General features: G+C 39.0%; 5 protein-coding genes across 22 annotated transcripts in view; 1 reads left to right on the top strand and 4 right to left on the bottom strand.

Moving 5' to 3' along the window:
• LOC125772232 (potassium voltage-gated channel subfamily H member 8) overlaps window positions 1-25,263 on the bottom strand; it is a 45,006-nt gene extending 19,743 nt beyond the window's left edge. For 2 of the 6 annotated variants that reach the window (XM_049443708.1, XM_049443702.1), the window contains exons 1-5: window positions 22,425-25,263; window positions 8,982-9,129; window positions 6,251-6,361; window positions 5,998-6,117; window positions 4,255-4,392 (exon numbers count right to left, since the gene is read on the bottom strand). In XM_049443708.1, coding sequence (XP_049299665.1) covers window positions 4,255-4,392; window positions 5,998-6,117; window positions 6,251-6,361; window positions 8,982-9,057 — 445 coding nt within the window. In that variant the 5' untranslated portion in view covers window positions 9,058-9,129; window positions 22,425-25,263. The remainder of the gene's footprint in view (window positions 1-4,254; window positions 4,393-5,997; window positions 6,118-6,250; window positions 6,362-8,981; window positions 9,130-22,424) is intronic. The other 4 variants (XM_049443707.1, XM_049443706.1, XM_049443704.1 and 1 more) reach the window with 4 other exon arrangements.
• A 5,707-nt stretch (window positions 25,264-30,970) lies between these two features.
• On the bottom strand, window positions 30,971-34,170 carry LOC125772234 (protein kintoun). Its single transcript, XM_049443710.1, has 3 exons — window positions 31,706-34,170; window positions 31,527-31,647; window positions 30,971-31,430 (listed from the first exon to the last, which is right to left on the bottom strand). Exons 1-3 carry the CDS (start codon window positions 34,009-34,011, stop codon window positions 31,143-31,145), a joined length of 2,715 nt encoding a protein of 904 aa, XP_049299667.1. The 5' UTR covers window positions 34,012-34,170; the 3' UTR covers window positions 30,971-31,142.
• Window positions 34,171-35,804: 1,634 nt separating this feature from the next.
• LOC125772235 (probable RNA-binding protein 19) lies at window positions 35,805-41,398 on the top strand. The gene is made up of 5 exons (XM_049443711.1): window positions 35,805-35,939; window positions 36,007-37,005; window positions 37,070-37,619; window positions 37,692-38,298; window positions 38,383-41,398. The coding sequence occupies exons 1-5, from the start codon at window positions 35,904-35,906 to the stop codon at window positions 38,738-38,740; spliced, it is 2,550 nt and encodes an 849-aa protein (XP_049299668.1). The 5' UTR covers window positions 35,805-35,903; the 3' UTR covers window positions 38,741-41,398.
• On the bottom strand, window positions 38,980-81,041 carry LOC125772245 (GTP-binding protein Di-Ras1). 12 transcript variants are annotated; one of them, XM_049443738.1, is made up of 8 exons: window positions 80,609-81,041; window positions 79,836-79,997; window positions 79,405-79,637; window positions 60,145-60,737; window positions 59,758-60,035; window positions 43,887-44,047; window positions 43,494-43,647; window positions 38,980-43,423 (listed from the first exon to the last, which is right to left on the bottom strand). In XM_049443738.1, exons 4-8 carry the CDS (start codon window positions 60,313-60,315, stop codon window positions 43,342-43,344), a joined length of 846 nt encoding a protein of 281 aa, XP_049299695.1. In that variant the 5' UTR covers window positions 60,316-60,737; window positions 79,405-79,637; window positions 79,836-79,997; window positions 80,609-81,041; the 3' UTR covers window positions 38,980-43,341. The 12 variants fall into 12 exon arrangements, with proteins under 12 accessions (XP_049299695.1, XP_049299694.1, XP_049299688.1 ...); XM_049443737.1 differs by having other exon boundaries at window positions 80,573-81,041; XM_049443731.1 differs by having other exon boundaries at window positions 79,836-80,000; window positions 80,573-81,041.
• Window positions 81,042-90,852: 9,811 nt separating this feature from the next.
• Window positions 90,853-95,642, bottom strand: LOC125772249 (uncharacterized). Of its 2 annotated transcripts, none has more exons than XM_049443749.1 (4): window positions 95,366-95,642; window positions 91,730-91,998; window positions 91,491-91,644; window positions 90,853-91,424 (listed from the first exon to the last, which is right to left on the bottom strand). In XM_049443749.1, the coding sequence occupies exons 2-4, from the start codon at window positions 91,970-91,972 to the stop codon at window positions 91,324-91,326; spliced, it is 498 nt and encodes a 165-aa protein (XP_049299706.1). In that variant the 5' UTR covers window positions 91,973-91,998; window positions 95,366-95,642; the 3' UTR covers window positions 90,853-91,323. The 2 variants fall into 2 exon arrangements, with proteins under 2 accessions (XP_049299706.1, XP_049299705.1); XM_049443748.1 differs by having other exon boundaries at window positions 91,730-92,008; window positions 95,366-95,641.
• Window positions 95,643-106,260: the final 10,618 nt, after the last annotated feature.

The following is a 106,260-nucleotide window of genomic DNA, read 5'->3' on the forward strand; positions in this document are numbered from 1 at the left end:
AAGAGCAAAAGAGAATAAAACATCGACGTGAAATGGTTCAATTTGGTAAACTGACCGAATGGGGGTGCTTTTGTTTGTTTTGTTCGAATTGTCGTTTCGCGTCAAGTGGACAAAATTAAAAGATCAATCTTTAAACACTGCCAACGTACACACGAACACGCCCTTTAACTACGCCGATTGTGTTTTTTGTTTGTTTTTTTTTTATTGAAGGGGAAACGTACCGGATTGTTTGAATGATATGTATGTAGCCTTATTCTATACTTTAATGAAGAAAAATATCACTACATACAATGTACGATGATAGCAAACGATGATTGAAACACGACTTTTAAATTACCTAACTACAGAAAAAGTTTTTTTGTGTGTGTGTATGTAATGAACTGTTACATATAAAACCAGAACAATTTATTAAGGTAACATTCATGCAGCCAGTAGGAGTACGAAATTGCAATTGAAAACTACCTCATACAGTAGCAACGTGGGGTTATTTTTTAATTGATGCTATTTGTTTTTTATTTTGTTTCCTTTTTTGCCCAAAATCTTGTCCCAAAATTTACCCTCTGAAACCTGTTTTGTAGATATTTTTTCACATAACAGAAGTATACCTTCTCAAAACGTTAATCTACAAGCCCAACATCCCGTTTTTTTTGTTTTTTGCTCGACCCAATACGGTGAAACAATTGAAAATTCGATTCCTCGAAGGATTTGTAAGTAAGACTTACAGGAAATTATACACGGCTGACCGGACCTGTTAGTGTGTTAATCCTGGATAACGTTTTTTATTTGGTTTTCGAATAATTATTTTACGGCAGGTAATTAAACGGTACATACTTGAGCTATTTTTTTTTTTTTTTGGTGAGCAAAAATTCGATAATTGAGTTCTTGACAGGCAGGAAATAAATAATCAATAAAATGGATGGCTTTTTGGATGGATATCTGATACAGTAATCAGAATTATTTCTTTTGATAGAAAAAACTCAAATTAAAGCTGCAAAGATAGAAAAATTTCTGGATTTTTTAAAAGTTGAATTGGAATGCGTTTAAGTAGATCTCAACGATCATTTTTAGCTTTCAAACGTTCCAGAAAGAAGGAAGGATTTCAGTTCTACCTGCAACTTGACTACGTGAACTTTGAAACTCTTTACATGTACTTTTCCATTATCCCTTTATATATATATTTTTTAAATAAAACTCATGAAAAAAGCGGTTTGCCATCATAACCGTAATAAAGTTTTATTTCATTTGGCTCCTGCAATAATTGAATTTAACCAATTTTTTCTCCATGTTTTCCGACCACCAAACAATCAGCTAGGTAACATTTGTTTGACCTCCCCACGCTAAACGGCACAACCGTAACTTTACAACACAACCGTAATCCAATCACTGTGTCACCATTGAAAAGTTACTGCACACATTTGAATCTTGCAGGTCATATTAGTTATGACTACTGCATTTGCTATCAGACATCATACGCGCCGCCATGTAAATGCAAATTTTCCATTCCATTTCCACGTGCACACACGGGTGTGACAGTTTCGCATTGCATCCGGGGTTCACCAGCGCTTCGAGAGTTAACTGGAAATGGGTTTGCGCTTGTGAAGCAGTCGGTCGAAACGAAGAATAAATGAGCATCGTTTAAGCCCCGAACGAGATCGTCCATCGCTTTTCCACCACTACCACCACCATCATCCCTGTTTTCTGGATCAAATTGGGAAACCGGAAACCGTGCTGGTGAGTAATTACTGAGGGAAAATTAAACAGACTGCGTGTGTGTATGTGCTACAAATCTCGTTACCTATCAGTCCTTTGGAGATTTTTCCTCTCACCCTGCTTGCCAAAGGGGAAATAAAACAACAACAACCGGAGCTGATGCACTTCAAAGTAAGTTAGTAGAATTATTCAAACATAATCTATCTCACAGTGCTTTGAATAATATGAATGAAATATCCTAATTGTGATACAATTAAATCAAATGAGTTGTTGTTAAAACCGTTGGTTATATTTAATGATACTATGCTTGAAATTGGATTTCCTAACGTTTCGTTGATTAAATGAAATGTTGCTTGTGTTTATGGATCAATTATTCATCATTCGTAAAAGGGAACAAAACAAAACTCGCTCAATGTATGGCCAATTTCCTGCTATATTCACAGCTTCTCTACAACATGTGTCTCGTATCAGGTATTAATCGATATAGTTCAGCCGTCTGATTGCCCTTTTTCCTAATGTGGAAATATTTTCAAAACAATTTTGGCACAGTGGTGTTAGTACACAATAAATAATCCCTAATTGCAGATGATTAACATGAAGTGGGGAAACTGTACTAAACACACGAATATAGGAAACAAATATAACGAATCGTTGATTTGAACCCGAAAAATCTTTATTTTTAAAACTTCTTCTTCTTGGCTTAACGACCTTACAGGTCACGCCGGCCATTTCTGGCTTACTAGACTTATTTTTACCACGTAGCCGGATAGTCAGTCCTTGCTACGGGGGGACGGTCCGGATGGGATTTGAACTCGGTCCGGCCGTGTGGACTGGCGCCGTTTATCACATGCACCACCGAGCCGCCCCATTTTTAAAACTGTTAAACTTGATTCTAATATCATGCTAATATTTGCTGAAAGGCCAATTTGCAAATGTTAGAGAACGGAAATTTGTTCCACTGTGCGTCATTTACAAAGTATCAGGCGTCTCCATCGATTCGGTTTTTTGGTTTTAATTTTCATTATTAAACTTTGAATTTATTTGTTATGTGTTTTTATCTGTTGTGTTCGAAATTTGATCCATTTATTTTTCAATTTTTACTCAAACAGGCTCAAATAGTCAAACTTTCTCCACTCTTAATATTTTTCGAGACGAACGAAGCTATGACTACACTAGGCAATTCTAGACTAAGTACAGTACATACGAGCTTTAAAACATATCCATTTACGTGGGAAACACATGTAGAATAATAATAAACAAATCGCCATTATCACAAGCTTAATGCGATGTAAGATAAATCTCATATTGAACAGCGCTTTTAACTCGCCTTATAGTCATATTAATGTCTTCGTAAGCCATCTACCCCGACCAGTACAGGCGAAGAAAGCTCAAATTCACGTGGAATGATTATGTTAATGTTTCCAGCAGAATGTTTTGAGGGAATGAAATCCATTGTTATAAAAATCTTATCAAACTAATATTTGAAAAAACCAACGGAACAATCCTTCTAATTTTTTCTGTTTTAAGATTTTTGATTGGAAAAATTAATTACCTATTTGTTCATGTGTTACCGTAATTTTATCCAAGCGTTTAATATAATGAAAGATGTGCATTACAGAAATTTATGTTTCTACTAGTTTTAGTACTGAAACATAATCTAGTACTGAACTTAATCAGATCAACCTTTCTGTACCAATGGCGTAGGTTCCTTCCAGTAATATCGTAATTTTAACATTTATGTTAAATATTGCACAAGTTTAATTTTATAACTTTTTTGTAGATTAAAAAATGCATAATTTACTCATGTAGCAAAAATCCCTATCGCCAGTAACCAGAGCAAGTAAATGTTTGTAGTATAGTTTATTAGATATTTTTGTTTTATACAAATTACTAATACTAAAATCATACTTTAACTTCAGTTGTTTTAAACTGACAAATAATTTATATGTAAAATATTATTCAGGCGATAAGAAAGGTCAAGTGTTACTATTCAAAATTATTTTCAATCATTTCAAAACTAAATCCTCTTCTTCTCGAAAATAAAATACGAACTTTTAAACAACAAATGATAAAACTTCTAAAAATTGCATTCAAATTACATGTTAGTTGAGCTTTTTGAAAATTTAAGACCATCCACTATGCATGTTTGTTACTTAAACTTTGATCTATATGTTTATGTAAAGAGTTTATAAAACAGTCAGAACAGTTGTGTATGCGACTATAAAGTATTCTTAATTAGGTAAATGAGCACAGAAAACATTCTTATACCTTCTTAGTCAAATAACAATTGTTCACGATGTTCCGATACGAGAACAAGGAGCATGAAAGACTTTTGCTTTTTTTTTTTGTTTGTTTTATCGTTCAATATTAGCACAAGAAATCGAAAACCGGACAGATATATAAAAAGACAGTCACGAAACGAACAAGAATCGAACGCTTACAAATTGCATTTAAAAAACAGTGTGGAAAACACATACTGAAGCGGCTCGCGAGGTCGAAGGTACGATAGGCGAGCGAAGCGACATCCAACATTGCTTTACTTACCGCTATCACATTCGTCCGACATCGACATCTCCGACATTTTCGCCGTCGTGACATCCTTGTGTGATGCCAGGAACAGCACCACCTCTCGCTTCTCATTTTTGATTGGCACAATATCGAGCAAGCACCAAAACGGCGTACCTATCGATTGTTTTGTTTTTTTTTATTGAGAAAAAAGTAGAAAAGAACGAGACAAATAAAAACAGGCGGATGAAAAGTTGATGGAAGGACATGAAATGTTAAACAATAACAAGGTATAATAACTCATTAAAACGATTACGAGTAAACTTTCACTGAGCGGAAAGTTTCGCCACAGAACGTTTGAAAAGGTACACTGGGATGGGTAGTTGATAAAAAAGCACCAAAAAAAAAACATCATTTCTCCCCTATCTTCACTGCCACTGATTTTCGCACATTCGGGCAACCGATTTCATTCACTAGAAACCGGTCCACCTTTTTCCACCCAATCAAATGTCTAATGCCGTGTGGGTTTTACGGAGGAGTTTTCCATCGGTGTGCTTCGGCAAATCGGTTTGGGTTCCCCATTATGTTGGGTTGAACATTTTTAAGCGAAAACACTTTGTGGGTGCAGACAGTGAAGATTTTGGACAGGATTTCATTAGCGTAAGTTTTGATGTTCCGGTGTCTGTCCCATAAATCATGGTGCTACAACACAGCTGCGAGTAGCTTTTGTCGCGTATTCACTCGGTAACGTGATGCTTCACCGGCTCGTACCAGATGGGAAGAAGCATCTTTTACTGTTTTGTAGCCTTGTGATGTAAACTTTTGCCTTGCAAGAAAGCAGAGACTGGAGGATCGACAAAACAAAACGAAGCAAAAAAAGCGATTCTGCTAAACCCAAAAGTAAAAAATTACAGGTTATTTGTTGGATAACGACCTAGCTCTAGATTTTCCCGTATCCAGGCTCAACGAACATCTTTCGCGGTTAGCGCCAAAGTTTGTGGTCCCCATTTTAGCGTGGTACGGTCGGTTGATTGTGTTGGTCGGTGCCTTTCCGAGAGCAATGTCTTTCACAGTTATTAATTTGACATTGCTGAGTAGCGCGAATCAGGTGCAGATGGTTGTTAATAAATATATATTTGCATGAACAGACAACGCACACGCGTGTCGGTTATGCTTAAGTGACAGTGAAAGAAGCTCAAACATTAAGTTGTCAAACCGCAACGGCAGCGAGCGAGTCCTTTTTTGCTGGATGATCTATCTCGGTGCTTGGCATAAAACGATGGTGATAATCACATTTAAATTGGCATACCTTTGAATATCTATGATGCCTTTAATTTAATTCTGCGAAAAAGAGGGAATGATTCTACACCATTTAGCATCATGTACTTTAGTTTAATTTAGTCTAGTGAATGATATAATTCTAATGAGAAATGTAGCTTTTTAGGGCAATAATTATTCGCAGAAAGGGGCAAGGCTTTGCTCTTTAAAGGGAAATAAAAATTATTTTCCATTCTGTTTCCGTAATCAACATCCAAGCTCCTGTCTTTGTCCGTTGTAAATTTAGAACCTTTTGGTTCAATTTTTGATGATTTTGTACTAAATCTGCTTCGATTGCACACGAACAATCAAACCCCGATTCACGATTCGAAACGCATACGCTTTTCGGGAACGGTTATTCTGCTTGAAAAAACATTGCGCGATAACCAACGTCAATATTTCCCGTCCTGCATGCCTGCGGTTTATAAATGTGCCACGTTTTACGACCATGTGGCCGTTACTTACCATTTTTCTTGTAGAAGATGACCTCCAGCTTTAGCTCCGATTTACCGTCCAGGCTCGTTTCGATCATGCCTTTATGTTCGTCCTTCGTCTCGGGACCGTACAGAAAACGGCAGGCACAGCCTGGTTGAGGCACAGAAAAAGACGAACCAAAAACGAGAAAAAAAACCCGGGAGTTTGCATGTACACAGACAGAAGGACGCGTGACTCAATAGCATTCCGCAGGGCGAAGTGAGATAATGCACAACTTTATTACCTTTTTGCATAATTTGCGCGCGCGAAAACCCCGACAGCTCCACGAAGCCATCGGAACAGTACACTATGGGATACCCGTTCACTTGTGCGTTGCCTAATACGAAGTTGGAATCTGGAAGTGTGAAAAAGATGGGCAGAGAAAACACGCGCACATATACGCATATATAGAAACATTAAATGAAGTGCTTTCATTCTATAATATATTCTGTTTTATTGCGTATGAGATGTCAAGGTGATGTTATTATTTGTTTAAGTGCCATTGTCATGGGTGAGACGTATCTATTTGTGTACTATGTATGTTTGTAATAAAATAATATTTAAGTATTATTAAAATTATTGAATTAGGACATTTTTCTATCTAATGCTTTTAAAGATGATTTATAATCATCATGATTTATGACGTACGAAACTGGTTAAAAATTTAAGAATTATTGATAAGTATTGATAATGTGGATGATTGGAATTGAATTTAGCTTTTATGACAATAATAGTACATAATAGTAATAACAGTACAAATGAAACGGTAGTAATATGGTGACATTTGTCAAAATTTTGTGTTAACCTATTGTTTTCGATTAAAATCAAATCGAATGAAGATAATGCTAATAAAGAAATCGATTCGGTTGTTCCAAATATATGAGACCTCACCGAATGCGTCAATTTTCAGTAAACCAACAATGAAAAAAATCAAGAATTCTTTCCCTCAATAACAATGAAAGTTCAAACGACTCCCCGGTAGATTGAAATGTTTCAACTTCACTGGCAAACAATAATACCACAAAACTTAACAGTATCACCCACACAACTTGGTTTGGAATGTGAAACAATGATTTCTATAGGTGAACGGCAATACAAATACTCAAAAAAGTACTTTTCGTACATCACTTCTCAATGGCGTTCGTCACTAAACGTTGAACTTATTCTTCATGTCTCCATCGAGAAATGATTTTTTTAGCTGAATTGCGAAAAGTTTTTTCAATATTCACGATATCGTTTGTTATTGGAACTATATTTATTTATATTGTGTATTTCTATTCTGAAGTTGTACATCTGTTCAACACGCTGATTTTATGTCACTTTTTACATTTTTCCTGCCATTGAGTCAATTTTGTGTATAATACATATGTCTAGTGACATCAGTTTTTGGTTCCTTAATTCATTTATTACTCAAATATTTTGGTATTCTCTCTTTCTCTTATCCATTTTTTATATAATTATTTATAATCAATTTGTTCTTTTTGTTTCTTCCTGCTTTTCTTCGTTTTTATACTTTGAAGATAAATTTGCTAATACTATTTGAATGTTTTATATTTTTATATTGCATTATTCTTTTTTTCTTCTTTTAAACCTAAGCATATAATATCATGAAATAGGAATACTATTTCATTATAATTCTTCTTTTTTTCTTTTCGAAAAGAGAAAGGGAAAATAGTTATAAAAATCTGAACAAATTGTTAGACTTATACTAACACTAGCACGAAGACGCAGAATGTGTTTCACCAACGGTAGACTAGAACTGCAGGTCCAACAAAAGATAAAGAATAGCGCACTATCTTCCTTCTCGAAGAGCAATTGATACCAATAAATAAAAGAAACCATAAATCTGACATTAAGCTGACGTGACACTACACAAAACTGGATGAAGCGTCTGTGTTATAAATATCAACATCCTCTTCTTTATCGTAGAACTTGCTTCGGGGCACAAGGTCACTATTCTTTATGGTCTTATTTCTTCCTCCTTCAAAAAAAAGGAACAGAAAAATCATTTATCGAGAGATAATGAGCTCCACATTACAGCACGATACCTCAAAAAGAGATTAAATACCAAATTATATATGTGGTGTTTCGGTGTATGCTTTTAAATTATTCGCATAACTATAATGAATTCCAATTTTTTTAGATTTATGAAACTAAATTAAATTCTTCCTCCACCCAAAAGCTCATTTTACGACTTAATTTAAGAGTTCAAGGTTAAACAGTTGCTTTACGATTTCAATCCGTTTTGTTGACGTGGCCTCGAAAACCTTATCCTTATTTAACCTATGTGTACTTGTATTTTCTCCCAATTAAATCCGAACCATACCTTCAACACAAAAACCCAAAGTTTTCATCGCCCAGCTGAAGTTTTCTTCCCCCCAAACGTGTGTCATACACACGCGTTTCCTTCCCTTTAGCGAGAGAATCGTCTAACTAAACGAGCTCAAGAAAAGTCACACATTTATGTGAACTCAATTAATTTTCCCCCAGGTATTCCCTGCCCAAGAGTTCCGTTTCCCACGCTCCGTGAAGTCATGCGTTTACCTTTACCTTTTGAAAATGAAAAGCCATTCGTAGAACCAATTGTGAAAATATGAACATGACATGAAACTCCAGCCGGGGCCTCAAACACCAGCAACCACAAAACCGGTCACGGGGTGAGAAAAATGAAAGAAGTTTTTAGCTTCACTTGTGTCTCCTCTGTTTGCTACTTTCTCCCGTACGTACCCTCTTTGTTTTCCGGACGATTTTAGTAAAAACGACTAACATCCTGAAGGAAAATCACCCATACGCACACACTCTTCCTCATGGTGATATAACACTTTGTCTCTCTCTCTCTCCCTCTGGATCCTTGACAAGGCGCGTGATGAAATTAGTCGAGTACACACACACACACTTTCTGTCATCGCACCTTTTGCACTTTTAAGTCACTTCGGGAAAATTTTAATGCCACCTTAATTAAACTGTCTACTTACGTGTCCCATCGAAGCGGGTCGCGATGGTATCGAGGAACGTGTTCTGGGGCGCCAGGAGCCCCTTCCGTGCCGGCATTTGGGTGGTGTTTTGTTTGGCGTTCTTCCTTTACGACCGGATGGTAGGGCTAGGGGCACACACACACTGAACCTGCAAAACAAAAAGTGGCGTAAGGCGGGAAAAGAATTAGAAAGCGAGAAGAAGAAAAAAAACACCCAGAAACACAATCGAGTCCCATTTCCACACCGGGAAACTGTTTTGCTATGAGCATCGGGTGGATTGCATGCAGCAAAAAATGAACTAATGGTTGGCAGGTGAAGGTGAATATTGTAAACGATACGCGCGTGGTGCATGCTGATTTTCAGTAAATATTTACCCGGGGACCAAAACACTCCGCCACTTACAAAATTCACTCCCGCACGAACTGAACTCAAATTTACACGAAATCGTGTGCTACACTTGTAAAAGACCGGCGTAAATCGATCAATTCGATTTGATATTTACTAAAGACGCAAGGAAGGAGATTTTTTTTCTCTGTGCAGTGCAACTGTACGAAAACTAGAAAAAAGGAGGGTTAGCTTTGGCAAATCAACGCACCCCAGCGTGTACACTATCGCTCGGCCCTATCAAAGCGCAAACATCGACATCCAGGAAACATCGATATTTATGGTACATCGGATGGCGTCAAGCAGCGACAAACGTGCGCAGCACCATACGAAACACCTATCGGATCGGATTGGGCAAGTGAAAGTGGCCAAACATCGGGGCACGAGTTCCCGGGGGTGGGGAGGTTAAGCGATCGGATGAACCATAACATCTGCGCCTCCCCTTGAGTGTGACTAATCACTATCACAGGCGCGGACAGACACCAAAGACGATTAGATAACGTACACCAAACAAACGGTTCGGCTATCGTTGTTGATGTGAATATCAAACAGAACTGATACAGGAATTTACGTACACATTTTTTTCTCTTCCTGTATCTAATGCATTAACACCAATGGAAAAGTGTTTGGAAGAGAAAATTTTGTAAATCATTTTACAGGCATGTGAATATCAAAAAAGAAATAATAATAAATAGTTTTGAAAACCATTTTAAAATATTCAGACCAGACAGACAACATGAGTACTTTTTTAGTACAATAATTAAAATTTTACTTTTAGGTTTATGATAATAAAAAAATACATCATTTAGGTTGAATTGACATTCAATATTGAAGCCTGCATATTTTGCCATCATGGGTTTGCCAGTTAAAATTTTAAATCGCTTTTGTGGATGTCCATTTTTAATAATCCAAGAACAGAATAAACAGTGGACAATAATGTTTAATTTTTCACAATAATATTTAATTCTATTGATTAAATCTTATAAGGGGCGGCCCGATGGTGCATGTGATAAACGGCGCCAGTCCACACGGCCGGACCGGGTTCAAATCCCATTCGGACCGTCCCCCCGTAGCAAGGACTGACTATCCGGCTTCGCGGTAAAAATAAGTCTAGTAAGCCAGAAATAGCCGGCGTGACCTGTAAGGTCGTTAAAGCCAAGAAGAGAGAGAGAGAGACTAAATCTTATACCTTATGTTGATTGATTGATTTTTAGAAGTTTTAGAATTGTCTAGACCAAAGATGAGCATCCTTTTAGAGCATCAAGCCACAATCACAATCAAAAGCTGGTTGGCGGGCCACATAACATTTGATATAATGAAGCTATTGGCTTAAAACTTTGAAACCAGATTAGAGAGCCACATAAACCTCCTGGTCTAGATAATATAACATTGTTTTAGCTATTTTTTATTCGCCTAATGTATTAATACAATTAGAAGTAATACTTCCGATTTGGATGCATTAATTCAACATCTAAAGAGAAATCTATATTAGCAAAGAAAATAATATAACAAATAACGGCGAGTCCTTCAAGAGATAAAATTACACCTTGCCTGTGCCATTTACGAACGATTCCATGGTTACCCTGATTTGGTAGTCGTTACAATACCCGGAAGGACGGGAATTAAATCTTATATTCATTTTCGAATGGGAAAAGTAAGACTTAGTTAGTAGATCGTTAAGGCCAATGAGAAAGATAGAGAGAAACACCGATAGAAAAACAAAGGAAAAAATAAACGAAGAGAAAGTGAGGAAGAGCAATAGGAAAAATATGAAGAGAGAAACATTCAGTGAAAAAAAAGTGTAAGAAAGAGAAAAAGAAAAGAAAGAGGGGTAAATTTCCTTTAGTTCTTTCTTTTACTTTTGGTAACAATTTTTTTACAGTAAATAAATTAATTTTATCCTTTTTAAATACGTAAATTACTCCTTCAAAATCATATTCACCTTACTGTCATCAATACTGTAAGTCAGTTAAACCACAATTGTTTTATTGATTTTGTATGAATCAATTACGTACGAATGTTTGTAAAGTGATAAAAATAACAAAAAAAATAAGCTTCTTCTCAAAATAAAGGCTTAGAATGGTGTCTTTTCAATCCATGCCAGTCATGTATTCGTCACCGTCGTCATTCCATTAGATCCATAGGTTAAGAGTATGCATAGATAACGCAGGACGCAGGGCAAAGTGGTGGAGTGAAAATGATTCGATCTTCTACCTGCCCTTTCACCTGGTTGACTTTGTTTATGCCGTGCCATTGCCAGCATATTGATTGTGTAAACAATGTTCAAGCACCTACACATCGGCCATCCCTTCTCTCTTCTCTTCCCCCTGCCAGAAATTCCCTCCTCTCTAGCAAGCCATTACACTAACTTGTACAACATTTAGTGATGATCGGATTTGGTCGCATCGCTTCAAAAACCCGTAGGTGAGTGCGTGCTGCATGGGAAAGGCGTGAATTGGAAATAATCAAACTGTTCTATGTTGGTTCACGCTGTGCGAACGACTTACGAAACAAACATTTTCCCACCGTGTGGGCCCATTTGTGCCTCAGTTCAGTGCGTATTTCCCGGAACGGTGATGCGATTCTCATGTCAGCCTCACATGCCATGCCAATTTTTCTTCTTTATTGGTCCAACGTTTGCAATCGACATACCCTAACGATCAATGTTACCACCGACACACAGCTTCCGGCGTCCATTCTCCTCCCCCTATTAAAGTAGGTGTCCATTTTAACTTGTCCACAAAGTGCACTTGAACTGCGCTTGTTCAGGTGCGGATGCACCCATCATAATATTGCCCGTGTCCATCGAGAATTCTGTCTCGGTCCCTTTGGCTGGATGAATTGTTATCCACCATTATCAGCACTAATGCACACGAAGTGTTATTCTTCTCTTTTTACTTCCCATTTGCATGCACCATAAAAGCCATCACTTTTTTCTGTACCGAGTATACAAATATTTTGAATTTTCTCTTCATGGAAGAAAGTGTTCCGTGAGCGTTCCAACGCAATAATTACTCAACCGATCAGCGTGCGGCAGTTTACACTGACCACAGCCACGGTGCTGCCCAAAAAGGGAAACTGTGGATGAAACCAACCCCTTATCACAACAGACGAGACGTTAAAACGATCATTAAATAAAGAATGAAGAGCTGGTAAAGTGTGTGTGTGTGTGTCCATCGTTTTTTCCGCTTTTTTCCCAGCTGTCAGCATATACCATTCAGCATCGAGCCCCATCCCACGTGCTTTCGACCTTGTCTTGATGGGTTAAAAGAGGAAATCACTCGTATCGGAACCCTTTTTAACAGGGTCGTTTTTTTACCCCTTACGGCAGCAAAGCGGAACGGGTTTGGCGGACAATATTAAACATAGATGCAACAGGTGGGCACAAGCCCGGTAACCGGTACGAGATGAATGTGGCGCTGTTGGCTTGAGGTTAGATTATGATTATTTTTACAACGGTGGAGGTTTTTTTCCTGCCATTTTTAGAATCCATGTTTGTGTGGAACAACACTTCACTATCGTCTAAGTTTATGTGCTTTCGCTTCGATTGTCGTGTATAATTTGCTTCGGATAACTGTATCGAATACCGTCGAGAAAGAATGCACTTGCCGTGTGTTATTAAAATTGTTAGAAAAACTAATAAACATCAATAAGTATGCCCGAAAAGCAATTTAAAATATCGTTTGTATACGAAAGAAGTTGCATTTTAGTTAACTTTCGTCGTTTGGTCATAAATTTTCTAAAAATATATCTCACGAAGAAGCTATATTAAAGTATCTTAATTTATCATTTTTTTACATAAAACATGAATATTTGAAAAATTCAAGAAGTGTGAGTAAACACGTTAATATATGTGTTTTCTAAATAATTATGTACAATATATAATTTTTTAGATCTTCCTTTGAGTTGTTATTTCAACATTAAGCATCGAAATAATATTTTACCTAAATTTAAATAATTTGGTATCATTATTACGTTCATCACAACAAAAGAAACGCATTATAAATTAATTTGAATATACATAGCCCACATTACGCTCTACTGTACGCAAAACAGTCTCAATGAGTTACTCTGCCATCGAATATTCACGCACAAATTTTCATTACATTCAATCACCAACGTGTCAAAACGGTGATTGACACATATCGAACGTATCGTTCGCCTGTCTGTTCCCATGTTCCCGAACTGAGATGCCACCCGGAGCAATTGCGAAGCTACAGCTACGTCAAGCACTCTCCATCGATATGCCGACATTAGGATAGGAGTTGATGTGTCTAGAACTAGATGTGTTGTCTTAAGTTGTGCTTCATCCCGTACAGGGGTTATATTGGGCTTGAGAGAGCTTTTGAGTAACGGTTCCCACAACAAACAGTGTTCAATTTTTGCGCAAACTTTAAAAGCAACCCCTGAAGCGATCGTTTGCTTCCTCTCGTCAAGCAATGTAGTCACACGAAATCGAAATACGTAAAATGTAAATTGGATTACGCTCGTTTCGCTTCTCTCCATCCCAGCGCAAGTTCGTTATCAGCGTTTTCTCGTTTCTGGCGGGAATTGTAGAAAAAAAAGTGTTGCATACGTCTTCACATGTGGGTGGGCATCTCCCATATATAGTATCTGTTTCTATTTCGGATTTTTTTTCAACAGGTATCATGATGCTGCTGCCATTGAAAAAGTTACATATCGAAACCCGCCCGTTCTATTGCCAACACAAATGATGGTGGCGCTGGGCATTAGCAAAAAAAGGGAAGAGGATTTTCTTTTCTTGGCATCGTTTAGAGGTTTACGCTTAACAAAATGACTTTCTTTTTTCCTTTTCCTTTTTTTTGTTGGCCAATACTGAACAATTTCAATCGAGCTGAATTAGAATTGAAGCTACACAGAATTCTCTTTTCCTCGCCGGTTCCCATACATGGAATTACATTAAATTTTCTTTGACGTGAAAAAGAAAACACCAATGTCTAATTTATTTCTTTATGCATTGAAAAGGATAAAGCCCCATTTGGCAGCCGTTGATGTCGTGGTACAATAATGTTGACGAAATGAAATTAGCACTGACATGTTTGCTATTTTGCGGCCACACAATATTACAATCGATCGTTGCTGGTAGAATTTTCTTAGAAGTCGTTTTGTTCAGTATTGTTTGGAAACGGCTTTTTCTTTTGTTCGAATTTATGCAATGTGTCAAACGAGAACTTCATTTTTATTTTTGTAAAGTAAACGAATTTTGGTTATGAAAAAACATTTGTGTTTCGTTGTGTTGTTCGAGTTTGTAATATACTTTTGGACTTTGACTGTGGCTTTACATCTATTTAGCTCCACAGAGGACTACAAAATGTATACGCAAATAAAAGTTATCTGTTCTTGTTAAACTACAGTTCAACTTCTTCGGAAGTGTTTAGAAAACGCTTCGTTTTATGAGCAATTTTCTTTTATCGGTCGAACATTGCTACGTTTTTTTTCTCTCTTTTAGTAATATGCCTCTTTAAACATTTATTTTATTTGCTAGATCATTTAGTGTTTGCCCCAAAATTATTGAATTATTGCAAATATATCGTAAGAAACGTTTTAGGGGCGACCCGGTGGTGCATGTGATAAACGGCGCCGGCCCACACGACAGGACTGGGGTTCAAATCCTATCCGGACCGTCTCCCCGTAGCATGGACTGACTATTCTGTTACGTGGTAAAATAAGCCTTGATACGGCCAGACCATTCTAACCGAGCAAGAAGATGAAAAAGAAGAAGTAAGAAACGCTTTTCTCAATTACATGTTGAACATTTTCAGTGAAACACCAGGCGCCTCCTTCGGCAGTAGATATTTAGCTAAATAATATCCGAGTCCTAGAAAACATTGAATTAAGTTAAGTAATTAAATAATATTGAAATACGAATACAAAGTCGTATTATTCTATTATTTTTTTAGTTTAAATTCTATTCAACATCGAATTATAACTTTCTCATTTTTATGTATATAAACTTTTTAATGATTTTCTCCGTTTTCTTTACAATGAGAGGATCGAATTTCTTCATACCTAGTTGGAAGAAATTCAATCAATTTGGGAATTCAAATTGCTGGTTCAGGACATTAGCGGCAATGATTTGGACCTCTTCAAATTGCTGAACCGAACGATGAACTGGAGACTTTCAAAATTAATTTAACAGCGGTTAGATATTGGATCTGATAGAAGAAGTTGTGGTTTTCCTTTTCCTGTAATTAAATCATCTATTTACAAATTCAGAAATTTATCTCAAAAGTATGTTAAGCTATAGAGAAAAAAAATTGAAATATTTGTTTTGGAAACTCGCTAGAGAAAACTTCAAAGATATGCCTCTGAATGGTTGAAACAGCTTATGGTTCAAACTTTCGTTTTAGTTTGCAAGAGCAAAAAGCTAAACCTTGTCAAGTTTCTACCATTCGCATACAAGATGAGTCCTACATCAATCGTGCATAGATGCAACAGCGTAGCTTTCTGCTCAGTTCGTAGCTCAATTAAGCTGGCTTAACCTCAATACTGCTTTGCATAGCAAAAGACATCTTCAACATCGCAAATGGAACGGACTCACTCGCGTACACTTGCAATGTTTGTCGCTGTAGCCAAAAAAACACCGCTCGGAAGAATTCTACTACTCGAAATGTATGTTCAGCACTAGGTCACGTTGCGCTACGTGTTCAATATTTTCCCCGCACAATATGAAGTATCTTTTTTTTCACTCGAAAATCCTATGAATAAATTTCTCCTCTCCGGGGTGTACAATCCATTTCCCGGGCAGTGTGATTGTGAAGATGCAACATCCAACAACACAAGTAGACCCCTTGGACCCCAAAGCGTGATGGCGGAATGCGGAACTGTACAGTGTTATAGCAGGAAAAACAGTTTCCATCCAAATGACACGGTAGCGATCCGACGAGTACGAGTTGTGCGGTCTGCGGTCTTTACCAGCGCTGCAAAAGCCGACCAGGAGACGGTGAAGTTTGCACTGCACAGAGCTTTAACGCTCGGCGAACGTACCTTCCACCAACAGGAATGGCGGAAGGCACTCATTTCCTCCTTGCCGTGCAAATTAAATTAACTACTCAAAGATACAACTCCCAGCACTTGGGAGGTTTTCTCTGAACAGATGCCTCAGACCGGCGGTTGAACCACGGCCCTTACAGTGAGTGCGCCGCTGACTGGGGTAGCTTTCATCGCATTAGTCAATTTATCACTCATTTCCGATTCTAGTTGACCGTTCTTACTCGCAGGTGCATCTAACCGTAAGCCCCTACCCCTGGGTCGAAACAGTAGCTGTTTGGCCATGAGCTGTTGGTCGGGAAGTAGTTGAGAGATTTATCGCCAGTGTTGGGTACTATTTTTATCGAGTTGTTATTTTTGCCTACCATACTTAAGAGGCTTCTGAGCAGTTTGATGATGAAAGTGTTTTTTATTTATTTACGGGTTTTTAGGGTAGAACGGAACAGTAGCTTTAGGGACGAAACAATAGATATTGCATTGTTCTATCGACCTTTAAAACTAACATTGAGATGCTTGTCTTATCTGAAAACAACAGGCAAAATTAATGGCAAAAGAACTTGAGAGGAAACTTCAACAGTTCCTTGACTGATTCTCGTAACAATTGAAGATAATAAACGATCTTCGAATAAAGATCCAATAATTTCGAGTTTCCATTCAATTTAAATATGATTAATGAAAGCCCTAGTGAAATGCGATAGAATTAGTTAATTGAAGGAAGTGAATTCACTCTCGTAGGTTTAACAGTATTTGACATTCAAAATTAATTAACATTTTCAGAATTAAAAACAACAAAAATTCTCCTAGCCTTTTTCAAAGTATTCACAGATTTGAGGCAGCAAGATGTGGTAGCGATTCCCATCGAACACGAATCTGCATAAGAACAGTTTAAGTTTTTTGAAGAAAAATACGTAAATAATTCCTGAGATGTTTCTGAATCTATTTCCTAATCTTTGAGGATTAATTAATATTTTCGACTGATGATTTGAGAGACTCTTTGCTAAAGATTCATATGAATGAATCAATTAAGCACAACACTATTCCATACACTAAAGTTATCTAAAATATTATTAATAAATGTTTTAGTTTAACAGCTTAAAATTGCTTACTTATCTTTCTTAGAGTCATCAAATATTGGACATCGAAAATAAATTAATATTGTCAGCAAACAAGGCTTTGCAAAATGGGACGCAGTGTCTGTACGTTGCCTAATTCGAAGATGAATACATGAGCACAGTTCGTATATTTTGATTGATGGCGTTTCGATTCACCCGCCCGTTAAAATCACAATTAATTTATTAACTCCTATCTCCGCTGCGATACTTAAATTTGCTTCTTATTATAACAGTACGATACGCCTGTTTATTGAAGCGTTTCCGTATTCAGGAGTGGAATAAACATGGGAAGATGATTTATATCTTTAAAAGTAATGAAGAATGTTACCCAGTCACTAAACGCTTAGCAATTGTCGCGTTTGCGAACGCGATTCAGAAAATTTTTGCAAAACTCCATGTAAAAAAAATGCGAAAAATCGCTATACGTGTATTTTCAGCGAAAAATCGCTATTCGAAGCGCGACTTGACGCCATGACAGTTTTCTGTAATGAACACTTATTGCCTTTTTATTTTTAAAGTACGTACGTGTAGTATAAAATTATTGTGAATGTGAATACTATTTATAAAACAGAAGAATGGCTGTTAATTCGAAAAAAAATTCATCTCGTAGACATTTCCCAAAAAAAAATTTATTAATTTGCCAATCTCCTAAGGCTGTATTGCCTTAACTTTGTTTTTGGGGAAACTTAGCAAATTGTATAAATTGATATGTTTTAATGCGAATTTGTTGAAATAAGTTTCTTCTCACTCAAATAATGCTTTAAATTAAAAAAGAAAAAAAAGAAAAAAAAATTATATAAATTTGAAAATATCCTAAGGTTATATCAGGCTATAAGGCATCGCAAACGCGACAATTGCTAAGCATGTAGTGACGAGGTAATGCAAACGATGCTTCGCGAATGAACCCGAATGAATTAGTAGCCATCTTGGTCAGTTAATTTAATTAAATGTAAACGTTGCCGGTGAGTTTGTCTCGAAGAGTTTTTCAGGTAACATTAAATATGTATTCGTATATCAAAATAATTCTTTTAACAACGATGAAGTAACATCGAGGCCTTTTCAATAGCCACAGTTCCCGCAGATAAAGATCACCTTCTCTATTGGGCACCTTAAACAACACCTAAACTTAATTGATTCACCATGTATTTATCGAAAAACGAACCCAATAGCCGAAGGAATTATCTTCCATTTTAAGCTACCGTAACAAATCATTCCGTACCCATTTTACTCGAGCGTCATATGTTTGCGGGAATGTTCCGAATTGTATTTCACTTACAAAAGAAGGGATAATAAATGCTCCATACCCTTTTGGTGTGTACAATCGTGGAAGATTTCTTTTTTTCTTTCTCTCTCTGACGCTTATCTTCTGCTCCTGTAGATTGGATTGCATGGTATATAAAAACTAACATCCATTTCCTTCGACTGTCTGTGTATCGAGTGTATCGTTCCACCACTGTTGGAATCGCGCTTGTCAATATATCGAAACTTCTCCGTTTGCGCAAGGTAAAAGTTTTATTCAACTTTCAACGGATGTACACGCAAACCACAGAAACGGTCGGTGAGGACCGGTGAGAAGCATCAGCAAATAAGTTTTACTCTCCTGCACCGGAGTGTAGCACAGTAAAGCTTGCCCACATTTTCGAGATTGCTTCCATATTATCGAATATTTCATTCAATCTAGATTGAACACACTTGCCACACGGAGAGCAAGCGTAAAAAAAATTAAATAACAAAAAGTCCGAAGCACGTAACCTGTGACCGGAACACGCTAATCAACGTACCGTATGGAATCGGTGTCTTTTCGTTCAACATTCTTCAGTTGTTGCTTAACCCTTGTGCATCCGACGCATGCTGTATGCACTTTACCGTGTCTTTCGAAGCAAAACCTTCTCGAGGGTGTAGACGAATACCGCTTGGAAATGTAGAGCAAAAAGATCGTAAATTTTGATCGCAACGAGAAACTTTTGCAATCAACTAACAAGCATGCTCAAGAATCAATCTTCATTTTACTGTGATGAAGAAAGAAAAAGAAACAAAAAAAAACAGACAAAAACTGAAAGTCTAATCCAACACTATGGCAAATGAGGAAGATGAGAGAGAACAAAAAAAGGTAGGACAACGACAAAAAATACAAAACCACATTTAATCGTGATTGAAAAATCTTTTTTCTACCAAAAACAATTTGTTCGAAACACACACACATTTAATCGTGTCGAGTCAACGGTAAAATTTTATATACTTCAAAAATCATCTATTCCCATTATCACAGTATGAAAAGCATCCATAAGGATCGTTTCGTAAAAGGGCCAGCCAAGACAATAAAACGTCTAAATTGTGCTCGTTAAGTCGATTCAATGATATTATCAAACTTCCCTTTTGCAAAAAAAAAGTGACACACCACGAAAAAATCACCCCAAAACACACACACACGCGCACAAAATCAAAAGGAAAGAAACGCCTTCACGAACGGAACATAACTTTAAACTTTCCGGTTTTTCGGCAATATTGAACCACCTGTTGGATGGAAACTTTGCCACGAATCAAATTTATAGCCGAGCTGGAATTCCCTGTAATGGAACAACTTTTTTCTTTCTCTCCGCTGCGGTCGAGTCCCGTGTGCGGCTGTTGCTGCCAGCTTACAGAACCCAGACGGACGAGCTCACTCGATTTCCCAAACCATTACGCCGTGGTTCCGGCTGCGTCGTGGTTCGTGAAAATTATCCCGCATCGAAGTTAAGCAACCAAACAGCTCGGGCAAACCCTCTTTGGTACGGGTGGGTACGTGCCTTTTGCGCTTATGGTGGCCAGCGAAGAAGAAGAAAAAACAACAACAACAAAACGTTTCATCTGTCCGCACCAAACGAGTAGCGGTGTGCCCGGGGGAGGGGGAGGTTTTTCTTTTAAGGTTAAAAGCTTTTTCCTTTTCCGTAATTCTTCTTCTTTGCCTAATCTAAATCATCTTCTTCTTGAGCTGTCGAAAAAGGGACGACCGGTGGCGGTTGATATCACGTCTGACAGCTTCTATCCCAGCTAGTTGGGTGCACCAAGAGGAAAGAAATATCATACTCATCCCCCAACTCTCCCTCTTCCCCTCACCCACCCACTCATCCCGGTTGATCATCTGGGATTCTTTATAACAGAAATGGTACGCCTAGGTCAAACCGCACTTTCCACCGGCCACTCCTCCCCACAAAAAAAAAAACAGATCAACAAATCGTACTACGGCCTGATGACTGGGTTTTACGACGCCCGAAGGGTGATGAAAAATCGAATGCTTTCCCCCAAAAGCCCAACGGAACCGGGTCGCTTCTCCGTTTTGTTGGGCTGGCATCGGGTGGCGGGTGACGTTTGGACGAAAAACTCATTTCGATTCGTTCCGTAAGCTTCACTTCAATTGGGGTGGGACCTGCTTCCGCTATTTGAATCTAGCAATTGGAACACATTCCTAATCACACGCCAACTTGGCCGACCGCTCTGCCCTGCTGAAAACCGTTCTAACTTTACGTACCCGTTTATTGATTTTTTCTGTACCTTACATTAGTTTTTATTTTCTGTTTTTCAAGATAGTAAACATAAGTTTAAATGAGTTTTAATCAAAAATGCAGAAATAAAAAAAAATAGATAAAAATGTATCTGCACATAACTGTCACAAATTAAAAATTAAAAATAAAATTTAATGTCATGCAACACGGTTAATAAAAACGTAATATTAAATGATGGTACAGTTCACATCATTCCTGTCCATAAATAAAACAAAATAATCCTTTCCTTATTTATCCTAAATAAAACGAAATAATTGAAGGTTTTCCAGATCAATACTCTGTTCAGCCATATTCACCAGGCACCAGGCGTCTCCATGAAAATTGTATTAATCGATCTCTCTACACAACTTAATCAAAATTGTTGAGAATTTTAATTAAAAATTGTTTAAAAGTTCGGTTCAAGTATATTTAAAACATCGATATTGATGAACCGGAAATGTGAGTAAAATATTACTTTGAGGAAAATAATGAAACACCAGGCGCCTCCATCAAAAATATTTTTTGAAAAACATTAGGCGGAATAATAATAGTAAGTTGGTTGTGCTTTTGTATTAACTTTTTTTTGTATTAACATCAACAACAACTTTAACATTAACAACATTTTCATGCAAAAGTGCCTCATTTAATTAAAAGGTTTGTCAGCATTATTTTAAGAATAAGAACTGCTTTCACTCTGCAAAGTCAATTGACGAGTGCGAACTCGCTGAAACATCCTAAAATGCCTTTTTTCCTACGCACTACCAGGTGTTGTAGTTCAGAGCAAAACATAAAACCAATGCTATTATCCCAATTAATGCTAAACAATAAAAACTTATTTCAAACCATAATTTTATCCCAACATTTGTTCGCCCTCTGTCCACTGTGCATTCGTCGTACGAAATATTTCGTGTTTTTTTCCATTCAATTTGTTTATAATTTTTTTCGATTTGTATTTTAGGGTTTTGTACTGTAACAAAAAAAAATCCAGTACACCCATCCCGGATTCCGATAGCATGTGATTGCAAAAGCTCTGTATCAGGTCTCCTCGTTTGGACCATAAAAGTTGCCTGCTCCATTAAAACTGGATTACAACGGATTTCAACCGGGGTCGAGTAAAATATTACCAAACGGACCCAAGTCCCCAGTAAACCGGGGGCGGTTTTTTTAGTTTAGTTTTCTTTCCTCTCAACATGTTTTGTCCTTTCCTTGACTCGGGCAAGCAGCGAAGCGCAGCCCGGAACCGGTGGAAAATCAACTGATCTAACAAGCATTAGCAAAAGGCACACGGCATATCGCAAAAAACGAAGGGCAAACAGAAGACGGAAAGGAACGAACGAAGGTGCGGTTGGCTTTTCACTGCCCGCCTTGGAAGGGAAAGTAAACGGCGAAGTCAATCAGAAAATTGCCACACTCACCTGCTGCGTTTGCCCCCTCACTGGGGATGGATGGGGCGGGTAAAGGTGAACGTGTGAAAGGCGGGAAAGCTGCAGGAAATCACACGGATCTTTGCATCCTTGCCGGCAGTAGCGTACACCAGACCAGGGCGAAAAGGGCTGATACGGCTGAATGATGCTGTTGACCGATTTAACAAACAAACAAAAAATCCTCCGTTCGCGTGATGATAATGTTTCAGGTAACGCGAACACTTTCGGATCGGACAATCACGATCACGACACGAACAACTGTTGGGGCGGGGTGGAGGAAAGGGAGAGAATAACGTTACGCACGCACTGGGTCAGCTCTAATGAATGGAAAGGACGAAAGGGCAACAAGAAAACAAGCAAGTGAGTAAGAGCCGTAAGACGATGGCATCAAAAGAAAGAACAACAACGAGAGCAAGGTCAGTTTTCTAGCGGTGAAAACCCACTCAGAACGGTTTGTGATCTTTGTGAACGAGTGGGAAGGTTGAAATACTTTAAGGAGGTGTGTGGTGCATTCGACCCGACGACAAGGATTAAGTCTTTCGAAACGGGGTGCCGCGTAAAAGTGCACTCTTGCCTGGGAATTGCAAGACCCAATAAAAAGGCATTCGAAGGAAGGGTAATATGAGTGTGGGAAATGAAGTGAAAAATTGCTTTCACTGAAAACGATCCCTCCGAACGTCCGAGGAGAAAGCGATTACAGGTGAATAGATAGCGTCTCTATCAACTACACACACATACACCACGCACAAACACACGGATAAAAGCTGTCATTTCCTTCGTCTGAACCTTACGCCACCGCTCTAAACTTCCCTAGAGTCACACACTGTACGCCACTGGGGCTTGCACATCCGCTGGCGGCACTTTCTTTTTTGCACTATTTATACTTGAGCTGATTTTCTTTCCCCATGTAACACACACACACACACATTTTCCACCCATTACCACCACTCACTGCACTCGCAGCATCTCCACACACACAAAACCAGCTGGCCTTGGTCGAAAGGGAGAAGAGTTTCCAGGGTTTCCAAAGAAAAAGGGGTTTTGCGAAAGTGGGATAATAAGGGTGGAAAGGAAGGGAAGCAGCCAACGGCAAACAGTTCACCTTATGTATATTTTAAAACACTCGCAACACACTCACAGTTTCCCCCCTTTCTCACACACACACACGCGCGCAACCCACATCGCCCTGTCCTCTCGTCACGCGTTTCACTGCACTATATCACATGGCGCTTTCGGGTTCACTGTTCACCGTGTTGCTCACCCTCTGTGTGTGTGTGTGTGTGTGTGTGTGTGTGTGTGTGCGTGGATCAGCGGGAGATTGTGGGATAGCCGTCTTTTATTTCGCTTAGCAACCAGGTCTTTGAAAATATGTATTTTCCAGCTTTTTTTTTGCATTTCCCTTCCCTTTATCCAATTTTTCTTTCTAAGATTTTTTTTCGCGGGAGCTTTTTCCTTCAGTTTCGCTTTTATGCCGAAACGTTAGTTGGTTGGTCTCATGAAAAAAAAGGGGTTTCGAACGTGCATCATCTTCATTCTTACGTCTTCCTTTCAAACCGTTACCGTCAATCAACAAGCCGAACGAAGATGCAGCTGGTTTGACTGGGTTCGACCCCCCGATGCAGAGGATGCACCAGTTTTGTATTATGGAAAAAGGAGGAGAATTTTTTTGCTGCCAAAGTAAAGATCTTTAAAAGATTTCCATTTCCGGTACAGTAATTGGGCCAAAAAGAAGGAAAAAACCCAATTACTTAATTCAAGAATTTTCCATTTCTTCAATATCGCGAAGATCAACACTAAGAAATGCATCGAAACTGCACTTTTTATCACACGCCATAGAAATTAATCCTCTAGAAAGCCCAACCAACGCAAACAATCCCTATTTGTGTTGCTCCAAAGAAGTTGGTAGGAAGTCAGCCAGAACTCTTCAAACTAATCTGAACATCACTACAACATCCCCCCGAAAAACGGTTCTTTTCAGTGCAGACGAGAATGGTGAGCGTGTTGGTAGTTTGCTTTGTTACGCTGAAAGCATTAATCAACGAACAAACGGTAACCATCATCGCACGTGTCCTGCTGGAAAATGCGCTTAACAATCTTCCGGAAAAGATGGTTTCCGAGGAACTTTTTTTTCGATTTCTTGTTTGGCTTCCGCTATAAACTGGAAACTGAAAGACACATTTCTTCCTTTATCCTCAACACACACACACACACACACACGCATTAATTCACAAAAATCGCTAAACAAACTTCATTAGAAAAGCCACATGGCTTCTCTCGTGGTGCTGCTGCTGCTGCTGCTGCCACTTCTGCTTGGTTGGAGATTTAATTCCCCTTCGGCTAAAACACCACCAATGTCTCAGTTCACTGTGGACATTTTCACTAACTTCCTGCCGCCTTTTTGGCCGTTCCCAATCGGTGTGCTTCAAAGATCCAGAGTTGCGTTTGGAAAAGCGAAAACCCCAAAAAGGCCTACCCGTACACAGGGATCGTCGAGACTGGTCGAGATAGGTCGTGCACGCGCCAAGTAGCTGGGGGTTTCCCTCTGGGGACGTAATTGACGGAGGGATAATACACGCTGGGTTCGTAAACAGGTTCGACGCGTTACAGCCTTCCCAGGGCCGACCCGACACACTGGCTACATGTGACCGGAATCTGTGTGCTGAGGTGCTGAGCGAAGGAATTCGCCACCGTGTGCCCCAGCGCTTTTGCAGAACTGCAAACGATCGGTGGAAATCCGCACGGTACAAGAACGCAAACAACCCCCTCGGAAAGCGAACCGGACCAACGATTGGATCAGCGCGGAATGAACCGATTCAACAAACTGTTGCCCTGGGCAAGAGTATGGCTTCCAACAGCAAAAATCAGGTTCGGGGTTCCGTCTGCTTCGCTGCTCACTAGCGGACATGCGCAACAGGAAGCGATGATGCGAGCGTACGAACACGACCGTTCAGTACGTACCATTCCCGAAACCGAAACCAGTTCGCCGGAACCGTCGATGAGTTCGGTCGAAAGTCGTTCGTCACTTTCGCAAACCCGTTTTACGATGGCGATGATCTACTTCGCCCCCTGATGGGAACGTCTTTCACCATAGCATCCCGGTACGGGACGCGGGACGTTTTTGCATTGCAAGGATTCCTCGAAAAGATTTCGGACTTACTCTTGGGTAGGCAGTTGCAGGCAAATGTGCTGTGCGGAAGTTGACGAATTTCACACTACCGAGCGGCACAATTCAGTGACATGGCTGGGGCAGCATGTGGCTGATTTCTCGCACCGGTTTGGAGAAAATTCGTGGTACGACTGCGGAATGTGGGAAAGAGCTATCCAGGAAAATCCGGAACTCCACACTTTACGTTGCGCGCCACAAAATCATCTACTTGATAAAGGCTTCCCCCTGGCGGGCGCGCGCTTTTTTTTCTCGCTTTTGCCAAATGTTTCTGGCACACATGCAGAGGCAAAAATAGGCAACTAAATGCAACCCCCTGCTGATAACGTGGTGCTTTACGCTGAGGGGGGGGTAAAACAAACGAACTACGACCAACTGTGTATTTGTGACCTTGCGTTCCCGACGTTCCTGCGAGCTAACAAATGGTTTCGTCCTGCTAGAGATGAAGGTGAAGCGTGTAGAAAAAGCTCCTAAAAAAGAGAAGAAAAAAAATAGTAGGAGATTTGAAGCATCGATTAAAACATTTTACCCACACACACGACGGAGGAAAGGGGGTGGCGGGTGGAAGGGGAGGGGATGATCATCATTTGGAATGCTAAACAAAAGCACCTAACCAAAGCAAACAAACAAAGCTTTCATTGGGGTGCGATGTTTTGAGGAATGAAGGGGGAAGGAAGGGAGAGAGGGGTGTTGAAAATAAAAAAGGTGGTCGCGGAGAGATGCCGATAAGCAAATGGAAACACACATTGCTTTTCCACACACGAGCGATGAGTTTATCAGTCCCCAGGACCGGAATCAACAGGAAATTTTAATCCTTTTTTGAATAATTTTTATTTTAATTTTTTTTAAATCATTTAAATTTAAGTATTAGAAATGTTTGTACTGAATTTTATTCACACGTTAGATGCTTTTATGCAAATGCAATGCAAATATATATTTTAAAAAGCTAAAATTAATTTCTTATAAAACGAAATATTTTGTGAATATTTAACACGTCAGCAGTAGAAATATTCTCATCGAAACAGAAACCAGACTGAAGGGAAAAACAGCGAAAATATTTGATCAGATTATGAAACTCGACGAAGGCTGTGTGACTTCGATCCTAAGCAAACAGACCTAGTGTGCGTGTGGCATTGTGTGGAACGTGGGATCATTTGTAGCTGCAACAACATTCATGATAACTTCCATTTTCGCACGAAAAGCGCTTGAGTTGTATGACAGAAAAAAGGGTGCAAAAACGGATATTCTACGATTCGCACGGCGTAACTATTTGTCTGCCGCTTTCTGGAATATTTCACTTCATTATTTGTTCTTTTATTGGCTTTTGCGTTGGTTTACACGGTGGATGTTGCTTTAGGATTCGTTATTGCACTTATTGTAAGTTGTTTTTGGTTGTGTGTGTAAGTAACACTAAAGTGTGAATTAATTTAAATAACATACAAAATTTCTTACGGAAACAAACAGGCTATTGACAGATCTTTTGTTACTCCAATTTAAGTAAAATTAAATTTAAAATGTAAAGTTTCAATATTTTTTTGAAAGTAATAAAATAAAGAAAATTATAAAAAATAGGATAAAATAAAGAAAAATATCCCTTATAAGTTACTGTCATTGCAAAAAGGTTAAAAAATAACTTCAATGTTAATAAAAAAGCAAGCAAATTAACTAAGAACTTTATCCGAATATTATCTAAATTAACAAAAAAATATTTTAAACCAATTCAAGAAATGTATCCCACCTGGAACGATTTCTACTTGTTTTAATAAATCCAATAATTAAATATGTTATTGGTTGTATTCGATCGATCCGTGATTCACATTATATCGCAATAAAGCGAATCAATAGCCAACCACATCTCAAGGGCACGTACTTCTGCGATATTTTTACGAGATACGACAATCGATAACCGTTATCGTAGATTTCCAACCAAATGCTATTCAATTTAAGTGATAGGAATCAAGGCAATACTGGTGAAGGTACCACGCAAACAGCAAAGTGAACAGTAGTTGTTAAGTCTTTATTTCATCGATTGTACTAAAGTATTGTTAAGTCACTTTAGATTTAACGGAGGATTAGCGTGTTGAAGAAATCCTGATATATTATTAACATCTTAAGGAATTAATTTTGAATTTTGAAGGAATTTAATTTTGAATTATGAATAAACATTCGACTACAAAACACAATCAAATCGTTATTAATTTAAGCTCTTTAAAACGAACTTTGGAAGCTAATTTTAAGTAAATCAAACTTCCCAATTAAATTATTACAGTCAACCCAGCATTCGCTTTATAAAAGCGCGGTTTGCATAAGTGACTTTTTTCAGTATTTTATCGTGCTATCGAATCGCTCCGTACACAAAACGGCCATTTTTCGTCCTTCATTCAACGCCAACTACTTCAACTACAACGTACAAAACGTTGCTCGAATGTTACGCTCGGGCAAACCCAAGAGTTAAGAGCGATTTCACATTCGAAGCGATCCTCGATTCCATCCTCCATTCCCACCCAACAATGGAAATGCGTGACTAGACCGGCGCGTGCGAAACAATGTTTGGTGAAATAAAACATACATTACGCTTCCATTTTACCCTTTCTTCTGCTGCGTGGCTCTCCGACCGGTGCGGCGTGATTTCCCCTTATCCCCACGGTCCCAATGCTCACCTGTTGATAAGTGAGAAAACAGCTCCAAAAATATGCCCACCTTTCAACTGCTGTCCCTGCTGCTGCTGCTGCTCTACGTAACTACGGCGGTAACCTCGGAGTTGGCGGTTTGACTCGATTGGTATGCAGCTTTCGATTGCCGCTTTGCAACTCCCGGTCTGGTGCTGTCGGTAGCGTTTGTTCAATCGATCAGTGCTTACCCTCTCGTCCATTTATCTCCCTTTTGTAGACCCGCCTGGTCCGCGAAATCGGCACCATGAGTGGGACGAACGCGAAAGGGAGAGGCCACCCGGTTTTATATATGATTGCTCATCAATTTGCCTTCCGTTTTGCCAACACAAATCCTACACCATGAGGCTAATGAGTCATGAATTAGATCGGCTTTTAGATGTCGGGTCGGTCCATTTCCATGGGCAACCGGAACTCGGCTGCCACCACCGGGGAGTCGGGCGAAGGAAGGAAAATTACGGTGAGAAAAATCGACACCATATTTATCGTCGCTGTTTGTTGCGATTATTATTGCACTGTGGCCAGCATTTTCTCTTTCAACGTTTACTTTCCACTGCTGCGGCCGCTGTTGGTTGGCTTGGCTTTTCGTTCCCATTCATTAAAAAAAGAAAAGAAATGATCCAACACAACCAGGAAGGAACCATTTTGATATTCGTCAGGCGCCCGGTGTGATGTGATGAGGATTTGATTTTCCTCGAATTTCTTTCAGGAAATGCCGCCTCAAACATTCGGACCATTCGGCTGGTGGACGCTACACAAGAGGAATAATTTAACCAACTTCTTCCACGCTGGCCACGCTAATTAGCCACCAAATGCGTGACGGTTGATGTGTTTTTTTAGCTGTTTACTTTTGTTGTGCTTTTTGTTTTGTCTGATTGTTTCGCAAATAGATTGTATGACAGAGTATTAGCGGTACATTATGGATTGTGTAAAATTAAATATGTTTTTTTTTTTCATCTGTTGCAGTGGGAAGATTATATTTTATCCATAAAGATGATAAACCCGCATAATCCTCATAAAAGAGTCTAATTATGCATATCTTTCTGCTAAAACATCCATTTTAAAATCCCCAAAATGGATCACAAAGTATCAATTACGACTGTATTAGTCCAGGATAAGTTTTGCTGAATTCAACAAATAAAAAATAAAGCAAAATGGCGTAGAGTGTCCATGATAGAACAAATGGACATCAAAGTTGATTTACTTTCGGCATAATCTTAGGAATCTGATCTTCAATTTGGCTAGACAAACATTCATGTCGTACGTGATAATTTGCTGAAGTTTGAAACGATTTGTCCTTAAGTTCTACGTTCCAAGAGTTTCTTTTTCCGTTCATAAAAAAATGAATTAAAAGCCGACGTTGAGATGACTCTTTAAGTAAGTAACTTATTCGGCTTACAACCACTTAGCGGTCGGAAACCACTCAAAGACGCGCTCTGACGCTTGTCATTGCAGAAGATGGTTCTCAAAGTTTCTACTTCCGAGTTGCGGATGACGACGTTGAAGTGGAGATAGGTGAGCTCTTTTCCCTGGTGTAATAATGCTCAACGAAGGACCTTGAGTGTTATTCATCTACTTTACACTGACTATACTGTTGTATGAAGCTGTGAAATCTATCAAATGATACTCGGATTGCAAACGATAGTGTACATATTTTGATAAGGACCAGTTAGAAAAGACTGTTTGAATATTTTCACAATTTTCTGTAGCCCTTACGACCGAGCTGTATCCTGCCCTTTGAAGATTATTTCCCTTGTGGTCATTAAATCTTAATAATTATAAATTCGCTAGGCGTATCATGACGCACTCCCTCCAGAGTATGTATTGATTATATTTTCCTCTAGTCAGAACTGCTATTCATCCGAAGACATCATTTTGTTTTACCAGATAACCTAACTCGAATTTAAATTTTCATTTGTATGACATTAATAATCTTCTCTCTCTCACTTTTTGGCTTTACAATATCTAAGGTCACGCCGGCCATTTTTAACTCACTAGACTTATATTTACCAGGTAGCCGGAGAGTCAGTTCTTGCCACGAGTGGACGGTCCAGATGGGATTTAATATCCGGTCCTGTCGTTTTTAACCGACGCTGTTTACCACATATATCACCGAAACACTCCCTAATAATCTTACTTTCAGCTATTGTTTAAGCTGTTTTTCGGGAATTACACGAGGAAAACGGACACTGCCAAACTGTTATGCAATGTTCAATGAAGAAAATGTACTCCCACGGCTATAAGAAACCCGACCTTTGCCCTGTCGCAAGATAGTAGGCAGCTTTCTTAAACATAAATACCAAAACAAAAGAACATACGCAGCCAACAGCCTAGATAAACATTTGTGCATGTGTATATAGAGCCAATATTTTCCGTCAGTTTGACCCACTAGGTGCTAAAAACTCATCGATGAATGTGCTCTTGAAAGTTACCAAAAATAAAGCACGAATTTGCGATATTTATCTGAATTAAAACTCAACCCAACCTAGACGAATTGCTATCATAATACACATTACTGATTAAAATGGATTGGTTATATAGCAGTACGGGATACTAGCAAACTTTCTGGAATTGAAACGCTGAAGAGCGAACATAAATATGCTTCACAGACAACAGCCAATGCAGAACAATAGTCAGAATAATAGGAAACCGTTAACGAACCCATGTGATATACACATAACGTATGTAGGAAGGTGTATCCGCTGTAACTGTGCAATATATTGGCTTGTTTATTCAAAATCATTCTAATCTAAGTATGTATTACCAGTCTACTTCAACGTTGAGACGTGCCAATTTAAAGAATAACACAATAAGTAAAGTGGGATAATGTGTACTAGAGGGTGCCGATCGGCCCTTCTTGCGCTATCCACTAGAGCTTTAAATTTCGATATCGAAAATCATATCACTTTTGAATTCAATGTTCTTAGCATCCATACCTTGCTTCTTACCACCGTTTGACTTCGAACCAGCTGACTTAGTGCCCTTGTTGTTGTTTTTCCGTTTCGAGGCGGCTTTTCCACGACCACCGTGCATGCTAGCCTCCTTGCCGGCTACAGCTTCCTTGTCTCCCGATTCCGAATCGAACGAAACGCCACTATCGTCCTCCATCGCATCCTTCTCGTCGTGCTGATCGCTGCTCGAACAATGCTCATCATCGTGATGTTGCTACAGAGAGTAAATGCATCAAAGTTGTTTCATCCATTAAGCAATGTAAAAATCTTATCGTGTATCGCTAGATTAGAGCGTGACCTGCATACATACCGCTTCTTTTTCATCGTTATCAGTGCTTTCCCCTTCGCTCATACGCCGAGCATCTGCACGACGTTTCACTTCCCTACGTTTTTGAGCTTTCTTCTTCATGGTAAGAATGCAAGAGTTCGATCTGTAAAGAATTCGCAATGTAAAACACATCTGCTAAACCTTATCAGCATCGATCTTACCTAAACAGTTGCTTCCGAATGGAGCTATTGAATCGTACCGTCTTACGACACTCCGACTCTCCAATCGATCGTGCCATCTCGACCGATGTACCCAAATCGTCCACGGACGAACACTCGCTGATGCTACGATCGTACGAGCTGCGCTTCAGGATGCTCTTGTACTTTCGCGTGAGCACTGGTATCGTGGGTACTTCATCTTCTGCACCGTCCGATTCCTTCAACGGACAACACTCGGACACGCTGCGAGCTTTTCTCGCCTTCGTTTCGGGCGTATCAATTGCTGTACCCGATGGCGTTGGGTTTCCTGTTTTCGATCCAACCATCGGCTGCTCGAAACTTCCCGTGCTGGCTTCATTCTCCACTATTACCTTCAAATTATCGCAGAACGAATCCGACAGCGATCGTTGCTTCTTCTTCTTGCGCGAGTTTCTTTTCGCTTTTAGCATTGTTCTGGCCTTCTCCGCCTCAGAACCATCCTTCTCATCGCACTCCTCAGCAGACGTGGCCGAGAAGGCTTCAGGCATGGAAGATTTATCTTCCTCCTTTTCCGTTTCGACTTCATTCATCCCCTCGTGGAACGTTTGGTCAGTGTCCTCCCGCTTGGTAATCTCGATACTCATCAGTCCATCCGATTTTACCTTCGCAGAGGCCTTTGCTTGACGCACCACTGCTATACACAAGCTGTCGTCTTCGATTTCCTTCCCGAATTTATTGATTTTATCTGTTATGTCTTCCATAATCGAGTACTCCACGGTTTCGTGTTCTCCCGGACCAGCATGATAGGATGACACGTTCGACGTGTTGAGAGTGATCTGAATGATCAGATTGTTATCCCATTCTTCGTGCTGAACTTCAGTTACCTGTGCGTTGGGGAAGCGCACAAAGAACACATAAAAGCAGGGGAAGTATCCATTACCTAGGTTCGAGAATCGACAGTACACCGAATCGGTCCGGTTGTCCAACTGAATCGTGCTCGGGTCCACATTGCGTACGTTGAGCGTGAACGCGAGCAAGTTCTCCATCTTGTTGACAGAAAATTTGGGAAATACCGTTTTCTTTGACGATTCCATCACGGATGGTACTGCTGTAATCTTGCCTATTCGGGAATCAACACTAGCCGCTGGAATGGTATTGATTTCTTCGATCAGCTTTCCCGACTCTTTCGTGTGCGTTGCCGCAGCGTTAACACTGTTAATGTCCTGCAGCGTTATGTTTCGTTTCCGCAGTACGGGTAGCGTCACTATGAGCGATCGCTCGTCGATGTTGAATGCGGCCTTTCCTTCGTTCTCCTTTACCTCGTAAGGCAGCTTTAGCTCTAGTTTGTATTTGGCTGGCTTTTCACTCACCAGAAACAACATTGTCTTAGTTACATCCAGCGCACACTCGGATGCCGACTTTAGCAATGGCAGCGTGATGATCACCTTGAGCTCGCGTGGAATTGTTACATCGATTTTAGCATCGAGCTCGTTTGTCATCTCTTCATACTCGACATCACGACACTGGATGATTTTGTACGTTGGTGTAGCGTAAAACGGGTTGCCCGTACCAATTACCGGCGTTCGATCGATGTTTTCCTTGTTTTTGGTCTTCTCTGTACGCTCGTTGTGCGATTTAGGGATTATGTTTTCAGAAAGATTGGAATCTCCCTTCGAGTTTGGTGCATTTGGGAGTGGCGGAAGCAATTTGTCGAACAGTTCGTCCTTCGGCAAACTATCGCAATGGGGCATTTTTTCACGAACTACCGAGGAACTTGGGGTACCTTTGTACTGTAGCTTAGGGAAACGAAGATTGGCCCGATCCAACCTCACTTTGAACGCATTCTCCACGGCGTCGAGTGATGTATCGTTGAGCAGCTTGCGGAAGCCCCCATTCTTAGAAGCCAAATGTAACGAATCCGGATGGAACACAACATCGTACACGGCACACTCAACCTGCTTGTTGTCGTAATCTCTTCTCGGCTGTGTTTGAGCGTACGGGATGCTCCATTTGAGACCCTTCGTGCCGTCCTCGTTTACGCCGGAAGTGCTGGTAGGTTTCTGCACCAGATCGGACTGACACACGTTAATGAATCCTTTCTGCTTGCCGTCAACAATTGTTTTGATTACGTAACCCGGCGACGGCTTCAGAAACTTTACATCGTATCCTCGTTGCGCTTCCAGCATGGACAGTTCATCTTCATACTGTTGCTTATTATCTCGCAGCTCGTTGCAGTACTCCATGAACAGGCCACGGAACTCCTTGTTGTCCAAACAACGGGTTATGTTTCGGAACTCGTCTCGCGAGATGTTAAAATCTTTCGTCGACATCTTTAGGTGCGTTGTGTAGCGAACAATACAGACTGATTATGGCCGGTAACGATAATGAACAAAAATAACTATTACGCAGTATACTTTGTTTATAACAAGATAAATTTGCAGGTGTTTCGTTGCCAAGACCCCGGCAAGTTTTTTTTTATTTTATGACAACTTTTTTGTGCAGGCAATTGCACTACGCGCAATCGTTGGACGTTTATGTTGACATTCATAACATTTTTTTTTATTTTGTTTGTCAATTGCAAAGTGGATAAAGAGACTAGGTGGGCTTATCCCTAACGATTTGACACCTGCGCTGTAGAAAAATGAATTAAAATTTGACGTTTGTGGGTTCGATTTTTTGTCAATGTATGTGTGCGAATCATTCGGAGTGTGCTGTGTGTGTGAGTGAAAATGTACGTATCACAATCGAACCCATAAACGTCAAATTTGTTTTCAATTTTGAGGGGGGGGGGGGGTTTATCAGGTCAATATGGCATCTGAAAGGCATAGTTCGCCGGCCAGAACATGTATTTCGTTTCCTAGCAAGTATTTCATTTGCCTCAACATGAAAATCCTGTTGCCCAATATGATTTTAGAGATTATTGCTTTAGCTTTTTCACCGGGATTGTTGCCTGCTCCTGCTCGTTATTTGTATCATATTTTCTAATTTATTTTTAATGCTTTTTTATAGCTTTTTTTAATCAAATCATATCATTTAATAAAGGGTAAGGGCACAGCTTTACGCTGTTGTGCCATTTGAAGCAGAATTTGTTAGATTCATTAAATTATGAGAAGTTTTATTACGAACATTTCGAAAACATATGTAAGTGCCAGGTTTAACAATCCCGTAATAGCGTAGAATGCAATAAAACGGTTTGATATTGTGTACGGAGTGTAAAAGAACTAATAAACTATTTTTTGCAATGCAATTATACTTCTTCCGTTCATCTATTCGAAATATATAATTGCTGGAATAAAAAGTACCATGCTAAATTTTTGTTTGTTTACATTTTGCTCGGAATAGGTTTGACACATGCTACACATACACATGCATGTTTTCGAAATGTTCGTGATAAAACTTCTCATAATTTAATGAATCTAACAAATTCTGCTTCAAATGGCACAACAGCGTAAAGCCCCGTTTATTAAATGATATGATTTTATTTAAAAAACTATAAAAAAGCATTAAAAATAAATTAGAAAATATGATACAAATAACGAGCAGGAGCAGGCAACAATCCCGGTGAAAAAGCTAAAGCAATAATCTCTAAAATCATATTGGGCAACAGGATTTTCATGTTGAGGCAAATGAAATACTTGCTAGGAAACGAAATACATGTTCTGGCCGGCGAACTATGCCTTTCAGATGCCATATTGACCTGATAAACCCTGTATGTCTACCGCGTCAAAGCTATAAGCCCACCTAGTCTCTTTACCCACTTTGGTCAATTGTTTGACTATGAAGAATTTATCCGCTGATGTGCATATGTGTGAGTAATATGAGATAAAAGTACACATTTACTGCAAAATACCGAATCCAAACATTCTTCAATATCCAAACGAGTTATAAAAGATATTTTTTTTCTCACAGAAAAAACATCATTTCTATGGAACAGTGAAATGTGTTTGGCTTCAAGAATTTTTTTAGATAAATATTTACCACTTACACACGCACACATTCACGCCGATGTGTATTGTAAGCAAATGCACACAAAATTGTAATAAAACTCACAACTACAACGGCATCCTGTGCTGGATCCGTTCTGTCAACAGTTTGTTTACGTTTTGCTACAGCTGATTTGTCACCTTCGCACAGATGACATTACCTCCACATCAACAACGTTCTCAGCATAATGTTTTGAATTGTTCGTAGCACGTTTTTGCGCAGTTTTTTCTACAATAAAATGTCTCGTATTATTATCAAAAATATTCCTAACGGGGTAAGTAGGCAAAAAGCTTTACAAATTGATCGATACCAAAAATTATCGCTCTTTGGCTATGTTTCAGTTCGATGAAGCAAAGCTTCGCAATCACTTCAGCACGTGCGGCATCATCACGGATGTACAGTTGAAGTACACACCGGAGGGGAAATTTCGAAACTTTGGCTTTATTGGCTTTGAAAGCGAGGAAAATGCGACAAAAGCAATCGCTCACTTTAACAACAGTTTCATCCGAACGTCCAAAATAACGGTGGCACCGTCTGTGGCGCTCAGTGAATCGAAATCCCTAAAAGTATGGAGCAAACATGCCCAAAAGCCGGCCGAACCAGTCAAACCGATCGTTGAGGAGAGTAAAAAGGCGGGGAAAGAAAAGGCAAAACCACAAACGGCAAAGGATGTTCTCAGCCAGTATAAAGATGATCCAAAGTTTCAAGAGTTTCTAGACGCACACAAACGAGCCGGCAAATCGATTTGGGACAATCAATTTCAACAGGAAGATGCAGAAACAAACGATAAAGGTTCCGATGAAAAAACGGCAAGCACAGATTCCAAACCTCCGGCTGCAGAGAAATCCAACGATGCGAGCGATAAGAAGGCGCTAACGAAACCCATGATCCCTATGTTTGTGGCCAAGGTGGTCAACATTCCGCGAACAACAAAGCGGCAAGATGTGATACGATTCTTCAAAACTGTCAAACCATCCTCGGTGCGTATTCCACCGAAAATTAAGGGTTTTGCTTACGTGGGCTTCAAAACCGAGGCTGAGCTTAACAAAGCGCTGCTGATGAATAAAAGCTTTCTCGGAGGAAAGCAGGTACAAATATTTGATTTAACTGGACGCGCTAAACAACTTGACGTAAAAGGTCAACCGAACACGAGCAAACAAGAAAAATGGAATAAGCAGATGGCAAACGCACCCAGTGAAATGATATGCGAGTCCGGTAAACTGTTTTATCGCAACTTGGCGTACTCGGTACAGGAAGAAGATATTCGAACGCTGTTTGAAAAGTACGGACCGGTGGCGGAAGTTGATGTACCGATCGATCCCAACACACGCAAGATAAAGGTGAGTTAAATGATGATCGTAACTGTGGTTGGTTTATTAATCGATCTTCTCCTTGCTTTGGTAGGGCTTTGGAACAGTTACATTCATGATACCAGAACACGCCGTTACGGCATATAATGAGCTCAATGGTACGGATCTTCATGGGCGCATGTTTCACATCCTACCAGCAAAAGGGCCATCAGATGAGACGGCCGAAAAGGAAGGAGAAGACGCAACGGATGACTACAAAAAGAAAAAGGAAAAAGAAATGAAAAAAACGGCCCAATCAAACCACAACTGGAATACTCTCTTCATGGGAGAGAATGCGGTTGCCGAAGCGGTAGCAAAAAAGTATGGAACGACGAAGGAAAGAATATTTATTTCGTCCGAGGGCGAAACGAGTGCGGCCGTCCGGCTAGCGCTCGCTGAAACGGAACTTGTGCTAGAAATGCAAACCTTCCTAAAGGAACATGGCATTTCGCTGGACGCATTTAGCTCGAATGAGACGAAACGTTCGAACACGGTAATATTGGCAAAGAATCTTTCACCTGGTTGTACGACGGATGCCCTGCGTAAACTATTCGCACCGCATGGTCTGTTGGGACGTGTGGTGTTACCACCGAGTTCCGTTACAGGTAGGTTGTGCTGTGCTTCTTGATAATAAAAAAGGCCATAGAAAGCTAATTCCATTCACCATTCCATTGCAGCCATTATCGAATATCTCGATCCCAGCGAAGCACGGAAAGCATTTAAAAACTTAGCCTACAGCATGTTTCAGTCGTTGCCCCTATTCTTGGAATGGGCCCCTATAGGCACATTTACATCTGCTTCCTCGGCACCTTCCGAGTCTGCTGACGATACACCAAATAAAGCAAGCTCCGAACAGGTTGTCAGTGAAAAGGAAAACATCGACGATATGGAACCGGAAGATGGCACGACAATATTCCTTCGTAATCTTGCCTTCACCACCAATGAGGACGCAATCCGGGAACGATTCCGGAACGTGGGTGTTATCCACTCGGTAGAGGTGGTACGAAGCAAAGATCTGTCCGGCAGTGGACAAAACGAAAGCCGTGGTTATGGTTTTATCCAATTTAAGCGTCGTCAGGCAGCGGACTATGCGCTAAAGAACCTGCAAACGGTTAATCTCGATGGTCGAATGGTCGAACTGGTACGCAGCGATCGTACACTACGCACCGCGCAGGATGGAACCGACCGCAAAAAGTCGAAAGCACAAAAACAAACGGGCAACAAAATGCTGGTCCGCAACATTCCCTTCCAGGCTAGTGCAAAGGAAGTGCGCGATCTGTTCAAGTAAGTAGTTCGCATTGTAATGGCGCTTAAATTGTGCTTTTTAAGTTACGTTTTTGTTAATCTATTATTCATTTTCCCTTGCAGACCCTTCGGTGATATTAAATCACTACGTTTGCCGAAGAAAATGGCTGCCGGTGCGGATGAAAGTCATCGTGGTTTTGGTTTCGTTGAGTTTGTGGAAGATTCTGATGCAAAGCGTGCGTTCGATACGTTGGGCCGCAGTACGCATTTGTACGGCCGTCGTCTCGTGCTGGAATGGGCAGCACCGGACAACGATGTGGAAGAGTTGAGGAAACGTACGGCGGAACAGTTTGGCAATAGTGGGGCGGCTGGTGGTAAGCGAACGGCAACCGGGAAGGCTGTTTTGTCTACGGAAGAGTTTATCAGCGCGGGCCAGCGCAAGTCGGCAAACGATGACGACGATAATGATGGATATGATTAAAGATACTAAAATGGCGGTATGCTGCTACATGTAAGTTCAGATTATAATATTAAAATTCTACACCGATTATAAAGGAGAATGATTGTACGGATGCATTCGGTATACATCTAATAAAGTTCTCGTTAGACGAATCGTAGTTTATAAAAAAAACAGTTAGTTCTACAGTGCGTGACTTGTTTCTATTTAAGGAAGAAGAAAACAGCATCTGAAACGTTTACTTACACACGAAAACAATAAGCTTGTTTGTATAAGGAAAGGATAATCGAAACAGTTTATTAGTAAGAAATATTTCACCTTCTTATCTAATTACAAATGCATTGTGGTTGGCTGCACACACTTTCCTTCCCCATAGCTTTGCAATCCCTTTGTAAACATTGTCCTTCTTGGTTTTTTGTTAGTTTTCGCCTTATTTTGATATCTCATAAGTAACAGTTTGGTTTTCTTATTATAAGTAAGCTATTCTCAAATTGGTACACCTCAACGCCGGTTTCATATCGGTTCCTTGCAGTACGAACGTTTTGTGTATTTCTAAGTAATTCTAGACGAAACGTTCCCACTATATCTCACTGTTTTTTTTTGGAACGAATCGTTAGCCAAATGGAACAATCGAATGTACGATCAATCACGATCGAACGTAGCAGACAATCGTCATCACGGATGCCGAGGGGTTGTAATAATTGCTTCAAACCGATGCTAACAGCAAACGGACAATCCGTGAAATGTTTCAGCAGTTGCGAAATGTTTTTTTGTGGTCATCTCTCCGTTTCTCTTTCTTTAATTAATCTATAAAATGCTTTCCTATGTATGCTGATACGCCAATACGCCCTTACCTATCCTATCCGTACTAGTGGTTAGGACAACAGTAAGATACTCCCAAGACGAGAAGAAGATGTAGCAAAATCAGAAAAGAAAACAGTTACACCATATTTTTGACACAACATTCAGACATTTACCGGTACCGGAGACATGAAACTCTCGATATTGTAGATTTCATAAGCCTAGTTTTGTGAACAATGTGTACAATAACGGAATGTTTTTGGTAACGTTGGGTGTAAAATGAAAAGAGGCGCCAGAATTTTAAGGGACACACGGTGCATTTGTTTCTTTTGTTTTTTGGGAAATGTAAAACGGGACCTAAAAACCTGGATTACATCTACTTCGGGTCATCTGTGCAACGAACGGGTACGGTAAATCACATTCAATGCAGGTTTTTGTTTGCAAAACTGTAGTAACTTTCATCTACAACCACCTAAACAACAGTCTCTTCGTATTGTGAAAAAACGTCCTACGGGTAAATATTGTCCCAACGTACGAACAGCAACTGATGTAACGACGATATGTTATGCCCATACAGTGCGACTTTTTATCCTCGTGCTTTGCTTAATGGCGACTTAAAGGTAGTAAATTGGATGGCTTTGCTAATACCTCGCACGCAAAGCATCCGATCAAATGTGTCTTTTTTTGCAAAAGGGGGAATTATGTTTTGCTTCGAAACCGCTACAAACTAATAAACAAAATTGTTTGTCAGTATGATCCTTTCCATTACCCTATTATCTCGATCATAGTCATACCACACTCTCTTAGTTGAAAAGATCGAATGTTCTTTATCAACCACTAAACATTTAACGGGATGCAAGCCACACAAAACTGTGACCCACAAACAGATGTATTGTGTGGTTTTTGGTTTGTTTGCTACTGTCCATTGTACCTTGTGCACATGTTTTATCATACTGTTTTGTTTTGTTATTGCCTAATTTTAACATTTCCTTCACTAAGCGCTCCACTGCAGAATAATTTCATCATTTTCTTTTTTATTCATTTTGCGTTCATTTCGACTACCACTTCCAGACATTAAACGTCTAGAATCTTGTTGCGTATCGCTTCTCACTCTGTCTCTCATTTATTATCAAACATTGGAACTGTTTGATTAGTTGCAGCTATTTTTACAAATGTTCATTACTTGCTAGCATACAATGCAAAAGTATGTTTTTGTCTTTTTATTGGTATTGATAAATCATATGCTTAATGTCTAGGCGTTGTTTTAGAGCATAAATTGGATGAGCGGAAAATGTGTTATCGTACGTTTGCGGGGGCTTATAATTAAATAGATAAAATTATAGCATTATTAACCCATGTTTAAAATCGGAGTAATATCTTAAGTGTTTCTAATCAATAAACAAAAAGAACTTATATTCAAGCAAGGTTAAAAATCAGTTAAAAAAGCTAAAATCAAATCAAATCAAATAAAAAAAATCATTACATTCTGATAATGCAATGAAACAATACAATACAGAAAAGGAAATAATAACAAATAGAAAACGAATATTTTAACATACGTTTTTGCAATGGATTACTAAGAAACTAAAACAAGGGTTTTTACTTGTTTAACTTGTATTGCAGAAAAAATGCACGTCAAATAAAGGATATAGAAACAGTCTTCTTTAATATTCTGCATTGCGGCAATGCTCCATCGTTTACTCAATAACTTAATATTCCAAAATAAGTTGTAATATTCAAAATAATCTTCAAAATATGTTTTTACACAAAGATGATCTTCACATAACTCTTCCAGATATATTTAACATATAGTATATCATTAAGATCTACTAAAGCAATATCCAATAAAAAAAATCGACTAATACCTGCGAATTACAATATTCCGCTTCAAATAATCTAGAGAACAAATGTTTTTAAATTTTTAAAAGGAAAAGTAATTTCTAGTAAAGAAAATGCTTCGTAAAAAAGTTTTTCGATAGCCAAGAATGACTAAATTTCGTTTAGAAAAGCATAGTTAAATTAAATCAAAATTAATCTTTTAATAATAAATAATAATTTATTTAATAATAATAATATTTTAATAATGAAAATCAATTATCAATTGTCTTTCCAGTTATTAGCAATATTTCATAATTGATTTGATTCTCAAAACTGCAAAATTCCTTTAGGAAGCTAGGAACCCTGCAATCAACTTAAAATGCTCTTGTTCTTTTCATTTTGGATTCAATTATTAAATGGCGCCATTTTAGTGATCGATACTACTAGTGGTTGATGTCTATAAATGGATAAGCTCAGCTCATTTGGACTAATGTTACAATCTATCGTTATTCTAGCATATGGGTAACGCTTGCAATAAGCTTGTTGGTCATTAGAGAAGCGATGGTTTAGTAGAAATAATAAGTACCATAAACGTTAATGTTAATGCTAGAGAAATAATACTATTAAAAAGGGGATTCTTTATGGCATACAATATAAATAATTATAGGATAGAATTCGTGGTATAAGCTTTTTAGTGTGATCGGTTAAGAAAACAAATCACACGTTGAGATCATGCTTTTGTTTTGTTGTATATTACTATGTTACTGGATCGGTTCAGTTCCACGCGAACAAATTACTTCGGCCTGTCCTTGTTTGTAGTCGGTGTTCGCCACATGTTTTTTGTGCGCTTTATGTCTCACATTTATTCCATCTACGTGGTCGTCATGTCGGAGCATCGTTGAGCTTTTCTCATACATTGAGTCTGATAACGGTCTTCGGTCGGTATCGGTTAAAGAAAATGCATTGATTATAGTGTTTCCAGGTTTACACAAGTCACACAGATCTGTGTCCAAACACTAATGGGAAAAATTATTGCTTTTTTACAAACATCGCCCGTTTTTTTTTCTTAGTTGCACAAATTTCACGAACAAGTACACTCTGGACGTCACTCGATCTATCGCTGCCGACATTTTTTACTTTGATTCAGGCTAACTCCTACTCTACACGATACTTTTGCAAAAGGCGGTTGATTTTAGCCGGCTATATATGTTGACCCGATTGGTCGGGTCCATTTTGTTCCACACGTTCAATTTCATACAGTTTGTGCCCATAAATTCGACCCCACTATTAAAACCGACCCAAATTGCCCTTTGGCATTTGCTCTACAAGGAACCATGTCGGACAACATACACTCACACACACACATACAGATTTTTTTTGCCAAAATCCTTCATTCGGGTGCATTCGTCAATAATGTGCCGGAGGCTACCCTAGCCTATGTCAACAATTGTCCAAAAACGCTACTAAATAACGCTCGGTCTATTTCTACTATTGCCCACCGTACCAGCTGTAACAGCGACAACGGTTTGGGAATGGGGACTGACGTTTTAGCCAATGTGCCCACATGCCTCCACACTCGCAGAACTGCGCCAGAAGGCGCAAGTAATTCAATTAATATAATTTTACCAATATTATCCATATGTTGTGCCGCTCGGATCACAATCGTTCGCTTCAACTGGGCTTCAACAATGGCTGGCCTGGCTGGTCGGACAGCGGGTTTCGTTTAATGTTTCCAAAACAACCCTGGGTAATTACTACTGCTGCTACTACTACTACTACTACTTCTGTCACACTATCCTCTTCGGCCACTTTACTCGCTACAACAACAATAACAAGAGAAAAAACGATGTGCAATGTTTGGTGTGCGTGTGGCGTTTTGTAAGAAATCACGAGCAAGAGCAGTTGTCCAGATCGCCAAGAATTTAACAGCCCCCAGTGTATATCGTCTGGTGTAAGGTGCGACTCGGAAGCCATCAGCTACCATCACGCATCAGTGCCATTCGAATTCATTGTATGTTGCAGTCTTCAGCGCCGGATGCATTTTGAATCTGTTGCTTCGTCTTCCGGGATGATCTTCGAATGAGCGATCTGGAGAGGAGATATTGGACACAATCATTTCAGGACGATCAGCTAGAATTACCTTTCCCCCTCTACAAACCTTGATCGTGGTTTTGCTTTCACGTCCCCACCACTAACGCCTCCGCCGAGACCACTAGTGCCGCTAGTACCCTCAGACGTGGATGCCGCTAGAAAGGATGAATCCTTTGGCTTTTCACAACCTCCAATGGACGGACTTCCGATTCGTGATTTTGCTACCCATCGCAACCGAGGCACGTGCGTGTTTTTTGTGTTGAAAAGGCAGAAGAAGAGCAGAAAAAAGTAGTTCCAAGTAGTTAATTAAGCTGCTGAATGGTGTAGCGCATAATGTGCATATAATGAGCCTTCGGTCAGGCTCATAATCATGCGATGTTATATAAGGTGAGTGTCTGTCTTTTTTTTTTTTTGTTGTATTAGCCATTCGGTGCTCTTCTGAGCACACTGAGGACCTCACCTTTACTGCTGGCACTGACGTAGGCTGACGAACGTCGCTTCAAGCCGGAACCGGACTCGGCGCTACCGTTCACCGGCAGTATGCGGGACAGCGTGACAAACGTTCGAAATATTTCCATTATATTGTAATCATCCTTCGCCGAGCACTCCAGCACTTTTACCCTGCGAAAAGATGGAATGAATCAAAAGCGAGAGAAAGAGAGAGAAAAAGGAGATATAAAATTGTATGCCTGTTCGATGTGAAAATCCGGTCGAAAGCAATTAGAAAGGGGGAAAAAAACTCCTGCAACAAAACTACACGGCTACCGGATGCTGCGGATCTATTGCCTTGATGTTTTCCCAATGAAAATGTTCGAATCGATCGACACGGGATCGAGGGGAACGGGTTGCTCTAATCGCTAAAGCTCTTAATTCTCGTACTTAAAACCCGGCTTCTGTCACAATGTTTTTTTCTTCTTCATTCTTCCGGTTTTTTGCGCACCCCGATTTTCTATTTGTCCTCACAGCAACAATTTTCCCCCGACATACCCCATATTTCCTTTATAGGCGCCCGATAGGTTTTTGGTCAAACATTTGATGACAAAATTGCTTTATACCAAATGAGCCATAAGCGAATCGGAACTGTTACAGGAAGGATGACAGAGAGAGAGCTTAAAGGGAAAAGTGTGGAGGTGGGTTTTGAATGGGAAGGAACACGAAGCGATAAAAAAATGGAAATAAACGATAGTCACCCTAATCGCGGAACAGTTTTCCACACCATTGCCAGGCTGCGTCACGGGAGTTGGGCAGATGAGGCATTTTTGGGTCATAAAGTTTCGTCGAGCTTTGTCGGGTCTTGCACACTCAAGCCAGGTAAAGCTTATGCACTAAAAAAGCCAAATGATTGCCTCTTTTCGGGAAGAGGGCCAAACAACGAGGATGGGGAGGTTAGCATATCCGACCAGGTGATAGAAAAAAAACGTCGCTCCACGAGTCGATCGATTTTTATGATCCCGCTTCACCGGCGTGCATTCGCCGGTTGGTCCATCGACAGCGGATTCAGCTTACACCGGTTAGAAGGACATATGGCTCAAAGCGGCTTCAAAGGGCACAAACGGGAACCCGCCTTTTCCCGTGCCATGATAAAATTAATTTCAAATTTATCCCATTCTCTCCACCCAAAACGGCGCATTTCCCAGGTTCCACCCAAATGCTCATTGGACATCGGATCCAGTGGCTTGGTTTCCGGCAGCCACCATGGCGACTGTGACCATTTGCACTGTACGAGAGCGCTGACGAGAACTGGCTAATAAAAATGAAGGCCCTTTTCATAAAGATGGTGTAATGGTTGCCGCTGTTTTTGTCCGTTGTCAAATGTCCGTATTCCGTGTTGCACTGTCACAGTAATTGCTGCATTTTTTACGATTGAACACACCAAAGGCAGCAAAAGACTTTGTGATTAATTCATACAAACGTGCCGGTATGCCAGGAAAATATTACTATACAGGAGTTTCTTTTTTTTAATCAGTACTAGTATGTGTGACAATCCATGATTGTCTCATGGATACCGGAATTGGCGCCGGTTTACGATTAAAAGAAAAGGCACTCATTTTACACTAATCATCTCGAAACGAAATTGGCCAAACACAAAGCTGCAGCGGCTATATCATCAGTATATGTCCTTTGATTATGGGTTATAAAGGTAATAAAAAAAAACAAACTCAGCTACAAAAGTGTAGCGCCATCATCAAAAGGAGAGATCGTTTGGTAACACAACTCGTAAGCTTTACTGCACGACCCTTATTAAGTGCTGGAAGGTTTCATGTTGCTGCTGTGATAAAATACGCCAGTTTTTTTTTTTTTTTTTTTTTTTGGGAAATGAAAATTGAGTTTCTAATGACATTTCTTGCATAATAACTACTGCGCTTAGGACGTGCTCAGGTGTGTTCGTTTTTATTGATTCTTTAAAAAAGATTCAAACTCGTAGCGCATACGTATATTAAAGCGTGTTTTGAACTCTAAGTGAGATATCTTTCAGAGACTTTAACAACCCTGAGCGCTGGAGTAGTTGAGGAAAGAAACATTTTTCAAAAATGATATACAATTCCTGGTCACTAACAAGCTCTCGGTCAAAAGTTGTTAAATTTCTGGAAGAACCAGGTACGTCAGGAACCGACTCTTGCAGATACGTCAGGAACCGACCTGTCAACACTGTTTTAGTGAGAAAGATCGACAAGCGTTAGATATGATCTATGTTACATTGATAAAGTAAGAGTTCTTGCGCGATATTGCAAAAGTTTAAGGCACAGTTGAGACTTAAGAAGACGGAGTTCTGGAGAACTCTCCAGTTCTCATCGCTCTTAATACTAGTGATGTTTTGCTGGATTTGCGAGCCATATGTTTTAGAGAAGCTTCGTGGAAATGCCTTCACTTATATAATATTGTAGAGATTCAAGGCTTCCAATCCAGATACCGATCTGACATATAATGATTAACTTGGCTACAAATTTTAAAGAACTCAAATTCTGCTGGTTGAAGAATCGTACAGCAGTCTGATAAGTAATTAAGAAAGTGCTGATGCGATTGTTAGATATGAGAGGAATTTGGGGAGTACAATACGTACGTACGTAGAATAGTACGACATGGACCACAGACAACAGGAAAATTAAAGATATTGTCCAAAAGTCTATTATATGGACATTACTGCATGAAATAAAGTATTGCCTTACTACCAATTCTAGTGTAGAGTCCACTGCTTTACAACGGAGCAGTGTTCATCGAATGGAGAATGTGTTTTTAGCTTGATCAATTACCAGAGACCGCCAACATACGAGTATTTTTCTTCAAATGAAATAATCTCAATGTACAAAAATGTTTAAGGACATTCCATCTCTGAGGCTATACTCTCGTCGATAGCCCATCAAATAAAAATGAAGACTAGAGAAAGCGGTAATCTAATTGTACAGTGACCTAGAAAACAGAGAGTACAGTCCTGCACAGTTTAATAATTGGGTCACCAAACTATAATCTAGAAGATCCAGAAATATAATACCTTTAATATGCTAACTTATTTACTTGTTATCTCCTGCCCACAAATAGTTTTTAGACAAAAGCGTAAAATCTTTTTGATTGTATTCCTTTATTCGTAATAATGTGTCCTTACTTCAGCATGTAATTTTAAGACAAAGTTGAACAGTTGTAAAAAAATTCAATTTTTTTTACTGGTGTATGTAAGTGAATTGTTGCAACCGAATCTTACGGGTGTGCAAACAAATCATCTTCCTTTTTGTGTTCCACCGTCAAATTATGAGATTGATTCAACTCAAACATAGCTTCCAGAAGGCTCCGTTTCCATCTAAAATCGAACGTGTGCTGATGGAAGGTGTTACCTTATGGATTTCTTCAATCTTACGCTATGTCACGCAGTACATGACTGCAGCCGACTTTGGACGACCTTCACGAACATCATCAGCAAAACGATTTTGCGTACTCGAATTGGATGAAATGACGATACACAGTGGCAATTTGATGGAGCTTCAATATCTCAAGTTCTTTCAATTTAAACGGAGCATTTTCATAATAAACCCGTAAAAATTAGGTACCTTTACTCTATAAAGAAATCCTTCAAAAAAATTGAAAATTCTAATTGCAGACATAAAACTATATTTTTTTTAAATAGACAAACATTTAACTTTCTAGCAGGAAATATTTATTTATGCTAAATATACACGACTAATAATAGTTAACTGTAATTATGCTAAATTATAAATTGAAGTCATAATAATTAAAAATGAAACCTCACACGGGATATTTGATTACCATTTTCCAAGAATTGTCTTCCTTCAAACTCTTAATAACCCACTAACGCTCATCTTCTGCTTACTGGGTTGATGTCAAATTTCCCCCATCTCGTTTATTAAAGCATTTTTTTTGCCGTCGTCTTTGTCCACATTTTTCTTTTTCAGCACAACTTTTTCATAACTCCAAAACCCCGCTTTATGGGGTTGTCGCAAACAGATGCACTTTAGTGACTGCGGTAACCGGAAGAACAAGCGGAAAATGTACCGCAGTGCAAAACACCTTTTTCACCCCCTTCTCGTTTCATTTTCTTCCACCCGGTCGGTTGACAAAAGCGTCTCGCTATAAGATTAAAAATAGATCAAAGAAAAGGTCTGTATTTCCTGCTTACGTCATCTAGTTTTATGTTTAGTGATGAGCTTAGTGCAACCTGTTTTTCCTATATTGGCTTTGAAATGATCGTTTTATTTGCTTTATTCCAGTTTCTGTAACCAAATAAAAAAAAAAGTCGGAAACATGCATCCAAATCCGGAAGAGTGGTTTTTTTGTTGTTGTATTTGTGCAAGGTATTTGATGAGTCGGTGTTTGGGTATATATCGATGCAGTACAGGAATGTGGCTTATCTGGCACACCTATCTTCTACACCAATCGAGGGGGAAATTCCTTCCCCCCCCTTTCTGGGTGCTTGGTGCTTGTGATGGCCAATCAGTTCAACCGTGATAAGATGGTTATGTTGAAGCATCGCATCACACGACTGCTTGCCAGTCGTTCAAGTGGTTACCATCCATTCCCCCTCAGTCGCAACATATTCAATTAGTCTCGCTCTCGTCGGGCGAGATTTCAAGGTTCCTACACACACACACACACCCGGCAACCTCAATCACACAATCAAACGGTTGACCTTTTTCCTGTGTCCGTCATTAAGAGGTGGTACACATTGTGCGGATCCCGGCATCCAACACGGGTACGGGTTTGGATAAAGCTGGGGGAGATCGTCCAATTTTCACCTGCTTCTTCAACCAACGATTCCACTCGATTGGGGAGGCTCTAGAAAACGGTAGACCCACTTTCTCGAACTGGTCCCAATGGGGTGGAAGGGCTAACACACCAGAGGGATGTTAGTGAAATAGAGCAATATGGAGAAATTTAACCAGTTTTACTCCTATCTTGCAGAGACACAGACACGGTGGTTCGTACGAACCGGATACGATGGGGTTTTATGTCGTTGTGTGGTTGTGCCCTACGGTAAGGTGAACAGAAAGTTGTTCCTACGAACCTTCCGGCTGCCCTACAACAACGATTACGCAACCCCGATCGCACATTTACGCAACACATGCTTTAAAATGCTGATTAAAATAATCAATTTAAATTGATACTCGTTCAACGCTGAACGCTGATAGGTTCCGTGCTGGTGGAGGATCGCGTTTTGTTTGTTTACCATCGTAATAACCAATTCCAAATTACTCCCTTCGGGGGGTACACTGAACCCTCGGGTAGGCTGCATACTAACTTGTATGCCTACCACATTTTTCGGGTGTTATTATCCTGTACGAAAATTGTAATTAATGCAACGGCAAGGAAGCGAATATGGAACAGGGTGGCAAAGGACTCCAGTTTTTCCCGGTATCTACAAAAAAACCCCTTCACCATACTCATTTCGATCAAGTTTTTGGCGTTTTTGTTTTCTTTTTGTATTCCGTTTCGTCTGGTTTATGTTCGTGTGCCGTTTCTGTAACGTGTCAGTACTTTTCAGCAAAGCTGCAAAATAATATATTACGTTTTTACATGCAACCATTCGTTCGGCGGTTGCTTCTCGGGTGAGGGAAGGGGTTACCAGTGAAGGAGGTGAAGGACCATACTTTATGCTAGAAGTTCCGAATGAACGGTTAGTGTTGTGCACCATACCATGAATATGCCAAACACAGGGTTATTTTAACTAGCGAGTTTAAATCGTCGAATTGGATGATTGTTGTTGGTAGGTTGCTTTTATGAATATTTCTACCGAAAACTTTACTTCATCATACAAACACTGACAGCGGAATGAAATTGTACAATTGCATCAGAATATGAAAAAAAGGGGGGAAATTTAATCTCACTATTCCAACCTCTTCAAACTTTCGGTTTTGAATGTTTCGTTGCTGGAAGCACCCAACCATCAATATTGTTGTGTGAACAACAGTCGCAACCTTTTCAGGTTTTGAGTGCCAAAAGTATCTTAACGGTGATTATTGTGTCTGGGGGTTTGGTTGGTAACATTTAGAAATTGAATTTTCACTCTTACTGAAGATAAACCGAGTTCAAGACAGCGAGAGGAAAAAACGCACTTAAACTGGTATCAGATTTTATCTGCTTCTATCTAACCTTTGCTAGTGCCGGTTGCAGCACCACATTGCAAAACGGTGAATCAAGACCACTAAAGGAACAAATGCGCTCTAACCATGTCATTCGGTACTTACCTGATCGTTGGTAGATTTCAATTTTGCCTCCCGAAAAACAAGAACATTTGCCTCCTGCTTACACCCTGGCAAAGGTTCGAGTGTGTAAGTGTGTTTGTGTGCAATTAAAATTCGATTAGTTCCACCGTTCGTGAATCAGTTACATTCTACTTCAGCGTTTTTCGTACTTCTGTTGGTGGTGGTGTACCTTTCCGTGTTGAGATGCATCAAATCATGGGCGTTTTTTTTTGCTTTCTACCTACGCTTCTATCACGTTCTATGACTCCTCTGTCTCTTCTCCCCATTCACTCTGCCAACTCCTTCCCTTCAACTCCCAAGTGTACATTCTATATGTATGCTACTACAAGAACGAGCGCAACGCATGCAGCGCATAGCTGCAAAAAAACACACACACAATACCCTACGGATGCGATTAGACCATTACATCGGGCCGGAAATGGTTCAACCATTTCTAAGTTCACATCTTTTCTCCCGCTGGAACGAGACCGTTACAGACGAAGAAACAATTGAAACCCGTTAAGCAACCGATTATGTTCCCTGTTCCCTCAATACCCGTGTGACTCCCTCCTCGGCCAGTCCGGAGAGTGTGTGAGATATTTCTGTCACAGTGTTTTGCGTAGCGAATTGTCTGTAGTCGAACGACATTGATGAACCTGCCAGACGCAGCCACTAGTGGCAAAGAGAATTTTATGCTGCACTAAACAAAGGAAGGCTTCGGTACCGTGAGACAAGACTAAAGCGAATACCGGCGAACTGTGTGTGTGTGTATGGTATTGATTGAAACTTTACACATTACACGTTGGCACAGTGATTAGCGTGAGTTTGACTGTTTGACGCCAACGTACCAACAGTAACTTGTTTGGCAGTGTTATCAGTTTGTTCAGTTGTTACCGGAGGTGTTTTGGGATGATCGGGTTTAAGTTTCTTGTATAAGTAGACAACAGGTCGTATAATTTGATACTGTATGCCTACGGGTTAGATAAAGATAAACACCCTTTTAAAGTGTACAGCCTTTTGAAGGCAAAAATTCAAAGTATTCCTCAAACTTTTTTTTTTCGTTGAAAATTTTCATCAAGTTGCGAAAGAAGATAATTACTCGGATATTGAAACACTTCAGCTCTAGAATATTTATAAATATTCAGAGCAACTGGATGAGTGGTTCAATATCCTCATGTCTTGGCGTTGGATCTAGAATACCACATCTCAGACTAGCGAAGAACATTAACCGCTGATAGGATGGTGGAATTAGACGACTTTGTTGACTATTACCATCGAAATAATACTTGAACTAACCTAAACTGGAGAAGTAACACTAAACAAGAACTTCATCGTATTGTTGTTGAGGAATGTTGATATCATGTATATAAACATATTCCAAATCCCGGGATATTCGGAATATTCCAATGATATTAGCTACTCTAAACTATACGTCAAGGTCGGATTCTTTCATCGGATTCTCACCAATCTGTAAAATACTTAAGACAAAGAGGCAGCCTAGAGACAAAGATCAGAAACTTGGAAAAAATATACGACACAGACAGGATTTGTATAATTCTTGACAGGATTACCAGACTTGAGTAGTTAAAGTCTTAGCATCTCCAAAACTCTCGGGATGAAAATCTTGGGATGGATCAGTAATATTCATTAAAATTCTTAGTTAAAATGCATACGAACTGATTGATTCGAAAGATATCATTAAATACGACTCTCCTGAGCAACATATCTGCTTACATCGGGTTAAAGATATACGAGACAAAAAAGGCCACATGGCAAACAAATGCCTGTTGAATCAGAAGTCATGTACGGAGAGTTAATCGCACCTTTGAAGTCGCCTGAAACTTCACCTATGTTCTTGCGACTGTCAGTCCCAGGAAATAACAATCGATCAACCAACCAGTTATACTTCTTTGCTCATTCAATATCTGTTACAATATAAAATACTTGTACTGTTATGGTTTTTTACAGTCTCAGTACTCACATACGCTGTGTACAAAGCTGACAGAAACCTAATTCTTTTTCTGCTGTGGCACTACAAGCAGAAGAGATGATCTTGTGGTCTATTTTTGCTGGCTTTCCTGGACTTAATTTACGCGTAGGAGTATTGTCAGTCATCGTGTAAGACTGACGCCATTACCACATAGACTACTAACCTACTACTAAAGACAAGAGATGTTAAATTCTCGAGAAACTTTGTATAAACATCCTAGTATTGAAATTGCATGTTTATCTAAGAATTTTTCTAAGAACTCGAGAAAAAATCGCATGCTTTTGTACTTCCCGTAATCCGATAATTATTATCGATATTTTAATAGTGAAATGAACCATTTTCCTTTTCATCCAATGGAATTATTCTCAATCGATTTATAAGAATTGAACCTAAATTTGAAAACATGTGTTGTAAATTACCATACAATGCTATAAGTGCATAGTTTCTAGAATTGAATGAATAACTCGCGCAACATACAAACAAAATATTCCGATTAATCCTATAAATTTTTCATTGTACCTTACATATAATGTAACGCATACAACATAACCATTAAGGAAAACTTATTACACCAAAACATGGTAATTGTACAAAAATGGTATTCCATTTAACAGAAATGTTATCGAGTCCAAACCAAGGGGTGTTTTTTTCTTTCTTTCATCCCCCTCAATTTGCATCTTATTTCGCAGCAAATAAAAGTTCGCCCCATCATTGTGGTTGCATAATACGTTTCGTTTCAGTTCAATTGCCTCTGTGTGAACTGGCACACGACTTTTCCGTGTATATATTCTCTGTTATACAGTATATTCCTCGCTAAGCTGTGTGTGTGTGCACCTCATTGCAGTACAAATAACTTTACAATTATTGCTTCTTTAAATAAGCTCACCAGTTGCTTCTGCACCGTAATGGCTTTATGAAACAAAATGGCTCACTTTGGGAAGCAAAAACAAACGGCAATTATACGGCTATTTCTCGCGTGTGTTCCCTTTCTGTGGAACTATTGAACAAAAACGTTTGTTTTAAACATTTTCACTTGTTTTCCCGTTGCTTAATTGCATTGCGAGGAGAGAGTTGAAACAAGTGGATCGTGTTTTTTATTTTCATCTGTATTTTGTATTCTTCTCTTTGTTAATGAGTCATAAAGCAATATTTGAATAGTCTGCATTACACAACTCTGTGCCGAGCATAAATGAGCAACTGCATCTACCATTGTCTCGGGTGGAACGTTTGTGGAACTTTTCATCTACGTTTTCAATATTTTCTTTAACTTGGCCCTTTTTTTAAATTAAAGTAAAACGTGCCAGCTCGAAACTCCTTCCAACGACATTCACATACGACCCACAACGAAAAAGTGTTCCCAACAGAAAAATTCCCATACAGTCATCTTCACACGGCTTTTGAAGATCTCGCCTGGCGAATAGATTGAATTAAGATTTATCCCACACAATTGGCTTTAGTCACGTTACCACTGTTCTGTCACAACAGCCCTTGCCACCGTATCCCTTTTTGGCGGGATACGTTTCTTTGACGGGCCAACCACTTGACAGCCGCCTATGCCACAAAACATGACAAGTGGTTAGGTTGCCTACCAAGTTCCGTACAGATCCACCGCACAAAGCATATCCTGCCGGGGTGTGAAATGCGCGATTTCGGTCGAGAGTATATTTATTCAACATACAGCCATACACTGCTAACGTTTCTTGTCGCGTATTTTCGTTCCAGCCTATCTCGAGGGCAGAGAACATATGCGGAATATCTTGATGGCAATCCGTTTTGCTGCTTTTTTTGTGGGTGACAAGATTTCCTTTTGTTTGTTTGCCTTCAAAAAGATAGAACCGGAAAACAAAGTCACAGAATATCGTTTGAGACACATCACGAAACTCCAAATTCACGCTTTTCTATATGTAGCCTAGCTCAAAAGGCTCAACGTTTACGGTGGTGAAGAAGTAAAACACTATAATATCGAACCATCGGGAACTTCAGATCTCGTACCAAACGTGTTCGTGCTCATGCTGACGATTATTAGGCACATCCTTTTGCACAGCGCCTTACTAGGCGTTGAGCTGTAGTGTAATAAATGATCCCTGCCAAGGAGAACGTGTAACTATAACATTTGTCATGTTACGAATCAGTTTTCGATTCGTGACCTCGCGACATCTTTGAGCCGATGGGTTGATGCCATTAGAGCCAACAACTACCGTGAGCCATCATTCAAATGTTACGAGTTATGGAACGCTATCTATCAGCCACACATTGTAACTGATATGGAATGACATCAAGACATAATCTTACGCTGCAAATTTACTATCGGCTTGCAAATTCCTTAACGTTGCTAGAAGTATTGATAAAATGAACGAATTATCCTTGTTACTATTAATGTTAAAGGTTGAATGAGAATGTTTCCAGCAATAAAATTCAAGAGGCCATTTTTATTAAACACGCATTAGTAATACACTCATGTTACAATAAAATGAGATTTGAAATTGATTTCCATGCAGCAAACTTTATTTACGTTTTATATTTGATACATGTTCAATATTGACGATCGTTATGAATAAAACACTGGGCGTCTCCATGTATATCACTGGGCGTCTCTATGTAAATCACTAGGCGCCTCCATTTGTCAATTATTATTTCGTCACTAAACGCTTGACAATTGTCGCGTTTGCGAAAGCGGTTCAGAAAGTTCTTGCGAAACTCCATGTAAAAAAATTTGCGAAAAGTCGTTATACGTGTATTTTCAGCGAAAAATCGCTATTCGAGGCGCGACTTGACGCCACGACAGTTTTCTGTAATGGCGGCCAGGATAGCTTGATTTTGCTGGCAAAAGCGAGGTAAACAAATACAAATTCTAAAATTAGATCGGTTGAGTGTCATTAAATATTGTAAAGTTTAAAAAACTCGAATGCCTTTTTATTATAAAAGTATTATTGGGTATGTAAATACTATTTTTAAAACTGAAGAATGGCTGTTAATTCGACGAAAATCTCATCTCGTGGACATTTCCAAAAAAACTTCTAAAACTATAGCCTTAGCTTTTTTTGTGTAATTTATAAATATATGTATATGTATTTTATAAATTTATATGTAATTTATAAATTTATAAATTGATGGATTTTAATGCATATTTGTTGAAGTAAGCTTCTTTTCAATCAAATAACGCTTAAAATAAAATAAAGAATAAAAAATCATAAAAAATAAAAAAAAATCTATAAATTCAAAAATTTTCTAAGGCTAAAGCCTTAGTTTTTTTTTAAATTTAGCAAAATTTTATAAATTGATTTATTTTAATGGAAATTGGTTGCAATAAGTTTCTTTTCACTCAAATAATGCTTTAAATAAAAAAAGAATAAAAAGTAATACAAAAATAAAGAAAACTAAAAATTTGAAAAGTTCCTAAGGCTATAATAGCCTTCGATTTTTTTTAGTAAATTAGAAAAATTTTATAAATTGATTTATTTTTATGCGAATTTGTTGAAATAAGTTTTTTTTTCACTCAAATGATGCTTTAAATTAAAAAAGCATAAGAAATCATAAAAAAATAAAAAAAACTCTAAAAATTTGAAAATTTCCTAAGGTGACAATTGCTAAGCATGTAGTGACGGGGTTACATTTTAAGTGTTGATCGTTATAGTTATTTTTTTATTTTTAAGTGCCAAATTTTAATCGTTTGATAACAACACAATCGATAATCCATCGTTTTGCTCCATATGCGTTTATTTTAGCTTAAAACTCAAAACTAACTTTCAGCTAGGGAGTCTTTTCTTTTGTTTAGAAAATTTATTTTTTGAAAACTCATCATATCCAAAAAGCTTCAAACACAGCAGAATGCTATTTCTGCGCTAAACCGATACCTTCATGATTGTGCAATTAATATAGAAGCTATTTGCGATATGCTGCAACGATTATGCGATCGTTTGGATGGATTATGTACCGAGCGCTGCATTGTACAATGCTTATGGGAAAGCGAACATGTGTTGCCGGTTGCTACCAAACTCCTAACTGACGTGTGAACATCCCATTAAACCCAGTTCATTTAGCACTGGTGGGTGGGCAAAAATTTCGGAACCTCCAAAGCGATTCCGGATGCGGATGTCGAACTCGGTTGCCTGTCAGATACCCATCCGGCATAAGCTCCTTTAGATGGACAGCCGGGTTTGGTGGGTTGTGTGAAAGTGAATAATTTCTATCAATCGCTTGCAGCACCAAACACCCGCTTTATTCAAACACTTTCAACTGGACGGGAATATTCATGGAATTATGCAACGCAGCAAGACTTTTTTCCTCCCCCAGAATGCACACCATTGTGCAACGGTAAATATTGGCTTGGAATTGAATTTTCACCACAGTCCCCCCCGAACTCTAACGGCCATAATCCCAACCTCATACGGGGTTGCCATGGAGTTTCGGGGCGAATGGAAACTGCTGAAAATGTCAGCAATTGTTCAACTCGCGGACGCAAGCCTTATGAATTGGGATGTGTCCGCGTAGATGGACGAATGCACTATTCGGACAAACAACAAACGCCGCTGTTCGGTATCTTGCATGCTGTGTTGCTAATAATGGTGGGATGCATGATGAAGTGTCGATGCCGGTGCGTGTTGAGGTCATATTTGTTGTTGTCCGACGACAAATTAATTTCAAATTGATATTTCATCTACCGCTGTGAGGGAATTTGTTGCACTATGGTAATTCAATCAGGGTGTAAAAATTGTATCAACCTTTGTAAAGCAAAAGAGAAAAAAATATGTTGGTGAAAATTCGCGGTTGCCTATAGAGGATTGTTACTGTTTCATATATGACGCACAACAAATTAATCCATTCATCATTATTCCTGGTGGTAAATAACGTACTGCTTGCACTTTTTCATTTAAGTTACAATTAATTATATAGTTCGTAACATAACTAGGGTAACCGCTACAGTTCTCGGCATGTGTGTGGTTAAAACAAAATTATACAAAAGTTTGTAATAAATAACATCTTAATGCTGTTCTACAACGTAAAATTTGTATTTATTCTTGAAGTACAATGTTTCATAAAATATAGAAATTTTCACGGAGAGTCTAAAATTTTCTGTCCAATTTGCTCTAAGTCGACTTCAACAGCATGTTTTGTTTTAAACATTCCTTCACAACCACTGAAAATCATTTATTTTCTGCTCTAAACATCGCGAATATTGATGCTTTTCGATGCAATAACCAAGCGTTGTTTACAACTCCCAGCAGGAAGACGGCAAAATCTGCTTGCATAATTGCCGAAACGGACAGCATCCAATTACTGAATTATCTACTTTTGAGCAAAACATTTAACCTAAAAAAATGGAAAAGTTTTTAAATTTTTGTTTCATATCATTTGCGTTGATTAAAACGTGTACTAGCTCCACTTGCCGGGTTACATCTTCCAATCTATGTAATTTTGTATTCTAAACTGATAATGTGAAAAAATACTAAGCAAAATGGTCGTTCTAGATTCGTATAGACGAATAAAATAAATATTGGTCTGATCACAGGTTTTCTCAACAGAACTAAAGTACACACGCAAACTCTTGCGTGCAGTGGCGGATTAGCCTATGGGCGGAGTGGGAGTCCGTCAATTGCCTCGTCGGTTTGGGATCTCGTGTCTATAACCAGGAAAATAAGCATCCTCTCGCAGTCTCCGTTTCCATAGGGTGTTGTGGCGAGAACATTATAGAAAACTTCATGATATTCCAGAAATGATCTATGCCTCTAACGCAGAGATGCTTTCGATTTTACGCTCCGGTGCCACACTCAACGTTGGAAAACCCGAAGTACCCAACGTTGGACATGTCAAGGAACACATCAACATCACTATTCAGCGGGATTTTTTTTTATCCAGGTACAACGGACTGGCCGTATTGATTGGTTGAATTCATTGGTTGAAGACAGTAGAAAGGTTGCAATTGCTTTGCATCCTCTTTACCAACAATGTTCGTGAAGCGATGAGCCACAGCTGGCACATTGTTATCAACCAATTTCGACGTTTGGTCTGGCTTCATCGCATAAGGGATCTAAACCTGTGGAGGGTTGTATGTGACTTCTGTATGTGGTACCAGAGTCATAGACATACACAAGGTGTCGCTGACTATTGGCCCATTTCTGTGGCAAGGATCTGAAGGCATATGTCTGTCGCTGAACATCTAACCTTGCCTCGAAACCGTGGAGGATTAAACCTGCATATTCCGGCTATCGCTACGCAGGGATTGCTAACCCTCCCAACATAACTCCTATATCATCGATGTACCCATGTCTCAGGAAGGTTGTCATGCAACTAGCATACATCCTGGACACAATCCCCAACATTACCGCCCGAGCACTTCGTCAGATATTAGCTGAGAGGCTGAGGTTGGCTCAAAGATAGAGCAGGAATTCCCAAAAATTAATTGGCGGCTAGTTTGGGCCAACATCAGCTCTAGGCGGCTTTCATCCGTAAACTGTACCGTAAACTGGCCCACAAGAAGATAGCTCATGGAGAGCTTATGGCGAAAATAAACGGAGGATCATCAGCTCGCAGGGAGTGCTCCAAGGTGGATACACTGGAACACATATTTAAATTGTGTTCCAGAGTGTCATCGGGCAGGAGTGTTCTGCTGCAAGCAATCCACAACATCGAGCTCACCCTTACTCCTTCACTCGTGTCCCTCCGCTTCACTGTACTAACTTCCTGTTTGAATATCCAAATCCTACGTTTGTTTGCAAACTTCATCATCCACATTGCTGGAAACAAAAATGCTGTGATAGATGAAGAAGTCTTTAAATGTTTATTGTAACCTTTGTTTTTTCCTCGTCTCTTTTGTTTTACCATCTTTCTTTTGTAATCTAGTACATAAGTTTATAAATCTTTCTTTTCTTTTAATAAAAATATTTTATTAAAAAAATCCTACTTTGTAGCCCAGTATATCAGCAGATATGGTACTGAAAAAACTCGATATCAGAACCAGATTTACCTAATCATAAAAGTTCGGCCTGGTTAAGAATTTGTACCGCGTCTTGCCGTGTGAAAACCCGGCGCCATATCGAGTACCGTCGGGTCGAAATATGTGTAAATTTTATTCATGTAACCTCCATGGCAAAACTTTAGTTTTATTAAGTGATCGTGTGGAAGGCAACGAAATCAAAGTGGTGGCGTTATGGCCTCCATAGTGCAAATGAAATCTTCCCAAAAGCACCACAACACTCTCGGGAACATCATTCCCATCTTTCATATTAAGACTTCGAACAATGGCGTACATAAAATCATGTCACATTCCCATTACGGTATGCACGCATATCACATCTCGAACACGAACTTTTCTAACGCATGTTACTCAACTTTGAATACTTTGCATTGCTTCGAGGAGTTTTCAAACTTTCAACAATACAGACTCTTCCACACATACGTTTCCCCTTTCCACCCTAGCCGAGGCTGGTAGCTTTGGAAGAAACCTTCAACTACGGCCACGCACACGTTTGATGAATATTGTGCCACAACATACTCCACAACAACCATCCTGATGGCAATTAAACACTCATGTGCTACCAATGACTCACGGTTGAATGAAATTTGTGCAGCGAAGAATTGTTTCTCAACCTCCCAACAAGTGTCCGTGCCACGTGTTACTAACGCACCGTCCCACCGGTTCCAGTGTTACTTACTTTAGCTTGGGTAGCTCGCAGAACACCCACTCGGAGACGTCCTCGATGCGTACCTCACGGTGTGACGCCGTCAGATCGTACTTGTTGCCCACGATTACCATGGGAATGTCCTGGAAGTCGGCCCGCTGCTCGCGGATCTCCTCGAAGCACTGCTTGACGCAACCGAGACTTGCCTCCGATGTGGTCGCATACACAAGCAGAAACGCATGAGCTGTCGCAATCGAGAGCCGTCTCATTGCCGGAAACTGCATCTCACCGGACGTATCAAGGATGTCAACCTGTTGGGATGTTGTGTTCCAGTTTTCAAATGCTCACTGCACCGATATCCGTATCCGGTTTTATAGGGGTGTGTGGGAAGAAATGGAAGCCGACGGCCTGTTTACTTACCTTTAGCGTGACCGAACCGAGGTCATACTCCCGGTTGTACAAGTCTTCCACCGTTGGCCGATACTTGTCGGAGTACGTTTTGAATAGGAAACGCTTTATGATGCAGCTTTTACCAACACCGGCACCACCCAAAATCACTAGCCTTATTCGCTCAAAGTCTGACATTTTCATTTAACCCTCTGCTTGTACCTGCTAATGCAAAAGAAGTGGATTTTTTTTTCTCTCGCTTTCTCTCTCTTTACCACTTAGCAGCCAAGCTACGAATGAAGTTTCCCAAGTGAAGGTTAGACAAAAAGCAAGAAAAAAAACCCAACAAAAGAAAAAGTAAAATAAATTGAAAATACAGCAAAAGACGGTCTAAGCTCCAGCTGCTCTGACAGCGTCCGTCTTCGTTCGCGCGTTCTTATGCGGCGGGCAAAGCACACGATGGTAACGATGTCTTTGCGCACGGAATGAATTCCTGCTCCCGCTGTTTGCTCAGGCTGTGATGACGACTGTGGCCCACTATGTCATGCAGATGAAGTATGTGAACGGGCACCAAGCGCTAGTTCTTTGCCGTGGCTACCGTCATCGTTTCTGTACGAAAATTCGATCTGCAAATAAATGAAGGTAAAAGTGTAAAGGTTAGCATATTTTTCATAAAATTTCAACTTCGCTGCAAGTGTTGCAATACAAAACATGGCTTGATGTGCAGATGGTGAAAAAAAAACACGATGTAAAAGCTGTTTCAGGAAGTATTTTACATTCCTTGAAAACGCTTTCTTCATCATTTTCAAATGCCCGCAGGTATGTGTGTGTGTGTGTGTGTGTGTGTGTGTGTGTGTGTGTGTATGTGTTGATAAGTGTAAAATTTCTCCGATCTAACACTCAACTTCCGTGAAACTAGTTTTCCATGCCACTACAGCTCTTATTACATGGTATAAAAGGGTAAGAGTTCCAAGAAAACGAAATCTCGTCTTCATCTCATTAACAAGAACACGTTTTCTGCTTTGCTTAAAAGTTTTAGCGCATTTTTCTGTGCACTGTTTTTCTAAGCAGCAATAGAAATGTTTCATGCAATATGATAATGATGTAAAAGTTCTCGTAGAGCTGCACGTCTCTAGCGGAACCAAGGAATTTTTTTTTCGTCGTTTTGCTTTATAATTTCGAAAATTACTTTTTAATATGAACATAGAATATATTTTTCTAATGAAAAAATATTTTTCATTAGCAGTTTGGATAAATTAAATTTAATAAACTAAACTAAATTGTACCTTTGAATGAAAGTGAAGCATATTAAATATCAAGCATATTAAGTAACAAAACATTTTGAAATGCTTTTATTGGTTGAAAATTTAATGCCAAATAGAGTAACAGAACACTTACAGACTGTTTGGGATTTGAAACGTAAAAGAATGGGTTGCTAGTCGACGCAGATAGTGAGTGAGTTACCACGCAAGACGTAGTCAAGGGATCATATTAGAGCGTTACTTTTTATTCACCTGAAAAAAGTAAGTAAATGATTCAAATTTTTATTACCACTCTTTCATCCGTATAATCATTAATTATTCTTATCTATATAAGTCACTAAGTAGTCAAGTAGTAAGAGTTATTTATATTACCAATGCTGGCACCTGAGAGGTTTTTTTTCCTATTCTAAGGGTTTTTCATTTTTCTAACCTATTCTAACTCTTCAAAAATTCAACTAAAGAGTTAGATGTATGTTATAAGTCAGTAATGTTGATTGAATTCTAAAAAACGAGTTGAAATGTTCATTACTATACTCCCAGCAAATGCAACTATTAGTAAACTACCGGGCGTCTCCATCAACAGAGTAGATAAGGACAAAGTTATAAACAATAGAAATATTTTTAATCTTATACTAGAAAAGAGTGCATAGTCTCTTTTAAAAATGTAAAAATAATATTTAGATCTCTCATATTTTAGATTAGAAGCGATTCCAGCGATGAATTGATTAAAAGATCTGTTCGATACTTTTGATCTGCTGTTATGTTAAACGATCGTATCAGAGTAATTTATTGAAAATTACTCACAAAATGTTGTTATATTTTCATCTTTATTACTGAAGAAACAAACGTTTATAATAAGCATTTTCGAACCATGGTCAGCATTACTAAACAACTGCTTTGTTTTCAATTTTTTTTCACAAACAGCCGATCAAAACTTTTATGTAAATAAAAAACGAATCTAAAATACACAAGCCCGTTACGTGTGTCTATTTGTACGGAAAGCTAGGAGCAGATAATAGAAGATTTAATCGACCCCCAATAGCCTGAAAACCAAATCTTCTTACACTATAATAAATGCAAACTCCTTCCACTATGCATGTTTACATCCAATTTGTATCACCATTTCACAGGCAGCCAAACAAACGACAAATTTCCATCCACCAATCCACCAGTACGAATGGATGCGAATATCACTTCAACGCCTTTTTGGCAAAACGATTCTCCGTAATCGTTTGAATAATATTGCCGTCTGCCATAATAAATAAAAGCTAAATTATACATCCGCAAAACATTTACGTACCGGCGAATGTGCTCATTTGTAATGTATCTCCCACCTCATTAGTGACACATTTCGTGACTCTCTCTCTCTCTCTCTCTCCCGTCAACCATCATCGAGCCTTGTGTTTCGCGCATCGCACAACATCGCTTGCCATTTAATTCACTAAAACCCAAGCGACCGTATACCCACTAATGACCGGTTAGAGTTACCGCTCGGCATCCAGCATTTGCCAGATGCATCGTCAATTCTCGATTTGTTGCTGGTAGGCGGAAACCACGGATCACGAATAGAAATTAATGATTTGCCGGTGCTTTTGAGTTAGTGGCATCGCTCAACCGTTCGGGTTTTATTGGCGGGAATCTGGATGTATAATATTTTGCCTTTTTTGCAAAAAAAACCCCTCTGTGCCTCTTAGGCGCTTGCGACAAAACTAGCTTCAGGTACGGCAACGCTCTAATACCTATCATATTTCGCTCCAAACAAGCAGAACGATGGATGGAAGTAGAACATCCCCAAAAAGTGATGGTACGTGGGTAGTGTTTTGTGGTCAACAACATATTACCACACTCATAACCTCGTATCGACATTCACCTGTCACAAAGCGCCCATTTGCTCTTTTGGGTAGTTCGAACGTGTTTTCCAATTTAACTTCCTCGCCGTACGATCGTGTGCTGTTTTTGGGGGGCAGAATGTGTGCCTACCCTCAGACAGATGGCACAAAGGACACACACACACACACACCCACACACAAACACACCAAAAACCGAGGGACCAACATTACGGAATGCGAAGGGTCTTTCTCATTAGGCAAATATATTGGGCATACCGCTGGGTCAACCACAGCAGACCGCATATCGACCAATGATTTTCCGCTTCACCGAAGTGCTCTCATGGGAAAATTATTCCAAGAATGTCGTTCGCCAGATCTGGCTGAATGACGGCTGCCGTGGAGTGAAGGAATGAGCGGTTGGGAGGGTTTCGATTGGGAAGTTGTGTCACAGATTAGACTCGTTAGATAAGGATCGCAACCGTACCGTATCGCTCCACACAGACGTAAACTTGTGAAAACCCGCAAGACAAATGTGAAATCATATCACACGAAAGGTTGGAAAGATCCCGAGCGCATCGTAAACATCGATAAACGTTCCGCACCAAAGTGTCCCCTGGCGTGGGGAAATGCGTGTCATATTTGGAAGCGAAGAAGCTTATCCCCGACCGGGCACGCGTGCTATTACGCGACCAGGCGTCCCTCAAAAAGCGGACGTAATTAATAGAACTCAGCGAGCGTCTATTTTAGCCGAGCAGGAAGGAAATGTGGATTTGCAACATCTGTCAACAGATGCGTTGGCATCTTAATTAACTAAGCGACCATCCAATATAATTCCACTGATGGGTTTTCCTTTTAATGTGTAAACGCACAGTAATTAATTGCCGTAAGCTATTGCAACAATGTAGCATAACCACTAACCACACATACTTCGCACGGTGCCATAAATCTTCTCGGAGCTTGGAATCAAACGCTTGTCTGGTGAAGCTTGTTAGTAAAAAGATTTTTTTTTCTTAAATTGCAAAAAAAATCCTACTTTTTTTGGCTTTTTTGGAAGCTACTAAATTAAATTGAACAGTGATTAAAAAGTATAAATTTTATTATAATTCCAATAATTCCACTACAAAAATATAGTTTCAAGTAAATTGAAGCTTTTTGCTATTCCTGTACTATGATTGCGATGCAATTGTTCAGATCTTATCAAGCTACGGTATTTTTGAATTCACCTCACAGTTTATTGACAACTTCCCAAATATGTTTGAATACATCCCGAGGTTTTTGATACTTTGTTAGATATTTTTCAATTTCTTCCGAGATATTTTTAATTGGTCTCGCAAAAAATTTTCAAAAGTTTTTTTTTATTTTCTTCTTTGGGGAGCAAACTTTTCGAAAAGCAAATTTTCAGCACAAAAAGAAAGATTCATGCAATGTTTAAACCATTGTATCACAAGTCTACGCTTATTCCATTTCGGCATATCTTGCAGAAAAACTGAAAAAAGACAAATATACGGAAAATACGCTTCACGTAGTGGAAAATTAATTTTGTTTAAGTATGTAGGCGAATTCACAAATGGTTAGGACGCAGTTCAAACATATTTAGGAAATCGTCAAAATATCTCGAAATAGATTCAAAAACAGCCATTAATTTTTCTTTAAAAACCCTGGGAAACCGTCAAAAATCTAGGACATACCCTAAGGTGCTGGGAAAACATGTTTTACTCTCAACAACACTCTCAAGTAGAAGACATACGATACAACTGTGTTGACATTGCCCACGTGTTGATGTTGGAATGTAATGCGATCCGATCATCAAACAATTAACTGTGATCGGAATCGATGTAAATACCTGTCAATATAAGAAAAACCCTGCACACAAGTACAATATTGTTACGCGTGGACATACTTAAAGGTATTTATAGTTTTCGTTTTCCACTAATTGCTCTGACTTTTTAGGAATCAGCGCTGAAACTTGAACTACCGTTTCTATATTTACTTTAAAGATGTTTCCTTGAAGCTAACAAAACCACTGCATTAGCTCGCCATTTAAGCTTCCGCTGTTTGCAGCTAGTTGACTCAAATGTTTACAAATGGCAAATTAAACTTTCCGCATCAAAGCTGCTCGGTTGTAGCCAGTGGTTGGTTTGGGAAAAACAAGAGAAAAATAAATGTCCCCGAACGATGCTTCACTTTCATCGCGTAAATGGAGACGCCTGGTCATTGTTGACCTACCGTCAGCCCTTCATTTCAGTTGCATTTCATTATATTTTGCTGTTTATATTTTGCTTTTAGGATGGCATGCTCTGTTTTGAAACGTATACCTATTTAACATTAGGAACGTTTAAAATTATTAGCATTTGGTTGTGACATAATCAATTAAATAATTTCTCCATAAATTTAACATTATTTCTTGACAGTACAAAATTGATAATATAGAAAGAAAAAAACAGTTGTATCACATTTCATTAATTCAACAAGCAAAATTAAACAAATAAATTAACCTACTACACATTCTATGCATTCTAAGAACAACTCTACAGTAGCGCAAACTCTTTTCCTCCCAACGTCTGTGTAGTACATTAAATGAGGCAACGAAACGAATGCAAAAAAAACCACCAAACAAAAGCGCATTTACTCACAAAACCACAAAGTTCAGCAAAGCTTTCCCATTCAGCCATTATTTTTTTATGTTTGCTTTTTCTTCTTTTTTCCCCCTTTATCTCCACGAACCGTTCAGTGCAAACAGTTATTTACATGCTGCCCACTGCTCGCGATACTGTTAATTGCATTCATTCGTTTGAAATCACCCGGTGAATAGACAAATTAAACGCATTTATCAAATCGGATCGTGGCAACATCGCACTGGCCTGGGAAAAGCGTAGTTCAATAGTGTCCATTTTTCCTTTAATCACTTCTGTTTCGCTATGTTTCCCCGCGTTTGTTTAACGATTACTTTGTATGTAATGGAGGTGGGGAAATAAGAAGAAAAAACAACACATTTATTTACATCCTTCCATGTTGCGCTACATGCACGATGATAGAACAGTGGAGTGGGTACAGCGGGAAAAAAAACAAAATGAAACCATAAATCAACATTTCACTTCGATGATTTTTCTTGTAACACAAACCAAAACAGAAAGAAGAAGAAGCGAAAAAAAACATTCCGAAGTAGCCGAAATCATTTCGTACAACCACTTGCGCTGGACACGACTCTTATACCGCTCTTTTCGCTAAACGATCAGTTTTCACAAGGATGAGATTTCTCGCACCATTTTGCTAGGTAGCGTTACCACTGTGTAGTAAGCTCGTTTTACCACAATTATGAACTTCTGTTACATCGCTGCAACAGTAGTCCACATGCTTTTTATCGTGTCTCGTTGTTGTTGTTTTTGTTTCCTCCTCCTTTTTGCCTTTATTAAACACATCCTCTACTAAACAAGAAGAAAGGGAGAGGTTTTTGGAGCTGGATGAAATGAAAGGAAGAGAAAAAAAGAATGATTTATAGTTGCAGCCCAACGAAAACTAGAGCTTTCGCTTCACGTGGCGTGCGTTAGGTAACACGTTTTACCGCTGGCTGATACCAGCCCCATTACAGCCATAAACACATTTCATTCGACGCTTGATGTTCTTCACACCTCGTCCTGTCTGTTTTCGCACCACCACGAAGGATCGACCATTAACATCCTCATCATTACCATCAGCCGTCAAAAAAGGTGATGCAATTTAGCAGCGTTGGGGATGCGAAAAAGTTTCACTTACTTCGCGGGTAAGTAAGTGGCACGAAACCACAAAGCGAAAGCAACAGTGCGTAAAGGGAGTTAGTAAATGATGATCGATAAACATTAATTTGCGATTGCAATTCAAAGCACATTTTACAAAGTGTAAGTTACTGTGCGGTCCGGTTCTGTTTGTAGGTGAATAGCTTATTTAAATAAATTATAGGTCGGAACCGTAGCAATTTCTGGGCTATTGGTGGTAGAGCTTGAACTTTGTCGGTTAATTAAATATTTTCCCAGTGAATCTAGTGGAGTTCTATTTGCCAAAGGATATCGTTTTTTTTATATTTATTTATGGTTCTATAAAACACAGAAAAAGACTAAAATTTTTCCTAATGTTGCTTCATTTGTCGGAATTCATTTGAATATTCAGTTCATCAGTATTAGTATCTTATTTCATAACTGATTTCCTTCCAACAAAATCTTTGCAGTTTGAAAATCCATTCCATTTCCTTTTTTATGTTCGACATTTCATCCATTTTTGTTGCAATAATATTCACTGATATTTTCGTTTACTTGAAGTTTCCCTAAGAAATTGAAGGGACTTTCTTAGAAGAAACTTCCACCATAGAATATATGACACACAACGTTGGATTTCCGATTCGAAATATTTTTTGAAAGTTAGTCTTCAATCATGCTCATGCTCCAAACGCAAACAAGACGAGCTGTCAATGAAAACCATCAAAGCAATTTCGATTTAGGTTAGTATGAGTGTGTAAGTATCATATGCAGCTTTAGAGAATTCCATCTTTGAGCGACTTCCCATCTTTAAAAAGTAGGAAATGTTTTGACTGTCAAAAATCCTCATCGTAGATAAACTTCCCATCTAAGACGGATTGCAGCTTAGGGAGAGTTCTTCTTTTTATGTGGCACATCGGGAGATGCCTTGGGCCTGCCATTTCTGTCAGCCATCATTTCTGGATTTAGCCATAAACGGATTGTCAGTCCTGCGCCTTCGCGTGAAGTCCGGGGTGACAACTTACATTAGGAAAACTTCACAGTATTTTATTTATTTATCTTTTATTATCGTCAAATTGTTTATTACATAAAGTTACACAACAATATTCCTAATAGTAAAGTAGTAAAAGGTGGAGGATGTTTATAAGGAATGAGTGAAAGAATCGAGAAAGCGAGTACGGAAGGAGGAAATGGGAAAGTTGAAGTCCAACAATTGGTGATCTCCATTGAATTAAGCTTTATGCTTTTAACCAAGGATCATTTTGGAGCTAAAAGCTGAACGGCTGAATGCGATAAAGATGGAAGGCCTGCCGCAATGTCAGGACGTAAGAAGGAAAGAAAGTGTTATTTACGTCATTTTTATCTTTCTCTCTCTCTCTCTCTCTCTCTCTCGCTTTCTTTACAGCGCACACAGTTATAAATCAACGTTTTAAATCTGTAAATTGTACACTTTATTTCAAATTTGAAACAATAAATCAAACCAAGCTAAATTAATTTCGAACAAGTAGAAGCATTTTTCAAATTAAAAAAAAAATCGCCTGAGCGAAGAAATATTGACTAATCATTTTGAAACTCTTTCTTAATTAATTTTGTTCCTCGATCTTTTAATAATTTTTTTTGTTAATCTTATTTACTTTACCCATTAATTAATATTAATCTTTGTAAGACTCATACTATAAAACACAATCCAGGTTAAATTACTTGTTCATCCGAATTTAATTGTAAATAGCAAATTTTCTCGTTGGTTTTAAATTGTTAACTAGTAATGATTAACATCCCCAACGAAACAGAGCACATTATAATTTGAAATTGGAGCTTCATAGTGTCAAAACCGTCCAAGAAGGGGAAAAGATTCTTGGAATACCAAACTGCTGCCTTTCGAGTAAATCAATTAAATCAATCAACCTCGGTTGAAGGCACATTGATTAGCCTAATCCACCACAGCATGGAAGCATTTACAGCAACGCAGCTTACACGACCTCTTAACACAAAAACCCCCTGGCTGGCTAACACTTTCCTGCCAAAAAGCAAAATTGACCAATATGCAAAGTTACGACCATTTTTCAACTCCCATTAGTGGTGTTCTCGGTGTGAAACGCACCACCACTTGGGCTTCATTTAAAAAGGTGCTCCAGACGAGAAATGATGCTCTCATGAACGACATTCATGTCGTGGCTTTATGATTTGGTTTCGAGTCAAGTTATGGTTGTTATGTTAGGGATTTGAGGGAGGCAAAACAAAAATCACCAACTCTAGGTTATTAATCCCTCTCTCGAATACCTCTTTTTTAAGCTGCTTTTGCTCACGATTGTTGCTCAACCGCTGCTTAATTAAATTAATTCCATCATAATCTTGGAAGCTTCATTAATATTCGGGACGGACTTCATGTTCAACGATAAGCTTCGTGATTTAAGCGCACCGAAAAGAAGCACATCTATTTCACCTTGATGTTCTTCTAACGGTCTCTCTTTAAAACGTGTATCGAGTTGATGCTTTCATACCTTTCGAAAAGTTGATTTTAAAATGCAAAAATATTTCTTTTTTATCTGTGTCTATCACTTTTAAAATATAAACCATTCTATACTTCCATCCGTCAGGAAGCCTATTACAACTAACCTTGCAGAGATTTATTTTTTTCCTTATTCTAAAATCAATAAACATCCGTACGTTGATCGGACGAAAGTTTTGCTGATGTTTTAAAAATAACAAAAAAAAAGAAACATTCCTTCAACCAACGCCATCCATATCGATCGATACGGAATGTGTAGGGTAATAAAATTCTAGTAATCCTACCTTTCGTCGTCAAAACTCGGTTTCACCATCGACGGCAAAAAATGGGAAGATTTTATGACAGTCCTTCTAGCGGTGAAATGGGAGATCTCAACAGCAAACGACCAGTGCCTATAGCCAGCAGGTGCTTCCGGCTTACAGCATAAGAAATGGACAAAATTTTCACTCTGTTCTTGCCGCGCTCGTACGGCACAACGGCCCTCCCCGACTTCGGTCAAGCATTAATTCCAACGCACTTTGATGACGTTGATCTTCGCCTTTTGGTTCAGTTGTAGAGACAGCGCTACGAAAAACCCTTCCATTTCGGGATCCGATTCAATCAAAGCGAAACCACTGCTTCCCGATGGTTCGGTCTTTGACGATATTTCGACGATTCTATTTGGCCACCCAGCTGGTTGACTGGTTGCCGTGCGCACGAATCATAACAAGTTCAGGCAGCCGTCATTAAAATGGAAAATATCCCTTGTATCACATCGTGCCGATCTGACATATAAAACATTGTGCCTATATTTTTTGTTTGTTTTCTATTCGCTTCTTGCGTATGTTGGAATTTCAAAACCATGCGCAGGATGCGTATGTCCTTGTAGGACACACGCTTGGGTTCGAGCTTATCGGTCGTATAGAAAGACTTTCTGTGGATGTGTGTGAGTGTCTTACCTCCCCAAAAAGATTACATTTAGCTCCGGTCGTATACAAAGATGTTTGCCGCTTGTTCAGTGGAAGGAAACACGAGAAAAAAAACAAAAGAACTAAAACACACCGTCATTGCGCGGTGAACCACGTACTTCCGGGTTTTAGTACCCTTAGTACGTTCATCGCGCGGGGTTTTTGTCTTTATGGTACATATCGAATGAAGCGTTACGAGAGCATTCCTTCACACTAGCAACCACAGTTCTCAACCGGCAGTTCAACCGTAGTTCAGCGTAATAACCGACGGGCAGTAAATAAGTGCAAGGCGCAAATTGCACCATTTCCCCTCCATGCCCGTGATCGTGCAACGGAACGCGTCGGTAAAACTATAAGTGTTTTATTCAATTTTCTTAACGCACCCTCACCGTTGCTCACACGCATACTTTGAGCTATGTTGAGTGTTGAAAACGAATATCAATATTTACCAGCAGCAACCACTTGCACAATTGCTCCACTGGAAAAAGCGTCTCATAGCGTGTTTGCTGGTGCAATCAACTGCGGTTCGGTACGGAAGTCGGGGGAAAATTAATTTCCACAAACAATCTACCGACGAAACTGAATTCGTTTTAATTATTTACCGTTCGCATAATTCACACCGCCTAGGTGCTCTGTCAAAGAAACATCAAATGGTGCTTACCATTTTGCAATCGTAAAATGCACATAAAAAGTCAACAACACTTTGACGAGGTGCAACTCAATGTCCGAGTGCGCAGGACAATTGCTTTGCTTGGCAAACTATGCAATCTATTCCGGTGTTTAGCATGTAGCCGTGTATTTATTTACGCTTCCAGCTAACGGGGTCTTTAAATCTTGTTCGGAAAGTTAGGTCGGGTTGGCGATTGATATGAATTTTAAACAGTAAGACTTCGTCTTAACGCAAAGCATAGTGGTCCAGTTTAGTGACAATGGGTGAAAATATTACAGAATTAGTTTCTTTCTTCATATACTGTGAGGTAAAACTCTTTTTTTTCGTTACCATGATAACTAGAAAAATGTGAAAAAAGTTAAATATTTTTGATCAAATTATCATTTTATATTTTTTTTTTTTTTGCTCGGTTAGAACGGCCTGGCCGTATCAAGACTTATTTTACCACGTAGCAGGATAGTCAGTCCATGCTACGGGGGGACGGTCCGGATGGGATTTGAGCCCGGTCCCTGCCGTGTGGACGGGCGCCGTTTTTCACATGCACCACCGGGCCGCCCTCATTATCATTTTATATTAAAGTGTTAAAACGAAAAAAAAGGATTATAAATTTTTGTTTTAATGGTGTAAAATTAATTTCTTAAACAAGAAATTTCCATTAAACATATTAAAAATTCTTCAATTCATATTGATGTGCCATAATACAGTCCTGATGGTTCAAACATGTATTCTACTGCATAAATAAATAAAAAAAATAAATATCTCAAAACAGTATTTGACATGGAATTCCCTGATGAAGAGTTTTAGCAAATACAGTTCAACTGATATCACACATTTATTTAGTTATCCTCAAATAAACATAACATTAATTTACATGCATTGTCGTTTATTTTCACAAAGTGCAAGGACATGATCAAATTTGAGAACAAAAATATTCAAAACTATACATTTTTATCTTTCAAATTTTAAATCATTGAACCTAGCTTTATACACATTCAAAGATTACATGTAAAAGTATAAATTTAATACTTTTTAGTATTTTTTTATGTCCTTATTATCATTGTTATATTAATGTCCTTGTGCTGAGGAATAGAATCGAGTAAAATTTAAAAATCTTCTTAAATAAATATTCTACTTTAAATTCATGTAACTTGTTTTTCTTATTCATGCATATACAATTTTAACCAAATATGTCCACCACTGAACCATAGTGCGAAGGTAGAATAATAATGATCTCAGCAATTATCCTCGAACGAACTTACGAACGAGGTGCTTATCTGCGCCCGGGTAATGGTAATAATAAAATTTCATTTATACACGCTCATCATACTTTTAGCTCGCTCTTCAACCAATCTCGTACCGTACCAACGACACATCATTTTCCAATTTATCTGCTAGCGTCCGCGTTTCTCCCCGGGTCTATTGCGCGCGTATCGGTGAATTTATTGCATCCCCAGCCGGAAGTGGCCAAGTGAAGTGTTACGATTGCCTCCGATACATTGTTTGCAGCGGAGAAAACGTCATAATTTATCGGTAGCAATGTGTGCAATGGTGAGTGCACGATAAAAAAAATGTTGGCCCCCCTCAGGTCCAAACACACACACACGCGAACTCAACGAGTCGCGTAAAAAGATGTACCATAATTGAATTTGGAAAAGCATCAGTAAATCGGATGGAATTATTTCACCCGATGCCGATGCAAAAGGAAATGTTTCGATCGGTTTAATCGAAAAGAAAAACGTAATTTCCACGCGCATCCCATGTAGTACGCCTCCAGATTCCAACAAATTCCCCTTAACAGACTGGGAAGGGAAAGGTCAGCCGAAACCAACGCACAAAACCCGGTAACATCTGAATGCGCAATTACCATCAATGGTAAGGCCAACCGTTTGCTTTCGTTTCGCTAAATAAATTTACGCAGAAACCACCAGCGTGCGAGCTGCTTACCCCGGTGGTTTGCCAATTCGTGCAATATTATCCTATTATTTTGCTGCTAAATTTATGCTTAAAAGCTATTTAAGAAGCTTTTGCTACGACGAAAACCAACTGCCACAAGGCGCACGAGGGGAAAGAGAACTAATCACCCCTGCGCTGGTTCGGTACTTCGAATCGATAGACACGCGTCGGTTGGACTTCTTTAATATTCATTATTTTTATTACAAAACCGTTCACCCGCCCGAATTTTCGGTAAGTTGAAATGCCACCCAAGGCTGAACCGGTCCCCGGCACAACAAAGCGGGATTATTTAATATTGCTGCAACCCTTCTTTTTTTTGTGCGGTACAAATTAAAAACAACAAGCCGTGTATCAGTCGGCAAACATAAACTTTTGCCTCATGGCACAATCTTCTCGCTTCTCCTTGATGGACTGGGGCATCGACTCGCGTTCGAAGTTTCGCACTTGAAAATTTCCGCCCTCAAAGTAATCATGGCGCATCAAAGCATCAACGCACAATCGTTCATCGTTCTTCGGTAAGGGGGTTGTATACAAAAGTTTTTGCCCTCCCAAAAACTAAACCCACCACCTCCCCCTCCACACGGAGTTTTTTGGTGCGGCGTTCATGTTACATCCTTTCTTGTTAATCAATTTTTTGCCGCCTTCTCACTGCTGCCAATCTTGTTACCTCGCATTTTCTTGCGGATTTGAAATCCTTTCCGAACGTCTTTATATTTTTAAAACTTCGCAAAGTATTTCACCCACTGCGAAGCCTTATTAGTAAGGTAGGCACAATCGAAACTGGCATGGAAAGCCAAAGGAAAGGAAAGAAAACGCTGATCGTACACTGTGTATTCCGGGAAAATAACTTATTTGAGAATTTAATTTCACAAATCGCAATCTTGCGCATGATTTGGAAGAAGAAAATCAACCAAACTGTTGTTAGTTCAACTTTGCTGTGTTGTTCCGATGCTACGAAGACGCGTTGGGATGTATTATTAATATTTTATTTATTCAACTTCTGGAGAAAGTTTCCCCATTAAAGCTAGGGCAAAAGTATTGAGATCTTTTGTATTTATAGATCATTCGAAATGATATGTCACTAGGCAACGCCTACGCTACCGTGTTACTATCATCTTCCCCATCATCTTTTCGAAGTGCTCATCATTAGCTTTAGCGCGTCCTGGCGCAATCAGACGTGACGTAAATAGTGGAAATTTTAATTTACTCCATTACCATCACCCATCCGGCACTAAAACCCGGCGCACTTCCAATGTAAGTGTCTGTGGAAGGTAATATATATTTTTTTTATTTCGGTAAATGGTAATGAGTTTCCTCTCTCGGCAACAAACTATACACGCCTGCCACACATTCGTACCGAAAACTAGTGTCATGCTAGTTCATTAAATTTAGTGTCGTTGGTCGTGTACATGGGGCAGGGTGTTCCCGTGCCACCGGCCAAACAAAAAAAAAACAGATGTAGTAATTTACATTCATCAGTCTCCGGCTCTGAATGTCGTGTTTTGCCGTGGAAAATTCTTCTGCCATATTGCAATTTTCTCGTTGACAAAGAATTATCTGCCCAAGCACAATGTTTAGCACTGCAAAATGTATTCCACACAATAGCTTTTCCCCCGTTTTTTTTTGCCTTTCTTTGTCTCTCCATACTTCTTTCGCTTCTCTTCTTCTTGCACGGCCATTGCCCGGTCCGACTTTATGCTGGGCCCGTTATTCTTTATTACACACCTGAGATCGTTGTACCGCATTCGAGGGTTGTGAGTTGTTGTTGAAACAAAAACCAGTCTCACGTTGTCTCACGCTGCCTAGCGCCACATTCTTCGCACGACACAAAGCAACAGTAAACACAGTTTTCACAAATGTCCCCAAGCTTTCAAAACTTTTCGGAACACGTTTAAGTCATCGCATAAGTCCGGGAAGGAAAGCAATTTGTCATCGCTTGGTTAGAAAAAAAAAACAAAAAAGGGGTGGGAAGAGTGCATGCATGTGAGAGTATCTTTTCTGTTTCTTGTGCTTTATCTTTTAAAGGTTTACCATGGTATGTTATACGGTGGGAGAGTGAAAAAAAAAGTTTCGTCCAAAGTTTAAATATGCTGCTCGTCTTAAACCAATTGCTTTTGAATGTCGAATACTGATTTGATAAAGTAAATGTTATCACAACTCTGGCTTACGGCTATTAGATGTTACCAGAATCGATTATCAAAACGTTTCAGGCAAAAGTTATGAACTTTGTGTATTTAGATGGTAGTAATGTCATGTTTGACAGAATTGTATTGGCTATTGCTCGTTGTAATATTGCGTTCTGAAGTTCCAGAAAATACTAGAAAATATTAGGAAAATTATCGACAAAATTCGCCCATTTTGTTGTAATTTTTCGTATTACCGGCAGTGGAACAAAAGCAGGAACTCATAATAGTTAACGTTATGTTGATCCCACTACAAATACTGCGACATTTGAAAACCGTTGAGGCGAAGTTAGCTTTTGACGCAATTACTTTTATTGTCGTTAGATAAGCTACTCTTAAGCACAAATACCTTAAAAATGATCCACAAGGGTTGTCCAGTGATGTATAAATGGCGCCGGTTCCACACGACAGAAACCGGTATCAAATCCAATTCGGACCGCTCCCCCGAAGCAAGGACTGACTATCCAGCAAAAGAAGTCAAGTAAGCCAGAAATGGCCGGCATGACCTTACAGGTCGTTAAGCCAAGAAGAAGAAGAAGCACAAATACCTCACAAAATAGCTTTGTCCCTCCTTTGTCCTTACGATATGACGTTTGAGTATTATGACGTTAGAGGCGTTACAATATGACGTTTGAAGTCGTTGCTTTGAATACCCTGATGTAAGCTTAATAGATAGCAAGTCACTGAAACACTTTCAATCATAAGATTATGAAGAACTGAGAATTGCGGCAAAATAATGGAAAGATCACTTCAGCTAGTAGCTCAAGGGTACAATATCAGGTAGCCAGAGATCTCAAATTGAGGATGCAGAGGTCTTCATCATACAGCAGCTTTTAGAATTATAGATGGACACCATTCCGCACGCAGAATTGTAAGCTTCAGGGTTAAATATTTTTTACGTCATCCCAGATTTAGGTGACATGAATATTAATGATCCGAATGACAAACGTTACGAAGCTGACCACAAGTGATCCTGTCACCAAAGTTGGGTAGGTGATGCGAACATACAAAGGGATGATGATGACTACATGTCTAATCTATGTAGGGTCAAAGGTCAGCATCGGCATATGGATTAATCTAGACAGATTCGTAGAAGGATGCAAGCAGATAACCGATTATATTTTGGCATATGGAAACACATTTACTCACAACTTCTGTATAGAAGGACGAAATATAAACAGTATAATTTATAATTTCTGCATTTAGCCTCCTAAAGAACAACTTCAGAAAAATATTAACTTCTTAGTTTTAAAAAAAAGTTACGACGATTTTGCTATCTTCCAGCAAATTAAACTGGATATTCCCTTCGCATGATATAAGAATAACACCCTTCAATTCAACCAGTACTGCCTTTTTATGTCAAACACCTTCAACTGACATTCTAAAAATAGCAGATTGACATAAAACGGCACTTAATGTCGAGTAATTGAAAGGACTCTTGGAAACAGGCCAACACAACTCCAACTCTCCAACGCAAGTACACATGAATTCACTTAAACCCTTTCGCAACATGAACAAACGGACACATAAATAAATTAATTAATATGTAACTAAATCACGGAATTATTATATTCCCCGCGCCAAAACCTAAGCTGAATAACTTTTATATTCATAGCCACTTGATTGCACAGCATATTAATATGATTTGTCTATTTTGTAATTGGGTTAACAGTGAAGCAAAAGGTTTGGGGTAATCTTTTCTTGCCACGTCAAAAAAAAAAACTTTCACTCCTTGTGGTCCTTCCAGAAGCAAAAACAAAAGTAAAATCTTCATAAAGAAAAGAATGGCCCAAAAAGGGATGTTACTTGTCGGGAACATAAGCACCGGGTGATGAATTTCCCATGCTAAAATGTTGCGAATCTTAGCAACAGCGAACAAACAAAAAAACAGAAATAGGTACGAAATTTTAAATGATAATTAGCCAAAACTTGTAAGGAACATATTCAGTAGTAATTCGTAAGTCTCGAAAATTATTCGCTTTGAAATCACTTCATGTTTCTGAAGAAGAATGTCTGTCTTTGACGCAAGAAAGGAGTTCGAACGATATTACAAACACAAAACCTTCAACATCACAATACGGCTTAAAGCTCGTAATTCACCTCAAAACAAAATAATTGCTTCAAAGTGTGTAATATAACCATAGCTATCAAAAAGCATCATAACATACATATTTATACAACGAACGTTAAATAGGTATTCTATTTCGTTTGTTATTTACACACACAAAAAAAAACAACTTGCATCCGTAATGATCTACGTGCACAATCTTATCAACGCTAATCCTGCTTATGGCTGGTCATGTATACGGCATAAGCCGTTTCGATGTAGCACCGGATATGAAACTGACGGGAGAGAAAAGCTTCGCCGTTTGGTTCGCCGTTCGCCAGACTGTATTTCTTAGAATACATTTAACTTAATCTTTTTGCATAAAAAAAGAAGATGAGCACCATGTGCATGTGATTCAAAATCCGTAAAAAAAGTATATCCTCTCATCGATATACACGCCGAAGACCACCATATTCATGATCCGAACCAAATCGATTCCAATCTATGAATGTCTAATGATGACCCACATTTGCCGGCCCCCGGGTATTTCTTTTTGCTGATTCCCTTTTCATCTGGTTTTTTTACCAACCATTTTTCTTCACCACCAGCGGGTCAGGAATAATACAGGCGCCCTCGGGTGTAAACGGAATGGCGACTTATTTGGCGTAAAATAATACTGCATCAAGGGGCCAAGCTTTATCCCGTTAATGCAACAGCGTTCGACTAAGCTTAACCGCATGTTCTTTGTTGTCTGCATTATACGCTCAAGTACCCGTTGGCTATGGGGTTTTCCGAAATGACGCGACGAGCCAAATTGAGTTACAGATGGGTAAACCAATGGGGAGAATAATGCTGCCCGTTGGCGCTCGCGCTACCGGTTCGACCCGAAAGCAATCTGGAGCGTAACACCAACAGTAAAGCTACCGACACCAATGCCGCTTAACATCGCTTACGATAATGGGACAGCAGTGGATGTCTGTTTCGTGTGGCATTTTGGTGTATGTATGTGTGTGTATGTGCAGTCTTGTTTTATTTACTTCCATTCAATAGATGGCTGCGGCACAGTGCCAACGCAAGTACGCAGCCTAACGCGTTGCAAAGCGTACCAGGCGCCTCCATTGGAAACCGTCATCCGTAACGGAAAGCATTCCGTGCGCCAGTATTTGCCGGACTTTGGCACAAAAACGGCGTCGCTTGATATATCCCACGGGACAGCGCGGTGTCAATAGAATGTCACATTCCTGCGAAACGTTCACAGTCTATTAGAAATGAAAATTGCTTTCCAAATGGCAAACGCATTAGCGCGATCAGTTCTTTCTTTCTCTTTTTCCGAAGTATTCCGGGGCCGTGTTTGTCATCTTGATGGATTCAATCAAATGTTCAAGATGTACTTCAAATGCTCACCCCAACCTTCAGCTACCACACATTTTTGCGAACAGTTGACCAAGGCGCAGCAGCAGATAAAAAAAAATTGAGCAAAAACACAGTTTGAAGATTGCTTTTGTTGGTGAATTTGTTTTCATATCCCATCGATCGTCACGAAGTGTCTCTTGGGAATTTATCTTTCTTTTTCCTTTTTCTTTGTCAACCACAATAACTTGTCCATATTCTCTCCAAACCGCGGCATCGATTGCAGTGGACAAAAAAAATAAATCGTTTTTTTTCTCGTGTGTTCCTTTTGCACTGTGACCACAAAGATCTGTCGTGCTAAATTTTCCGTCGTACACCACTCGGAGATGTCTTTATCTTGGTTATTCGCAATTCCGTTTAGGTGTGCTGTGCCGTAGCTTCGTTCACTCGCATTCCCTACCTCACCTAATGGTGTATAAATCTGTACCAACCCGGCATAAATTGTGGTTAAGCGCTCGAATTCTCCAAGGCATTCACCGTGCTGCCTTTCCCTGCGGCTACCTAGCCTGTGGTAGGTCCTTTAATTGGTTTCCAATCACAACTCGTTAAAGCACATCGAGCCGTCGTGCAGCTTTCCTTTTACGATGAGATTAATTTCCCCGCCAACCAACGACCCCTTTCGGTATCACAACTGTTCCCGGAAGTGATGGTGTGATACTCTTCGCAAAATCAAGGATGGTAAAGAACGGTGGCCCTTATCTAGCACAAACGCACGTATGTACGGTGTGCCTTAAGTTCCCTCCCTTCGAACGCACCTTCAACGATGGTAGTAGCGTTTGCTTTGGCCGGTCGTATTTGTAATCTGCGGGCCACCGCTTAACTCCTCCAGCCGTTGGTGTGCTGCTGCTGCGTCGTTTGCCTTTTTATTTTTTCCTCTTTGTATACCACTTTATCACACACTGTTGCACACGATGAACCGTTGCCCTAGGACACAAAACCCGCGTCCGCAATTAAGCTTTTCCGCAATTTTTCCTTTCCGCACAAACCACTGGTACACGCACAAGCAAAACACGAAAGATGAAAGAATGAATGAATCCACAAGAAACTGGTAGCAAACAAATAGCTAAGCTAAACCACAAAACCACAGCATACTACACGTCGGTATCACACCGGCCACGGTATCACATTCCAACCAGCACTGGTCGTGGTTTTGTTCTGCCCAAAAGATGTTACACCGTGCGATTACCTTACGACCGACGGCACAGGACACGAACGGTGCTGACACACTACACTACACACTGGTCCACCCAAACAAAAAAAAAGCTCACTTTGTCACTTGTCGTAATTTACAGCGTGTCGGTCACACGTTCGGCAACACGGAACCTGGCCACACTACCGCATCGATAAACTGCTGTTTCGAGATTGAAAAAAAAGTGAAGTGAAAATACCAAAATGTTGGTCCCCAAAAAGACCCAACACGCAACGACGCAGGTGTCCGCAATGTGTCCGCTGCCCAAATATGGACACGTTACACAACACGGCACACTGACGCTGCAGTTCTGTTCAGCCGTGCGTCGTAATTTCACTCGAGCCGAGTCCGTATTGGCCGGGCCAGATTGGTCGACTGCAATGAGAACGATTTGAATGGCCTCAGCAAGGAGAAAAAAATGGAGAAAAATTCAAACAAACAGCACAATCACCTTTCAGAACATTTCTGAACACATAAACAGAACGCTGAAAAGAGGACCTAAAGTCCCGTCACAGGAACGAGGAAATCTAGCAGGAAACCCACCACCGAGCACGTTGTTCTTTGTTACCGATGTCGTCTGAGTTGTTGGAAACTCGCTCCCCAAAACGAGGAGGAAGACAAGGGAACGGACACGGGTTTTTGGGACGGGAGTTTCCGATTCTTGCAAAGTTCAGTGTACGGCAGCAGCACCGTAAAAGGGGAAGATCGTAAGAACGACAGACACAAAAACACACCTAACCACGGGTTGGTTAGGATGAGACTGCTTCTACCGGACGCGGACACACCAGATCACCGCACGCACATGCACTCTGCTCTAGCCCGAATCACTTACTGCCCGTGGCAATGTTGTTTGATGCTGTGCCGAGTCCGAGTCGTCAGGTTTTCGAAACGGACGCTGTAAAACCCGTCGCATCCGGAAAATTTGCTTTACCGAACGGTGCTACCCGGTGCCCGTGTCGATCCTTTCGGGTAGGGATGGTTTGCCGAACCGGTACCGAATGCACTGTAGTACCGGCCGCGAGTAATGCTCGTGCTTTACTATAAGCGGTATGCCGAACCGATCACCATGGTAACGACGGATGACGCCTTGCAATGGGGGGTGGACAAGGGGGATGGACAAGGGATGTATCAACAGTACACTTCACGTCGAAATGTTGGAGCTTTTTTAAGGAGGGAAATATTTTTAAATTACAATATTTTATTTAAATTATTTATTATTATTTTTATGAAAAAAAATACAAAGTTTAATTTGAAATTATAGCAAAAACATAAAGTTTCACAAATAAGAAAATGTTACAATTTTCCATCAATTATACATTTTTTAAATATTTCAATTGCAACATGTTTTCATACCACAATTAAGTAAATAATAGTTAGCGAAATATGACGATTATATAAAATGAAAGAACTGATACAATTTTAACGAATTAACTAGAATCAAACTACAAAGAAGTAACAATTAGACAGTAACAAACATACTTAAAATAGATAAACTCAAAGTTTTACTACAAAGAGACATACAATACATGTCTCCTTTGAATTTAAAACATTTCATGCTTTTTTTTATTCATATTCCATGATCACGGCATGATGCGTTATTGTTTCAATTTAAAGCGAATCTTAACAAAAAAAAACTTGGAAAGATGTTGAATCCGTCAAGCAGAATTTATAAACCGAACGTATACATAAATTATAGCAAATGAACCTAGAAATGAATTACTCTGACTGACAAGATAAACAATAGAAAGGAGGAACAAAAAGGAACAAAATTTACAAGAGGAAATTATTTCAAGATTGTCCTACTTATTGTAAAATGTTCAGGGTTTTTATTAAATTTGATTTTATAGAGTAATTCAGCAAAAAATAAAACAGACATCGAATAAGCAAAAAAATTTTACCGAATGTTTACTTGAATTTAAGCAAGTGAACTATTTTCTTTTAATTTCCTATAATTTTGTATTCTAGCTAAATTTAAACAGATTTATTTAAACATTGTGTCATATCGCTAGGTGTGATATTTAAGCTTCTGCCAAAGTGTTGATGATAGGTGTAGTAGTAACCTGAATACCGGTCGCGTAACCTGATTCGGTCCTTAGCCGAACATTCCCCACCTAACATTACTAACAGCCATGTGAGGGGAAATTTCCCGAACATCCCCGGCAAAACGTATCCTTGCGCAATGCACACTACCCTCCACCGTATCTCCGCGCAAAACCGGATGCGTGCCGTTTTTTAGGGGTAACCGTGTACTCCGGCGGGGGACGCGGGTTCGGCAGGAGTTGTAATTTTACGACCGACACCCAAGCGCAATGAAACGAACGCAAACGAATCGTTCGAAGCTGTTTGTTGCGTTGCCGGGTAAGGAGTGTAGTACTACTACCCTTCAAAGCAATACCCCGTTTTGTATGCGCTGTCTGGAGTTATTTTTGCTTCCCTTGGCTTTTTCACTTGGCATACGCTCAAATTACTACACAGACCGGCCGTACTTCCGCACTTACAGCGGCACACGTCGACTGTTTCGTCTGTACCTCGTGTCGAAGCGGCATGTGGCAAGAAGAATTTCAAAACCCCCTTAGCAAACTCTAGCAAAGGTTCCTCCTCCTGGGCTCGGATAGGCGCCTGGACCATCGAACAGAAAAGCATGGAAAAATGAATTGCTTACTAGACCACGACCGCCGCTACTGCTTCTTGCATCACCAGCGCCGGCACAACGCCAGCATAAAGAGATGACTTGCGTGGCTTCTGTCCTCTTACCGGTCTGCTACACCCGTTGAAGCTGGATGAACACAAAGCCCCCCTTGCGTTTATTTTTTTATATTCACCCGTAAGCTTCCTCACAACCACGCTCCACTTTGCGCGTATTACAATATTCAAACAAAAAACCCCCCGGGGGCAAGCGTTACTCTTTCCTGCTGCTCCCGCACTCCAACTCCACTTCCTGTCCACAGACACTCCTTTTTGAAATATCAAAAATTCTCCACATTTTATGGAATGCAATACGGAGCAATTGTACGATGGTCAGAAAAATGGTGAACCACACAGAAAAATCCGTTCTGGGCACCATCTTTCCCGTGTTGTATTTATATTGATCAACCAAGGCGGTACCCGCTGGTAGCCACCGGAAGTGGTGCGAATGAGGCAGGTACCCCTTGCATCGGGCGAGGGTGTCGTCATGGAACCGGTGGTTCGTTTGAAATGCGACCTAAACGTGTCCGCTGGCCGTATTGAACTTAATTTGATGGCAAATGGTCGTCGTCTTACAACGGTGCTTCACATGAAAACTGGCTATCCAATTGACTCACATTGCGATGAAGCTTCAATCCACCCCTCCATCCCCCATCTCCCCACTCCCTTCCAACCTTCCATCCCTCGGGGGAGAGCACCGGAAGCACTTCAATCGTAACCTAACCAGGAAACAATTTCTTCCAACTTTAACACCGCCCGGGCAGGAATTTTCGTCCTATATTCGGTCAGCTACCCTGAGGAAGACTACCCGTCTTCGATGGTGCGTTTTTGCTTGCTTTTTTGTCACCCCCAATGATCAGTTCCGTTACGCAAGACTATCTAGTGACGAGTGCCTTTAGCACATTTGGATCCATCAGCACTTCACCGATATGAACCCAAGGATCGCTTGGGAAGCTTTCAGCAGCTACATGTCGATTAACGCTACCAAATCACTTTTCGCAATATCCTCCAAGCTCGGCGGGAGATTTTTCCACTGTCCACAGAAAACATACCGAACAATATCCGGAATATATGGGGTTCAATCAAAGTTTTTTTTTGTGCCGTTGAAATTGTGGGTGAATGTACGGGGACGAAGATCGCATCGTACAATAAGCACAATTATCAGGTTATGGTTGAGAAGTGATTTAATTTAATTTAGTACAAATTGATTTATATTAAGTGTGCAGATAATAAAAGGTAATTCCGAGCGTGCTGTGCTGAAAAGTTCAACGTAACATATAGCACAGGTCATGGGAGTTTTGGTTCAAGTTTTTTCCAATAAAAAACGGGTTTGTTACGGGTTGGAAAAATTAGTTGGAACATATTAAAAAAAACACAGGTAAACGAAAAAAAATGTTTATTATAATCAAATATCAATTAAACCTTCAATTGAACGATTGTCATCACAAACACATTTTTTAATAATTGAAACAGGAACTCGGTTTCATTAGAAAGGAATAACATGTAGTAATGAAACTGGTTGTGGACATCAGAATGTATTTCCTTTCTTTTCGCATTGCAGGATGTATTGCAACAGGAACCCGAAAGCATAGGTAGTAATAAAAATAACTCTTGAAATTAGGATACTTTTTTCATTTGCCCATTCGTTCAATAATATTTGATTTTTATCACATTTTACATTAAATTATTATTATTCTCAAATTCTTACTCAATGCACAACTATGTCTACGATGGCTTCACCTAATTTTGCATCCGACATTTCGAGTGTTGAGGGCATTATTTTCTACTTTCTTCCAGTGACGAATCAATCTCCTCGGATGTCCTGTGCGGAATGGTAGTTGGGGTTATGCTGAGTTTTAGATGCTGTAGCACTTGAAACGACCTGGATGTGCTCCTGGTTGTGTAACAACGATGGCTGGTCCACCTTTGTTTTCAACAAACTACTCCAGGTATCGTTGACGGTTTGTACAAACCATCATCATCGTAAAAGCTCTGTATGTGCGGTGAATCACTTAATTGCATATCAAGAGCTACAATTGCTTCGTGATCTTCGTGGCTTGCTGCAAAAATTTGAGTTTGAGTTTTGAGCCTACCACGTCTTCCCTGCCCATGTGGACGACCTAAAACTACTTCACGTTCTAGATCGTCCGGTGTCATTCTAGTGACATAATCAATCCACCAAAGCCTGTCGAGCCTAGCTCGCTGATAGCGAGTTCATCGTACAACTCATAGAGCTCCTCAAATCACCTCGATTGTCCTTTTTCTCGAACGCGGCTCTTCTTCAGACGAATATGAGTAATGAAAATTTGGTTGTTTATAGTCCTATCTTCAATAATCGATACGGCCAGGCCGTTCTACATGAATAAAAAAAACCCCATCTTCAATCGTCGCTAGAGACGTTTTGAGTTGAGAAGTTTTCTCACTCGGTAGAAAGTCCGGTTGTCCGTCAAGAGCTAATCGCGTATTTTAGACGACTTTAAGTGTGCGAACACCTATCTGTAATGTGGTGAAAAGACCAAGACGTCTTCATTTCTTCTCAACATAGACCTCGAGCACGTCTGTAGCTCTGTCCCTGATGGCATTCTTGACGAACATCTGATGGTCTTTATCGGCTGGTGTCATTCTAATATCGGTAGCTAGTCGTGTCGAATTTGTTGTCCAATAAGTAAGTTCATCATATAACGTACAAAACTCAACCACAAGTGGAACCACAAATTCTTCAGAATATTATCATTCAATTTGATCGTCTTTGTGACTTCTGCATGGATTGAACCACACCAGCAGAACACCGCAAAACAACTGCATCTACATAGTCTTGAAGGTGAAGACATGTAGATAAGAAGAGGTATTGAAATAAAAGCCCCAAAAAATGAAATGATAATTTTCATAAACATTCCTTCAACTAATACTGCTCGTCACGGTCAGGAATGTTATTTCCCTTTCCCAATCAAGTAACATTTTATAAATTTATTTAGTTAATTTGTATATGTTTATGTGTACAAGAAATACATTCCAGCTTTTAGGCGTGTACATTTGGGGGTAAAAACTTCATAACGTGCCATCAGTACCACAACATAATTACTTATCGAGCTGTAACACTTCCCGTAACAAGTGTAACACTTCCAGCTTGTCTTCCTGACCACTAACACCTTCCCTTCCCGCTCTCTGTGTGTGTGTGTGTTGCATTCAATTTGTGCTCACGTTAAGTGGAAACTTTCCTGTGTTAGTTAGCGTCCAGCAATGGTAAATAAAGTTCACAAGCGTTGCCTTTTAGCGATACTTCTTTTGCATAAACTTTTCCTCAACCGATTCATCGGCCATCGGGACTTAGTAATAGAACAACTTCTTCCGGGCAAAGCAAAGTTATGACAAGCTGAAACGATGAAAAGAATGTTCGACGACCCAGTTATACGAGCGCACTGAGACTGTTATTTAAATTTGTAAGCTTTTGTACGGGAGCCGGTTTCGTCTGCTGGTGAGGTATTTTTCCAATTCCGTCAATATGTACATAGTTTCATACACACAATCATGTTGCTGAAATTGAAGCAAACGAGGGTTGATGTTGAGATTTGAAAGCAGGTTATTATAATAAACAAACACTTTTAAAACAAACTTTCAATAAAAATAAATATTTCATTATTTAGATTATTCAGATCACAATAACAAAAGGAATCAAAATGTAAATATTTTAATATTTCTATTGATAAATACCCACCATCTACCTTTCACCATTATTCATATTGTACCATCCATCAGATCTGGCACATTTCATTGTAAATATTGCCACGGTGCGAGAAACGCGTATCAAGCGTAATTATTTATTGATTAGACAACAACAACAGAAAAAAACGAAAAACTTACGAAGACCGTTTCCGTTTTGTTAGGTTTCCATATTTCCACTTACCGGCGATTGAATTCCCAAGCTTTTCTCTTTCTACGGTACACTTTCAATAATGGCGCGCGTATATTGTTGAACGATTTTCATCTCATGTTTCTATTGAAAGAAAATAAAACATAAAACTGCTGCTCTGTATTTTATCAGGAGTGGATAGAACAACGTAGCGAAAAAAAGGTGATCGATTTTCCCTACTTTTTGCTGTACCTAAAACCGTCAATGTTAAGGCTTCACTGAAGGAACGAGTTCATTTTGACCAATAATTTGTGCACTGAGGCGCGAATAGCAAACCTTACCATACCGTTCAAATTTCGCATTCCTATCTAAGCTTCCCGAGTTCGAAAGCAGTTTCTTTACCATTCTCTTATCATTCGTTGGAATTCGTAGAAATAAATATTGCAGCAAACCTGCGGGTGGTATTTCATCAATGCGGGAAGGGAATATATTTCCCGGACTTGGTTAAAAATTGTAACATTTCGTACTGATTTGCAGTGGTCGATTTAAATTAAAAGTTACTTCCAATCGCACTGAACCATCCTTAGGTTCGAGCACCACCGACACAGCTAATGAATAGAGATTTGAACCAGGAAGAACTAGCCTGCCAAGCAATCCGATTGTTTGATGAAAGTTTCATCGTTCAGCCAACCGTACCACCGGCTGCCAAATGTGTATAGATCGCCTGCGTGGCACAAACGGAACGGAAACCATTGCAAACGTTGACCGTGATTGACATCTTGACACCCGGGCGTGTAATAAGGTTACACCCGGGTGTAACATCAAAAGCTCGACCGAAATCAGCGACCATTTGCGCATGGGAAATGATTGATGTACGTGTCGCACACCATACTCCTGACAGGCATCGAATTAGAAGTTTCCACGTATTAGCCAAGTACCAATGTTAGGGAAATACATTGTTTCTCGTTTCTGGGATTGTTTTTCCCGGGGGTTGAATTCTTGCACCGAAATAGCATCTTTGTTATTCGGAAAAATTGTACTTCTTTGTAAGCCAATAATAGATTGTTGGGTAAAAAGTGATTTAAGAATTATTGTTTTAAGTACAAAATAATTTATATTTTAAAAAAGAATTGAGCTATCTGTCTCGCTGATATAAATTACAAAACGTCACAAGTTAGAAGCAAATTTACTAAAAAACGATCAAACAAATCTTCATTGAGCATAGTCCTTTTTGATTTCTGTCCAATAAAGTACATGTGTCATTTTATGTCATATACTTAGCTGGCCCAGTTTATAAGACTTCGATGTTGGTCCATCGGTGTAACACTAATTTCCTAGTCATCTATCATCGAGAACTCTGCATTATTGTCATATACCTACTTCTCGTCTAAAGCATCCGAATCAATATTTTTACAAATATGTATGAACTGACCTTACGATGAAATGACAGGATTTAGGTGCCTTGTTGGACGACATCCTCATGGAGATATTACAACTAAAGTCACTAGGACTCTCGCTATTGCTTTGTGAAATTACAATTGAATTTCGCTATATGTATAAAAGATTGATATTCAATATTATCTCGGAGTTCAGATCTGTTGCATGATATCCGTTTATTGACCGGTGGATCAAACGAATCGAAAATTTTCCAAGAAATTCAATGTACTTTGATGTGGTTCTTTTATTTTCCTGGTTTAACAGATACGACGCGGATATTGATTTTAAATTGTCGCCAATCTTAGTGAAGTTCTCCGGTTTGTTATCACTTAGTATATCAGAAGTTCTTGCTTACAAGTCGGTTTTTTGTGGAGCACCTCAAAACCATTTTTTTTTTCAGGAACTCTGAGAAAAGATTATTTATAAAAATTCAACAAGAATATTGATTTGTTGGTGATATATTTTTGGATCAAAAATAATTAGCAACTATGTGGTTCCTGATTTGCGCTATGTTTCTCGAAATAAATATCTGATCAGAACTCTCAACGTTTCCACATGTACAGATAAATAATAAATCTACAACTAACTATATCCATGTATCCTGCTCGCAATCAAATTGAGCAACCAAACAACACACAACGGTGATCACGCAACAAATCAATTCCGCCCAAAAAAGCTCAACTGACCTTTGGCACAAAACGTCTTTTTATAACATTCCTTAACATTCTACCAACCGCGATACAATGTTACAAACGATACTACGAATCAAACCCACAGCTGCCAAACTCACAAATCCTTCCAATCAGCAGAGCAACGGATGGATTACGATGCGCCTGACATTCAGTTCGAATTATTCCGCCAAATCATTCGATGCCAGCGCTAGGAGCGCGTTGCGTGTCAAAATCTTACATCTTACAATCCCAGTCAATCTGGCAAACAGGCATGGAATTCATAGCAATAGTAACACCGTAGAACTGGTACAACCTCTGAACCTTATGTGGTGGGATTTTCCTCTTTTTTTTTCTTCTTCTAAGCACCTCCCCGAAAATCCACCCAGCCATGAGACATGTACCATCTGAAGGAAAGCTCTATTTTGAACAGCATTGACTCCGACAAACCATCAATCATCTACATAACACTACGGCCCTTTTCCGTTCGGTTGTAGCTCTGCAGTGGTTAAAGGGCAACACATTCACAAACCACAAAGTTCGCATTCTCACACAAAATCTATTTCTAACAAGAAACCTTTTGCAACTTGTGCAATCTGTGAAGTGATTACTGACATTACACAAATCATTTACTTGCGCAAGCTTTCCCCTTTTTTTTAAACCTTTTTTTTTTCATTATTGCACATAAACTTCAGTGCAAGTTTCTATGTAAACTAACGCAATAATCGCTGTTAATAAATTGCACAACTTTAGCAAGTAACAATCGCTCACAAACACTTCTGTGACTGATCAAAGGAAAATGTTTCCTCGTAACCGCAACAGCCGAACCACACCACAACCCGATACCAGCACGACGACTTGATAAATCACAATGAAATTTGAAACACTTCAACTAACTTTATCTAACCCGTTTCCCTACAGCACAAAGCTCGCTTCCTGGTGCTGGTAACGCACACACAAACTTTATGCAAACATGTCTTCAGCACATGCTATCGGTGTAACAAATTTCTCTCTCTCTCTCTCGTAGCACATTATCGTGGACCAGCAACGTGGATGGTTCTGGGCTTCAAAATCAATAAGAATTAATAAGCTAAATGGCACTTCATCAGCCATCTCCACATCGGGGAGATCTTTCATGTTTGGCGACAAATCAAAATAAAAGGGATAAGCACATACGAGAACGATATGCACAAAGCACAACACAACGAACCGTCGTTTGCATCGTAAACTTCAAAGATCAGTTCGTTTGGTGTGTATTTAAACAATTTTCCCACATCGCTTTGAAGTAATGTCAGTGATCTGCAGATGAAGACTACACGAGACAGCTGGCTGTCGCCTGTGGCAGCTGAAGCTACGCTTAGCTTTAAAGTAACCCAAGCTGCCCGGCTACCATTACAACCCTCGTGCGAAATGCGTTCAAACAAAACAAACAAACGATAGAGAAAAGGGAAGAAAGAGAAAAAAAAAGCACAGCTCTTCTCTGCAGACAGAGCACACATAAATTACACCTTTGCCCGCCCCATTTGTGTGGCGCTTATCAGGACCACCCTTAACATAATATTCATCATAATATCAGCCAGTCCTTTCGCCTCTCCGATTCCGATGTCACAACACAATGTGTGACCATCTTTACCTTAACTTGCCCTTGGAACCATGGTTTTATCGATCCTCCGCACAACTATGCTATCAGCGCGTTCAAACTCAACGTATTTGTAGGCTCATCGCGGGCCCTATCAGGTAAGGTTGCCATTACGTTAGACCTTTCTTACCGCTTGTCACCTCCCACAGTTCCCTTCGCCCCAAAAGATATTTTTACATCCTCCCAACAAATAACGAACCGATTGCACAGCAGCAGAAGCAGCAGCAGCTTCCAGCTTTATGATACAACATTTTCCCTTTTCATGCGCTTTTATATGCTGCCCGCGCTGGTGTACGGCTTTCATCATTCTTGAATCTGTATTTATTTTTATTTTCATATTTTTCCCCCACGTTTGTCATCGTCACCGACAGCATCAGTGTCACCGTCATGCGCTCGTCAACGGCATCGTTTCTTGTCTTTGGCGACGTTAACAAGTAAAACGGTTGGCGCTTGGAAACTACTTTTAGTCAGCTTCAACGATAGTAGAGGATGAGAAAAGGGAAGCAAAACAAAAAAAGAACCGTATGTTTTACCTGCATACATTCAAAGCTTTCCCGTTTGAAATTAAAGGATGCATTAATTTAATTAATGCTACAGAATGGGAGGATGTTTTATTTTTACTTTAATTAAACGACCATTCAACCAACAGTTCCGGCTAAACATAACCTTACGGAGTGTCATCATTAGGGGAGGAAAAAAACGCAATATAAAAAAATGAAAACTCCAAACGAAACATTCCATATGTCAGTAAGTCAGTTGTTAATCATATTTTAATGAGTACATCGAGAGTTTGTCAGTCAACAAAAGAATTATAAAAAGAAAGTAAGTGTAAATAAGTTAGTTCTCTCCAATGCTAACGCACACACTTTCAAACAACACGTGTGGTCAAGCGCGCGCGTTGCCATTAATATACTTCTGCAATTAAGTGTTTTTTTTCACATTTGCTTGGCCGATTAGTACATTCTTTGTTCTTTGATTGAATTCTTTTTGTTATAAAATTTTTGTTTGCGTTGTTTTTTTTTGTAACTGCTACCGCCTAATTATGTACAAATAATGACTAACAGTGCACAATCTGATTGTGCTACTACAGCAAATTATTATTGATTACAAATTATTAAAAAAAAACTGAAAAGTACAACAATTAAATTGGGAGATGGCTTTTTGTGATGTTTGTAGCGGAAGCAACACACAAAAACATAGTTTCATCTATCGACGATACGGTTGCTTCGAGTAACGGCCACGATCGTTTTCATTTTTCAACGATACAAAATAACTATACACTACGATCCACAGGTACACGTATATAACTACAAAAAAACAACATTATTCAGTTAAAAAAAACTAAAAAGATTCAGCACTAATAGTATACTTACCAACAGAAAGCAATCCAATCGCAAGCCAAAGCGATCCACCCAAAATGTAACCATCGATGAAGTAAACGACCGCATTGTAAATCACACTAATGAGCAGCCCAATCGCAAGCATTAAACCGAGCACAACCCATGGCATCATGAAGAAATGGTTTTTCTGAAAATATAAAAATGGGAATCACATTTTTGATTGAATTATTCTATCCAATTTCCGTGCGTTACTATCGAAATCTTATACTCACCTTCATCACACCCATGATCATCAGCAACGAGATCAAGATTGTCATGACCAGGTTTAGCGCGTAGATGATTTTCACCACGTTCTGTGGCAACCAGTCCATCAGGATGGTTTTAAAGTCGATCCGTACGGTGAAGATAAGTATGATGGAAATGATCGACAGCAGTATACCGACGATGCCAGTCGCAATCGATCCACTCCGGAGCGAGTAGCACCGGCAGCAGGAGTTGACTAGTGGCTGTGCCATCGTGATTGTAACAGCAAGCTATAGAGCTATGTTTTGCTAAAATGATAAATTAACAAGAGTTTTTAAAAAATTGTTAAACAACTATTGAAGTAAGAAATCTCTTCAATTCGAATTCGTGACAATATTAAACATTTAACATCCAAACGTTTGGAACCTTGGGAAAGAGACTAAATGGAAGCATTAAACGACCATCGTCCTACATCAGTAAGAAGCGTGGAATGGATGAAGAGATTTACCAATATCAAGTTTCAAGTCTTGTATACATCATCAGAATGTCCAAGATCTGCGATTCGTTGGATGGCTTTACACAGCATGAACATTTCTTAGTATATTACAGAAATACCATAATCAAACAAGGACCAAGGACCTCTCTTTCCAAGTCTTCAAAGTTCGACTCCACTAGGTGTTCGCAGGAGATCCTTCAATATCTAGCGACTGTGAGTAGACGCCGATTATTTAGTTTATTAAAATATCTCCGACTAAAAGAGTTTTCTAAAATATTAAATTCGTGCCTCAACAATTTGATCAAAATATCATAATATGTAGTACGAGCACACTCTCCAAAACTCGTAACTAGTACGATGCACATCCACATTGTAGCAGAACATTTCCTTCCTAGAGAAAGACTGTTTATTCATTGCTCATTATTATCTTAACCTTAATATCCCTCCACTAACAGCTATATCCCAGTTGGTGTTCTACCGACGAGCACAATTTCTGTAACGCCCTTTGCTAATTACTTCGCAACAACGCTTCATACCACAAAAGCCTCACAACTAAACCCCACAAATGCATCACGGACGGTCTTATCTATTTTACGTAGCCTTACAACCATTAAATATGCTGCATTCATGAAATATAAAAGAGCAAACGCAACTTCACCACACACTTGTATGGGAATGTCAAGCATCCCGGGACCTGGGTTGGGGTGGAGTTCTTAAAGGCAAAACCAGCAACAAACACTTAAAACATAAAAAAGCAAACAAGTACTTCAAAGTCGCCGGAGAGGAAAAGTTACCCCAACAAAACAAAAGGTACGATATGCATATTGGAATTACACAAAAATGCGCATAACCGCGTGCAATTTAGTCGAGAACACGAACATATAGCAGAAAATATTCATAATGAAGTAGCACTTGACTAATTTAGTACAGCAGCCCAACCGAAACGCGGAAGTAGTACACAAAACGGAAGAAACTTCTTCCCTTTTTTTAACTTTTTGTACTTTGTTGATGCTTTTTTTACGGGGTGAAAACTTTTTTTTTATCACAACAATCATAGGGGCTTGAAAACTTTTGGATGACACAACCAATACCGCGAAATCGCTCGTTCTGCTGGAAGATGTTTTTATTTTATGAACTTAAGCACAGTAAAAAGCAGTTCCAGAGTTTCAGTTTTGTCGTTGTGCCAATTTTAGTTGGCAATTAGTAGAAACACAATGAACTGTTACTTGCTGAGGATATGAATTCCACAATTAGACAGGTAAATAAATCCAAAGGGGTTCTACCAATATTCTTTATAGTATTTGTTTTCCCCACTCTAGTTTTATACTCTTTTTTGGCTGAGATGAATCTACAAGTCGAAAGTACGATGACATCAGTACGACATTAGCGAGTGCAATCTTAGCCCAATCGTAAATCGATCCAACTGGAACGTTTTTATTACATTCCAGACAAATTCTGGACGGTAACTGTAGCGTGAGTGAGTTAGTAGTGGGTAATATAATTAATTTACTCGCATGCTACATAGAACGAATGGTTTTACGGCTAGCTAGAAAGGCTAGAAATAGGATGATTTAGGGTATCTTGTAAATACCCCCTCAGGAATTGTTTCTTTTCATTAATTGTTTTCTCAAGGGAAAAATTAAATCGGTGCTTCTATTTACACAGAATTAACAATTAATTTTGATAGTAAAGAAAGAAAAAAACCATTAAAAAGTATAAATTCCCAAGCGATTAATTTTAATCGTACATGTTATCAATTAATAACAAACATGTTTACTAGACACAACTAGAACACAACGGGAGCGCTAATCATCAAACGGAAAGATAAGAGTAAAAAAAAAATTAATTAACCATTTGCAAAACAGCAGACAGCGCGTAAGTAGCACAAAAAACAGATTAATTAAATACAGCAACAATCGTATTTTATTACACTCTAAAAACACCGCGTAATGAACTCATCATTCTCACGCAAACGTTTACGCAACGAAACCAGAGTTCTAAAGAAAAAGTGGCCAAGCGGTTTTGCTTTTCGGTTTTATTCTTTTCTTTGGATTTGGCCTCCAAAACACACCACGATTGTGACCTAAATCGTTAGATGATGGTGCCGCAAAACGGTGCCGAAACCCACTCACGACGAATATAAACAACTAGTTTCAAGATCATCACCGCTTGCGTTTGGTTTGGTGTGTTTTTTGCGCCTCACTACCACGCGCTCGCCAATTCACGCACGGCATTCACCAACACCTGTAGCACCGTTAGGGGTGAGTTTTATTTTTTTGGTTGTTGTTTTGTTCCTCCCCACAACACAACACTTTCTTTTACTAGACTGCGTCACCACAATGTGTTCTTTTTGCGGGGTGTTACCCTTCACTGCGCCACTTATCGCAAACGATTTGCAATCTGATGCCCAAAAACTGGAATGGTTTTTTTTTGCTGGTAGTGTTTATCATGTTTCTTATGTTTCTCGCATAATCAACCCTGTACAGCTGATACAGCAACCGTTTGCGGATGTAGTGCACTGGTATTGGTTTTACCCTGTGTATGCAAGTATGCGGCTAGAAAAAAAAACTCTTCAACTTGACTTCCCCGTAACGGCTGCTAGCAAAAGGTGTAATTTGTAAACCCCACCCTGGCGGTACTGCAACATCCGGGCGTAAAACTCAACTAGTCATACGAGAATTTAACAAAAACGCATTTTTTACCCAATCGTTTCGCACTGCTTCCATTTCTTTTGAGGCTAAAAATAAACGATGAGCGTTACCATGTGCGGCAAACGATCGCGATCGTGAATGAGCGACAGAGTGAGAAAGGGATAGTGAAAGATCGGAAAGAACGAACGTTTTTTTTTGTGCTGTCCGAAACACAAACACACAAACATTAGGTTTAATCGGTTTGATTAATTTTTACATCGCGTATCAAAACACTTGAGCAGTTGTACATCCATATCAACACGTCTTACGATAAGGAACAATTTCTTTTGCTTGGAGTTCTTTCTCATTCTTTCTCGCTTATACGCAGACGTTAGGCACATATTAGGCGAGCATACGACACCACACATGATGCCGTCTGACACACTTTGATTGACTCGCAACCGTCGACGGATTGACCTAGTTTGCTTTTTATTAACGATTCTCGAACCTAGGGCACATATCTTTCTTGTGACACTTACTCGTTTTTTGCAAAACCGCAGCAACTAGCAAAAGAACGTTCGAGAGACAAACTGCACCTCTTAGAGCTTAAGCTACGTACGCATCCGACGGCGCTAGGCCAGTCAGCTTCCAACCCGTTTTAATGCTCGTTTACGACTGGAGTACGGACAAAACAGAAAGCAATGCGCTCTCGGAGGTAGTACGACGATTTGCGCGCGGAGCTTATGTCACTGTGCGGTTAAGCGCGTGTTAACCACAACCCTGCCCGCTAACTAAAATGCTCGAATGCTCACTCGAATGCTTCCCACACAGATTGGCGGTTCGTTGTGTTGGTTAGAATCGAATGGGGTGGAATACCATAGTAACGCTGCGTAACGTGATCCACCTTATTCCGGGGGTACGTGTTGGCGTCGGTGTCATGAATGATTCACACAGATATGCGTCTGTTCCTCCCTCAGTCTCTCTCGCTCTCTCCCTTTCTTAGCTGTCTGTTGGAGCGTTATGCGTAGGAACATGCTTGTAAGTATTCGTGTCTTTCTCGCGTTATGTGGTTCCATTCATGTCGGATATGCTAGACGCATACAAGTTGTACGCAAAAACCTTACATTCGCTTACAAGTTTTTCCTGGGGGTGTTTTTTAAACTAGTTTTTAATTAAAATTAATTTATCTTACACAGCACTGTTTGATAACAAATTATGTTTTAGGCTAATGTAAAGAAAAACATTAAAAACATCCTTTGCCTTTTTTTGAGTAATTTAGCAAAATTTTAAAAGTTGATGTTTTTTAATGCGAACTTATTGAAATAAGTTTCTTTTCACTCAAACAATGCTTTAAATAAAAAAAGAATGAAAAGTAATAAAAAAATTAGAAAAAAATCTATAAACTTGAAAATTTCCTAAGGCTATAGCCTTAGATTTTTTTGAGTAAATTAGCAAAATTTTAAAAGTTGATGTTTTTTAATGCGAATTTGTTGCAATAAGTTTCTTTTCACTCAAATAATGCTTTAAATTAAAAAAAGAATAAAAAATCAGAAAAAAATATAAAAAAAAATTCAACTCGAAAATTTCTTAAGGCTTACCCCTTACGTTTTTTTTGAGAAATTTTGCAAAAAAAATTAAATTGATTTATTTTAATGCCAATTGGTTCAAATAAGTTTCTTTTCACTCAAATAATGCTTTAAATTAAAAAAAAGAGTGAAAAATAATAAAAAAATCAAAAAAATAAAAATTTACCAAGGCTCATTTTTGCACCAAGTTTTGCCTACAACTCGGTCCGTATCCAACAGATTGCCAATCTTTAACCTGTGGTCGGTAGACGACACAAATGGCTACATTTTCTTCTTGGACGGCCATGCTCTCAGGTGTCCGTGCCGGAAGTTATTGGAGGAACCAAGTTCCTTACCCTGTTTGAGAAAATGTAAAATTTTCCTCATTTTTGCACCAAGTTTTGCCTATAACTCGGTCGATATCCAACGGATCGCCAATCTTTAACTTGTGGTCGATAAATGGCACCAATGGCTACATTTTCTTCTTGGACGGCCATGCTCTCAGGTGTCTGTGCCGGAAGTTAATCAAGGAACCAAGTTCCTTACCCTGTTTGAGAAAATGTAAAATTTTTCACATTTTTGAGCAATTTAACAAAATTTATAAATGTGATATATTTTAATGCGAATTTGTTGCAATAAGTTTCTTTTCACTCAAATAATGCTTTAAACACAAAAAAGAATAAAAAATCAGAAAAAAAATTTTAAAAAATTTTTAACTCGAAAATTTCATAAGGCTTACCCCTTACGTTTTTTTTGAGAAATTTTGCAAAAAAATTTAAAATGATTTATTTTAATGCCAATTGGTTGCAATAAGTTTCTTTTCACTCAAATAATGTTTCAAATATTAAAAAAAATAACAAATTATAAAAAAATCAAAAATATAAAAAATTGAAAATTTCATAAGGCTCATTTTTGCACCAAGTTTTGCCTATAACTCGGTCGGTATACAACGGCTCGCCAATCTTTAACCTGTGGTCGGTAAATGGCACCAATGGCTACATTTTCTTCTTGGACGGCCATGCTCTCAGATGTCTGTGTCAGAAGTTATTCGTGGAACCAAGTTCCATACCCTGTTTGAGAAAATGTAAAATTTTCTTCATTTTTGAGTAACTTAGCAAAATTTATAAATGTGATATATTTTAATGCGAATTTGTTGAAATACACTCAAATAACGCTTTGAATAAAAAAAATAATAAATAATAATAAAAAATATAAAATATCTATAAATTTTAAAATTTCTTAAGGCCTTAGGAAATAATGCTTTCAATAAAAAAAATAAAAAATATTAAAAAATTTTAAAAAAAATCTTTAAATTTACCAATTTTCTAAGGTCCCATTCGCAAACGCGACAATTGCTAAGCATGTAGTGACGGGGTTACAGTTCACTCGCTCACACTTTTTGTATCGTGGTACGAATACCGTGGTACCGCTATCGTGTAAAATTCGCTCGTACATGTATGTATGTAAACAAGTATTTTTTTATTATATTTTTTTATTCTAGTTTGTATTACTTTTTTCTAAACATCAATAGCTTCGATCGGAACATGATCTGTTGAAAGATCATGACATAAAAGATCGCCTCCGTTCTTGTGAAAAAGTCCCACCAATGAAGTCTTTAACTTTTGTGGATCATTGAAAGAGATCACCAATTTTATTATTATTATGGATCGACTCGAGAAGTAGTAGTTCTTCAGAAAAGGATTAAACAAAGACAGAAATTTCTCAAACACAAAAAAAAACTTATTTACTCTTACCGGATTTTCCGAACCATTTGAATTGTACAAAGCATTAGTTTATGCATACAAATTACGATTCAACCAAATGAATTCTCACAGTAACTTCTATTGTCTATTCTCTTGAATCCTCTAAAGGATTGTTTTTCTTCACTTTTTTAATTATGAAATGTATTTCCATAATTGTGGAAGCATTAACTTTTCACACCATTCGCAATTGCACAGAATAGCTGTAAAGTGGTGTAACATCTGGAAAATGTTGCGACAGCAAGTAAAGCTAATGTTGACTTAAAGGTTTCACCTGAAAAAGATTACCTTTTTTTTAATCTGCTCTAGTGCCATGATCATTTTCGCTTCCAGTACAAGCGTAATTTACAACCGTTCACTTGCTTTACTTTTAATTACAAACCAATTGTATTTCAATGTTACACCAAGTACGGCAATATTGCCCTTTTGTAAGGTGTGTAAATACAATTAAAAAAAAACACACACACACACAAAGCTTTTCAATTTATGCTCACCTTCCATGAACTGTAAAAGCTTTCCTGGCTTGCTGCAAGCAAAGTTGCGCTGGGACATTAATTATGAAGCTATTATTTTGTACTGTCACATACAATCTCACGTTTGAGTAACTCGAACGCGCACTCGGTTTCAAGTGCATTTGGGGTTTTTTTTTATTTCCCTTTTTTGTTCGTTTTATGTTTGCGAAAAAACAATTCCCATGTATCACGGCGCGGCAATAAACGGACAATGACTCTGCGCTCAAATGTGTCGGAACGGGATACGGTAGCGCTGCTAGTCGGCCCATCGAATCGAATGTTGAATCGTACGGTATAAATATAAACAAGTGGAATGAACAATAAGATATGTTGCTATCGTTGTACTGCTGATTCAGCAAACTGTTTCCTTTTAGGTAAAATAAATACATTTTTTTGGTCGTAAAATACTCGTATTTTATATGTAGAATGAACAGATCAAAACTATATTTGAAGCATTAAAAAAAATTGTTAGTTAATAATAAAAATTCATTGGTACGGCCAGGCCGTTCTAACCTAGTAAAAAATAAAAATAAAAATAATAATAAAAATTTAAATAAGGAAGTTTCTGGCTCTGCAACCTCAAGAGATCGTGACCTGCCATTTCTGTATTTACAAAGAACAAAATGTAGAGAAAAAAAAATGCTCAAATGATTTCAACAATGTTAAATTCCAACTACACAACAAAAAATCATGCACAACAAGGAAATAAAAGCATAAAATTACAATCATTTGTCGCATGTTGTGATCTGCATTACCATCGCTATTGCATTTCACTCACGTTACAGTTCTAGGGTAAGAATTGACAAAACAAATTGATACAATATTGTTTACGCTTCGCTAGCCATTAGTATCACTGCAGTTACATTGTATAGAAGAGACGTTTGTTAGATAGTAAACTTCACCGTGACATTATCCCTCATTCGAATACGTCGACAGCAGCAGCACCATCGAGAGCGATGGAAAACTTTTAATTAACCGTTTAACAGGTCCTTAAAACGTTGTAAATGTTCCCTATCGAAGTAAATGTCACCACCTCCCCCGAGGGGCGACAAAAGTTCCCGCCTTTGTAGTGATTGCTGTCTGTAGAGCGTGTTTTGTATTGAATCGTCCTGGATGCGCAACGCGATGAAACATAATATTTGGAGGTACTACGACACAAAACTACAATGTACATCACACCTCAAATTGTCATCACCATGCAACGCACACACACACACACACACACACACACACACACACACACACACAATAGTGATCAAGGAAAGATGGAACCAGGGGGGCCATAAATGGCGGCAACCAAACGGCAAACGGTTGGATGCATTTTTCGGTTCAAAGCTCCAAAGGAAAACCGTCTACCAAGCCTAATGTGTTGTCGCCTTGATTTGCGGTGCTTCACTCAATCTTGCTGCTGCCGTTTCGTATGGTGGAATTCATCCATCCAACACCGATACTCGAAATGCTAATTAACAATTAGTCGTCGACCAAATCGTTCGGTTGTAAAAACTTCGACTCGACCGATAGTTCTGCAGCCATTTGCAGCCATGTGCACCAGTCACGCTGGGATTTACAAATCCAAGCATCCATTTTCCACTCACTAAAGCGTAAATTGTTAATTAATACGCACACGTACCACAACAACCGGGTTGTTGCAAAACGGTCGGCACCAGCAACATTTGATTGCATCTGCCGCTTGGGACGGGTGGCAAGGTAAGCACCGGCGATACCACGAACCGAAAGGCGGCAGATGCACAAAATGAAATGTGTGTTTCCAGTCGAGAGCAGCAGCACCAGCATCAGCAGCATCCAGTGCAGCAACATGAGATCATCGTTACTATTTTGCCCAGGTATATCCTTGCGCAGGAGCTGAGAACAGAATGCTGTACCGTGTTTAGCAAATGGAACTAACGAGCAACGCATCATACACAGTTCAATAAGTTTCTTCGCCAAAAATTCACAGAAAAGGTCATACTGATGGCAATTTAAATTTTAGCTAGTTTGTACACAATATTCCAATACATTTTTGCAAGTTTTTGTTTTGGGAAACAATGCTCGATTTTTTTTATTTATTGATTCTAACCAAGAATAGAAAACAACTTAATTATAATTGAAAAAATTAAATATTTAGATATGAATTGACTCATATTAAAGACAAACAAATTAAAGAGTTGTAAGTACATTGTTTAGTTGCCCAATAAATGAGTGCGCAATCTGTCGGGAAGAATGCAGCCGAATCGTCACCTAAGCCACTCAAGACTCATAAATCGAAGAAAGTATACCTTCTCAAAAAGGCTGCATTCATTGGCTGCAACCAAGACCAAGGACCAAGAAATCACGTTCTTTACTTTAAGGGTAGAATTGAGATTTATTTTGAAACCACAATGCAATCTTCATAGCTGTAGTTTAAGTAATTTGTTTCTCCTTTATTTTACGGATGCAACCTACAAGTACGCAGCCAATACATTCAGTGCAATTGAGGGGCTAATAGTCTTGGCGGCAAAAAATCACCCTGTTGTCGAACTGGAATCGACCTGAAAAGGACTTTCTTATCCTTTATCCTCTCTTATATGACTTAAAAACAATATTGTGTGGACTTTCTCGATCCATTGGAGAGCCCTTCTTGGAGTATAATATGGTCATACGAAATTACAAGAAAAAGCCATTGTTTTACAACAGAAAATTGATTAATTCTACTCCCTATATGTCATTTAAATTGCGTAGAAAAAGATAACGAAAATAAGTAATGAATTACAGTAACGAAATTACAAGAAAAAGCCATTGTTTTACAACAGAAAATTGATTAATTCTACTCCCTATATGTCATTTAAATTGCGTAGAAAAAGATAACGAAAATAAGTAATGAAATATTCTATAATCTGATGAAAATTGATTTGATTTAATTTGTCCAAATCACCATTTTCAAAATCACAGCGTTAACTTGTTCTTTATACCTATTCATTTTATATGTATTGCGTATCATATTTTGTTTATTTCTTTACTTTTTTTATATTTACAGCATTTTCATTGTATTATTCACTAAAGTTACGATTGATTTTCAATTTTTTGTTTTGTTTTCGCTTCAGTTTTTTTCCTTCAACAAGTTAGTTATTTTATTACTTGTTTCTGATTATTTATTATTTTAATTCTTAATTAAACTTATTTTTGATATTAATATGAGTAATTAATAAGATGATTAATTTTAATATTTAAAAAAAACCATTAAAATTTATTTATTATTTTCTCCTTATAATTTTCATTTATTCATATTTTATTTAATATATTTCATATGTTTAAATAAATTCCATATATTTCAAAAAAAGCTTTCCTAACAGATGCGAATGTTTTATCTATAAAGAAAAATGCACTAAATGCAAAAGCTCTTTGAGATCAAATACACGCAAAGGAAATGATCAGTAATAGAAAATTACAATCCTATTCCTGATGAACAAACTTCGTAAGATATACAAATACTCGTTGCTGCACTGGAAGGAATGTTGATAGAATGTTACAAAAAAAGTGCTTATTTTTTACGATACGAGAAATCAATCCAACCCAATGATATAGAATGACACTACACAAAGCAATCGCTATCTTTATATGATCTGCTTTCGGTTGGGTGAACGTTGTTACGCTTTTCTAAATGCTTATTATAGCACCGATACCTGTATTATGTTTCTTCTTGATATAGCACCGTTCCCGAATACAAGTCGCCGCCGGATGCATCAAAGCACCAGTTGCACCGGGATGGGAAGACTTTTTTGTTGTACCGGTGTCATTTTTCCCCCTTCTCAATTCATACCACTTGTGATACATTTCGATGCAAAACTCCTTTTGTATAGCAATACCTTTGTCACGAGCAGCAGTCATCAAACGATTTTTCATGCCCTATTCGTGCAACGAACCAGACCCGATTTTACGACAACATACTTGTGTTTATATGGAAAATTATTAATCCATTCCATTGCACTAACGACTACGGCGACTTCCGGCTGCATAAAGTTGCACCGTTTGCCGCTCGCTTTGCAAACGGTTTATACCGAACGATTCCATCTTCGGTGTCCTGTGCAGCAGTGTATGCAAGATACAGTTTTGCCAATTTTGACCAATCATCGAATCGAACCAACCGATTCTCCGGCACCGGATGCAGTCAAAGGTTTGTAAAACGTTTGTGGTGCTTGGCGAAGGGACGCCTTTGAATGGTTGTTCGATTTCTGAACAGATTTAGCAACAAGCAAAGGGAAGATGATGCTCATGTTCGCCATAATCATCAATATTGGCACTAGACTTCGAGAGGTGTAACGAGTAGTTATTTACCTTCGATGGTGTAACGCGTGTGTGTTGTTTACACAGTGTAATTGAAAACTTGCACTCTAATCACTACGGACAGTTAGTGTACCGTGCACTAATATTACACTTAATGTTATCTTATGAATAACAACATACAAACTCAACAATAAAATAAACGAGCCATTCAAATTCCTACTAACAATAAAATTGGTAAACGATAAAAAGTTTTATAAAAACTTAATATTTTCCTTTTCACCTAAGTAACTAAATAACTTAACATGATACTCGCACAGTTCGGAATTACTGCCAGTAACGTTAAGATTCACTTTCACCTAACCAAACGTATACGGTAATACGATATCAGCCCCTTTTTCCAGGGTATCAATTGCCATGCCAAACTCAATTACTGATCAGCTCAGCCGCTCAGCCGTTTGTAAGAAGGTATCGGAATTGGGTCGATCCGGCGCTAAAAGGTGCATTGCTTTATTGCTGCACTTTATGCATTGGACGTAAACGACTCTTGTTCTCGCCAGATGGAACGTATGCTGTACGACAGTCGGGACCGACTGGCCATGCACACTACCGGCATCGATAACGATACACACACACACACACACACAGACGTGTACCCATATTTCATAAACATAAAAGAATATCATTAACATCGGTTTTATCTTCGCATCTAGACATGGTTTCAGCCTAACACAAAATATTGAAACATAGTCCCTTTCTGGTCCCCGGCTTATCGGACGGTTGCGTACCAACGTTATGTAACCTATTGGCTACTACGCTGCAGTGCAGGGCTGGCAGGATATGCTAAAGGCTAGTACAATTTGTCACACTGACAACCACTGCACGGTAGAACGGACTTTAGCTAAGCGTTACATTTTTAATGCGTTACGGTTTGCTGTTAATGATGGAATAATATTTACGATATGTTGGAACAGAAGAAAGGAAATATTAAGAAAGGAATAAAGGTGTTAGAAAACTATGATAAAATTATTATTGCAAAACATTTTTATCAAAACAAACTTAAAGCACTCAATAAGCTGAAGCTTTTATTTTCTACTATCTTCTAAACAAATAAAAACTGTGCCATAAATTCAAAAATAAAATAAAAAAACGGAAAACAATGGATCTAATACAGAAGATTTGGTTTCGGGTGCAATAGCTCGAATAAAAACGATTCTAATGCAATAAAAATGCAGCCGGGCGAGAATTGCTCGCTACAAAACACGACAACAGTTTCACTCATAAAACCGATCAAAATCAATACATCAAAAAAGCACACCAATTTCTTGTGTTGTGTTGCAGTTCGATTTTCATTTGATCGTTTCGCAGTCTGTGTAATGAAAAATGCAAAACACAAAAAAAAACATTTGAACATGTGCGTCTGCATGCAACTGCACAATAAACAATTAATATGAAAAAAGTAACAATGGTACGCAGTACAAGTACGTACTACAGAATGCACATTTTTTTTTTACACGCATGTAATAGTAGATATGCGTGCCATAAAGTATTTTCTAGTTTCTTTTTAGAAATTGATTGAGTAGCAGCTTTGTTTGTAGTTGAGTATCCTTCAGTAGTGCCCCAAATACAAAATTCAAAATCTACCAAAAAGAAAAACAGTTGTTTGCTTGGGTGTGATTGATTTTATTATTATTTTTTTATTCAGATAGAACGACCTGGCCGTATTGATAATTTTTTTATTTCTTTCTTTCTGCTCAAAACAACTCCATGCAGATTGTGAAATCGTAAACAAATCGTATTATGAATAATACAATAATATTTATTAATTAATTAATTTATTTATTTATAATTCATTTCCACGGCTTAATCACCTAGCTAAATTACAATAATATTTCTTTATCAAATATTATGAAAATTTTAATTGATTCTTTCTGTTTTGCATTATAGTTTACAGATTTTGTTCTTATCAAGTTTTCGTTTCTTTGCTTCTTGATGTTTTAGTCATGGATCAGATCAGATCAACTGATCCACCTTCAAATTCGCATCACGTAAGAACGAACTATTTCGTTCTTTTGTGGTTTGGCTTTAAGGCTCAGACCAAACATTTAGGGCTAAATTAGATCAAGAAAATTTCGATCGAGGATCGAGGAACAATTAAAGATCAGGAGGCTATATTGTCTTGTAATTTAAGGGATTTAACGGAAGGAGTGTAAAGCTAATTAAAAGCAAAACAAAGGAGGCAACGTCCAAATTATTATGTAATTAATAAAAGGTGGGTCATGCAAATTATTACGTTATTAACAGTTTTAGACAGCAAATCATAATAAATTTTTCCCTTCCAGTATAACCGAAAACACAGTAGAACCTTCCTAGTAGTTCGTCCTGGCTTGCCCACCGTTTGAGCTGCTTCACTTAGCTTCCGATCACGATCATTGCGGTATTTGATATCTCTTAACCAATCAACATACATTTATACAATGGAATGATCAAGTTTTTATGTTGATGTTAATCAATGTGGCAACCAAACCATTGAACTATTCTTTGCATGCAGCTTAGCGCAAATGGATTAAAAATTATTTTATTGCCGATCGTGCCCTTCAACTTTCATTATTTCTGTAACTTTATTCAACAATTTCGACGAAAAAACGGATTTCTTTTTTTCCAACCTAATGCTTGTCAGGAACAGCAATGGTCCTGTTGGATGTTTACATTTATACTAAGTTATGGGAGATGCTATAATGAACTTTGAATTAACGAATAACAAAGAAGAACTAGAATAAGAACAAAATTTAGAGAGAATAAACCAGTCCGAGTAGAGCAATCATTGAAACCACACGCGTCCCTAACAAGCACCCTTTAGAGCTACGAACATTGGTCCTTCGAACCGGATTGCTGGATTAGGGACAGGGCTTACAGTTGAAAATATATCATTGCCAACAGTTAGAAGTGATTACACTGTGGGATAATAAGTGAATTCTTATTAACCATACTTTCTGCGCACTTGTAAGAGTACTAGTGATGCGTCGGTATACGCATTCGTGTGCAGCAAAGGAACTTTGAACGTGTAAAAGGTTCATTTCTTAAAGTGGTTGTGCTGCGTGTGAAACATTAATACGAGAGCGAGCGATCTCTAACCCGATGATCACTGATAAGTGATTGGACGTATTAGTGTGAAGCGAAGTGAATTGAGTCGCAGACACTTTTGGCGATTTGTGAGGTCAACGGCATCGTGGTTGATTGGCTCAGACTGTGCGCTTCAGGTGCAATGTGTGTGTAACGTTTACGCGTAGTGCGTGTTGAGACTGTATAGAAACGATACTGCCATATCAGTGCAGCCATT

This window comes from Anopheles funestus, chromosome 3RL, assembly GCF_943734845.2.
Source record: "Anopheles funestus chromosome 3RL, idAnoFuneDA-416_04, whole genome shotgun sequence".
NCBI classification, from domain to species: domain Eukaryota; kingdom Metazoa; phylum Arthropoda; class Insecta; order Diptera; family Culicidae; genus Anopheles; species Anopheles funestus.

Coding starts and splice junctions, on each gene's coding strand:
- LOC125772234 (XM_049443710.1), bottom strand. CDS start 34,011: ATGTCGACGAAAGATTTTAACATCTCGCGAGACGAGTTCCGAAACATA. Junction 31,648..31,705: donor ATTCGGAAGCAACTGTTTAG/GTAAGATCGATG, acceptor AATTCTTTACAG/ATCGAACTCTTGCATTCTTA. Junction 31,431..31,526: donor ATAACGATGAAAAAGAAGCG/GTATGTATGCAG, acceptor TACTCTCTGTAG/CAACATCACGATGATGAGCA.
- LOC125772235 (XM_049443711.1), top strand. CDS start 35,904: ATGTCTCGTATTATTATCAAAAATATTCCTAACGGG. Junction 37,006..37,069: donor CCAACACACGCAAGATAAAG/GTGAGTTAAATG, acceptor TTGCTTTGGTAG/GGCTTTGGAACAGTTACATT. Junction 37,620..37,691: donor ACCACCGAGTTCCGTTACAG/GTAGGTTGTGCT, acceptor ATTCCATTGCAG/CCATTATCGAATATCTCGAT.
- LOC125772245 (XM_049443739.1), bottom strand. CDS start 60,315: ATGAAAATGTCAGACTTTGAGCGAATAAGGCTAGTGATTTTGGGTGGT. Junction 60,036..60,144: donor TCGGTTCGGTCACGCTAAAG/GTAAGTAAACAG, acceptor ACATCCCAACAG/GTTGACATCCTTGATACGTC. Junction 43,648..43,886: donor CGTCAGTGCCAGCAGTAAAG/GTGAGGTCCTCA, acceptor TGCGATGGGTAG/CAAAATCACGAATCGGAAGT.
- LOC125772249 (XM_049443749.1), bottom strand. CDS start 91,972: ATGGCACAGCCACTAGTCAACTCCTGCTGCCGGTGCTACTCGCTCCGG. Junction 91,645..91,729: donor TGATCATGGGTGTGATGAAG/GTGAGTATAAGA, acceptor TTATATTTTCAG/AAAAACCATTTCTTCATGAT. Junction 91,425..91,490: donor GATTGGATTGCTTTCTGTTG/GTAAGTATACTA, acceptor GTTTTTTTGTAG/TTATATACGTGTACCTGTGG.